The sequence below is a fragment of the Musa acuminata genome, chromosome BXJ3-2 (assembly GCF_036884655.1).
Source record: "Musa acuminata AAA Group cultivar baxijiao chromosome BXJ3-2, Cavendish_Baxijiao_AAA, whole genome shotgun sequence".
NCBI lineage: Eukaryota > Viridiplantae > Streptophyta > Magnoliopsida > Zingiberales > Musaceae > Musa > Musa acuminata.
In genome coordinates this window covers 32,378,842-32,514,367 of record NC_088350.1, presented here as the reverse complement: position 1 = coordinate 32,514,367, position 135,526 = coordinate 32,378,842, and the positions used below count along the sequence as shown (strand labels likewise).

The 135,526-nt window shown below is 39.8% G+C and overlaps 22 protein-coding genes across 35 annotated transcripts; 5 read left to right on the top strand and 17 right to left on the bottom strand.

Annotated features, from left to right (window-relative positions):
• The first annotated feature begins 5,021 nt into the window (after positions 1–5,021).
• LOC135630885 (probable pterin-4-alpha-carbinolamine dehydratase, chloroplastic) lies at positions 5,022–7,683 on the top strand. The gene is made up of 3 exons (XM_065138165.1): positions 5,022–5,513; positions 5,900–6,092; positions 7,358–7,683. Exons 1-3 carry the CDS (start codon positions 5,145–5,147, stop codon positions 7,447–7,449), a joined length of 654 nt encoding a protein of 217 aa, XP_064994237.1. The 5' UTR covers positions 5,022–5,144; the 3' UTR covers positions 7,450–7,683.
• A 2,620-nt stretch (positions 7,684–10,303) lies between these two features.
• LOC103975110 (probable BOI-related E3 ubiquitin-protein ligase 2) lies at positions 10,304–12,956 on the bottom strand. 3 transcript variants are annotated; one of them, XR_010494156.1, is made up of 5 exons: positions 12,642–12,956; positions 12,447–12,517; positions 11,984–12,345; positions 11,279–11,890; positions 10,304–11,149 (listed from the first exon to the last, which is right to left on the bottom strand). XR_010494156.1 is itself a non-coding variant. In XM_009390027.3 (4 exons), the coding sequence occupies exons 2-4, from the start codon at positions 12,493–12,495 to the stop codon at positions 11,378–11,380; spliced, it is 924 nt and encodes a 307-aa protein (XP_009388302.2). In that variant the 5' UTR covers positions 12,496–12,569; positions 12,642–12,956; the 3' UTR covers positions 11,168–11,377. The 3 variants fall into 3 exon arrangements, 2 of the variants coding, with proteins under 2 accessions (XP_009388302.2, XP_009388296.2); XM_009390027.3 differs by lacking the exon at positions 10,304–11,149 and having other exon boundaries at positions 11,168–11,890; positions 12,447–12,569; XM_009390021.3 differs by lacking the exon at positions 10,304–11,149 and having other exon boundaries at positions 11,168–11,890.
• Positions 12,957–19,952: 6,996 nt separating this feature from the next.
• Positions 19,953–24,170, bottom strand: LOC103975125 (uncharacterized). Of its 2 annotated transcripts, XM_009390038.3 has the most exons (6): positions 24,014–24,170; positions 23,192–23,407; positions 21,707–21,768; positions 21,341–21,431; positions 21,172–21,256; positions 19,953–21,071 (listed from the first exon to the last, which is right to left on the bottom strand). In XM_009390038.3, the coding sequence occupies exons 2-6, from the start codon at positions 23,365–23,367 to the stop codon at positions 20,379–20,381; spliced, it is 1,107 nt and encodes a 368-aa protein (XP_009388313.2). In that variant the 5' UTR covers positions 23,368–23,407; positions 24,014–24,170; the 3' UTR covers positions 19,953–20,378. The 2 variants fall into 2 exon arrangements, with proteins under 2 accessions (XP_009388313.2, XP_064993920.1); XM_065137848.1 differs by lacking the exon at positions 21,707–21,768.
• Positions 24,171–24,489: 319 nt separating this feature from the next.
• Positions 24,490–35,344, bottom strand: LOC103975142 (uncharacterized). The gene is made up of 14 exons (XM_009390056.2): positions 35,106–35,344; positions 34,965–35,012; positions 33,142–33,202; positions 32,800–32,832; positions 32,086–32,210; positions 31,360–31,494; positions 30,211–30,287; positions 29,843–30,108; positions 28,775–28,831; positions 28,523–28,691; positions 25,378–25,435; positions 25,217–25,302; positions 25,073–25,129; positions 24,490–24,851 (listed from the first exon to the last, which is right to left on the bottom strand). The coding sequence occupies exons 1-14, from the start codon at positions 35,242–35,244 to the stop codon at positions 24,777–24,779; spliced, it is 1,386 nt and encodes a 461-aa protein (XP_009388331.2). The 5' UTR covers positions 35,245–35,344; the 3' UTR covers positions 24,490–24,776.
• A 196-nt stretch (positions 35,345–35,540) lies between these two features.
• Positions 35,541–38,680, top strand: LOC103975153 (10 kDa chaperonin 1, chloroplastic). 2 transcript variants are annotated; one of them, XM_009390066.3, is made up of 6 exons: positions 35,541–35,764; positions 35,849–35,899; positions 36,635–36,700; positions 36,778–36,825; positions 38,184–38,213; positions 38,458–38,680. In XM_009390066.3, exons 1-6 carry the CDS (start codon positions 35,600–35,602, stop codon positions 38,524–38,526), a joined length of 429 nt encoding a protein of 142 aa, XP_009388341.2. In that variant the 5' UTR covers positions 35,541–35,599; the 3' UTR covers positions 38,527–38,680. The 2 variants fall into 2 exon arrangements, with proteins under 2 accessions (XP_009388341.2, XP_064995753.1); XM_065139681.1 differs by having other exon boundaries at positions 38,447–38,680.
• Positions 38,681–41,502: 2,822 nt separating this feature from the next.
• On the top strand, positions 41,503–49,495 carry LOC103975162 (phragmoplastin DRP1E). Its single transcript, XM_009390075.3, has 15 exons — positions 41,503–41,740; positions 41,827–41,890; positions 42,022–42,129; positions 43,100–43,201; positions 44,645–44,695; positions 44,801–44,862; positions 45,839–45,929; positions 46,126–46,190; positions 46,283–46,477; positions 46,569–46,688; positions 46,782–46,852; positions 48,247–48,472; positions 48,556–48,606; positions 48,685–49,053; positions 49,166–49,495. Exons 1-15 carry the CDS (start codon positions 41,600–41,602, stop codon positions 49,292–49,294), a joined length of 1,845 nt encoding a protein of 614 aa, XP_009388350.2. The 5' UTR covers positions 41,503–41,599; the 3' UTR covers positions 49,295–49,495.
• A 4,436-nt stretch (positions 49,496–53,931) lies between these two features.
• LOC103975171 (two-component response regulator-like APRR2) lies at positions 53,932–58,969 on the top strand. 3 transcript variants are annotated; one of them, XM_065139693.1, is made up of 12 exons: positions 53,932–54,081; positions 54,177–54,860; positions 55,018–55,097; positions 55,174–55,240; positions 55,593–55,639; positions 55,815–55,892; positions 55,970–56,509; positions 56,661–56,801; positions 57,313–57,573; positions 57,806–57,874; positions 57,955–58,038; positions 58,631–58,969. In XM_065139693.1, the coding sequence occupies exons 2-12, from the start codon at positions 54,659–54,661 to the stop codon at positions 58,802–58,804; spliced, it is 1,743 nt and encodes a 580-aa protein (XP_064995765.1). In that variant the 5' UTR covers positions 53,932–54,081; positions 54,177–54,658; the 3' UTR covers positions 58,805–58,969. The 3 variants fall into 3 exon arrangements, with proteins under 3 accessions (XP_064995765.1, XP_018678068.2, XP_018678067.2); XM_018822523.2 differs by having other exon boundaries at positions 56,661–56,831; XM_018822522.2 differs by having other exon boundaries at positions 56,661–56,831; positions 57,946–58,038.
• Positions 58,970–59,124: 155 nt separating this feature from the next.
• LOC135631795 (uncharacterized) lies at positions 59,125–63,860 on the top strand. The gene is made up of 5 exons (XM_065139694.1): positions 59,125–59,453; positions 63,016–63,112; positions 63,212–63,266; positions 63,363–63,494; positions 63,605–63,860. Exons 1-4 carry the CDS (start codon positions 59,277–59,279, stop codon positions 63,475–63,477), a joined length of 444 nt encoding a protein of 147 aa, XP_064995766.1. The 5' UTR covers positions 59,125–59,276; the 3' UTR covers positions 63,478–63,494; positions 63,605–63,860.
• A 73-nt stretch (positions 63,861–63,933) lies between these two features.
• LOC135631794 (uncharacterized) lies at positions 63,934–69,105 on the bottom strand. 3 transcript variants are annotated; one of them, XM_065139689.1, is made up of 7 exons: positions 67,980–69,105; positions 67,722–67,871; positions 67,450–67,544; positions 67,116–67,224; positions 66,984–67,016; positions 65,446–66,026; positions 63,934–64,743 (listed from the first exon to the last, which is right to left on the bottom strand). In XM_065139689.1, exons 1-7 carry the CDS (start codon positions 68,524–68,526, stop codon positions 64,159–64,161), a joined length of 2,100 nt encoding a protein of 699 aa, XP_064995761.1. In that variant the 5' UTR covers positions 68,527–69,105; the 3' UTR covers positions 63,934–64,158. The 3 variants fall into 3 exon arrangements, with proteins under 3 accessions (XP_064995761.1, XP_064995763.1, XP_064995762.1); XM_065139691.1 differs by having other exon boundaries at positions 63,935–64,743; positions 65,446–66,011; positions 67,980–69,104; XM_065139690.1 differs by having other exon boundaries at positions 63,935–64,743; positions 67,450–67,532; positions 67,980–69,103.
• Positions 69,106–74,672: 5,567 nt separating this feature from the next.
• Positions 74,673–77,082, bottom strand: LOC135631295 (uncharacterized). The gene is made up of 5 exons (XM_065138843.1): positions 77,021–77,082; positions 76,789–76,903; positions 76,649–76,690; positions 75,957–76,516; positions 74,673–75,281 (listed from the first exon to the last, which is right to left on the bottom strand). Exons 1-5 carry the CDS (start codon positions 77,057–77,059, stop codon positions 74,721–74,723), a joined length of 1,317 nt encoding a protein of 438 aa, XP_064994915.1. The 5' UTR covers positions 77,060–77,082; the 3' UTR covers positions 74,673–74,720.
• A 63-nt stretch (positions 77,083–77,145) lies between these two features.
• Positions 77,146–78,063, bottom strand: LOC135631609 (uncharacterized). Its single transcript, XM_065139350.1, has 3 exons — positions 77,436–78,063; positions 77,216–77,365; positions 77,146–77,174 (listed from the first exon to the last, which is right to left on the bottom strand). The coding sequence occupies exons 1-3, from the start codon at positions 78,046–78,048 to the stop codon at positions 77,146–77,148; spliced, it is 792 nt and encodes a 263-aa protein (XP_064995422.1). The 5' UTR covers positions 78,049–78,063.
• Positions 78,064–85,626: 7,563 nt separating this feature from the next.
• Positions 85,627–89,018, bottom strand: LOC103976200 (uncharacterized). The gene is made up of 7 exons (XM_009391410.2): positions 88,079–89,018; positions 87,859–88,008; positions 87,664–87,731; positions 87,444–87,558; positions 87,278–87,319; positions 86,469–87,151; positions 85,627–86,373 (listed from the first exon to the last, which is right to left on the bottom strand). The coding sequence occupies exons 1-7, from the start codon at positions 89,016–89,018 to the stop codon at positions 85,786–85,788; spliced, it is 2,586 nt and encodes an 861-aa protein (XP_009389685.2). The 3' UTR covers positions 85,627–85,785.
• A 4,247-nt stretch (positions 89,019–93,265) lies between these two features.
• LOC135631651 (uncharacterized) lies at positions 93,266–97,442 on the bottom strand. 2 transcript variants are annotated; one of them, XM_065139396.1, is made up of 8 exons: positions 96,905–97,442; positions 96,541–96,823; positions 96,260–96,409; positions 95,341–95,420; positions 95,122–95,233; positions 94,992–95,033; positions 94,221–94,753; positions 93,266–94,128 (listed from the first exon to the last, which is right to left on the bottom strand). In XM_065139396.1, the coding sequence occupies exons 1-8, from the start codon at positions 97,073–97,075 to the stop codon at positions 93,541–93,543; spliced, it is 1,959 nt and encodes a 652-aa protein (XP_064995468.1). In that variant the 5' UTR covers positions 97,076–97,442; the 3' UTR covers positions 93,266–93,540. The 2 variants fall into 2 exon arrangements, with proteins under 2 accessions (XP_064995468.1, XP_064995466.1); XM_065139394.1 differs by having other exon boundaries at positions 96,541–97,439.
• A 2,065-nt stretch (positions 97,443–99,507) lies between these two features.
• On the bottom strand, positions 99,508–103,467 carry LOC103976203 (uncharacterized). Its single transcript, XM_065137795.1, has 7 exons — positions 102,787–103,467; positions 102,545–102,694; positions 102,313–102,386; positions 101,485–101,605; positions 101,348–101,389; positions 100,552–101,258; positions 99,508–100,343 (listed from the first exon to the last, which is right to left on the bottom strand). The coding sequence occupies exons 1-7, from the start codon at positions 103,337–103,339 to the stop codon at positions 99,756–99,758; spliced, it is 2,235 nt and encodes a 744-aa protein (XP_064993867.1). The 5' UTR covers positions 103,340–103,467; the 3' UTR covers positions 99,508–99,755.
• A 1,040-nt stretch (positions 103,468–104,507) lies between these two features.
• On the bottom strand, positions 104,508–108,227 carry LOC108952191 (uncharacterized). Of its 2 annotated transcripts, none has more exons than XM_065137796.1 (6): positions 107,263–108,227; positions 106,971–107,120; positions 106,463–106,542; positions 106,172–106,355; positions 105,401–105,951; positions 104,508–105,308 (listed from the first exon to the last, which is right to left on the bottom strand). In XM_065137796.1, exons 1-6 carry the CDS (start codon positions 107,873–107,875, stop codon positions 104,721–104,723), a joined length of 2,166 nt encoding a protein of 721 aa, XP_064993868.1. In that variant the 5' UTR covers positions 107,876–108,227; the 3' UTR covers positions 104,508–104,720. The 2 variants fall into 2 exon arrangements, with proteins under 2 accessions (XP_064993868.1, XP_064993869.1); XM_065137797.1 differs by having other exon boundaries at positions 105,401–105,933; positions 107,263–108,216.
• A 2,175-nt stretch (positions 108,228–110,402) lies between these two features.
• LOC135630922 (uncharacterized) lies at positions 110,403–114,324 on the bottom strand. 4 transcript variants are annotated; one of them, XM_065138233.1, is made up of 8 exons: positions 113,510–114,324; positions 113,218–113,367; positions 112,453–112,532; positions 112,234–112,345; positions 112,104–112,145; positions 111,285–111,820; positions 110,965–111,193; positions 110,403–110,860 (listed from the first exon to the last, which is right to left on the bottom strand). In XM_065138233.1, exons 1-8 carry the CDS (start codon positions 114,039–114,041, stop codon positions 110,592–110,594), a joined length of 1,950 nt encoding a protein of 649 aa, XP_064994305.1. In that variant the 5' UTR covers positions 114,042–114,324; the 3' UTR covers positions 110,403–110,591. The 4 variants fall into 4 exon arrangements, with proteins under 4 accessions (XP_064994305.1, XP_064994306.1, XP_064994304.1 ...); XM_065138234.1 differs by having other exon boundaries at positions 110,403–110,854; XM_065138232.1 differs by having other exon boundaries at positions 110,403–111,193; positions 113,510–114,323.
• Positions 114,325–114,884: 560 nt separating this feature from the next.
• LOC103975219 (uncharacterized) lies at positions 114,885–118,106 on the bottom strand. The gene is made up of 7 exons (XM_065139349.1): positions 117,515–118,106; positions 117,295–117,444; positions 117,099–117,166; positions 116,867–117,026; positions 116,701–116,742; positions 115,892–116,574; positions 114,885–115,795 (listed from the first exon to the last, which is right to left on the bottom strand). The coding sequence occupies exons 1-7, from the start codon at positions 118,104–118,106 to the stop codon at positions 115,208–115,210; spliced, it is 2,283 nt and encodes a 760-aa protein (XP_064995421.1). The 3' UTR covers positions 114,885–115,207.
• Positions 118,107–118,989: 883 nt separating this feature from the next.
• On the bottom strand, positions 118,990–122,003 carry LOC135631725 (uncharacterized). Its single transcript, XM_065139527.1, has 7 exons — positions 121,295–122,003; positions 121,063–121,212; positions 120,902–120,969; positions 120,674–120,803; positions 120,552–120,593; positions 119,772–120,457; positions 118,990–119,690 (listed from the first exon to the last, which is right to left on the bottom strand). Exons 1-6 carry the CDS (start codon positions 121,860–121,862, stop codon positions 119,778–119,780), a joined length of 1,638 nt encoding a protein of 545 aa, XP_064995599.1. The 5' UTR covers positions 121,863–122,003; the 3' UTR covers positions 118,990–119,690; positions 119,772–119,777.
• On the bottom strand, positions 119,106–119,678 carry LOC135631608 (uncharacterized). The gene has a single exon (XM_065139348.1). It carries the CDS (start codon positions 119,676–119,678, stop codon positions 119,106–119,108), a length of 573 nt encoding a protein of 190 aa, XP_064995420.1.
• Positions 122,004–123,217: 1,214 nt separating the features above from the next.
• Positions 123,218–125,072, bottom strand: LOC135631147 (uncharacterized). Its single transcript, XM_065138589.1, has 4 exons — positions 124,964–125,072; positions 124,827–124,868; positions 124,034–124,737; positions 123,218–123,952 (listed from the first exon to the last, which is right to left on the bottom strand). Exons 1-4 carry the CDS (start codon positions 124,974–124,976, stop codon positions 123,368–123,370), a joined length of 1,344 nt encoding a protein of 447 aa, XP_064994661.1. The 5' UTR covers positions 124,977–125,072; the 3' UTR covers positions 123,218–123,367.
• An 825-nt stretch (positions 125,073–125,897) lies between these two features.
• LOC135631607 (palmitoyltransferase AKR1-like) lies at positions 125,898–126,969 on the bottom strand. Its single transcript, XM_065139347.1, has 3 exons — positions 126,402–126,969; positions 126,224–126,319; positions 125,898–125,989 (listed from the first exon to the last, which is right to left on the bottom strand). The coding sequence occupies exons 1-3, from the start codon at positions 126,967–126,969 to the stop codon at positions 125,898–125,900; spliced, it is 756 nt and encodes a 251-aa protein (XP_064995419.1).
• Positions 126,970–130,960: 3,991 nt separating this feature from the next.
• Positions 130,961–131,778, bottom strand: LOC103976207 (uncharacterized). The gene is made up of 2 exons (XM_009391418.2): positions 131,241–131,778; positions 130,961–131,148 (listed from the first exon to the last, which is right to left on the bottom strand). Exons 1-2 carry the CDS (start codon positions 131,776–131,778, stop codon positions 130,961–130,963), a joined length of 726 nt encoding a protein of 241 aa, XP_009389693.2.
• Between the last annotated feature and the right edge of the window lie 3,748 nt (positions 131,779–135,526).

Genomic DNA, 135,526 nt, shown 5'->3' with positions numbered 1-135,526 from the left:
TATACAATAAAAAATATAAAGTGAAAAAATGTCATAATAATAATAAACAAAAAGACTACGTATTATGTCACATATGTCATCACTCATGTGATTAGTTTGCAAGACACCTATGACTAGCAATGGAGATGTCACCAGAAGGCAACATGGTGCAGCAAATCATGGTGGAACAGTCAGAGACAATGTGACACACACGAGAGAAGTCTCGCAAAGGACTTGATCATACGAATGTATGATCAAGAGCAATTACAAGCTCCACTTTGGTGAACAATACGACAACAAGAAGTACTATAGATTCAATAAGTGAATGTCATGATGCTAGAGAGGTATATCTTTCATGCATGTATTGAATGAAAGCCTTAATCAATAGCATATGAGGAGTTATGTACCATCGAGAGGGATTCCATATACAAGTATTAATGAGTCCTATAGAGGAAACTTGATTATATAGAGGTATGATTGGAGTCGTTAGAGAGTTGGACTACTTTAGAAATCATATTCGCTTAAAAGAGTCTAATAAATTAGTTAACAAGGCCGAGTGAGTAAACTTTGCTACCAAAGACAAAAAGGAGAATAAAATCAATGTGAGCTTCGCAACATGATGGTGGAGATCATGCATGAGAGTTATAATTTACCTTTCTATTTACTAAGGGAAACTACTCAAAGACCATAAAAATGTAAAAGCAGGTGATCGAAAGGGTGAGGAAGTGATGATGATTCTAGAGTGACCTAACTACCCAAAATAAAACGTCAGTTAGGATGGAGGTAGACCCAAAGGATTGTCATAGTGTCATAAATGTGAACCTACCGATCACGAAGAAATGGATGCAGATATGAGACGATGGATAGTAAAGCTATGGGCATAGCAATGCCATAGTACCATAAAGGTAAGACTTCCATAGAGTCATCGATCCCTTGCTCTTATAAAGGAAGAGTGCATTATCATGAAAGAGACTAAGGAGATAAAGAATGCAAAAGGAAACTCTGAGTACTAAGATAAGGCCAAAGGGTAGAAGCCAAAGAACTTCATAAGATCGATGTTGATGAGTTTCTCATTAAGATAGTCAAATGTGGGAGATTTCGGGAACTTCATAAGATTGATGTTGATGAGTTTCTCATTAACTCCAACATGCATTCAACTAGTTCAAGTGACATGAGATGCTTAAGAGATTGACGCACAATAAAGATTGTATTTTACTTCATTTGAGGGATCTGCATGAACCAATAAAGATTAAAATAATTTAATTAACTCCACACCAAAGTCAGAATCATTAGTGAGTTGAAGCAGTATTGATAGATCAAAGTTTAACTACTCAACAGTTGGGAGCCAAGAGGTGCATTACAATTGATATAGAAGATTAAAGATTCAGCAAAGACAAGGAGATATAGCATCCATAAAGGCTTCTACGAGAATGTTAAAGGAATAAGTGGGGAGAATGTCATAAACAAAGCTATAAACAAAGTGCTCGATATAATAATCATATATGTCCATGTCTTTCAATTTTGTTCATGCTTTGGACAACATATAGAGAGCTTGTAGTAGGTTTAACAATCTTATTTTGGTTAGGTTTTATGGTCACTATAGCTTTGTAAACATAAGTTATGTGAAGTCCTCATGGCAAAACTACCTACAAATAGGTCATTCGATAATCATTTTAGGGGTTTTTTAACTCTGTAGATCGGTGTAGAATATAAGCCAACACAGCATCCAAAAGCTACTTAAGTGACACATAGCTAGATGAGCCCTTGGGGTAGTGTTTATGATTATTTTATTATCTTGTTCCGCAATAGTATCATGTGGGCATTTATGGAAATTTTATTACGGTGGACTGCCTTAGACCTTTTATCATATGATCATGTAGAGCTTGTAAAGTTTATATTTATAGTTTGTATTGTCTATCAAGTGTTCGTTGAAATATCTATTTATGGTATCCCGAGTTAAACAATTTTTCTAACCCGTCTTCTCTTTTGTAGGTCCTTAAGGGACCATAAGATATTTTGGGGAGACTAGCCATTTACAGATGAACACATAAATGTTAGGACTGAAATCGATACTAGGGGGGTGAATTAGTGCTTTTATAAAATTTATGTCTATTCGAAAACTTTATTCAATAAAGTTGTATCAGAAAAAAGTTTAACTTAAAAACGTACAAAAGCGTAATGAGTATAGTGAGAGTAAGAAATCAGTTTGGAATGTAAATGAAAAGCATAAAGTAAAATTCAGATTTTATAGTGGTTCGATCGTCCTGACCTACGTCTACTCATGATTCTTCTTCACCTGAGGTCACTGACTTTTACTATCGATCTTATTTCCAATGGGTGAAGATCAACTACACTTATAACTCTTTCTTTTTTTCATAGGCTCAAGGGAGAACCTTTATGCCTCTCTCTTTATCAGAATTTACTACTCCCTTAGAAATCTTCTAACTCTAGGAAGAAGAGACTCACTAACTTTAGAGAGATTACAATACTCTAGAAGCATATTTTTCCCCTTTTCTACTCAATTTCGTGATCATCCAAGCATAAATAACTAGGGTATTTATAGACCTCAAATGACTTTAAAAATAGAGCTAAAAAAGATATCATCCCGAGTTTCTTAGGTCCTAGTAGTACCACCACTTGTGTTGAGCAGTACTATCATCTGCAGTACTAACACTGGGTAATACAACTACCCAAACTAGCAATACCATCACCTGACACAGTCTGGGAGACTGTGGGCGGTACTATCACCTGATAGCCTGGAAAAGTGTGCTCTTAACTTTTCTAACTCATAAGTGGTTCCATCTAACCTTAGGTCACTGAATGAATGTTCCACTTAGCCCAACATAGTCCCAACTCAGGTTTAATGGCCCCGAATTGAGTTAGCATGGTTACACAAAAAAACTAACTCAATTATAACCTAACTACGACCAATTAAGACACAACCTATTACAAGACTAGAATTCTATATTGTCTAGTATATCATTGGTTCATCCGACGCCTCGTCCAATCTTTTGGCGCATCGTCCTCTCCTTCAGTGTATTGCCCAATCGACATATTGACTTCCCGTAACTTTCGATCTCCTTGGTGTAATGTATGATCCTTTGACCCGATGCCCGAACTCATGGTACGAATTCCTTCTACTAGCATGTCGATCGATCATTTGACTCGATGTTTAATCTCCTAACATTTTCCACTCCGGCCTAATATCCAATTCTTCCTACTTTAATCAATTTACCTTTTCTGATCGAAGTTAGTCCTATGTTACTCAAAACATAGATTAGATCGTAAACTCATCAATTGATTTCATCATTAAAATCCGAGATTCAATAGTAAAAGTGCCTCGTAACTTAGGTAAAACTAGTTAAATCCATAACAATTCAACATCGGAGTGTTGATGGCGTGGTATAGTGGTGTTAGTCCATTGGAATGTTGATGGCATGATGCCGAATTGTCTACCGAATTATCTACATTCACATATTACGTATATTGTGTTATGACTTAGTTGAATTTGACATAGAGGATTTATTATCTCCTAATTTAGTTAAATTTTACTAAAAAGTATTTGTCTCGTGATGTGATGAAGCATCCATATTGTCTTTTGATGATGTTGAACCATGATGTGTTTATTGTCTTCTAACATAATCGAATATGGCCATAAAACATTGATTATATCCTAACACGATCAAATTTGGCTATAAGCATATATTATTTGTTAACGCAGTCGAAACCCTACAATAAAGCATCTATTATTTGCTATGAAGCATGATTCAATAATGAAACATCCTTTATCTCTAACACAATGAACCTGTGACATGGTTGAATCATCCACTTGGAATGACGTTATATCCTCCCACACCCTTCGTTTGTTAAGGTATAATAGAGATAATCTAACATATAGATAATCAAATGTAATATTATCATCAATTTGACACTAATTCAGACGCTTTATCAACCAACTATCTTGCCAAATTAATATGACACACGACCATGTTAACTATAACACTTGATTGTTCGATCAATTTTCATGTTTGAGTAATACTCGATGGTTTCATTTAATTATCTCATAAATTATAGATTTTTTTACCAAAAGTCATTATAAAAACCTAAGATACATCGCTTGGTTGACGATTTACTTTGATGAGAACTTTTTGAATCGTCTGAATGCACATTACTGAGTACAGCCCCGGAAACAATCTTGCATGAAACTTGATTACTTTCCGACGCCGGCTCCGAATCCTCCGTACATCGTATAATCGAAAACTATCATAATAATAATATTAAATCTGTTGGTGAACTATGTCGTAGCTGAGGTGTCAACACGGTTTGGTCCAGTCCCGAATGTGTCCACGCGAATGCTCGGATCGTGTCGACATCGGGTTGGATTGGGTCCAAGCATCGTCTCCCAAGTGTGATTCTCTCTCGACGAGTTGATGTTGCTTCGTTATCAGTTCCTACACAAAGATCGAGGTCGGGATGGGGATTTCTCGACTCGACTCTTCCGAAGTTCAAGTCAATATTAAGTGAAGTTAGGGGGAGTTGAGTATTCCCACCCATCCCGATCAAGGAATGTTAGCTTTTATTCTTACGAGGATGAGTTGATTGTATAGAGTTAATTAACTACGGTTGGTTTCTTAGACAGTCAGCTTAAGCTTCGGTGCGAACGTCAACTGACCTGCACAAATCGACACCACACGACACTTCATCGAGTTTTCCGGGATGATTGTACCGTGATAATATCATTCGTACGGAGAGAATGACGAGTGGCTACCCGTCACGTGTGTTACGAGTCACATCAAACTTAAAATTCCACGTAGATGATATCAAAATGTGTCGTATTAAAACCCTTTCGTCTTCTCCAGTTTTATCTAAAGAATACGTTATCAGTGCTTAGCAGTTTTGTTCACCAAACAATTTCCATACTTGCATTTTGCTTGCCCACTTGAAATTGTGGCCATGATTCATCTCTTTTTTGGCTTTTGTTCTTTTATGCTTCGTTGAATCCTTCCCCTAACGCGACCGCAAGCGTCATCCTGTGGCTATGATTCGCCACTTGTCAGTATTGTGTTCGTGTAACGATACTTGCATCGAGTCCGTTCCGCTAACGCTACCCCAACGTCAGAAATTTTCCCCAAAGCTATCCGATAAGCGGTAGCCGTCTGTTAGTAATGGCATCCGCTTCCTTCTCTTTCGTCGCGCCGCCGCTCGCATCGGCCAACTCTCTCCTCCACGGCCGCGCTACCCTCGCGTTCCCATCTTCCTCCCATAGCGCTTCATGGAGTTCGAGAACGCGCCGCGGCCACCTTCGCCTTCTCGCCCAGGGTGCCGACCTCCTCGGCGACTTCGGCGCCCGCGACCCTTTCCCGGAGGAGATCGAGAGCAACTTCTGCGAGAAGGTCCTCGGCAACACCGACACGATGCACCGCATCTTAATCCCCAACATATCCGCGCTCTCCCTCGCCCAGATGAGCTGCGAGCCCATCTCTTCCTCTCAGCCTCCAATCTCGACTGAAGACGCCGAGAAGCTCCTCAAGAAGGTAACTCGAGAATTCTCTCTCCGAGAAATTCCAATCTTGAAGTACAAAGGTTTCATCTTCAAGAAAATTTTTTCCCTTGGCTCTCTCCGCGTGGAAGAGCCATGGGGCAAAGCAATCCAAACCTTGAATTTGTCTTTGAATACCAAGGAACTTTCTCTTGTTCTGAGTCAATTTTATCGTGATTCTATGATTTTTTTTCCCTCTCTAAATTGGCAATTTAAGAATCGAGAGCTGATTTCTTTGGACTCAGCTTTTAAGGTCAATTATTCCATCACACCGTGTCATGACACATCACTTGAGAAATCTTGATTGTTTCACTTAACCCTACCTAAAGTTAGTTGTTTTACGTTTCTCCGGATGCTTCAGATTTTATCTGGATTAACCAGGTGGTTGGCTGGAGGCTAGTGGATGGTGATGGAGGGAAAAGAATCCAGTGCCTATGGAAGGTGAGAGATTATGGATGTGGAGTGCAGCTTATCACTAGGATTTATGGCGTTGCAGAAGCTGCAGGGCATTTCCCTAATCTTCATTTGGAACAACCCAATCAAGTTAGAGCGGAACTCTGGACAAATTCAATAGGTGGGTATACAAAATTCTCTTTTGTGCATTTCGGTGTCCTATTTCCTTGTTAGTTGGTTTCTTGCGTGTTCCACTGGAAAAGGTGATTGAATCTGATTCTTGGCTGATAAATTGGCATTACGCATGCAGCACTTTGAAGTATTAGGATATATTTGTAGGCCGCACTAGTGATCATCTAGAATTTTTTATACTGTCCTCTGGTAGTTTAGCAACATTTGTAGTGTTGGCTAGTCTATCTAATTAACACAGCACACTTTATATAGACTGCCACTTTGTCATCGTTCTTTTTTGTTTTGTTAGCAACAACTTGAGATGCACTTGGAAATTGTGGGTATGTTTACGTTGATCATTTTATTTAATATAATTTTCTCCAAGTAATTTATTGGATGGCTACTAGATGTCAATCATCAAATTTGAATTTGATGCCTGTTGCAGTATATGCTGCATACGACATAAAGTTTTCAATTTTTTATATTTTTGGATAGTGTTTGCCGTTGTTAATTTTACATAATTTACTGCTATCATCAAAATTGGCAACTTCAATCTTGATCCTTGGTAAATATTGGCCTTCATAGTCTGAATAATGATGAATTGGTAGGTGTAATCCAAGTTCATTAGTTGGTTACTTGGTTATTTATATGAAATAGGCAAAGTTGTTTCTTTTGCCCTATATGTTCGATTTTCAGGCATCATGAACTGTGTTTTTTGGTTAAGTTTGGTTTTACTACCTATATGTCATATTGGGCAGGAAGTTTGTTTTGAAAATACAATACAATTGCATTTTGGAAGTGTGCACATATGATGATTGGGACAACTCTTACTAAATTGCCAATGAAAATAATTCTATTTGCATATTCCTTTAGTTATCTGGATTCTGCATGCATGCATTTATTTTTATTCTGCACACTTCAATAAAACCAATTGAAGGAAAAGTAAAACCATCGAAATAGATTATGTAGTCGTTCTCCTTTAGATTGATATCCTCTTCTCTGGCCTCCCCTTCTTCCTTCAGCATTGTTGAGACGTTCGTCAGGGCTGCTACTGCACAATGCAGGCATGAATGGTGATAGGGCTTAACTGCTGTTTAAGAGGACCAACAATGCTCTCACGAACTCTATTGCGTTATTTTTAGATTATCCTACACAGCTATTTGATTGTCATGTTCATTGCCGATGTTAGATAAAAAGATAATATAATTCCCGAAGAAAGCAATTATTTTCTTTAACTCCTCAAGTCAAACTTTATTGACTCTATATTGCTTGCAGGTGGTTTGAGTATGAATGACTTTATTGTAGCAGCTAGAATAGATCAGATCAAGACACTAGATCTTCTTCCAAAGAAGAGGATATGGGCATAATCATGGAATATGTCATCATATTCTGAGGGGTATTTGACAATTACATTTTTCCTACAACAGCAACCAATGATGGAAGATGTGTCAATTCTTATTATTGTTCAAGATGCTGCTCTGTTTCTGATGAGATTCTTGAGTTCAAGCTTCAGCATCTTTCATGATACCGCTTCTAATGTAAATGACGGTTAACTGTTGCATGATAATTTTTATTTTGTGAAATTTGATATGGTTGAATCATGAGCAGAATCACAGGTTACTGGTTGTTGATGCTACCTTATTCTCAGAAAACAGAACAAGGAAATATTAATATTGTAAAGTGCATTGTCCACCATCTCTGCCTAGAAAATGAAATTCTTTTTTTTTTCTCAACTTTTTTGGTATCTCCACTGAAGAATTATGCATTAACTTATTCTGATCACTGGCTAGCATGTTGTTTAAAACATATTGATTAGTATTCTTATGGCGAATTAATTCTTGGATGACTAAAGGAACTTTCTCTTTAGTGTCTCTCTTTGGTTTCTGCATGGTACTGCTATGGTCTAACTCTTACATTATTCAACTTTGCAACTCATTGTAAGCAGCAAGTATAATGTTGAATAATTTTGGCACTTGGAATAGCTACATAGACAGATGAATACTTGTTGGAATTCTAGCTTGTTAAGGTCATTTGCAGAATGATCTAGTCATCTTCTAAGGTTTTATTCAATCATTAGCGGTGATAAGATTCTCTGTTGTTAGGCCAATTAGTCCATAGTAATTTTTGTTGTGAACATGATTTGAACAAATTGTTAGCCACAACCTTCTTGAAGTTTGTCCAACATTTTCATAGATCATATAGGAGGTATGTGAGTGCAACTTTCCGTGGCTTTGTAATATTTTCAATGATGTAACTTGAATTGTACTTGATCAAATTGAAGTAATCAACATCAGCAGAACAAAGCTATCTAATTTGTGTATACAAGGATAGATTAAAAATTATGACTTAGGAAAGAAGGAAGAGAGCAAATTTTCATATTGTTTGGTGGGGCACAGGAGGACCTGTCAAAGATGAGTTGTTGTCCAAAGATGTTTAAAATGCATTATTCATAGTATTGGTGATGGAAATTTGTCCAGAAGCTTAATTTGTTTATTACTGAACAAGCTTGCTAATGACATTGCAAACATATTACCAGTTTAGTTATGAAGTCATATTTGAGAATCTAATTGGACAGCAAGAAATGGTTATAAGAATATTCCACCTCAATCTAATATGTTCCTTGGTCACTCAAGTTACTCAAAATAGTAGTTGAACCATCTATAGGAAAGGTATGGAATCTATGTTTGCAAGTCATGGCCAACTCCATAGGAGAACTGACCTGTTGATAGGTCTAAACAATTGACACAAAATATTCAATATTAAATTAATGATCATAGACTCATTTAGCCTCATCAATCAATTCGATTCTCATCTAATCGAAACATAGTATAGAATTAAACCTACTATGGTGTCATAGGTAGACTTTCCTACTTGGCCTTCTATCTAATATTAGATCAATTCAAACACCATTTTTCATGATCCGACCTATATTGAATCACTAATCCAAAATGTTTAACCTACTAGCCTGTAAATCAACCTGATTCTTCTCCCATATTCAAAGTAGTATTAAACTAGGACTTTACAACACAAAAAAATCCACACAAGTTTCTATATTTTCATTGTTAATTTTCAAGTGCTCTTCTAGTCACTTATGCTATGCATGAACAATTTTGGTTAGGTATGTGTTGCATGCTTTTGAAGCTGTCACAGAAGTGCTTTGACCCCTTGTGATGGTTACATGAAGTAGCAGTCTTTTTCTTGCTTCTTGCCTAAGTTATATCCATGATTGTTCCTCTCTTAATACAAGGCTACTCTTTAATTTTCCTAATTGACTCAGTCCTGATGACAGGTGAAGGTTAACTGTTAGCTGCTTAAAACTTGTCTCCATTATTAGGTTTTTTGATGAGGCAGATGTTTCAGTTGAAAACTTCAGCCTTTTGGATAAACTTGTTCTGATGCATCCTTTTACTCAAGATGTTTGATGTCTTCATCAGCCTGCCCCATTACAAGTTGTGCTTATTGGATGTTTGGCATCCTTGAATGGACAGAGAAACTGTGGGCCATTTCTCATACCCTTTTCTAATGTCTCAAATTTTTTGAGTAGTTTTAGCTCATTGTTTTCTGAGTCCTTGAGAAATGTTGAGCTTAATTTGCTGATGATGACTTGTGATGATCTCAACAAAGTAGTTGTGCATCTTCCTAATCTCAGCTGCAGGACTTACCTGCTACCTGGAAAACAAATAGGGATTCCTGGAACTTGATTGACTGGGAAATTGATTGAGCTGATGTATCGCCATCTATCTGAATACCTGTCAGCATTTGACTTGAACTTGGGTGACATCATTCAGATGTAGAAAATTATTGTTATTCTTTGACACACTTTCACAACCACCTGCTGTTATTGTTGTCATCATCTATCATTAACACAAATCCTGCCATTCTAAAACCTTAAGCTTTTGGGGTTATTTGTCATCTAATAGAAAACTTTTATCATAATATATGTTTCTATAATGTAAATATATGATTTTATTTTCTTAAGAGTCTATGCCTTTGGGATTATGAATCACTCCCTTTTTTCTTCCATTATGTATCATTTGAGTTTTAGAGAACATTGGTGATTTCATTGGAATCACTCTCGAAAGTGGAGGATACTATCACCACCATTTTTTTTTTGCCTCAAGTAGCATCAATGGTCCAATGATCCTAATCCTAAGAATTGTAGTGATAGTGCTGAAAAGGAAAAGAAATATTTGTAACAGTACTTGTTAGAGCAATCCATGCTGTAGTAAGCACAAAAGTCGTCTTATCATGTACTATTTGTGCCTTTAACGACCGACATCACATGAGAAGGTCCCCCTTGCGAAGCAAGCCGAGGGAGGACAAGAATTGAATGATATGTGCCGAACGGGCTTCTTTCCCTCTTGCTTGATTCAATGCAAACCACGCCATGTGCGTTCCCCGTCTTTCAAGCTATGGATTGCACCTTCGAGTTCGACCATTAATGCGATGGCCGATGGTCAGACCTCAGCACGATTACTCCCATCAGATTCTTATTAGTGGATCGAAGGGAGGAGAGATGTGCTCCATGGCATGCTTACATCTTAAAATCGAGAGATTTCGAGTCAAACTAGCAGATCAATGAACCTGTTAAATCATGGGATCTTAGTTTAGGATTTGCGAGACTAGTTAGATGACAAGTATTTGCCGTAGCATGACACTTTTGACTGGGTTCTTATATGCTACGTTTGTTCTTTGTGATCTCCATCTGCTACAAATCGAGTTGATGCTCACTTCTTCCCCAAGTTAAGAACAGTGTCAGAGTTCTCATAGTTTTAGCCTCCTCGATCTCCACGATGGACGGGCATCATAATCACATATGGGATCTTATCGGGAGACGATTGAGACGTAAGAATTGGAAGAATGGGAGATTGAGACGTCGGACTTGGAAGATTAGAAGATCGAGACTTGAGGATCGATAGGTGGCAGTCTTGGATAGAGATCGGAAGACGTCTAGTATTAAAAGTCGTGCCATGTTCTCCATGATCCTGATCTGACGGTCGCGGAAGACTCCACGACGGCCTTTAATTATATTACGACGACCAAAAAATGACATTTGCAGCGACACACCTGAAATTTTTACAGAAATGACATCAAAAAAATATTTACTGTCATCAATAAAAAAAAATTGTTCATATCCAAAAATAAATTAACCGAAAAAGAGAAATCCCATCGGATATATTAAAAATATGTAGGAACCTTTTTTTTTGTTATTTATATTATATTTTTAATTTTCGGAGTTTGGACGGTGGGTGATGCAGTAAACGGTGGCGGACGGCGGTGAAGGGACTCGTGGGCTCACGAGAGAACCACGTGGATGCTTCCGGTTCTGATGCTGCGGCATACGGGGCACGACTCGGCGGTGCCGTCGCAGGCGTCGCAGAGGCAGAGGTGGCGGCACGGGACGAGCACCACCGAGGCTGGACGACGCCGGCACGTGCGGCACGCGTGCTCGGGCTCGGCATGGCCCGGGTTTACGTTGGCCGACTCGGCGTCCTCGGCTGGAAGGGGGTCTCCGCACCCGCCCGGATTCCCCTGGGGCGCCGTCGCCGCAGTGGCCGCGGCGTGTTGGAGTTGGGCGTGGAGTGAGGCGGCCGTCACCTGGTCCGCCATGGCCTTGGCTTGCCACGCCATCGACTCGGTTCGGAGGCGGGCGAGGCGGTCCTCGAGCTCGGAGCTCCGCAGCGCCTCCCGCTCCACCTCTGCCTCCTTCTCCCGCAACCTCCGGGCAGCCGACTTCTCCGCCGCGCCCAACAAAGCCCCGTAGTGCTTCTGCCGCTTCTCTGCCAACGTCCGCTGCAGTTGCTCTCCCTTCCTCACAAGAAAACCAAGGCTTGTGAGCCAAAGGAAAACCAGGGACTGTGAGAACAAGGAGGCCGAGAAGGAAGGGAAGGGAGCGTATACCTGGGCGTGGAGGAACTGTTCGATTTCTTCCTTCTGTTGATTGATCTGTGCGGCGAGATCTTCGAAGAGAAGGGAGGAGAAGAGAGACGAGGAAGCAGGAGAAGATGAACATAGAAGCGGATTGGACTGGTTCTGGCTCTGATGCTGGTTTTGGTCTCCGAAAGCGAGACGGAGGCCGGTGGAGACGAGGGGACGGGGGAGTGTTCGGAGCTCGGCGAGGCTCACAAGCGTCGGTGGCGGGAGGGGTGCAGAGACGGGGAGTGGCTGCAGGGAGAAGAGGTTGACGGGCTGGCTCTGCTGCGGCATCGAAGCCATTGGAACGCTCGTGACCTCCCTGCCCCGCTTCCTCGGATTCCCATTCGCTGAACACGGAACACATCCAATCTCAAAAACCTATACAACAATCGCAGAGCAACAACGATCGAGATAATAACAGAAACGGAAGCCACCTCGGGTGGCTCACCTCCATTGGCGAAGAACACCAGGGACTGATCAAGGAAAAGGGGTTCCATTTCCTTCGCCTCCAGCTCGCTTCTGCATCGACCCGCCGGTCATAAATCACCAAAACCATCCATCAAAAACCCAACTTGGCAAAGAAACCAAAAGTCAGACGGCCAAAAGAATCATCAAAATCCGAGCTTGACGCAGAGATACCCACCCATTTAGTAGCAGAACGTTGGAACGGTATTGGGCTTGAACTACCATTGCAGTACCGGACGATAAAGAAGATATATGCGGAAGGAAGCGAGCAAAGAAGGCGGATTCGCAGAGCAGAGGAGGGGAGAATAAAGCAGAAAGAAGGGGTATGATTAGGGCAACGGAAGGAAGGAAGGAAGGCAAGCAGGCAGGCAGGTTCTCGGCCTCTCCTCTTCTTCGCTTCACTGCGCTCCGTTGTTTCGCACCCACCCACGCTTTTAGGCGACAGCAAAAGAAGAAAGCGAGAGAGACGCGCTCGTAGCGAACAAATCAAAGGAAGACGGACTTCGTCCTTTTTATGCTCTCCCTCCCACGCCTTACGCGTACGCACTTCAACTTTCTTTTCTTTCTTTCTGTGTTTTTGGGGGTGTGGGGGATTAATTAACATTAAATCATCCCGTAATCGGAGATTTAATTGATTAAGCTGTGATTCGATTCCAAATCTTAAAGGATAATGAGGCAAGTAATGGAAACGAAGGGTGATTTTTCAGATTCATCCTTTGAAACTTTAGAAATAGCGTATTTGTCCTTCCAACGTTTAATAGATAGAATGGACTTCTTGCGTATACATCCTTCGAATATTTAAATCCTCAGTGTACATCACTTTCTTTAGCATCCATCCATCCATCCATCCATCCATCCCATAAATTCGTATCGATCATTACTAATCATAGTTACAGGTGGATTCGAAATTAAATTATTTTTTAAAATTTATAAGATATTTATTTTATTTGAGTATTTGATTCCTTATAGTATAAATTTAAATTTATAAAGGCTACTTAAAAATATCAATTTATGAATTATGGATATTATTTTTGATGTCATCAAAACGACGAAGATTGGTTATAATGATGTATCTCTAAACTTTTGAATTTTATCAGGATATAGAATTTATATATTGTTTTGTTTGGATGATTAATTATAGATTTTCTTAATTAATTCTAACTTTTTAAAAAATTTCAAAGATAATATATACCATAGTTATCAAAATCAAATCAAATATTAAGTCGATCGACTATTAATGTTTTGAAGGTATTGGCTAGCTTAGCTGATGATAAAAAATTAAATGCGACTCTCAACTTTGTCTCTTTCACCTTATCGAAAAAAAATTCAAAGCTTCGATTTATTAGAACATTAATTAGATAGATAGATCAATTAATCGAAAAAAAAAATATATGAATAATATTAAAAAATAATTCTAGAATATAGTGGATGAGAGCCTATGCTATTAAAAAAATCAATAAATAAAGAGTTGAGAATATTTGTTTTAGGTTCAAAAATTACTTGGTCGATAGAAGATGTGTATTAGTTTGAGAGTGACGCCTAATCGAAAACAATGACGTTCATCTCTATTCGTGCCAAAGAAGACGAGCAATTCAAAGTGCAATTTGCGGCCACATATGCCAATCAACGCGTGCTTTTGAATTGTCATTGTCTGTATTAGTTTTCACACTAAATGATCAACCGAGTGAGTCGTCATGCATACATACAAAACAATATTTTTGATCTGCCTTTTTCGGTTTAATTTTTTTGAATTATTTTTGTGTGTCTTATTTTTCACACCATGAATTGATTGAAGAATTGTCGAATGCTCAAAACAATATTTTAATGCGGTCCTGCTTGATGATCTTGATATGCTTCAATTATCCTATCAAGAAAACCAATCAAATCTTTGTTTCTTTTTTATTCTTAAAAAAAATTAAATCTCATCTTCGTCGTTTATCCTTTGTAAAAATAAAATATAATCAGTTTAGTAATATGTTTTTTTTACCATATTATGAATATTTTCCTTTCTTTTCTCAAATCATGAATATGTTTAGTAATATGTTCATGTTAATGGGTTTTGTCCATATCAAGATTATATACACAATCTTATCTTTAAAATACATGTACATATATTATGGTTTAAATCTTAATTATCAAGATTGTAAAAAGGCAACACACATAATAGCCGAAGGTATATTACTTGGACTGACTAAAGGAATAAAATTCACATTTTAGTTAACCTCTTAACATAAAAGAAGGAAGAACTCACTATCTTCACCTACTGTTGTAAGTGCAGCTCACATATAATGGAATTCTTGCACTAAGTCAAGCATATACAAGAAAAGATATTATATGGGCCCAACTCTTACGAGCTTCACACGTGCTGTAGAGGACTCCTCGCCACCACCACCACCGCCTTCCTCTTTCTCCACAGTCATCTTACGATCTTCTCCATTCTCATGTCTATCTGCACAATTCGGGGACTCATCTGCACCCGACCGACCGTCATCACATAGCAAAGCAAAGGGAGAGAAGTTGGTGGCAAGAAATTAAAAGCTGTGTTGGTGGGAAGCGAGGAGGTAAAGATCAAATCGATGGCTGTCAGGGTTGGGATTTTTGGAGCCCACCACATCGGTAGAAAATAAAATATTATCTGCATCCACAGAGTCTCCATCTTTCATGTTCAGCTGTTGCAAATTACGTGGGGAAGCAGCCCACAACTTTGAGTCACTGTTGGTGTCAGCTTCTCAGAAATGGACCATTCAACTCTGTGTTTGCCCTGTGGTGGTTCTCTACTGTGACACTCTCTCTTCCTTCCTTTGTTTAACCACCAACTCGATCATCCAACCAATGCTTATATTTATGTATTCACATGCCCCACTCTTCCATCCATCACAACAAATCTTATATGAGATGGGAGAACAGAAGATATGAATTATGCAGCATGAACATATAAGAAAAGAGGTGGGTGTCATATACACAGCACTTTTCTTGGCCTTATTATGATGCCACGAGGATTCGGAGCTGCAAAAATACATGTACCATAAAGGTTGGTGATCGATCATGTGTGGCCACAAGCATTAAAATCCTCTACGGCACCACATCCATTTGTTGTGGACAAACCAACTACTAAATTGTAGGATGCACGTATTGATCAAGTAAAAAACTTGTCGTGTTCTTATCGAGTCCATTTGCATCTTCTCATGTATCTAATCTTTAGTAGAGAGGTGTCCATTTCCATATACTTGATTCCAAGAACACTGGGAAGAGGCTCATGTTCACTGGTGGTGAAGCTGAAGAGAAATTTGAGGCTTCCATATCAACTGTTTCACCTTGTGCAACATGAATGAAAAGCACTTCACAGGCAAGACTGCTTGATTCAGCGATTCACAGAGAGAGTAAATTGGAGACAAAGGAACACAGCTTTTATCACATCCATTCAACAACCTTCTGGACTCTGCAACCAGTAAAATTGAATGCCATACGCAACTTGAAAAAAGAGCACCCATATCATGTGATACTGTGATTGTACTTCATTGCAGCATCTGTGTTGTTGTAGGAGGAGGAAAACAATTGCCTTGTCGCTCTTTTCACCAATATTTCTCTTCAGTTGGATGCCCTTACTAAATGCTTTTGACATTCCAACAGTTAAAAGGTAACTCCAAGGATCCTTTTTCTTTTCTCATCTTTTTTTCTCTTTCTCTAGTTATCATCTAAGTTCTGATAAAGGATGCTGCCGAGTGCAGAAGTCTCATGTGACAACTTTAACCACAGACTTGCTTTACTGCCACGAGAGAAGGTGGAGAAACAGGATCAACTTCCACTGCACAACATACAATGAAGACCAAAACACTGGTCAGTGGTTAGACTGAAATAAACACCAAAGAAATAGAAGAAACCTTATCTTGGGTTTTATTTTGAGGAGAAAATTTACTAAGATGTCAGGAAGTCATGTCTTAGCAAAGTAGTACAAACACAAAAGCAGTAGTCATATCCATGCTCCCAAACCAGCAAAGTATTTTGCTGCCAGAAGGGGGGTACCAATCCGCCTTTCCTTTGCCTCCACGCTGCCTCGACTTTGGCTGGCTTCTCCCCCTCTTAATGCTATCATGCTCTCCTCACCCACCTATAGACTGCACACATCCCTGTTCCCTCTGACATCTCCTCCTCTCTCGAGCCACCATTAATGTAACCTTTCTGAGTGAGAAGAAGAGCATCCGCTCTCTTCCTTCCGTTGCTTCTTCTTGGATGGCAACCGGAAACTTTACTTTTCCACCAACTTTCTAACAGTAATTAATGTAGCAAGGTCTTTATCCATGGATTAAGTCGGGGAGAGCACATGAGATCGATCGATCTCTCTCTCTTTCTGTCGACAGTGTAGAGGACACCAAACCAAATATTATTTATCACTGAAACTGTGGAATATCTTGAAAGTGATACCTGCACAGTGAAATGAGGTGGGGCTTCACTTCACCGGCATCTATTGGGAAAAAACTTTCTTCCCAATAGATTTATCTCAGAGAACATTTATAATGGCATGGTCAGTGTGTTGGCCACAGTAACTCTTGGTTAGAGTTGTGGACCAACCTCTGGATGCTGCCATAGACAAACCTAGAGAGCATTCATTATATTGAAGCTGGAGAGCTGGAATCATGGGGAAGGAATGAAGAAAAAGACAAGTTGATGCCTTGATTGCTAGGTGACAATCTTGCTATTATAATATCTTTTGATGTATCCTCAGGGAAATCAGGACTGATTTAATTCTACTCTGGCAAACCAGGCTGAAGGCACAAAAAGAAAAAAGTTAATTAAAGACCATAAGAAAAAAAAATTAAGTGAAATTTAAGGATTAACTTGAGCTAAGAAAAAGCTTGTTTAGTCCAAGATCTTAGATCTGGCTATCTTCTAATAAATTTTGGGATTTCAACCATATGTTGTCTCCTCATCTAATCAAAAGTTGGGCAGCTAACTTATGATCAGCTGTGTCTGAAAACTGAAAAATTCAGATATTGGTCTCATATCCTTTCTTCTAAAGCTATAAATTCACTTAGTAAATAAAAATGTTAATCTATCACTGTCATCCACATTTAATAATATGTAGGAGTTGGTCAATCTGCACATTCATCAACTTTAGTAAAATCACTTCCACATCACAGCAAAATTAGGTTAAGCTAATTCAATACGATTTCGTTGGTCACCTGTCATCAAGCAAAATATCCAAAGTGAAATTGGCTTGCTCTTGTGATGTTTGATCTAATTCTTCCTAATTGCATGTTCTTGTCATGGGATATGTTCATCTCTATCTTCTTATCTATCCCACTAAGTCCCTTTTTTGGCCATTGTTGACCAAAAAAAGGGCCTTATTATTACATCTTTGAAGCCATAATGAAACTCAAAATGCCATGACTATTGGGCTTGGAATGTAGCAAGAGACAAGCATCCCATACCCCATTCTTCTAACCTTCCATTCCGTGACATATAACTAAATCAAAAAGATCATTTGGTGGAACATTGCTAGGCTTAAAAGGCTCTTAGACCAGATTTTGACTGAAAAGGATTCAATCCACACACGACAGATGCCACAGTAACAGCAAATGCAATTAGTGATTAATTGGCTAAGGTTTTTGACAAGAGAAGGTGGACATCTATCATTTCAGTGCAGCCTCTTTTATCTTGTATGAATGCTTATAACTCATGATGATCAGACTGAATAATCATTTAAATATTAGATGCACAAAAATCATATTAACAAGCAAGCTTAACAATTCATAACTGTGTTTTGTCTAGATAGCTATCATTTCAGTGCAGCCTCTTTATGGTCTTGTTTGAATGCCAAAACCTATTTGAATATATGTGAACGATGATACATTGAATGATCATTTACATATTAGATGCATCAAATTCATATTAAGAAGCAGAGCTTAGCGCCTGTCCAAATAATGTTGATAAGGTATAGGGAGGCATGGCAGGCATAGTATGATTCTTCACATGTAAATCTGAAACACTCCAAAAAGAGAAGAGTTAGGTATAAATGGTAGAAGAGAACATATCAAGAATCCCAGAAAAATGAAGAAATGCATCAGCAGTCTAAATGGCTGTATGGTTACTTTGGAAGAGTCAGAAAGTTAGGACGCTATTTTCCATCATAATTTGCTCGTCTAAAAACTACTGTGTTCCTCATTCAGTGCACCACCAACTAGTTAGGGATGACACCACTTTGAATGGAAGGTAGGTAGCTTTGGATTTTGATGTGCAAGCAACCAGGAACTGAAATGAAAGGAAAAGGAGCATCCTCGAGAGATGAAGGCACAAAGAAAACCATCATAAGTTTATTGCTAAAGTTGACAATCTGCAAAGTTGGAACACCTTTATTTCCATGGTTGCTTGAATTTTTATGTACTCTGGAGTTGGAATACAGATGGTCACCTTCTGCAATTCCTATTTCACCTATTCCATTATAATATGTAATCATACACATGGAAAATGACACTGGATACTAATTCTTACTGGATAGCCTTTTATACCCTCAGAATAATTAATCAAAAACCTAACATGGCCTGACAATGTTCCTTAGTTTGGCTCTCCTTGACTTCAAAAAGCTTCTCTAACATGGCTTCTCAACCACCTAAGAATCTGAAATCTAAACTTGGAAGCCTTACATCACACTGCTGTACCTAGGACCATTAAATGACAGAACGTGAACATGATTAGCCTCAGAAGTCAGACCACCAACCATCCTTTGAAACTTGTCCAATCAATCATTCATTTCGTGCTAATTTGTAGTGCATAATCTATGGATAAACTTGCAAAAGAAACTGATGTCATCATGACAGATAGCTTAGATACCATGATATGCTAAGCACAGCAATAAGAGCCAGTGGCCAGAATGCAATGGCCTTAATATACTCTTGATGCCACATTGGCATAGGTGTGGCATGGCAGTCCTCTTGTATGATCAAAATCATCACGTAGTATCATCACATTAACTGCTGGATTAGGAAGAACTGCACAACTCCTGTTGTATGACAATATAACTTAAGGCTATACCAACAAGATGCAGTTTCTGCAGCCACTTGGCTGATCAAAGTGCATAGCTCCACAAACACAGTTACTAATAGTAGGATTAGAAGCCCAAAATCATAGTGTCAAGTTTTTGTTAATCGGGTAGGGTACTTGTTGCCATATTAAGGTGATCAAGTAATTAATTTGCTAACGACATGGCAAAAGATTCAGTAATTTTACAAACATACTGTAAAAATAACAGGAACTAACCCATACCTGCAACAGCTGGAAAAGCATACCCACGGATGTACTTATAATCTAATATTTTTTGAATCAGCATTGTAAGAATTCCAAGAACAGATGCCCGATGGACGTGCAACAATACTGTAGAATTGCATCCAACAATAGTATGCATGCCTCCTTGGCTGCAATATCCATGGCCTTTGCTACTTCATCCCTTTAAAAAAAAGAAAAAAAACTGCACCAATCAAACTCAGCCTACCTATGAAGATCAACGCCTCCAGTAACAGCATTAGATTTCCAATATATTGTACAGTGATTGAGTCCATGATATGCCATTGTGGGACCCAAGGATCCCACAACAATGACAATCAGATATTGCAAAATGTGAAACGGATGCTAATGGTACAAGGAATTCTCAGACCTGGGGAGTTTACAGGTAGGTTTTCTATTCTTCGTCATCAACCTTCTCATGACATTGGAATTACATATGCACGATCATAAAGATCTAGTGATTGATACATGGAACAGCTAAAATAAAGAACAATGGGCATCATCCTTGGTACACTAAATTTCAATCACTTCCTAATGAACTTCTTGTAAGCAGTCAGCGACATTCAAACCAACTAGCTAAGAAATTAAGGCATGTCCACAATAAAACTAGAGTCATAGCCGAGGTGATACACTTGAGTCATAAGTCTGCAATTTGGCTGAGAGATGAGAACTGTGCTTTAATGTTCCCAAGAGTATCTTCATCAACGTAGACAGTTGCAGACATCTTAGATAGAGAATGAAAAGACAAAGTTACCACACTTTCTGATTCTTGCTTGGTCATTAACTGATTTTCACTTCTCAAATTACTAGATGCATCTGCAACAATATCCATCTGGTCTGACAGCTGAGATTTCATGTCTAAGCAAGATCTGAGATCTTCATCACTTTCTGCTCTACTCAACTTATTAATTAAGTGAGTCATTGCTGCACTTCTTTCATGGCGCCATTTCATGGTCTTTTTCGACCTTTGACACTCTTCATGATCATCTAGGTCATCAACATATGTTGAACTATCAACATGAATAAATTTTGCATCACGCAACTTGCTCAATTTCTGATCAATAAGGTCCCATATCCTCTCTCGCAAAACAGCAACTCTTTCAGAATCAGCTTTAAGCTTCATTTTAATCTCAGATACCAAATTTTCAGAAGAACTAGGACCAAATCTGGTCTGGTGACCGGGTTCAGTTCCTTCCATGATTGAGAGTGTTTCTTCCAGCAAATCGACATTTTCCATGTACCTATCAAGTGCCTCATTTTCAGCTTCAATATTTTGTTCAAAATGCTCTCTTAACTTCATAAACCTCCACTGGTTTATATCTGTTGCATCCTGAGACATTGCCAAGATCCTGAAGTCGTCAGCAAAAGTAACTGGAGCTTACCAGCAATTTTGAACAAATGACTACAAACAAGGACTATAGTCACTATACCTTCCTGGTAAGAGGTCTCTTTGTCCGTAAAATATTGGCAAATTTATTAGAAAGCTGCCTGAGTGAATTAAGTCTCCAAGAAGCCCTGAACCATTAAATGGTTAGACAATACTAACAAACAGCCATGTTAATAAATATTTTTTCTACGTCCTGGATTTGCACAACTTACCCAGTTGTAGACACATCATTTGATGGTTGTTCCACTGATATGGAACTAGAAACTGGTGGTTTGTCTGGTAAAATACCATTCTGTTTCAGAACTGTTGTATTTGCCCTCGAAGCAAGATTGACAAAAGTGAATATTAGTAAGAATATCATTAGTTCAACCCAGTAAGGTAACTTTATTGAAACATCATAACAGTGCATAATTGTTCCATTTATTGAAATATCATAACAGCGCATAATTGTTCCATGTGGTCAGTGAGAGAAATTGTTTCATGGTGATCTCAAAGAAACAACAGTGATGCAGCTAAATAGTTAAAGAGGTTCAATTTTGTGCTTCATTACTGATTTCTGCATTAATTTATCAGCGTACCATGAATATGACATGGATTTTCAGCTTTGGCACAACAACTCTTACATGATTGGAAGGGGCACCTACAAAAGCAATGTCAAGCCTCAACAAAAGTCCATGGAACAAAAAACCATATGGACACCATTATACTACAAAAAAAAAAAAAAAAAATTCAAATTCCCAATAGCTTGATGCAATGAAAATTATTAGCTTAACAAATAACAAGAATTTAATGCACCTTCTAAAAGGACAAGTTTAATTTGCTTGATTACTTTATCCATTGGTTGCTTCCTAATGCAAAGATGTTGTGCCCCTTCTTCTAGATTTGAGTTCAGGGATGCGTCAGAGTTTTACTGTAAGGTCACAAGAGATATGATGACAACCAAAAGTTCAGGAGAAACAATAGAACAAGAAGAACAAGAAGAGAAGACGAGAAAAACAGAAAGGAGAAAAGGAAGGAGTTGAAGAAAATATAGATTTAGAGAAGAAGAATAGAGAAAGAGAAGGCCGACCAGGTCTGATCCCAGGCTAGGTGTCCATCTCCAACAAGTGGTATTCAATGAACCCAATAATTCGAGTACTCAATACAAATCCAACTCAATATCAGGGGTACAAATACTGAAAACTGGAACCATGAAGTTATTGCACAGTATATGGATTCTCAATCCATACCTAATAAAGAAATACAAATATCCAACACTCAACCTGATACCCAATGAGAATATGATGGCTTTTGGATTAGGATCCATGCTTATATTTTCCAATTCCTTGATAGACTTGGACTCTTACTCAAACTGTATCTTGTCCTTAATGGTTTGAGTCCATTGAAACATATGACTTAGATTATATGAAAGATGACCCAAAGATTTGTCAGACTCCAGATTAGCATCAACCCGATGCCTAGGCTTAGGTCAAAGAAAAAGAATGAAAAAGGAGGTAATTCAAAGCATGAGGCTCCCACTAATGCTGAAATAAGGTAGACTCGATGTACGCAAACTTTCCCCTACAAGCAAAGACTGGTCATAAAGGAATAATCTTACTGAAATGCCAAAGCATGCACTCTCAATGCCTGAAATTTGGTCAAGCTTTAAAAAAGATCTGCATGATACCCTAGTATTGGACCCTAAAGGAAACGACATATGTTCTGAAGTAAGCATGTCAGTTTATTAGATTATACAGAAAGTGGCTACATATCAGTTATCATGTCCAGCAATTACATCCTGATGAAAGAAAGTGACCAATTGACCAACTCTACCAAAAAGAAATGCAACATTTGGGAATCATAAGGATTACAACCTTTCCCCATACAAAAGCAAATCTCTGATCTAATCATTGTTATTCCTCATTTTGTTTCACATGTCCTTCATCTGAAATATCTTCCTAATTTTTTTATTACTGACTTCAAATTATGCATGAATACATCTCTTCATTATCATACTAAGAATAATATGTTACTACCTTAACACATTTTGTAACTCAAAAAACTAAAGGGGCAAGCACATCAACCTAGAACGAGCAACATTGCCACACTTGATACACTTTGGTTTGTTGAGTCCTCGGAGGCTTGGCTTTGGCATTTCATAGGAACCAGGCTGTTGAGGTGTTGTGTTGCCATTTATGGCTGTGATGGCGATGATAGAGTCACCAATGTTGCTAATAGAGACAGGAGATGAAGAAGCCATGTGACTGATCTCTTCCAAAAGGCAGAGCTCCGAAATGAAACTGCACAGAATACAAAAAGATGAGAACAAGAACCAAATCAACACATGTTATGAAACACTATTCACATAGACCGCATACACATGCTAAGAAAGAATGACAGGACAGAAAAGACAGATATGCATCATGGCAACACTCGAGTTAAGAATTAGCTGAAACCATTTGCTTGGATTGCAGTAAGCCCCAAATTCCACCATAGCGTCACTCATGTGCCAGAAAGATTTACAAAGCTACCCTGCCTTACTACACTTAAACCTTAGTTAGATGAGAAGAAAAAGAAAGGTCTGTTTGAGTGAGGAAGAACAATGCTATAGTTATTTCCGTAGGGCACAAACCAACATCGCGTTTAGATCAATCATTCGACTCATACCAACGGGCTAGCCATGGAGATTCTCACTATCTAGACGAGTGCCCTGAAGGATTAGCCAGTTCTGTTGAAACAGAAGGGACCCGGTCCTAGGTTCAACAAAGAAAAAACTGAGGGACCAACAAATCCATTATGCAGTGCGAATATCCAATTCGATCCACCGGCCGCCTGGTGACATAACTTCCACACCCAAGCACTAAACGGGCGAAAGAACAAGAGAAGCGAGAGCGAGACAGACGCACCTGTAGAGAAATGGAGCTTGGTTGTGCTACTACGATCCTGGGGTCCTCATCATCAGGAAGAAACCCTAACCCTAACAAAGAATAGGAGTGGTTTGGATTTTGGAAGGAGCGGTCCACCGTCACCAGAAGGGATGGCCGGTGGGGGCGAGAGTCGCTTTTAAAAGAATAATGGCGGATGCGGTGATTACGAATCAGGCCTTTCTATGACCTGTCCCAAGTGTGACGCGTGGGGCTCGTATCAAGATTGAGTCCGGACAAACCGACTTGGATCCAAGCGGGACTTGACGAACGCCGTCGATCGATTGGGTTATTGCAATTCCATTACATTGACAAAGTATGAATAATTTCATCGAGGCGTTTGGACTTTTAATAATGAAAACGTTAAGCACCAAATCAAATTTAACTGCCCCGTTTATTCAGATTTAATGCGAAGCATTCCACAGCGGCGGCAGGATAGTGAAGATAACAGTCCAGAATTTCTCATCCGTCAATCTCCTCGGTATTCAAATGCCTAAATCGTAAAAAGAAATAATCATCAACAATTCTACAAAACATTTCTTTCGGAGACCAACAAAAATTTCCTACTACATGGTGGAGACTGCAACTGAGTATAATTTTACATCTTGTAGTAAATGAGGTTGTTCATCAAGTTTGAGGGCCGAACAGCAACAGGATTTGCTTCCCAAATATGAAGGCAATGCAACCACCATAGATGACCAACCAGTGAACCATGACAGACCAGTAAATAACGCTAGATTAAATTTTAAGCTTTGACCAGCTTCCTAAGCATCCTGTCATGCTTCAGCATGGAGCTCACACTCTCGACAACCAAGACAGTCTGCAAAAGTGCAAGCGATCATGTTATGTCAAGAAAATATCGGACATAATCCATGACATATCTAACAGTTTGACATCTTCTGGTGAAAGTTGTCAAAACAATATCAGCACTGTATGCCATCTACTCTACATCTTTTAGTTACAGCTTAAAGGACCAAACACCATTTAGTAAAATCAGATGATTGAGATGAAGAGATTTGCTAAGCAGCAACATCGTCATACCTGCAAGCATGCATAAGCAAGACCAGTGGCAAAGTAGAAATTAGCATTTCCAGTACCCTGTTAAGATTTCAATGACCATCAGCGATATAACGAAATAGAAAGAACTTGTACGGTGAACAATAAGAGAAAGAGAGAGACAGAGACCCTCCAAATCCACAGGTTGTGCATAACAGGGCTGAGAAGAGAGACCCCAATGTATCCACAAAACAGAAAGAAAGAGAAATGCATATCTGCATGCAAACTTAACTGTCATTACATGTCAAGTTTCAAGTCAGGACTAAGGAGATGCTGAATACGAACATTACCTGCTAACTCATTGCAAAAAAGTGCTAAAAGACCCAAGTAAAGAGCTGAGTCACCCACCTCCATAGATGAACAAGGTGAAAAAGTAAAGTCAATATTCAAATGAATGAAATATGATAACAAACAAACATGAAATTACTCCTAAATTTCAGCTTGAACATTTGAGTAATATGAAGAAGAAGAAAAAATGCGAATAAAAAAAATTGAGGAATTAGATACAAAAATACATTGTGTCTTTTCACATAATAAAAACTCACTAACACCAATTGTTAGAAAAATGAACTTTTCCCCCTTCCACCAGTATTTATGCCTCCCTCAATATCCAAGATTTTCTAAACCAGGGCAAGAACAAGACCTCAGGACTCTCTATACTGCATTTGTTTTCTAATATATATACTTGCACGAAATCATGTCCAGGATTTAGCCAATTTGAGCAAGCTGAAGAATGTTAGATAAAGTTGCTCAGAGGTATTGAACCACTATTCCTAGATTTAGAACTATGCCCAAGCTAATCCTTAGTAGCAAGGTTCATCTTACCAGTCCATATCAGTGTATCGATTGACTATCGGTATGATATGTATCGTGACATACTGAAGTACCATATGTCGGTATGGTAGAGCATACCACCATTACGGTAAAATTACCAAAAAGTAGCTTCAAAATTTTCTAAAAATTAGAAGAAAAATAATTAGATTAGGATTTAAGTTGAAAATAAATATAAATTTAGTATATTTTAGCAAAAATAATCTAAATTAGAATAGAATAGTAATAACATATATTTTTTTTGGGCTCTGAGGAGTAACTTTGTGGTACGGTCCAGATCATTCTTTCGTTATTGAATTATCTACAAAGAAATGATTTAAATTATTAGATTATTTTTTAAACAACTTAAACCTTAAGATTCAAATAAATCAAGTAATCAATCGATAGATATACCTGGTTTTACCACAAAAAAGAATGACGGAACTCCACGGGCGATGGATTAGGGTCCTCAACCCTATGTATCTGGATATCAATTTGATATGTTTGTCGAACCTAATCCCGAAATTGATCTCATTACATAGTATACTGATACACTATCTGTCATTGATGCATCAATGTGGTGATAGTCGTAGTCTGATCGTCTTGAACCACGTGTCCAAGGCAACTCTTGAGGTAAGGACAATTGTGACATGTATTGGTACGGAGCATGGAGAATGTCAACTTTTACTTTCGCAACTAATATGCTATTCTATATCATAAGATCGATCAGCGTACTATTTCTCAGAGAAGAATGACCAACTATCACCGTATTGTTAATGGTCGTAAGATTCTCCATAATACGATGAGCTTCGCTCTGTGTCTACATCGTGTGGGCTATGTCGTATCTGCTTAAAATCATCCACTATCTTTCCCTTCCCCTTCTATGTATAAACTTGACTAATACTTCGTCGAGCGTCATAATCTAAAATCTTGGGTGGCATATGTAAAATATTGCTCCTCGATTTATGCACTACCCTCAAATTATGTAGACAAGACCATCAACTCCCCAACGTCGCTGCTATCATCAGTCGAGGCACTACTATCCGTGTCGTTGCCATATCTTTGGATCGAGCAAGTTGTTGAATGCGATTAAGGTGTCATGTTGCCCGACTCAATTATTTCCAACAATGCGGCTAATGCTATAGCCTTCCCCTTTGCCTTTGCCTTTGCATGTTGGGCGGACGACTGTGACGGTTGAGTGTCCTAAGTTTCTTAAGCAGTTTGACTTGATGTTGTTCGGCTCCTTCCATCACATTGATCGACAGGGATCTTCCTCCTACGAGGGATACACTTCTTCTTCTATTGTCGTGGTGATAAAACGTAAAGGACATGGAGGATCTCCCGCCTTATTAAGCAAAGGATATGATGAAGATATGAGAATGAGAGAGATATGTGAGTGAAAAAGAGTTAAAAAGAATTAAAAAGATTAAGAGAGTTAAATGAGTTAAAAGAGGGGAGAGGAGAGGATTTAAAATCTCTTTCCTATGGTTCAAATCAGGGTCTGCCGTACCGAACCGTACCGCCCGGTACGGGTGGTACGTACCGGTCCGACAGATTGTCGGTACGCGAACCGCCTGTTACCGGTTCGAGTGCACTGTAGCAGTGCTACAGTACTCGGCACACCTGGGTGTACCGCTCGGTATACCGTACCGGTACCGAGCCCAAGTCGAAATACCGGTACGGTACGGTATTGCGAACCTTAGTTCAAATGGTTAAATTGACTGTATGAAACAACGCAATCTCAACCCTTGATCAGTAATGGTCGAATTTCAATCGTTACAAACCAAATACAAACCTCATATCACTCGATACGAGGTCATGTAATGTGTATCGCCCGATATAGGACGATCCGTGTACCAATCCAAAATGGGTTGAACCCTTTCCTATGGTTCAAATGGTCAAATTGACTATTTGAAATAGGGAATCTCAGCCCTTGACTTGCAACAGTTGGATTTAGACTGTTACTGACTAATACAAACCACGTATCACTTGATACGGTCATGTAATGTGTACTACCCCATATAGGGTGCTCCATTTACCGATCCCTTGTTAGACCGGTATGTATCGCCCGTACCGGGTGGTACACCATAATATGGTGAACCTTGCTTGGTAGTCTCATAAACATGAGTTAGTAACAACAAACTCATTAAATCTCACATAAGATTGCCTTTTCAACAATTTGATCATGTATATGTATAGCATGTGAAGGCTTCTTCAGACAAGCAAGGCTGTTAATACTGCATCAATCCAAACAATTCAGTGCTGAGAGCCAAAGCCATTAGAGGAAAAACAATCAAAGTGGAACAGAGGTTTACAAATCATTTTGAAGCTATGTTAACTATGCTGATGGTGAGTCTAACACCACCATTAGACTTCTAGTTAATGGAAGCAATTATAATCACCACAATTGAGTCCTCGTAAATCAGCTACATCTGTTAACACGCAGAACAGCCGGCTAAATATTGTACACTCCAAATAAATGCAACATTAATCATAAATGTATTACATAATTTTTTTTATTGCCATACTTATGCTATACTATTGATTACCTTTTCGAAAATTCATATAAATATGGTGCATCAGTAGCCAGTATGCAACCAATTTTCAAAATGAAGAATAACTTACCGAGGGATAAGACTTTAGCATTGAAGAGATCGCAATATACACAAACGCAAGGAAGCACGACCGATGTTTCAAACGTATTGCCAATGGCAAAATCATGAAGAGTATATTGACATGAAAAACTATCAGGAAGAAGTTCCTGAAAAAGTCAAAGACTTCTGCAAAGAAATACCTGCATTCATTTACTACACACATGAGCAAACATGTAATACAAACAAAGTAGGATACACATAATAAAATCTTTAATAAGCTTACCATAAAACACCTATATTTGGTGAAAGATCTTCAACGGTAAGAATAAATCCATACGTTCTGTCAAAAAGAAAAAGAAAAAGAAAAAGAAAATTAAGATCTGAAGAGTGAAGACAACCATATATCAGCTATCTTTTAACAATTTATGCTAAGAGACCATCTACGTGGTAACTAGATTTCAAACCAGATTTATTAATCTCTAAAAATACAGCAGATACGATGGGACTGTCAAAGAAGTGTAAAATTACTTTATTGTTCATTTTCCACCATCTGAATTGGTAGTTTTATTTCAAGAAATTAGGTACATCCCACTAAGGTGATTGACGTAAACATCTGTGATCATTGATCACTTATAAGCTTTAACTTCAAGAGCAGCAAAAAGTCCATCAACGAAGGATAGGCGAAGTGCCCAACAGCATCAGCAAGTTTCTAAGGTGGTTGCAGCACCTCAATGGATGAGATAAGCTTCAAATATATTAGAAAGTAGAATATGGAACATCAAAATTAACTAGACAGCTTTTGTTTTACCTGCATTTATTTTCTCTAAGAAAACATTTATTACTTTATAATGTGATTTGGAGTAAGAAAGGAACACCAAATTAGCCAGTTGGTTTTTTCTTTTTCAAGGACACAGCATTGATTACTTTATACACATGGAATGTCACCAACACTGGTGGTATATCTACTTGTACCTTCACCATCCAATAATTAAAAACAAAAATTGCCTTATACACGAACACAAAACCACCCAAATGCATTTTATTTGGTTTTCAGGCTTATCAAACCTCAATAACAAGAACTTGGTGTGATAGCATTGCCCATTGGGATGAACAGCTCACCTTTGACTTACATATTGTCAGACAGAAGTTTCTGATTAAGGCTCAAATACTAATGAAAAGTCAATGGAGATGCATTTTGGTAATAAAATACTAATTATAAATTCATTATCGAATTTGGAGAGCAGAATTATTGAGAAAAAATATCGCAATGTTACATAGTCCAAGCCAAGGTAATAAGTTGTATGTCAGGAAAAAATGAAATGAGAACTGCCTAATGGATTGTGTATCTTACTTCCTGAACATTTCTGACAGGCCCCCAACATCTTTGAGTGACATACTACTCAAAAATAAGACATAGCACAACCATATGAATACCCACAATACAAAGTGAAGAACTTGAACCCATGAGAAAGTATGAATTGTATTATCTGTCAGCTTTGATGCTCCAGATTTGTCAGGACTCTGATTTAGAGCACCACTACTACTTGCATCAGAAGTTTTATGTAGGAACAACTTTGAAGGAGGAGCATCCAGACCATATCCTAATAAAAGAATGACCTGAAATAAAGTTAACCAAGGAAAGAAAAGGTGAGATGATTATTTTATTGAGGAAGAAATAGACTGCAGCATAAAACTACTATGTGAACAAAAAACGAATACCGGCACAATCAGGATGATTGGATAAAGAGATAAGTGTGTTGCAAAAACCCATCCAAAGGCTGCCAATGGTGCTATTCCTGTGAAGGGCAGAGTTCTCTAATTTCCAGCAATAAGACTATGGAAATGTTTTTAATTAACCAAACAAGAGCATGATATAACAGCCAAAAGATCAGCAGTTTCAGAGCCCTACGACATTTTCCCATCCATGAGAAATATAACAATGTTTTAGGCAAGCATAAAAGCGAATCACAAAATTTGCATGTGCATATTGAAACAAGAAATATATCAATATTGATCAAGCAGTCACTTAAACTACACCAATAAAAAGAATAGGTAGCATAATCCTAATGAAACTACTCAACCAAAATTGGCATTATAATAATCAAGAAAACACAAGGATAATGCCTTTTTGTACCAAAATGATAGCAAGAGGCAGCAGCTGAAAATTTGAGTTGTCAATTTTATTATAACCATGTTGACAAATAAAGGATCCTATATATATTATATATACTTACAAATGCAAATATTCAGGATGCTTGAAGTCCACTTGACTAGATAGGAAATCTAGTGGTGACACTAGATTAGTCAGAATATATTTATAAACAACTACTAGTTGATAGTTCAGGTATGAAGAAAGAGATGATGAGCTTCTAAATACCAAAATAACAAAAGGAGTAATCTAGGTGTGTCAAACAAAAAATAAACAGAGAGACAAACATAAGTTGAGCAAAAAAGTACCCACAACCAGGAAAGATCTACAACCACACGGAGTAGGACTGCTGATATGTATAGAACCATGTATAAGTAGTTCAGGGTACACATAGGGCAAAATGTAGAGTACAGATAAAATATAACCAATAGTCTATCCCTTCGAATAAACCAACAATGATAGAATTCTTGTGGAATATCATAATTCAAATTTAGGCTTAAATGAATTTAGCATCTGTTTCATATATATTATTAAAAGGTATAAAACCTTGTGCAAGCTACTAAATATGCTGTATATAAAAATATGAATATACAACTAATAAGTTGCTCAATGGATGATTGGCATGCTCTGATTATAAAAGAAACAGTCACCAAATTGAAGTTTATCTCAGGATGTCAGATCTCAAGACCACAATTATTAGGGCATAAAACAGGAATTACGTGAACAAGCTCCATAGATTGCCATGACAACCATTAAATTATCAATTGGCGATGTAGACGATCCCATGCAAGTGACTATCGTTAGTGGATTCCAAAGATATACAAGAGAAGCAAAATCTCCAGGGTTCACAGTTCCTGAAAGTATTAGATAAACAAAATTAGCAAAACTTAGCATTAGCTACTTATTGTGAACATTATAAAAGCTAGAATATATAAAAGCTATAAAATAAGAAATTGGGTTTCCAAGAACATTATAATAACTAGAATATATATTTTGTCTACCATCTGGCATCCAATGGGAGGTATGTATGATTTGAATGAAAAAGTCACTGCTAGATGAAGGCCTAAATATGTGTAGAGCAAACATGCAAGGTAGCAGAATCTAATTTGAGCAGAGTATTCTCTTCATCTCATAGTGTTTGCCCAGTAAAATGAACCTTTTGAATGACAACTCCCCTATTTCCTTTATTCTGTCAATTTGTTTTTTGTGATGTAATTACTTAATTTATACATAAGGCTCATAAATCTTTCTTCTCGTTAACAATTTTCATGCTGCAAGTTCTGAATAAAATTTTACTTGTCCAAGGAAAAGGGAGTATTATAACTACCACTAGTCTATACAAGCACACTACTCACAAGAAGGATCATGGAGGATAAATTGACAACAATTATAAATCAGGACAGTGAACAAACTACTCTTGCAGCAACATGACGTTTTAAATGCACCTGAAGCTTCTACCAGCTTCGAGAGGTTCAGAACCTGAAAGCTCTTGTGGCGTGACAACAGAAGCTTCTGACCAGTTGCACGGATAAGTATGGCAGTAATAAAATCTACAACCACAAACATCAAACTGTTTTTGCATTGATAAGCATTAAATATCATACTTAACAATCCAAAAACCACCACAAATAGAGGCTAAATGGAGAAGGCTTCTTAGAGATGTCAAAAAAACAACAGTATAGCAGTTTTCAGTTAGATCAGAAGATAAGGAATTATCTGCATGGATCAAACAGTTGAAGAAAATCTATGCTTCAGATCTTATATAGTAATATTTACATCACAGTTGATGCGACACCTATTTGATTATAAAAAGATAAAGCACATTGCATCTTGATTTTCTAAACCATTCACATGCACAACTTCATGAAGCAATGTTGTTTAATGGCTCCCTGGGTTCATCAAAGTAAAGGTCAGCAAACTCATTATGCTATTGGGTCATACCAGTCTGTGATGAGAAAAAAGAAATAGCCAACGCAATTAGTCATGGCAATATGCCACGATAGAAAAGGAAGCAGACTTACAAAAGCACAACACATGAGATTTCATCAAGTTTTGCAGGTATCTATATGGACATATACATAATAATATGAAGTTAATTTAGTTAATGCCCCAGACAAATTATTACTGGACCAAAATTTATAAAATAAATGAAATGTCACCTGCAATAAAAGTGAGGGGGTCGTCCTTCAACTCTGCAAAAGTGAATTCCAGAAGAAGAATGTTAAAGAAGACTAAATGTCTAGATGTAAATGGTATATCTAAACAAATCATGAGTAAGCCCCATTATTCCTCCAACAAGGAAGAAATGAAACCTACATATCTTCAATCATGTCTGGATGTAAATTGCTTTTTGTATGCTTTCATTTTCTTGTGTAAGTGGGAACATATAAGTTCTAGCTTATTTTGTTTTTAAAAAAGTGAAAAACATTAGTGTTTGGACAATAAAGTTCCATAGGAAAGCTTAACAGCACAGAAGCCACTTATCAAAGCAGAATCTGTACCTTCTAATAGTCAACTGCCCAAGAAATGATAATAGCAGAGGGGAACCATGGTACATTGAACCTGAAAGAAACAAAGTTGCCAGAATAAGAGAAATGACAAATAGAGAATATGGACCACATTCTTCCTCATGCCATTAAACCCATGAAGCCTATTCTGTAAAGGGCACTTAAACAGAACGTATAACATACTCAGGTAATGACTTAAGTTCAAAATAACAAGCTATGGTGTGACAGCAATTGATTCTAGCACTAAGAGTTTATGACCCCTAAGCGGAGAGACAGAAAAACTGGAGAATCTAGCACACAGCAAGCAGCAAGCTCCAGGTTCCAGCAGAAATCAAATAGCTAATTAAGGCGCAAGAAAGATTCAAACAATTAAGCAATTTTTAAGCATTCCTTTTGTGGAGTATTTGAAATATAGGAAATTAACACGTAGATCTTCATCGTAAATACATTCCCATAAAGAATATAATGGCTTATTACAGCATTTCATGTGGAATATAACTAATAATGATTTACCAGCACATAATAAAATAGATAATTAGATTTATTAATCTCCTGTGCTGACTAAAATACAGAAAAACATCTGAATAGGTTAGCACGATGTTTGCAACATAAGATTATTGATTATAAAATGTCCAAATTAGTGACACTATTAAGGGAGCATCATGAAACACCAGCAACCAGTTAATTCCTGATCATCTTTGGATTACATAGACACTATTCAAGTGGTCATCTATTCTAACATCCGTTGCCCTAGGAGTGACAGAAATCCAGTAAAACTAACCTTTTCTTGGAGGAAAATAGAAAACAGTATTAAAAAACTGTCCTAGAAAATTTCTGTCAGATGTAACACATTAATATAGGTGTCAACAGGCCTGTCCCTTTGCTTAACATTTGCCAAATGGGATTTTCTCTTCATGTCCTGTGCATATGATAAGAATGGATAGGGCTCAAGCCTACAAGATTATGATTTGTACTCATAAAACCATACAAACCTAGCTGAATATGATGATATACTTCTGATGTTAATAATCATTATCATTCCCTACATTAACAAAGTCTAGAATGTAAATCATTGTCTTTATCATTAGCAAACAATTTCTGTCAAATAGAAGACTAGCGCAAAAATTTGCTTACTCATGATCCTCATCTTTGTTGTTCCAATAGTCTTATCCATTTTCATAAAAGAAAAAAATCATAACGGTGGCTTTCTGTCTCAGATATGCTCATGACTATGAGTCTTGATGTTGAAGATTGATTAGGCATTAAAAAGTTCAGAGCGGTAAAATCAAGTCCTTCATAAATAAAGAAAAGCATACAAATGCACATTCCAACATTCAGTTTGATTAATCTAAAATATTCCCTAAGGAGCTATCACATGATATTATTTAGCACCTGATGAGATTTTTGTTTTTTTTTTTTGGTGAACACTATCAAGCGTTCACTCATCCATGAATTGTAAATGCTTCTACCAAGGTTTTCCACTTACATTATCTGCAAAATCCACCAAAGGCAACCTAGGATGACTATTACTGAGTAGTTTGGAACTGATAGGTTCGCCTCTAGTGCTGTTATCAATATATGCTCTGATCATTCCGCTTCTTCTGCTATAACTCATCGAGTGTACTATGGACAATTAATATGTAAAATTCAGAAACATCAAATTTGATGCGATCCACGTAAAATTTGTTTGCAAACCGTCGAAAGTGACGATGGCACACAATAGAAAGCTCTTATCACCAAAAAACACCAAAATCAACCAATGCTAACTTAAGATTTTAACTTCTTGGAACCAAAAAACCCTAGGAAGGCACCGGAACCTGAGTAGGGCGACATGGACGCCTGCTTGAGCCAGTAACCTTCCGCCACTGTGAGAAAGAAACGAAAATAAGAGAATGTACGCGATGATAGACGAAAGAAAGAAACAGAAGAAAGAGAGGAAGGGAGATTGGGCTTCATACGGCGGCGGAGGCTGGTGAGAGGGGTGGCGACCTCAGGGCGAGAGCCGAGGTGGAGATCCTTGGGGAAACATAAGAGGAGAAGGAGGCGGAAGACAATCGCCGCCGCCGCTAGGGTCCAATATCCCCGGATCCCCGCCATAGCTGCTCCTCTGCTCGCGATCGTGGCGAGAGAAACAACAGTAGCGGTCGCCGAGCCGACCCGAACACATACCCATACTGTAAAGCTAACACCTCGGTCCTACCTACTTGGGCTGAGCCGTTGAACTCACAACTCCAACCCGGTCCGACCGATTAAATGGGATCGAATCAGACCGACCATGGTGGTGGTGGTCCATTAACCATAGACCGTGTCATGTGCTTCTCACGGGGGCGAAGAACTATCCGGAATAGCCGGGAGAAATCCCAATATATCGGCGATCATAGAACGGTTATATAACAGTGTGTCTCGTGAGTTCTCGCAACATCTGTCTTCGTCGGAGACATTTCCCTGCCCGATGGCGTCCTCCCTCCTATCCGCCGCCAAGACTCTCCTTTCCCCCTCTCAGCCTCGAACTCCTCCTCCTCCTCCTCGCGCTGGCCATTCTTTTCCACTTTGGAGCCTCCATGCCTCGCGGAGGAGCGCGGTCAGAGTCTCCTCCTTGAAATGGGAACCATCCAAGGTCTGGTGCAATGTCTCTTTGCAGTTCCACTAATTCGATACACTTCATCTTCCCGCACCTATTTTCTGGTCGTATTGGATGCAGGTGGCTCCGCAAGCCGATAGGGTCCTCATTCGCCTCGAGGAGCTGCCCGAGGTTGTTATAATCCTACGTTTGTTGTTGTTGCTAATATTTTCTCTGTGATTTAAGGATGCAATTGAGATAACTTATGGGACAAAAAAACGAGGGTTAATGCTGTAGTTTGTGTTTTTCCGATCCCTCTAGTCTATGTAAGTTTTGGTTCATTCTACCGGTCAATTGCACCATCCCCTCTACCCGAATTGCTTTAAATCTGATAGGTAGCTATCGGTCTTCAGATGGGGTTGGTGATAATTTGGCACGTGAGACCTAGACACACAGTATTGTCAGCCCGAGTGGGTTTCTTGGGATCAGCTTTTTTTTTTTTCGTAAATGTGATTGACTGCTTAGATAATTTAAAATCCATTTACTCCGTGCCTTTGTTGATAGAAATTGAGAAACAATTTTGTTTGTGTTCTTAAAACTGTTCAGGGGCCAAACCATCAAATAAATTGTTTTAGTTGCATAGCAGTTCCCTATTTGAATGTTTCAGCACTTCCATCTTATTGTTTGTCATACTTTGTGATGGGTAATGAAACAGTTTGGGAGATGAAATAACTATTCCTGCTTATGGTGAAATTACCAACTACAATGTTCACTAATCTTTGAGGTGGGATTTGTATATCATAATATATTTTTATTTGAAAAGTAGCAGGAACATAAGTTGCAAAAACTAGTGAGCAAATATGTTTCTGAAAAGAAAAACTTTAGCTACCCGGTTCTTTATTCTTACTGAAAATATCTTTGGAGCAGAAATCTGCTGGTGGAGTTCTACTTCCAAAATCAGCTGTTAAATTTGAGCGCTATATAATGGGCGAGGTAATGGTCAAGTGATGCTGCCATGTCATTTCTGCTAACTGTCAGTCCTTTAATTGTTGCTCTACCTCTTGGAACAGGTACTGTCAGTTGGTTCTGATGTTGCCGAGGTGGAAGCAGGAAAGAAGGTACCATCTCTGAGGTTCATTCCATATAAGATTTTGGACAATGCTTTAACTCATTGGATTACAGGTTTATTTTTATTGCAGTACTAGAAAATATATTTCCCTTTATCACGAAGGTCATTTTAGTTTATGGTGTCTGTCATTCTTGTAACACTTCAGTTTAGTCTCACAATGAAAGTGGGTAAAGATTTAGATTAACTTGTAAGGGTGGGTGTATTAACTTGAGCTTAAACATTTTGTGCTAGTGATTTTAACGGATGAGTTATTGATCAGACTGGGTCGCAATGGTCTTATACACACTTCTTATGGCTAAGCCTTCTACATAAAATCATTGTGTTTTCTTTGTCAATTTATTGTGGCTATTATAAACTACTTGTTAACTGGACTTCTTTTTCAAAAAGGAAAATTTTCTTCATTGAACAAGAATAGAAACTGCCCTGAAGATCAGAGCATGCGATCTTTATGGGAAACCAAGATTGGAAATTAGAAAGTTAAGAAGCTTTAAAGAAAACCATGGGGTATGAGGGCAAAAAATTAATCTCGATATCCAGTGGGTCATGAATTCATGGGCAGCTCGCAAAGTTGTTTTCTAAATGTGGTTCATTATTTGTAAATCTGGTTCCCTTGTAGTAGTGTTTGGTAGATGAACTAGTCTACAAAGTGGGGATGATCACTAATTTCCTTTCTTTATATGATCTTGCACTGTGTTTATGGTATGAAAATAACATATAAATTTACCTATCATTGGTGCATCTCATGACGACTCATCTGAATACCTTTACTTTTAAATAGCATACCTTATCCATCTAACAGGCAGATATAGTGCAAATTATTCACCTAATTTTATATTTCTTGGGTCACTAGATAGGAAGCATCCACATTTGTGATTGTAAGTCAACTATCAAAATGTTGATCGGCATCTCAAATTATACCTGAATCAAAATGCACAAGACACTGGTAGCAGTTTACAGATATAATTGATTAATAGGACTGATTTTGTAAGATGATTTCGTGTTCTGGAACTAAAGTATCTAGAGTAACTTATTGCAGTAGTGACAACCGGGTATCAGGTACATGTCTTCTGTGTATCTATCAAGTCACTGAGCTGCACCTAACCTTGTTGGAGTTAATGTAGTACGCTTGCATGTGCAAGATCTCTTTTGCTTTAGAAAAGTTTGTCCTCATTTAAGAAAGTTAAAGTAGTGCTATTGGATACTTTTTATCACATAATATGGCATCATAGGTTTTTCATTTGTTTTCCTTCCTGGAGATTTGTATGGTCGTATGGTGACAATAAAGTTGAGTCTTTATCCTTTTGGTTGGGCTTTCCTGACAATGCTTGGCACTCCTTTATTTTGCAGGTTCTTTTTTCAGATATTAATGCTTATGAGGTATGTGGGATTGCCACAAATAAAGTCATTCAGCAATTGCATATATTGTCGTCTTATTTCCGGATATGCATGGATAGCAAACATGGATTTGTGTTACATGTGAACCATGAACTGATAGGCACATGACTAACATGTCTGTTATTTTTATTGTTGCATAAATGGGCTGAATATTTTTCGCAGCATGGATAGTTTGCACAGCATAGTTTACTTGAATTGTAATTTCTCCTGGTAAGTTGGTGTGCAGGTGGACTTGGGGACAGAAGCTAAGCACTGTTTCTGTAAAGCTGGTGATCTGCTAGCTGTTGTTGAGTAGGAGTAGCAAATGAATCCTAGGTGGTCTTTTCTGATGCAAGTCATTTTTTCTTGGCCACTCCGTCAACAGGAACTGATTATGTAGTATGCTCATTTAAAATGTAATTTTTGATTTATAACTAAGTATTGGTTAAATGAGTTCAGTCATTTGTCGATTGTTCTGGTTTATGATAAACATATGACTGAAAGTGAATGGCTGGAGGTCTATAAGCTGCTGAGGATTATTACGTCTTGGAGATTGATCGTGCACTGAGGGATCAAATGTTTTGTCAGTCCTTGAGCCTTCATTTGGTGCTAAAAATCAAGGTTTAAATAAATGCCTAGCAGTAAGTATGATAGTTGGCATGTTAACTGTTCCAACTCTTTGGTCTTTGATTCTCCCGGCACGATGATGTCTACGGAAGAGCCTTAACGGCATCGTTGCTAATGGTGCAAAATGTAGCACTGGTTGTTCTGCAGTTATATCAGTGTCGTGGTTATGATACTATTGGGTGAATTACCGAGAAAGTCATATTTTTTTAAAGTCTTTCTCGGGTGTTCTCCCTTTTTTTTTTTTTTTTGTTCTTTACCGTTTGCAATATCTGCCTCTGATTAAAAAAAAAAAATCGATTACTGAGTATTTTCGATTGGTGTCTTGGTGGATATGGCAAAGACATTCATGCATAGCCTATTAAAAAATAAGTCTATTAAAAAATAATTTAATTTTTAAATTTTTTTAAAAAATAATTTTAATTGAGTTTTGAGCTTATTTGTCGTATTTTAAATAGAGTGATCGATATACTTTAAATAGAATGTTTGATATAATGTTTATATATATATAATTTTATTCATACTTTATAAAGAATTTGTAATAAACTTGATAGCTCTATTTTGATTAGTTTGTAAACACAGATTATGTATAGTTATGATAAAATTATTCAAAAATATATAGTCATTTGATGGTTTTTGAGTTTAGAGTGGTGTAGAGTTTCAGTTAGTATCAGGAGATACTTAGGTAGCACATGGCTAGAGCTAATTTGTTATCTTGTTTCATAGTAATATTATGTAGACATTTGTGGGGGGCTTTTGATATTGATATATTACCTTGGAACTTTCATTGCATGATTATTTAGAGTTTGTAATGTCTATATTTATAATTTATATTATCTATTTATAATTTAATTTATATTATCTATTAAGTACTTACTTAAATGATTGCTTGTAAGATCGTGAGTTAAATGATTTCTCTAATTCATCTTCTCTTTTGTAGATCTTTAAAGGATCATAATAATTTTCAAAGAGGTTGATCATTTTCAAATGAACATTCAAGGGTATTATACAAATTAGACAAAATCAACATAGATGATATTAGAGTAGGATAAGTACACTTAAAAATACTTTGGCATATAAACGAGAGGGATTTAGTCAGACTATGCTGAGGACAACCAACACATATAATCTCTTAAAAGGAGCATACAAATATAGACAAACAAGAGGACAACCAACACATATAATCGTTTGAGAAAAAGGAGCATACAAATATAGACAAATAAATCTCTTAAAAGAGCAAGCATTTGATATTGATATTTAAAGGAATAACTAATCCTTTATGCGAGAGACATCACAAGGACAAATGAGCATGGAAGAACATGTAGTATATAAGATTGGAATAACTTAGTTATAACTACGGCTTGACGTTGGAAACTAAACTTAATGGCACTCAAGGTAAGCAAAGCGCTTAGTAAAATATGAGATCGTGAAAGAATGGATATGTTGCTGGGCAATCAAAATAGTTATGCAAAGCTAATAAAGATGTGAAGAATTGTTAACTCAAAAAATTTGGTATCTATACAAGGGTTTGTATGCAAACAATGGATTATCCATGATCATCCCAAGACAATCAAAACTCGATACCAGAAAGCATTGAAACTTTCTCTTTAGTATAGAAATGATACATATATATATATATATATATATATATATATATATATGAGGTTGAATTATGTAATAAGTTTAGTATATTGCTAGGATTATATTGACGAAGAGTCAACTATTTAGGATGATGACGAAACAATACATATATATTTAGTAAGGTGGGATAGTTATATGAATATATATATTATTTTAATTATATATATATATATATATAAAAGAATTGAACTAAGTGTATGACTTTGACATTCCAACACACTAAATTGATCTTGTACATAATTTTTAATATATTTAAAATTTTATAAAATAAACTAATAAAAAATAAAAATATTTCATCAAAAAATTAATATATAAAAATTATTAATTTATAGATTTATTTAGATATATTTATTTGATTATGATTATATTTGAATATATTTAGTTGTATTTGAATATTGTCATGACATATAAATTTCACAAATATTATTGTCATTGTTTGTAAAATTTAATATTATTAATCAATTTTGATAATAATTTTTAAAAAAATATAATAAATTAATTAAAAAATATATTAAAAAAACTCATGAATTTTCTGACGGGCTCCTCATCCTGCCACTGCCACGTCCAAATGGGAATGAAAAACGTTGACATAATCATGATAAATATATTATATACGATGTCGTTTGAAAAATATGCAAAAGTATAATACTCCGGTACTATTTTATGTAATCAAGAAATATCGAAGAGACTGTTCCTTGACTAGTAGATATCGCAAATATATGATTAAGAGTCACGCATATAGGGGTGGATCCATCACACATTCAGAATGGCCGCATGTGGGCCGGCGCGTTCGTAACGGTTAATTATGCGGATATTCCCGTCGTGGTTACGGCGAATTTGAAAACTTTTGAAAAGAGAGACCACAGGTGGACTCGGGTGGGGGAGACGAACGCCGTTACCCGGACCCACGGCCACGTACTGTCCCGCGATCTCCCTAAACTGCCCCTTCCACAACGTTCCGGCAATGGACGCGTTAGGGGCGTAGTGGGGAGAACTGTTTAATAACTCAGTGGACAGCGAAAGCGAACCACCGGCCATAGCAGCAGCAACTACGTCAGTCCCTCTCTCTCTCTCTCTTCGGCTTGTCGGGTTCGAATTCTAGGGCGACAGTTGGGGTTCCGGAGATGACGACGATGGAGAGTTTGATCGGCCTAGTGAATCGCATCCAGAGGGCGTGCACGGTGCTCGGCGACCATGGCGGCGCCGACGGGGCCCTGCCGACGCTCTGGGAGGCGCTCCCCTCCGTCGCCGTCGTCGGTGGACAGGTACTCGTCTACGATCTCGCTGCAACCGTGTCGTTTGCAGCTCGATGTTTTTAATCAGTTTCTTTGATGCGTCTTTTGGCGAACAGAGCTCGGGGAAATCATCGGTCTTGGAGAGCATCGTTGGGCGTGATTTCCTGCCTCGTGGATCTGGTTAGGGTTCCGACATATTGATTGATTTCGGTTCCTTTGAATGGTCCGATCGTGTATTTGAACTTTCAGTGGCTGATTCAGTGGTCGTTGAATTAATTGGGGTTTTCCCTTTTCTTGTACACTATTTTAAGGAATCGTCACGAGGAGACCCTTGGTGCTGCAGCTTCACAAGACGGAGGAAGGGCAGCCAGAATATGCGGAGTTCCTTCACTTGCCAAAGAGGAAATTTACTGATTTCGGTATGTTAAATCCTTACGCCCTGGTTATTCGTATAGCTCTGTCGGTTGCCCATGAACTATAAAAATGGTTTGCATAACTTCTTGGAGGGAGTTCACTGTGGTACACTAGTTGTTTACTTTTTCAGTTAGTATAGAGTGTTTGGAGCTTATATAAAGCATGTTGAACTCTCTCTATGGCACTTTCATGTATCTAATGAGCCAGAAGTGGAATCTATACCTGTAGTTTCTGAACCAAGCGTTTCTTTGTCTTAGATTTGCTGAAGCTTAAGTTAAAGACTCTGGTTCCATAATAGAAGCAAATATAAGTTATAAGTTATGAAGTTATGTAAGTTATAAGCAAATATAATTTATCAAGAAGTCAAGCAATTAATAACATATCTTTTAATTGTAAGTGTGTATTGTTCACACTATTTATGCCCCAGTGTAATTTGAGATTAGGTTTGATCTTCATTCATTTCGATCATGTTGAATTGCGACAAACAGTGATTACCCCAATTTTACCATAGGAAGTAGTAACTTAGTTGTAGGACACTTAAAGGTAGGATACTATCCTCTGGGTAACTTAAAGGTAGGACACCATCCCAATTTGGCTATCTGTACGTTTGCCTCATGTATCTTGCTTGCTAAGTTGGGTCCGTGTGGCAATGAATGTATTTAATGAACTTGCTGTGTATTGTGTAAGCCATAGCTTCTTGATTGGATTATCATCTGTGTGATTTTATACTTTCTTTAATCGATTTTAATGTTTTAGAAGAAATATTTGTGAAGTGTTAATTGGTACGACAAGTTCAAAAGCCTAAGATAATATGCCCAAAGATATTTTACTATCCTTGATTTTCATGTGTCTGATAAATTCATCGTAGCTACTGTGTGAACACCAGGAATTTATTTGCAAGGTTCATATTTCTTGTAGGGCTTATGTTATTAATCGATTATGCTTTTAACTGTTGTGTTTTTTTCTCTTCTGTAGCTCTTGTGCGCAAGGAAATCCAAGATGAAACTGACAGACTAACAGGGAAAACAAAACAAATTTCTCCTGTTCCGATTCATCTAAGCATTTACTCTCCATTCGGTGAAGACTTCTTTTGTTGTTTCTATTTTCAGTTTCTAATTTCATTTTTTATCAATGACTTATGCCTACCATTTTAGCAGTTTTAATGAGTTTGTTTTACGAACTAACACATGATCTCCTTCATAAAAATATTGTTGAACTTTCTCAGACACTCTTTTTCCTATATAAATTTATCTCATTCTTATTGGTAATTTTAGGTAACAATTGTTGTATATTAATTGCCATGCATTTTTCTTTGTATTGAAATGTGTCACTTCCAAGAAATAGGGAAATGAATTTGGAAGAAAGGTTGGCCACTTTGTGATAGATTCTGGGCCTCTTCAGGAGTGCACCAGTTAATAAACATGCTGAAGTGTGGATTACAGGTGCAGTTTCTCTAAAGAAAAGGAACATAAGTGGTTGCCAGAGAGTCTCTAGCAAGGGACCTTAAATAGGAATCTTAGAGCTGGTAGTTGAGTATTTGTGGACAATGGAATGGATACGAGGGCCTGAGTTAATATGTATAGAAGGCCACCTGTTGTGCCACATTGATTGGCTGATCTGGGAAGTGGTCACCATGGCTGCATCTTGCAAGGGAGGGTATTTTCAAGTTGCAGTGTTGGTTCTTGTTGAGTATGTAAGGCTTTCCATGATCTCTCAGAGACCCTGATGATAGCAGGAGGTTTTTGGTGAGTGACCTGCTCATGTGCATTACAGGTGCAAGGCGCAGAGGTGACAACTGGGCTATCTGAGGCCGCAAACCAGTCAACTGCTTGCCCTTTGGGTAGTTGGTCTTGAGCTGGGACTGATCACCATGCTGGATGGCTCGTCAGCTTGTCTCCCTAAAATATGCTATGTTGGACTAGTTGCTTTGCACTGGTTGTTTTTGTGAATCTTGTGTTGGTAATATCTGGGAATTATAATTAAAATTTACTGCATTTATGAGCAGTTGAGGCCTGAGGGTATGGGTGTAAACTGAGGGTAACTATCTTAGGTGGTTTTGACATGTCCAAAGAACATTATAAATGCACAAAATAAACTTGTGATTGTGATTGTGATAATATTATCCTTCAAATTTAACTAGTAATATTATCTTTAATTGTGATTGTGGTGGTGGTGGTAATAGAATTTTTTTCATTTCTGTTGCAAATATTGACAGAAATTCTGTAACCTGACCAATAACTCACTTAGATAATTTGAACCTGAATTTCACTTCACTGAGCCTGGTTGATGATCATATTGTGTTATTGCAAGTTTCTGACATATTTTTTAATTTATGCCTTAATTCTCTAAGTTATTCTGTATGATTGAAAATCTATCCACCATGTTTTATGATGGAAAGTCCATCAACCATGTTATTCTTCTGCATCTTTGCATGGTCATTGCTGATATTTTAATATAGAAGTTTCAGGGTCAATATTTTACCTTGTAAATGATACTTACTACTTTGGTTAATTACTGCAGTTGTGAACCTAACACTTATTGATCTACCGGGTCTTACAAAGGTTGCTGTAGGTATATGCCGTTTGGGCTTTTAAGCATCAGTTCCTATTGTATTTTCTGAAGTAACAGGGTTCACTTTCTTTATTATCTTACATAGAACAATTCTGTCTTTTGCAGAGGGGCAGCCTGATAGTATTGTGCAAGACATTGAAAATATGGTTCGGACATATGTTGAGAAGGTATCCTATGCCATGCAGTTATTATTGTTTTTTGATTTGCTTCTCAGGACACCTTTGGTTTTAAGATTGGAATGATGAGTGTTCAGATTAAAGACTAGAAATGCGGCTCGGGGTCAAATCAGATTTGACTGGGTTGGTCAAATTGAATTGTTGGATCAGTTGGTTGGGATTGGCTAATTCTCAGCTTTTTGCTTATTTGCAGCCAATTCCTGATTTCTTTTAAATTTTGGGATGGTGGCCTTATTGTTGGGCTAGGCAGATCCTTAAAATAATACTCTTTTTTTTTTGTCTATTTAGTAATATGATTTTTTTCTTAACATATTTTTTTGACCTAATTATTCACAATGCACTTTTTATTTGACTTAAAAGAATACTCTTTTTTTGGCCAATATGATGTTTCTTAGCAGATATTTTTTCCTTTTCAAGACGTGTCTAAAATTAACTAATAGCTGAATAACACAGCGCCCATCTTTCTGGGCTTACATCTCTGTTCAATTCTCTCTTTTGGCTGGTTCTTTAACAGGACAGGTACATATTGTATATGTGCCTTTGCTTGTGCTTTCTTTTCTCCCTTTGCGTTTGAAGTAATGGCTTGACTGTTACTTTGATCATTTGCTTGTTTAGGACTTGCCATTCTTCTCTTGTTTGATGATATTTTCTTTTTTCTGTTAGATTTTGTGTCGTTGCTCCTCAGGCAATTTCAGCAATTTCCACTTGTCATAAGTTGTATATCAGTCACCTCAATATGTGGCTAACCTTATTTATCTTCATTGTTAGCTGATAATTCATGAACAATCTTAATCAAGTACTGTTGTGAAAAGATAGAGGCTAAAATAATTTATACAAAATTCTAAATCTTTTATCATGTTTTCATTGTGAGTCATAGCTTTCTTGATTGCCTGGTTTGGTTTTGATTTCCCCTCTATATACAAAGTGCTGACATAATTTGTTCTCATCACCACGTGTCATCTTGCAGCCAAACTGCATAATATTGGCCATTTCTCCTGCCAATCAAGATATTGCAACATCTGATGCCATCAAACTTGCTAGAGAAGTTGACCCGACAGGTACATTGCTACATAATTAGCAGTTGTAGAAACAGTACAATATATGATTATGATGCTAATATTGTACAGTTATGTTGTTTAACTTGTTTTTACAATTGGCAATGATGATTGCACAATAAATAATTGTTGTATGCTAGATTATTATTTGATAATTTTGTTGACCTCTTTTCATAATGAAATTATTAAAATTGATCAGGGGAAAGAACATTTGGAGTATTGACAAAGTTGGATCTAATGGATAAGGGAACAAATGCGCTTGATGTTGGTCAACTTTCTTAATGTGCTACTTTTTAAAAATACATCCGGTATATATTCACCTAACTTTGTTTGTTGTGTTATGTTTTGTTTCAAAGGTTCTTGAAGGAAGATCTTATAAGCTTCAGCATCCTTGGGTTGGAATTGTTAACCGTTCACAAGCAGATATTAATAAGAATGTTGACATGATTGTTGCCAGGCGAAAGGAAAGGGAGTACTTTGCAAATAGTCCGGATTACTCACATTTAGCTAGTAAAATGGGTTCAGAATATCTTGCTAAACTTCTCTCACGAGTATATAATATTTTGTCTCCTTTAGAATTTATGAAAATTCCTTTATATGAAAGCTTAATAATCTGTTTTTAATGGTTGAATTTTGTTTCAGCATCTGGAATCTGTAATCAGGGCACGTATTCCAAGTATTTCATCTTTGATAACTAAAACCATTGATGAACTGGAATCTGAGATGGATCATCTTGGTAGACCCATTGCTTTGGATGCAGGGGTTGGTATACATTACTGTGACTAATTTTAGGTTTTGTCTATCGTAGTTAAAGAAGGTTGTTGGTAAATTACCTACATTTTTTACTTTTTCCAGGCACAATTGTACACTATACTGGAGCTTTGTCGTGCATTTGACAAGATATTCAAGGAGCATCTGGAGGGAGGGTAAAAGCCTTATTTTCATTGCTCTTTTTTAATGGTTGCCATCCTATTTATGGATATTTGACCTACCAATTTATTGCTAGCATTTGAGTGGACGGTAGGATTTGGTCAACAATTTGTCAACACGATATAAGTAGTTGTGAAAATTATATTTAAAGCTAATTTTTTTTCTGTTTGTAGGTGTCAAATTATTTACCAATATCCAAATAATAAAAGGTTATTTTGGCTCATTGTTTTGGATGGTGACATTTGACTTTCACAGGAGTAGTCCAGTCTTTTTTCTTTTGTAATGATTGTTTATATACTGAGACACTGGTTTGTTTGATTGCTTTAGTGGTTAACTGCAATCTGGGTTAACTGAATTACAATTTCATGGTCAACTACAATCTCATCTGAATAACTTCATCGGAAACCTCCACTGGCCGAAGTCAATGAAGCTGCCCTATCTGGTACGATTAGAAAGACAGATGATAGGGATGATGAGAAACTTTTGTTAATTTAGGGTTCCATCAGATAGGAATAATATGAGAAGAGCTGGTGAGAAGCCAGAAATCTGATCTGTTTTGGCATAAGACGCAATCAACTATTTTATTGTGTTGTACTGTTATTTAAGTATCTGCTATCAAAATAAACTTGTGAGGAAAGACAAGTGTTGGATAATTTTGATCAGAAAGATCTAAAAGTACATTTATCAAAGTCTCAGGCGCATTACATTTGGCATTAGCGAATCCCCTATATTCTACACACATTCTATATACCAATCGTAGATAAGGTTAATTCGACAAAAGAATTTATTCAGACATATAATTCCAGTTTTCTGCACTAACTTGTTAATTATATTGTAATACTGCCTTCCCTAGATTGAATTTAAGCTTGATATTTGCCCTCTTATAGCAACAATATCTTTTAATATGTAAGTTTTCTTGCAACATTTAATGGTTATAATTGTTATGTCATGCTTTTGACATAACAATTATAACCATTAAATAATTGGGATTTACGATTTTATTGTTATTGTTGTAATTGTTATGTCATGCTTTTGGCTCTTGGATTTGTGAAAATCAAGAAACCAATTACCATATCTTGACTGGCAAAATGCTGCTATTGTATGCTTAGAGATACTTCATGGACTGTGGGCTTCATTTGACTTAATGGTTGCTGTACTATACATGTGATCTGGAATGACATTGTGAGACTCCACTTTGCCAAAAAAATAAGAAGTACAAGACAAAAGAAAAATCTCTCATTCAGTCTGCTTCATGGGAAGCTTGTGCATATTGACCAGATCAGTGTGCATGAGTAGCCTCATAGGGTTGTTATATGTTTATTATTTCTGTTAATACGCTGTTTGGTCTTGTATTTGCATCTTGACACTGAACATAAGTTCATTTTAACAGGCGTCCTGGTGGTGATCGAATTTATGGTGTCTTCGATAATCAACTCCCTGCTGCTTTGAAGAAACTGCCATTTGACCGGCATCTTTCGCTGCAAAACGTGAAGAAAGTGGTCTCAGAAGCTGATGGTTATCAGCCCCATTTGATTGCTCCTGAGCAAGGTTATCGTCGCTTAATCGAGAGTTCTTTGAACTATTTTAGAGGCCCAGCTGAAGCATCAGTGGATGCTGTAAGGCATCATTCATATATTTTTATTTTACACTCAGCTTTGAATTGTTCGCTTTTAGTTGCACTTACCGGGTATGATTGCAGGTGCATTTTGTTCTTAAAGAGTTGGTGAGGAAGTCGATTGGAGAGACCCAGGTTAGTGCTTTATAATTTTTCATGATCTGGACTACTAAATACAAAATATCAAAGCACATATTAATCTTTTTGTTGTAGGAGTTGAAAAGATTCCCCACTCTCCAAGCAGAACTAGCAGCTGCTTCTTATCAATCCCTGGAAAAATTCCGTGAAGATAGCCGCAAGACAGTTATACGTTTGGTTGATATGGAGGCATCATATCTGACAGTAGATTTCTTCCGCAAGCTCCCTCAGGAAGTGGAGAAAGCTGGGAATGCTGCCACCCCCACCATTGATAGATATACTGATGGGCACTTCAGGAGGATAGCTTCAAATGTTTCCTCCTATATATCAATGGTGTCAGAAACACTCAAGAACTCGATCCCCAAGGCAGCAGTCTATTGTCAAGTTAGAGAAGCCAAGCGCTCTTTGCTCAATCACTTTTATACGCAAGTGGGAAAGAAAGAGGTCCTTTACGCTGGCCACATCTATGTTGAACCCTTCATGTCTTATCCATTTTGTGAGCTAAGAATCCCTTGATTGTTTGCACTCATCTTCAAATATATTTCTCTCAATGCAGGGAAAGCAGCTTTCTCAGCTGTTGGATGAAGATCCTGCATTAATGGAGCGCAGGCTGCAATGTGCTAAGAGACTCGAGTTGTATAAAAATGCAAGAGATGAAATTGATGCAGTATCATGGGCCAGATAAGACTCAGTACCATATGTTGGCTTGAAGATCGTACCTAGGAGTTCAGTATTATATGTGGCTTTTCATCATGTACCTCATCTCCCATGATGCAATTTTTTGCATTGTTTTCTTGTCGAGCAATGTTGTTGATGGTATGCATCGTTTGCAGAACTCCTTGCTGTATTGAAACTGTCTTACTGAAATTATGTACTTATGTGTTCATCTCTCTCTTTTTCTCTATATCTGTTTTCTTCCTATTCTTTGGATGATTTCATCTGCTTTGTGTACTTAGGCAGTTATGTACGGATCATGGAATGCTGTGTACTCGATCGCTCACTTGCGATTGCAAATGGCACTGAAAATGGATAAATATGTTAGTATTTTTAGAAGAAAAGTGGTCAAGTATTATTATTTCTATTCGGAGAATTTTATGTTTTGAAGAATACATCTGAGTTTTTATTTTATCGGGTAAAAGTTGGACCTGATCAATGGGGCCGTATTGCTGGGACGTCGTTGTTTTTCGGTGTTAACTTAGACCACTTTGGCTCTCTATTGGAGGACTCAAAAGATTTATGGGCGTCGAGTTATCTTTTTCACCAATTATGCTGTTACTTCCTGACTGATTTTGGATCCTCATGTTTTCATACTGCAAATTTTATTTCTTTTATATATATATATATATATATATAGGGAATGTTGTTTCTTTTCTGCACGGAGGTTGTACTGCATCTAAAATCATGTTATATTATTTTATTCCATTTTTGTAGCGCTTGATAGATCTGTCACATTATTCAAACCGACAATTGCGATAATTTCGGTGCCTTCGAAAATCATATGTACTTAAAATATTGTTGCAAGAATTGAGCCTTTTTTGGTCTTTTTGGAAAATATTTATATTTTAGATATTCCTCAGTTGGTATTCTTATTTTATTATTTTTTTAAATAATAACTTCACTTATTACCGTGTTTTGACCATCACCACAAAAATACTATAAAGCCTATTTAAAAATACTGACATTATCTAAATTATTAAATTAACTATAAGTCTAAAGATATAATATTATAATGATCTACGAGTAATGACAACAAAAGTAAAATAATATGATATCATTTGTAGTATTTTTTAAATTATTAATATACTAGTAAAATATTATAAATATTATTAAAAATACTATAAATGAGCTAAGTGAAAACACTATAATATTTGAAAACGGATAAAAAACAAGCAAAAAAAATTGATGGGATGACTTTTAAAGAATATTTTGGGTTTTTTAATTAAATATATTATTTGAAAAAAAAAAAGAGTGTATCTTTTAGGAAATACCCAAGGGTATTTTCTTGGATTTTTTTTCCTTTCTCATCTCTTCGTTTATAATATGTCGAAAGAGGAATTTTTCCATTGACTTGGGTTGGAAACCAAAACTGAGAAGATCACTATCTAAATATTTGGGAAAATTTTTGAAATAGTCTTTATTTTTTAAAAATTTTCATAAAGTACCGCTACTTTGAATTTTTTTAAACCAATATTTTTTTTCAAAATAAACATTTTGCTCGTATTGATGATCATATAGTTAATCACCTTTAGTCATCTCTATACTTTAAAAAGTTACATTGATATTTCACTTACTAAAGTGAAATATCTAAGTTCATTTATTCGAACGATATTAGTTTTATTAATAAAAATATAAAAATAAAGGATAAAAATATAATTTAATATTCTGATGATGACGAACGACGACACCGACGTAGTCACCTCCTCTCTTCGTTGCAGACTAGCACATTGCCTCCTCTCTCCCTCATGCTCACCTTTCTTGTTGTTGATGCTGTTGATATCAGCTAGAGCCCTTACAACTGCCTCCACCCCGTCCACCTCCCTAAAGGTGAGCACTAGAGGAAGAGGAAGCGGATGGGATGAAGGCGAGCGTGAAGGAGAAAGGAGGTAGACGAGGCAGAGATAATAGCGAGGGAGAAAAGGCGAAGGGCGATGGCTTTGTCGATATCAATGCTAGCGAAACCATCATTCGCCATCATCGAAATAATAAATTTAGCCTTTTATCCTTTATTTTTATATTTTCATTAATAAAACTAATATCATTATGATAAATGAATCTAGATGTTTCACTTTCGTAATTATAGGGATGCCAATATAACTTTTTAAAGTATAAGAACCGAGATGCTAAAAGTAACTAATTATAAGGGGTAATATGTAATTAGCCTACCATCACCCTTCACTCGTCACCAGGTGGTGCCTTCGTCTTGAATAGCCGCTCATGGCCCTCGTGCGAGGGGCCCTTCACTCATAGACCTACCACCTTCACTCATCATCAATCAAAAGGAAAGAAGGAAAGGGATGTGCCATCGATCATGGGTGAGGAAGGAAAGAGGTATACCACAGGGAGCAATAGAGGGAGAGAGAGAGAGAGAGAGAGAGAGAGGGGGGGGGGGTGGTTTTGTGAGCAAAGATTCGGCCTTTGACTTCGTCACCTCATGTGAGGATCACGGGCGAGGCGTGCAATGGTTGGACTGATAGGGTCAAGGGCGATGAGTCCGAGAAATATGGTGTAAAATGATCTTTTCACATGGGGCATTGTTTCATAATTTTTTAAAGTAGAGGTGCTCTATGATAAATTTTAAAAAATATAATATTTTTTAGAATTTACTCTAAATATTTTTAATATTTTTGTATCTTCAAATATAGATGAGCTAATAAAAAAATATTTTCTTCCATTAGAAAGTGTTAGACATAGTAACACCAAATCACTCTCATAAAAAATATGATTTTTTTTAAAGGTATAATCGGTAAAAATTTTGTAGGTCTTAGAACTAAAATTAGTCTTCTCCGTTTATTCTTATTATAAAAAAAATATATCATTTGTGATAAGAAGAATATTCATACAAAAGTATTAAAAAAAAAACTCTAACCACTCTCTCACCGTATTAGTAAAATCTAAATAAAAAATATTTTCTATTACCCAAAACACATTCTCCTAATAACGAGTGGCTAAGGGAAGCACCTTACAAAAGATAGAGCTGGATGTGATAATCGAGGTGGTAACTCTCTATCTCTTTACGTTTGTCTTCGAGGCTTCGTGCGTAGATTGGATCTATTCCAAATCGAGCTGGTCAGCATCAACTCAACTATCAATGTTCACTCCAAATCTTCTTAACAAAAACATTATATATATCCTTTGCAACTTCCGATTCCACCACCAGCTTAGGAACATTGAGATTCTTCTGCTAGTCGATACTCAATAACACGGGAATTAAGCATCGGTATAAGTTTGCAAGCCGCCATGACATTATAGAGAAACCAAAGGAAGGAGAGCAATGCCTACATCCTGAGATTGATTCCAAAGGAAAGGCCACTACATTCATCCTTTTGAGTGACCAAAAATTTCAAGGACTACCAGTGCATCCTCAACATCAGCTGCCAGCATAGCAAATGGAAATCCTCTTGATACACTGCCAGTTTCTCTGCTTGCAGTCAACTACATGAACATCACAGACCTCTCCAATTCCCTGCCATCTATATTCTTGACACCAGCTTTTGGCTGCTAATTTATTGTCTCCAGAGGCCAAGGATGTTGCCAAATCTGACCGCAACATAGACCCCACGACATGGTAGAGCTTCACTTTCAGGAGAGGGAAGCTTATCTCCACCTCTTGTTCTTGACCGAGCACAGTCTCTGCCTACACTGTCATGCCGTCAGATTTGACGATGAGAGCCCAACCACGACCTAAGTGCACACAACATGCCCAAACTTGTGGCCTCTAATGGACATGGGAACTTTGCGTGTATGATTGTAGATAGGCTTCAAGGAAGCTCCTCTCGACCCTGAGGTGGATGATTGGGAGAACTAGGAGTCTGTCCAATCTTCTACAGGAAAAGTCTCTCCATACTCATCGTCTCAGTTCAGCCATCACTCTTTTCTTGTTTCACATCTTTCCACAATGTTGTGCTTGAAGGAACAATTAGTTTATAAGTTAAATTTTATTTTATTTTATTATATTTCAGTTATTATCTTTTTTCTTCTTCTTTCTATCTCTTTATCATAAAAAATACAATGCCTTTTTTCTTTTGCGCTTATATTTCTGATCATTAGTTTCCTTGAGAAAAAGAGATTATAATGAATAGGTGTTGGCAAAAGATGAACCCATTGCTAATGGAGCTCGTGAGTCCATCGACGAGCCGACGACGATCTCTCGTGAAGTGGCCGTCAAGTGGCAATTGGATGGGCCCATTGGACCCACCACCCCCTTGTTGTTCACGTGGCACACCACTCACCATGAACTCATCCTAGTCTCCTCTATCTACACATATATCATCGATTGTCAATCGATCATCTTACCAACCTTTGATACGTTCTCAAAATTATTACACGGTCAGCAATTATCTTAGAATTATATGTGCCATGAAACGCCGAAGCCGACATTGTAGCAACTATTCATGGATGATGTCAACGGGGCTTAACCTTTCAAGAGAACATTTAAGATACGATTGAATCCAACTCATATATCCCAAATATTGTTCCCAATTCTTTAACTCATGTATCACACACACAGATTTTGATTCCACCATTCAAGGATGGTTACTCTGAGTTCGTTCTACGAGTCCTCAGAATCTATGATTCATCCAACACAGTCGAGGGTGAGTGTGTCAGCAACTACTTTTGGCTTCTTGTCTCGAAAGTTTTTTGACTGTGAGTAAGTGCGTCAAACCATATAGAACAGAAATCTAAAGAAGACGGATTTCCTGTCTCGTCTCCTCTTACGACAGCTCCCGTCTTTTTACTGTGCTACTCCGTCAGGTATAAAGAGATCGGTCGAGTCTGTAGGATTGGTTCTCGGAGTGTACTCTATATATCATCATGTACTGAGTCTTCTTTCTCCTGTACAACTGCAGCGGCTTTGATCTGTTACAGGATGAGCCCGACCTGTGATCCCCTGTGATTCTATCTTGCTCTCGGCTCCCATATCTGGCACGAGTAATCTTGCATTTTGTTGGTCACTTCGTTCTTTGACGGACTGGGAATTGGTTTTCTCCCCCAAAAGGGCCTTGTGACGAGACCCTGATTGGAGGAGTATTAGTGGTGTTCCTATGTAGTTGTATATGGAGTCTTCCACAAATTGAGGGGATTTTTGTTGTCAGGCTCAAGACAAGCACTTAATCCTTGCTGCAACAGTAGTCGAATTGCTCTTGCACAGTTGTTTCATCTTTTTCTTTCTTTACAATTCGTCCTTCCGGTGTTTGCGTTTGGTTTGGAGAATCTCGATCCTTGAACTCTGTAGAGAGGTTTAAGCATCTGTTCCTTGTGGCCTTGAGCAATTACTGAGCTGTGCCTATTTTCCTGTTATGGATTCGAGAGCAGTGGTAGCATCTCAGTCATGTGGAGGATGGTCGTGTTGCGTGCTAGCTTTTCGAAGATTTGGGGGTTGAGGAATGATGTGAAGCCAGCCATGGGCGGCTCTGCTGATGGTTTTGTTGTGTGGAAGGATTTCCCCAGGGGTCTCAAGATTCTCCTCCTCGACAAAGATGCGCCATCCGCTGTCGAAACGAAGTCGAAACTCGAAGAAATGGACTACATTGGTACTTCTCAGAGCTTATTTTAGTATCTCAGGCTGCTATTTCTCTTCTCATCTGTCATCTTACATGTAATCCAGAATTGCATTATGCTTGAGTGATTGATTGATTTCTGCATAGGTGGATTATTACAGCATACTAAGCATTTTTCGGTTCTTTGTAGTTTCTTTGTATCATAATGAGGAAGATGCACTGGAAGCAATTTCAAAGGAGGCTGAGAACTTTCATGTTGCTATTGTGGAGGTGATAACTTTGACTATTCTCACCGCAAATTTTACTACAGAAGATAATTAGGTTTCACAAAAGCCAACTTTTGCAGGTGACAACTAGTGATAACTGTGGGAGTTTCAGGTTTCTTGAGATGGCTAAAGACATTCCTACCATTGGTTAGTAAAGCCGCAAACTCTTCTACTTGCTGCTTCTACAATTACTATTTGCCAGTACACCAGAGTTGAGTATGCACTTGGTTTTACACTTTTCTGGAAACAACAAAGACCTGTTCTCTCCTAAACATATAATTGATTTCTGCTTTTTTATATGCACTCCTGTGTTTACTTTTCAATGATTATCTGAAATTAGGTTCTGATCACATTACATCCGAGTGAAATTGGTTAAAGTCCATGTCGGATTAATTAACTTGAAATAAGTTGTTTGTTCCGATAAGTCGAAACTCTAAGATAGGAGCAGTGCATTTCTACATTGACAATGAGGATTTTGATGATGTCTTATCTGTTGCAGTTATTTCAGATGTACACTGCCTAAGCACCATGATGAAATGCATAGCGGTGAGTTCAACAAATTTCATGGATTGTATAACCATGAACTAATTTGTTTCATCCCTCACATACTATAGCATGCATATATGTCACTATTTATTTTCTATGTTTATATTCTTACATTCAACATGGTAAAAAATTTTCTTCTTCATCTTTCTCATGACATCTATGCCATATTGTGCAGCTTGGTGCAGCAGAGTTTCTTCAGAAGCCAGTGTCTGAAGACAAGCTCAGGAACATATGGCAACATGTGGTTCAAAAGGTGCCCTTGGATCTCATGAAGTACCTATAATTAACAGCACTGTTTTAGAGAATAACAAGTTAATTTGTCTAGAACAGGCCTTCAATGCAGGGGGCAATGAATTATCCAAATCACTGAAGCCTATTAAGGACACCGTGGTTTCCATGCTCGAAAAACAGTCAGAAACAGATGAGCACAAAATTAAAGAAGAAGAATCAGAAAAAGATGACAAATATGGTTGTGAGAAAACAATGGCAAATGACAGGTTCTCAGCACCATCAACTCCACAACTGGAACAAGGAGGAAGGTTTCCGACAAATGGAGAGTTTCAGGAAATAACACACTGCTCAATTGCTAAAGAATTGCCACAACCAGGGAAGCACAGTAGCTCTGTGTCAAAATCTGTCGGTAGTACATGTGATAATTCAGTTAGCATTGCTAACAATAAGGATGTCTTGCCTTCTAAAGCTGAAGCTGAAGCTGAAGAAGAGGTGAATTCGGTCGATGGTTCTAAAACTGATGAGCGCAGTGCTGTTAAAGAAGGTTTTCTACCTTCTCATTTTCATAGCGTGGATGATCTACAAAAAAATAGATTGTCCTATTCAGATGGTGCCAGAAACAACAGAAAGAAAATGAAGGTATTACTTTATAAATTCTTGCAGCAATGTCATCAAACATCAAATGGCTGCACATTTTTTGAGTTCAGGTTTGAGTGCCTTGTTTCTGAGTTTCATATTTTTTTCATGGCAGTGGACATGATTGTAGTGTTTAAATTTCTCGGTATTGCAGGTAGACTGGACTCCGGAACTTCATAGGCAGTTTGTGCAGGTAGTAGAACAGCTGGGAATAGATCAGGCAATTCCCTCCAAGATTGTCGAACTGATGAAGGTGGAGGGTCTAACAAGACATAATGTTGCTAGCCACTTGCAGGTTCATACAAAACATTCACTTTTGGGGAGAGTAGGTTATACCTTCAAATGAATTTCCACATTTTCGATGTTGGCTAGTTAAAAATATGACTGGAGTATTCCTGGTGCACAGATGATTGCATGAATTTTAGGATTAGTCATACTCTCATCGATAATTGCGAAGAACTTATGATGTGATTGCACCTTACGGAAACTAGGTTAAGCATGAATCAGTCGTTAATTCGCTGATGCTTAGAGCAAGTGGATCTGCAACCTTGAGGATCTAAATGAATGATATATCATAGCAAATTTTGCAGACCATAATGATTAAGCAGACCAGTCAAGTGTGAAAGAAACATTTTAAAAAATCATCTAGCAAATGTACGCATCTTAGCCTTATTGCAATCACTGTGATTGCATTGCTACCTCAAGCAATTAAAAGACGATCTTAAATTTTATATGGCAGAACTCTTCTCTTCCTGCTCTTCATGCATTAGTAACCAGTTCTGCACTGACAACAATATGTCTTGCAGAAGTATCGGATGCATAGAAGACATGTTTTGCCAAAAGATGAAGATAGGAGATGGCAAGCAGATAAAGATCCTACTCAAAGGGGTTACATACCAAGACCAATTTTGGCCTACCCTCCATATCATCCCAATTGTGGTGCTCCGACAAATCAGATCTATCCCTTTTGGGTTCATCCAAATTACCACACCCATGGTGTCGGTCAAGCTGGTTATACAAGATGGCATCCACCTCCTCAAAGTTGGCCCTGGAAGACCTATCCTGTGGTAACAGTTCTCTTCTAACTAATATACTAATGATGTTACTATGATATGTTCTAGTCCTTTCTGACCAAAAAAAATAGATGAAAATATTGTGAACAGCTGAGTGTGTTGAAATAAATGATTGACATACATGCCTTTAAATTTGTTGACTAGGCTAATATCATATGTCTCTTTTACATGCATTTACTAATATACTGCATAGCAATGAGAAATGCTGCCTATTGCCTTGTTTCAGGTTCATGCTGATGCGTGGGGCTGTCCTGTTCTTGTCACCCAATATGGCCAGTATCCGATGTCTTCACCAGTGAGTCAGTCACTTTGATTAGATTACCTTACATGTAATTGTGAGTTTAAATTGTACCTGAATTGTGTTAGATTGCACAGCCGCAGAGATCCCTGATGTATAGTGATTTTGATACGAGGGGAGACAGCAATGAGATGTTTCAAGAATCCTACGGTCTGCATCAGGTAAAAGCACGACACCATTAACCTCTTAAACTATGTTTTACTTTTGCCCACCTCTGCATTTATCAAGTACTGTATATTGGCTCAAGAAGATGAAAACATCAATGAATAATCAAGTAGAACTATGTCGTAATTAGAAATAAGCAAAGCCATCTTCTTTAATTTAGCTTATATTTTACTTGGAATTTCGATACTGCACGCATAGTTTGAATGAGCAATACCTGATCTGATACTTGGATGAGTGAGTGAATGTTCAAGCATTAGAATTATTATGCATGGATATCTCTCATTAGGATGAACAACTTGCTGAGAACAAAAGAGCACATTTAGCAGGTCCTGTCTATTCTGTCTTGATTAGGTTATCTCTAGTCAAGATCATGGAATTTGTTGATCACTAAGCAAGACAAACACATGCAATATTTTTCTTTTGATGAACAAGTTCATGCAGCCTATTTGCATTGATCTGTCAAACACATTAAAGTACAATGTACATTGCATTCCTCCACACACATGTTAATACTAGTTGTCCTGTGCTACGAAGCACTACAGATGTGTCTTCTCTTCTCTTCTCTGCATCTTGTGATTCGAATGGCAGGTGGAAGAGGCGATCGATCGTGCCATAAAAGATGTGATGAGCAAGCCATGGCTCCCCCTTCCCCTCGGCCTCAAATCACCATCCGCCGAGGTGGTGCTCACGGAGCTCCACCGGAAGGGCATCTGTACCGTCCCTCGCTCCACCCCCTCTACTGATCCCCACTCCTGTGGCTGACTCCGCCGCCGGAGCTGGTGGGCTCGGCCTAATCGGTGGCTACGGGGCTTAATTCATCATCTCATGAGAGCATAATGGGGATTGTGGCTGTGAATACAAGTCTGCTGTTGTTAAACCAAGACATTGGGTCCTCATAGAACTTCTCTTTTGCGTGACTGTGCTTTATCCTTTTGGCCTCTCCCTTCAAGAATCATTGACCTAATTCGATTTTAATTTTGGATCGATTTATTTTTATTTGGACCAAAACATCATCACCCCTATCAATTTATATGATTGGTAAAGCTAATCAGAAACACTACACAGAATCTGAGGATAAAAGAATTTGATCAAATAGATCCACTTTCTGTTTTATTTTTCTTCGTACAAATTGCTAACTCTTTGGGTATAATTGATGGATAAATAAAAAAGGCCTACCACTAAGAAAAATAAAGACTACGCTTATCTTCCATCGGTCGTCTCCGCCGCCTCATTTATGCACTCCATATCGTGCCTCGGCGAATCGGACGGCGCGTCGATGACAGCTTTCGTCGCCGCCCTCCCGGTGCCCCCGGGAGATTCCGTCGCCTCGTCGAGCGTCTTCCTCCCACACTATGAAAACGGCTCCTCGCGGCTGGCCGTCTCCAAGCCTTCCTGGATCGTCCGAACGGAGGTAAATCGCCAGGGCGACACCTTTCCTTTTTCCTAAACCATTCGTGCCTTTATTCTGTGGTGTTCTCGTCGAGATTTGCTTTTAGTGCGTAAAAGGAGAATCTTTACGGATCTAAAACGAGGTGACACCTCTAGGGTTCTGGTTTTTACAGTGATGTGAGTTGTAGACCTTCAAATTTTATGCCCCAGCAGTGGTCTTCGATCAGGAGGATTGTGTAAGGACACTTTCTTGGTTTGATTTCTATTCTCTCGTGTGGTTTACATGGTTATGGCCTCATTAGTCCTCTGTCTAAAGATACTCATTTATGTGTTGGGCGTGTTGTGCCTTGAATGATTATACAAGCCATTACGATGTTTAGGTTTGTGGCATAATAGAACTGCTGAATCCTGATGTTCATAAAATTCGATAGCAATTAGAGAATCTCTGATGTAAATCTGGACCTTTTTGAGTTGAATTAGAACACCTCATATATGTGATGATTACTAGGGCAAAAATTTAACGATAAGATTTTGGATTGCTATCGTTATTATTTCTATCCCTTCACAACTGAACAAATCACAAAACCTGCAAATTAGTTTAACAATGATATGATTCTGGGTAAGTTTCGTTAGTTCTGTTGATTGGAGCTTACCACATTGATTTGAAAAATCAACAAATTTTCACTCTTTTTTGCTGGGATTGTTTGTGATGTCCCTATGTATATGCTGTCCATTTTTATCAGATTTCTATCATTTTTTACCGATGTTTGTAGATGCATAACAATGTTTGTATAGTATGAACTTTTACCCCACTTAGGAGATATGGATTAACAGCACAAACGATAACAAAATAGCTCGCTGTTAACGCCATACTACTTATAACAGATTATCACTTATAAAATAACTGTTTGATGAGTAAATTGTTCATCACAAATTTTCTTGACAAATGACACTTTGACCCACATTAAACCTTTTTCAGAGTATAGATCCCCCTTCTCAACAAGTTAAATACCACTCATTAGAAGTTATGTAACCATGTTACTTTAAAATTTTATAACAATTATTCGGATTAGATAAAGATAGAAAAACATGGATTTGTTTACGGTAAAACCAAGTGAAAAAAAAAAAGATAATCAATAAAAGATGAACAATACACAGAACTTAATATATGAGCTTTTTTGGGATTTTCACAAAATTTGTAGGCTTCAAATTTTTTAACGTCTACATACAGTATAATAGAAAAAAGAGTAAAAAGTAAAAACAATGCCTTTCTTAGATTTTTGGCATTGATTATAAACTTAGAATCCTAAACTCTTTGCTTATTTTACCACATCCAATTGTGCTGGCCTTTCATTTTAGAAGAAAACTGAACAATTTTCTGCAATTTATTCGGACCTGTTACTGGAATCTTACGTATATTTTCAAGGGATCACCAACAGATTGTTAAGTTCTGAACATGATCAGTCTTTAACCATGAGTTCCTTGCATCCTGTTTGTTTCAAATAGTTCTGATCTGAATGATGCTCTATGTCAAAGAAAAGCATGCAAAATCATCCTCCAATGCTTTGACTCTATTCAAATTTTATTGTCTTTCATGAGGAAAATAAATGTATTATTTGCTTATCCTCCATTCCACTAGTCAGGTTAGTTATCCACTAGTCTCAGATCCAATTTTTAATCAACATATAATATCATGTAAGCATGTTGATATGATTGGGAGGAGTATTAAGATCATGTCAAACTGTTTACATGTATGTTTATCTGGTCTAATTCATTCCTGATTTAGATAAAATTGTTGTTCAAGGTGTATAAAGAACAAACAAGACCACAACTAGACGCATAAGGAAGTCTAATGAAGACATTTGTGACCTTTATCTTTATAAGAATTTGACATGAAGGATTTTTGTATTTTTTTTTTGCAAAAGGGGAATTAAAAAGCTTCACTATGAAGTCGAAGGGACATGAAGGAACGATAGACGTTAAACATGTATTTGTTAATGTTACACTTTATGCCAGTTATTGATTACATGAAACTGTGCATTAAATATGTTAGTTGTCTTACTTGAAACTTGTCTTATTATAACTAGTGTTGCTTATATCAATAGAAACACTTTTTTTTCAGTTATATCAATCGGAAAAATTGGCTAATTTGATAGACCATGACTAACGACCCATGGGGATGGCAATGGGTGGGGTACTCTTGAACTTTCATTGTGCTCTCTAATCAACTACCTACTCTCTCACTTGAACCTATTCCATTTGGATTCAGGCACCCACTTTCCTACCTGACCCATCCCAAACCTGATAACGAGTAGTCAAACTCGATTAAAGCTGGTTAGAAAGGTGTGGGCATCCTGGAGAAACCTGACCTGCTTAAACCAAGAAGGTTAAGCTGGTGGGTGCCTAAAAACGAGCAAGGGGTGCCTGTAAAACCTCACCTTTTGTTGGCAATATACCTATCCAGTCAAGTGCTTATCAACTAATATATTGACAAACAAAGACCAATCTGTAGCATAATCCAACAAGTAAAACAAATCATATGCTTTGGGTTAAGCGAGAATAGAGGATAGGGTTAAAGCATTGGAAAGATTGTGTTGAGTAATATGAGGTGAAAAATCTACTAAACCCCCATTTGGATTCAGGTAGTGGGTACTCAATGATTAAAACCCATACTCATCAAAAACCTGGATTAATATTTACTTTGCTATCCGAACCTACCCATACCCATTTAAGGGTATCCAAACGCAGTTTAAGTGAGGTCGCACAGAAGCAGGTACCTGGAAAAATCTGATCTGCTTCCATCTTTAGTGACTTGTGAGTATCTCTTGCAAGAATCACTATATTTTAGCATGGGGGCATAAGTGGGTACTTTTTCTTTTATTGCATGAGTCTGTGCCTTGCTGGTCAACATGCCTCTATGCCAGTTGACACTAGTAAAAAAATTACTGTTATATATCAGCAACTTTGGGATGGTCTAATTTGGAAAATGTGGATCTCTTTGGCATGATCCTTTCCGATGTGCTGACATGTGGTGATTGGCACAACAATCTTGGTTTCTTTTGAAGAGTTTTTTCCTGGGTTTCCTATGACATTATTTTATTTGTTAGTTTTTGTGATGTCAACCTGAAGAAGAATGGGGTTCCAAATTTGGTTACACATAATGTGTTTAAAGCAACTCTTGTAGTTGTTATCTCTGCGTTAGATGTGGCAGATACTCACCATAAAGTATTTGGTTTCTATCAAATAATGCATCTAGTTGTCTACCCTTCAAAAGAAGACTTTTTTCTCTCTCTTCTGTTCATGTTATTGTGTTTGTGGTAGATGGCTCAATATGGAGTGAGTCTGACATCTTAGTTTGGAAAGCATGAGTTATGGTATTTGAAGGATCGCAACGATAGGATAGTAGTATCCATTGACATATTCAAGCCTTGAAATAGATTTGAGATCTATATTGGAGAAATGAACAGGCAGTGAAGTTAGATTTAGACCCAAATTCTGGATAACTTTTGTCTTCTTGCAACAAATTTTTTAAGATACCAAGTCCTATGCTTATATAACAAGTTTTCTGTTTTACCTTCTTGCAGTCAAATGTTAGGAGAGAGAAAATGAAGAGACCAGATCCGCCATGTGTGGTCTGTGATGGTAGTGGGAGAATTGATTGCCAGTATTGTCGAGGAAGAGGTCTCTCAAATATTTCGTCCATGCTATACTTGCACAAGTAGAACAGATTTCGACCTCTCTTTTTCGTTCATTTCTCATGCTATGACTTGATTTATGCAGGCAGGACGAACTGCCTGGATCTGATCATGCTCCCTAAAGGAGAATGGCCTAAATGGTGAGTCACCTAGTTAATACGTTTGTTCGTACACGGTTTGCTTCAGGCATGTTACATCTGATGAGCTGGTGCCGGAAAACCATTGACCTGCCACAGGTGCAAGGTCTGTGGTGGAAGCGGACTTGGGCACTGTAACCGCTGCCTCGGAACCGGAGAATACCGAGATGTAATGGGATTTCATTTTATGAAGAATAATAGGGATTCAACATGATTAAGCAACCGAATCAGGTACAAACATACGTGCTAAGTAGACAATCCTTCAAGTTTGTGGCAATGTTGTCATTCGATATAATTGTTTGGCTATATCCGAAGAGGAAGTGGCCATAATCCTTCAATAGATGGTCAATGATGTGTCGCAGGGAAAGCAGATGCGAGTAGTGCAAATACATCCCGGTGACAATTTCTCGAGGTTGGGCAGAAGAATAGCATCACTGGTTATCCGATATGAATGCTTCGAGTGAACCTCTGCTTTGTACTCGTTGAGCCTAACGAAAAAGTTTGTGGCGCAGGTGAGCTTAAACACATTCGTTGATGGTTATATTTTGGTCAACATATGACATCATAAAAATAAAAATAACAAACACGTTAAAACAATTAATTTGTTTTTTTCAGAATATAGCGTCAACTTATTGTATTCTAAAATAGTTCACCAAAATTATACTGTAATAAAGTCATAATCATAGTGTAATATCTGAACATTCAAGCCAAGACAACTGAAAAGTCGGATATCGACCATAAAATTTCACACGCAAACTCGAAACACATTGACATCCAGTTTTGTGCACTCAGAACTGCTGGTACATAAACGTATCTATGATTATTGAAATGCTAGAACTTGCAAATCTAGTGAAAGCACGCGCAACAATGCAGATCGGAAGAACACTTGAAAGTATTATGTAGGGCTGGTTGTTGGATAGATGTGGAGGGAAAGAGGAAGAAATGCACGAAATATGGCGTCAGGAAAGACGAAGAAAGATAAAAGTGCACTGGCGATGACCTCCAGCATGAATTTGTTCAACTGCTTTTCCTTTTCTCCCTCGCCATATATCTGCAGGAAAGTGTTGATTAAGAAGGCCAGCAACAGATACATCATCGCCGTGCTATATGTGAAGCTGGCTAAGATAAATTTGATTGGAATGGAACGGCGGAACTCCTGCTCATTGTACGATGCATGGACGAGGGACAGCAACAATAACACAGATAATGCCCCGGATGACAACCCGATCACGTACGCTTGTGACAAGTCCTTGAACAAGGGTGAATCTCTAGTTTTTGGATCATCCGTGCGGAAGAAGGAGGAGCTCATGACGAAGACCACAGCTGCCAGAGCGCCTATACATGACTTTGCAAGCCCTACTAGTTGTTGCTTGCAGCTGTTGCGCGTCTGTTTGTGGCTCGAAGTAAAGAGCTCTCGCGCTGTCTTTCCTTTCGTATTTCGACTATGCACTAGTTCTTTAGGAATAATTGATTCCACCATCTGCATGCGTATAAATGCTACATGAATGAATCAACTTGATCAATATGCAACTTTATGATGATTACTATTCGTTTCACGAATTGTGCTGCTACCATCACATGGTTATCATTGCTATCTTGGAATAAATTTTATACATGTATATAAATCTTCGTATCTGCCAATGCAATAAGTAGTGTGTTTGGTTTTTTATCCTCAAGATAGCACCATAAGAATCGCATCGGAATTAATTAAAGAGTTGCATTGTGTGGAGCAGAAAGAAAACAAAGGAAGGAAGAAATATTACTGGAACTATATAAGAGTCTTATTGATTTAGGAGATTTTAAGAAAAGAGTTTAATTATCTAGGTTTAGGATTGAGATGAATCCTAATTTATTCTCATGAGAGAGAGAGAGAGAGAGAGAGGTTTATTTCACAAATAAAATAGTTTTATTATTTTATTTTTCTTCAAGTCATTCCATCAGTATTTGGATTCCTATCTACTCATTTTGGATCCTGGTTCTCGCTAAGATACAAGGACCAAAGAGAGAAGAGCAAAAGTAGTATTTGTTGGTTATTTTGTATAATGCATGAAGAACCCACAACCGACACCCAATGCATGTCAAATAATTGAACGGATGAATACTTTTGAGAAGCATGTCAAAGAATTGGAGGAGGAGGAGGAGGAGGAGGATGAGGGGGGCAAAAAAGGTTTAGCAACTTTACCTCAAACCATAGTAAATCGTAAAACAGTTGCATTGCATCCGGTTCGTCTTGCTCTTCCTTTGCTACATCAGGGCTTCCATCCGAAGCAAGATGCAGGATGGTGTTCCCGGTTTCAGAGTCGATTCTGGAAAATAACCAGGATGGTAAAATGGTTCTCATGTTCCTTATTATCTTGACAATCTCCTTGCGACGATACTTGACTGCGACTTGGAGAACATTTCTGCCCTTGGCGTCCAGGTAGGTTGCTGACTGTGGGCACACCTGCAGGATCTTGCCCACGAACTCGTGAAGACCTATCTCTGCAGCTTTGATCAAGGGTGTCGTCTCAGACTTTCGTGACACTGGTTCAGACTCCGGTGATACTGGTGTTTCATGTGGGGGACATGCAGAGTGTACGATCCCTCCCAAACGATTTTCTTCGTTATAATAATTAGGGCGAACACCAACGGGTTGATGTATTAGCCCAAATAGGTCAAAGTTGATTGGTTGGGCACAGCACTCGATGAGTTCCAAAGCTGCTCGATGTCGTCTCTTTTGCTCCTTCAAACGTTTCATGGGAGGGTAAACTGTGAGAATTAAGTCTGAGAGAGAGGTCAGAACCAACCCATGTTCTCATTAATTACCAGCTATCATCCTAATTATCTCTAGCTAGCTGTAAAGTCTTATCACAAATTTTTTAAGTTGCTTAAACTATTAAAAAAAACGTTTTACAATTATGCGGGTGGCATACAAAATTCATTATTTATTATTATTATTAGCAACACACGTGCATAGGTACACACGCGTACGTGTCTAGCACATATATAAGACCATCTAGGAAAAATTATCTTCGGAGCACCGCAAATAATCTACAATATTAGGCCATTTATGTTAAATAAGTTGGATGATTTTTCTTTTAAAAATTAATTTTTAAATTTTTCGTAGGAGGTATCCTCACTTAGATATTTTTCAAAAGATAGCCTTATTTGCTATAAACCTTAAAATATCTTTTGATAAGATAATTAGAGTGTAGGTTACAACATATGGACCGGACCGGTTTATAGAGTGAATCGATTTTCCTGCTTCAATTCAATCCCTAATGAAAAAGATTTAATATCAATTATCGTGTTTGTCAATGATCTTATTAGCTTTGAATAAGGTGAATAGACTTATGGTGTCAGTTAAAATCAAATATTTATTCTAGGGAAAAATCTATGTCAAATATATTAATATTTTTATCTTAAAAAAATATTAATATATTTACAAAAAAAATTAATCAAGTAATTAGATCGATTTATCCTATGGATCAATCCATTAATATAGATATCGCTCCAATTATCTTGTCAGCAGATGTTTTAGGTATTATGACAAATAGAGGATGTCCTTTAGAAAATATGGGAAAAAGCAAAAGATCCTGTTTTTTTCAAAAATTCACCAATATAAATTTGTTTAGGAAATTAATAATGTGCTATAAAACTTGTTCTGTAAATTTTTTTTGGGAAGGTTCGTATAGATATCATCATCCATGCATGCACTCTTTGAGAACAATAACAACTTACACAGCTTTAGAAGGTGGAAAAGGCCCCATCTGGCTGCATGGACAAAAAAAATATAAATCACACTATAATATGATGACAACACACTTTCACCTTAAGATGGATGTAAAAAATTGTAGGTAGAGAAGTGAGCACCTAAGATGCAAATCAATTCCAATAGGTCCAAGAGAGTGTCATAGTGAGGTGGGAATCTTGAACGAATTCCTCTCGACCTCTCCAAGGATTCGTAGTCACGTCGTGCATCCTGTTTTGTGGCTTCGGCTCGCTTTAGATTACAGTTTAAGAAACATTCATGCAGATGGGACAAACATATATATATATATATATATATATATATATATATATATATATATATATATATATATATATATATATATATATATATGTATATGTATATACATTCATAATTATGGAATTAATCTGTCATGTAAATTAAAAATGATTCATATATAGGGAAGCACACACATACCGAGACAATATCGTTAGAGCTTCTCGCTTCCTCTTCTGCATCTTTTTCGTCTGTCTTGCCACAGCCCTCTTCCGATGGAACCACTGAAGTGAAAACTATTATGAGCATTCAATTTGCTGTCTTTTTTATTTGATGTTGAGAGTTACATAAACATCAATATTGATGGATATTTTGGATGGGAATTCGTTCCATCCAAATGATTGGGAGCAGATCTGAGCACTTTGTTAATAACCTTTTTGGGGAAAATAAAATTAGAGTTTGGGAACACTTACTGACATATAGGATGGATTCGAAGAAGCCAAGGAGAGTTTGGCTTCGGAATAACCCGGGAATGGTCAACATTAGATCCAACGAGGTTACACCATGCTGATCGACGTTTGTGATCTGACCTGGATAATACCTTGCAATCTGCAATGCGAGCTCTGCACGCACCGAGAAAATATATTTAAAATTCATTGGAGACAAAATCAGGGATAATATATATTAGATAAAGCGACAGGATGGAGGGGTGGTGATTAATGACAACTTGCCCGGCGCATTGCCCATGATGGCACAGTGCAGCATGGTGGCGCCGTCCTCCCTCCGGGCATCCGGTGAGCTGCCATTCTCGACCAGCAGCTTGAACGTGTCCTGCAGCCCGTACAGGGCCGCCTTATGTAGCGGTATCTCCATTTTCGCGTTCCGCACATGAACGAGATCTGGCACCCTGCGGATCAGCTCCGAGGCCACTTCTTGGTCGTCCATGGCGGCAGCTACGTGAAGCGCCGTGTCGCCGTCGTAGTTGGAAGCCGTGAGCATGGTATCTGATACTTTGTTGATGAGGCGGACGGCGAGCTTGGGCTTCTTGCAGGCGATGACGAAGCTGAGCAGGGAATCATTCATGAGGTTCACGCGGTTATCCCGCCCTACCAATTGCAGGAGTTCGTCCACGTCCACGTTCGCACGGTGGATGAGCGAGTTCAGCCCACGGAAGCGTGCCACGTCCAGGGCATGCGGTGGCTCCTCTGATCCACCGCCACCTGCGCGATGTGCATCAGCAGCAAGCGTCTGCGGTTGGATGCCGGAAGGAGCCGCCATATCCTTAACACGCCAAAGGGAGCCGCTCCTTTCGCTACGTTCTCACCGACCACTAAATATATATGGTGCAGTTGCTATATGGTGCGCACAACTCGTTCGTACGCCTTCGCCTCCAGATTTCTACTGCGAAACTAAAGCAACCTGAATGCCTGCCTTAACAAGCAGACTAGCTGATCCTTTTGGCTCTCATCCATCGTCGAACACCTCCTTCCCCCTTGGTTTTTGTAGGTCATGCTCATCGCAAGTCTTCGGAGTTGAGAACCCATTGGTTGGTCTCCGTCTACATCTCAGTCACAAAAGATTCGACAACAAATTAATCGTATGTTACAGAGGCCAACCTACTAATGAATAATTCACATACGTTAAAGCTACACAGCAGCCTTAACTTGTGGGTCAACGATTCTTGCTCTACAGGAAACAATAATCCGGAAGCTTGCACCCAAACCTCTACTTGTGGGTCTCCACCGATCATTCAACCTGCACCTTACAGAAAAGGTTTTGTAGATCATACTCATCGCAAGTCTTTGGAGTTGACGACCCTTTGGTTGGTCTCGTACGCACCCGGGATTGTGGCAACATCTCTTTATTGAATCTTTTACTCCCAACGTTATCAGCAGGCTGCAAAAGGCCATCATTTGTAGCTCCAAATCACGTTATCTTTGAGTGGGTGTCGTTTGCTTTAGTGACGAGCTAAAAGATATTTATTATTCGAATCTGCGTTGGCATGATTTAATTACATCAACAATTACCGGAAACTGACATGACATCCCAAGTAAACTAATCATCTCCATCGGTCAACCAATAAATATAAATATAATTAATAGTTTCTTCCAACATATCACTTTCAGTCTCACGTCATATGGCGAAAAGATATAGCTTGGTGAAACGGAGACGGGGACGGGGTACCAAACACTTGTTTAACTATCATATAGCTTGACATTGACATGAAAACGAACCAAAAGAAAACGAGTAAATAACAAAGAATCGGTTGCAGTCTCAATTATAGTATTAACGAAGAACTTCTTTTCTCAAGCTAATAGGGATTTTACTAGAGTTGACATGACAGGAGGTCGTCGGAGAGGAGCTTTTTTTTTTTTGTAATACCTCATGTTTAATAGGATTCTTTATATATAAATAAAAAAAAAGCTGAAGTGATTTTTTATAAAAATTTTAATAATACCTTTGAACCAGACTATTTTGAACCTGACTGATTAGCGGGTTGAGTCGATCTGGATTAGATCGATTTGGGTCGAATCCCTTCGGATCGGGTCGGGGGTCAAGCCAGATCCCTTACATTGGAGTTATACTCGAATTTACTAAGATATATTAATTTTTATATAAACTTATTATAAAATAAAAAAAAACTAGTAAATTTATTTTGTTAGAATCAAATTATTGTAGAATTCTCAAAGTTTTGATGATTAATTATCCTAAATATATCTAAAAGTAAAAAATATTAATATTAAAATAAATTTAGGTAATCGAACTTAATTTATTTCAATTTCAAGTATAACTAAGTCAATATAGGAAATAAAAAATAAGAGATGTAGAATTTTATGATTAGTTTTATGATGAATTTAGGATAAATTTATAAAAAAAATTTAATATTCAACACATTCTTTGAATGATAGTGTAATAATATATTTTGAATAATTTAGAATATTTTTTTTTTATAAAAATTAATATATTGTTGTATAAAATATATTAATTTTATATAAAAAGTAATTGGGAAAGGGCGAACATCAATTAGACAGTTATAGAGAAAGGAATCAAAGGAGCCGAGCACAAGTTGGCTTCGGAGGAGGATGGTAACCATTAGCTGCAACAGCGTGAATCGGATGTCCATAACCTTTCGCACCTCATAAATAAGCTTCTTCCTTTTCTTTTCATTTTTCTCGCTGTATTATTCTCGTGGCAGGTCTTTGGAATAGACGAGCATTGTTTGTCTTCTTCAGTCGGACCATATCTATCTTTTCTAAAATCTTTCTTATTTGACTCCATAGATAATGCGAAGGAGGGTTTTCTTTCCTTTCTACAAAGGTGATTTTTTTTTGTTGATATTTTTTTAATTCAAAATTGATGTCATTAACTTCCTGAATGATTGGCTTCTATAAGCCAATCATTTCGTTTGCCTGTGCAAACTTTGGTGGGCCAAAACTTTACGATATAGACTATGTGATTTGTCACAGAAGATTCAATAAAACTCGAGCCTATGTTCTAGCCGACCTCTGGGAAAACGAAAGGACGTCCATACATCTCACTGCAATTTGCATGCGATAGGGGAAATCTGTCACTCGACATGTGACAGTATACATGACAATAGAGGGTGAGATACGATCAACAGTTATGTCATATTGACTTCGTCAAAAACAATAGAGAGGGCCATCACCATTATCGGTGATCAGATCTGTTGTCTACCGTGGCGCCTATATCATCATCTAATTTAAGATATAAGGAAAGACCACATTAAAGCTGCAATCAAATAGCGTCCATATATGACAGAGCCTTTGTTGCTGCTTGTACACACAAGATATTTAACTGTCCAATGATTTCTACCAGCACATACCGATAGAACAGGTGGCATACCGCAATAGGTAGGACCCACGCACATCATGAAGCTGCAGATTCCAAAGATGTGGCGATCATGCTTGTTGACTCAACGCCAAAGACGAACAAGGAAAGATATACCGAAATCGGCGCCACGAAAGAACAACACCAGGAAACAGATGACGGGGAAGACGGTGAGCTCCAATACGAATGGAATCAAGTCCTTCGACTTCGTCTTCTGCCAGCCATATAATTGTAGGTAGATGTTGCAGGTGAACGCCACCAGAAAAGACAGCATCGCCAACCCAAACGACGAGCAGGCACATCTCTGGTGTTGTTCTTATCCCTCGCCATGTCACCGTACAAGGAGCAGCAGTTCCGTCGTATCATCCCAACCAAATACTTCTTTGCCGGGGAAGGAGAAGCTCGACGCGAACACTATTGCAGCGACCAGCCCTGAACACGTCCTGCACGTTTCCATTAGTTGACGTTTGCAACTCCTGAGCATCACTTGGTGACTCTCAGTAAACATCTCTTCTGCGGTCTTCGTTTGCGCGTTCCGACTGTGCACTAATTCCTTAGGAACCATATCTCTCACCGTCTGCATTCAAATGTCAGAAAACGATCAAATTTAGCACGCAACTCTGAGAATATATAGATTTTATTTGTATATTTGTTGGTTATTTTGTATTATGCGCGAAGAACCCACATCCGACACCGAATGCATGTCAAAGAATTGAATGGATAATACTTTTGAGAAGCATTTCAAAGAATTGGAGGAGGGGGACAAAAAAGTTTAGAGACTTTACCTCAAACCACACTAAATCGTAATGCAGTTGCATTGCATCCGGTTCGTCTTGCGCTTCCTTTGCTACATCAGGGCTTCCACGTGAAGCAAGATGCAGGATGGTTTTTCCGGTTTTGGGGTCGATTTTGGAAAATAACCACGATGGTAAAATGGTTCTCATGTCCCTTATGATCTTGACAATCTCCTCGCGACGATACTTGACTGCGACTTGGAGAACATTATCTTGTCAACAGATGTTTTAGGTATTATGACAAATAGAGGATGCCCTTTGGGAAATATGGGAAAAGCAAAAGATCCTTTTTTTTTCTCAAAAATTCTCCAATATAAATTTGTTTAGGAAATTAATAATGTGCTATAAAACTTGTTATGTAAAAAAACTTTGGGAAGGTTGGTATAGATATCATCATCCATGCATGCACTCTTTTAGAACAATAACAACTTACACAACTTTAGAAGGTGGAGAAGGCTCCATCTGGCTGCATGGACAAAAAAACATAAATCACACTATAATATGATGACAACACACTTTCACTTTAAGATGGATGTAAAAAATTGTAGGTAGAGAAGCGAGCACTTCAGATGCATATCAATTCCAATAGGTCCAAGAGAGTGTCATAGTGAGGTGGGAATCTTGAACGAATTCCTCTCGGCTTCTCCAGGGATTCGGAGTCACGTCGTGCATCCTGTTTTGTGGCTTCGGCTCGCTTTAGATTACAGTTTAAGAAACATTCATGTTAGATGGGACAAATATATATATATATATATACATTCATGATTATGGAATTAATGTGTCACGTAAAACCAAAATGGTTCATATATAGGGAAGCACACACATACTGAGACAAATGTCGTTAGAGCTTCTGCATCTTTATCGTTTGTCTTGCCACAGCCCTCTTCCAATGGAACCACTGAAGTGAAAACTATTATGAGCATTCAATTTGCTATCTTTTTTATTTGATGTTGAGAGTTACATAAACATCAATATTGATGGATATTTTGGATGGGAATTCGTTCCATCCAAATGATTTATGTTCAGTAGGGTGAACAGGTTTAGTGGCATGCAGTTTGGGAGCAGATCTGAGCATTTTGTTAATAGCCTTTTTGGGGAAAATAAATTTAGAGTTTGAGAACACTTACTGTCATATACGAAGGATTCGAAGAAGCCAAGGAGAGTTTGGCTTCGGAATAACCCGTGAATGGTCAACATTAGATCCAACGAGGTTACAGCATGCTGATCGATGGTTGTGATCTGACCTGGATAATACCTTGCAATCTGCAATGCGAGCCCTGCATGCACCGATATAATATATTTAAAATTCATTGGAGACAAAATCAGAGATAATATATATTAGATAAAGCGACAGGATGGAGGGGTGGTGATTAATGACAACTTGCCCGGCGCATTGCCCATGATGGCACAGTGCAGCATGGTGGCGCCGTCCTCCCTCCGGGCTTCCGGTGAGCTTTCGTTGGCCACCAGCAGCCAGAACATGTCCTGCTGCCCGTACAGGGCCGCCTTATGTAGCGGTATCTCCTGCTTCCGGTTCCGCACATGAACGAGATCTGGAACCCTGCGGATCAGCTCCGAGGCCACTTCTTTGTCGTCCATGGCGGCAGATACGTGAAGCGCCGTGTCGCCGTCGTAGTTGGAGGCCGTGAGCATGGCATCTGATACTTCGTTAATGAGGCGGAAGGCGAGCTTGGGCTTCTTGTAGGCGATGACGAAGCTGAGGAGGGGGTCGAGCATGAGGTTCACGTGGTTATCCTGCTCCACTAGTCGCAGGAGTTCGTTCACGTCCACGTTCTCACGGTGGATGAGCGAGTTCAGGCTGCGGAAGCGTGCCACGTCCAGGACATGCGGTGGCTCCTCTGGTCCACCATCACCTGGGCCATCTGCAGGCTGCGTCGTCGTAGGGTTCAGCGGGTGGAAGCCTGCCAAGTCCGGGACATGCGGTGGCTCCTCTGGTCCACCGTCACCTGCGCCATCTGTAGGCTGCAACGTCCAGGGATTTTTCTCTATTTGTCTCCATGATCCGGCGCCTACATCATCAACAGGCATCAGCGTTTGGATGCTGGAAGGAGCCGCCATATCCAAAACACGCCGAAGGGAGCCGCTCCTTTCGCTGCGTTCTCACCGACCACTAAATATATAATGGCTACGGGGAGGAGGAGACGAGGTGATGAAGTTGGTCCTCATCGACCGACAGACGCCACCTTCCTCATTCCCAGTTGGTCGAGTAGCTTTGTTTCTCGTCGGGGGATAACTTCAGATTCTCTACTCGAGCTGGCTAAAGATTACTTAGATCGGAATGGTTGGTAATTAAAGTGCAAAAAGGCGATTCTCCCCCTCCTCAGTGCTTCGAGTGAACCTCTGCTTTGTACACATTGAGCCTAACGAAAAAGTTGGTGGCGCAGGTGAGCTTAAACATAGGACATCATAAAAAAAAAAAAAAAAACAAACAAGTTAAAACATATTAAATAAATTAAATTGCTTTTTTTTTTTTTCAAAATATAACTTCTACGTGTTGTATTCTAAATAGTTCACCAAAAGTATACTGTAATAAAGTCATAAGCATAGTGTAGTATCTGAATATTCAAGCCAAGACAACTGAAAAGTCGGATATAATTTCACACGCAAACTCGAAACACATTGACATCCAGTTTTGTGCACTCAGAACTGCTGGTACTTAAACGTATCTATGATTATTGAATTGCTAGAACTTGCAAATCTAGCGAACGCGCGCACCAATACAGATCGGAAGAACACTTGAAATTATCATATCAGGCTGGCTGTTTGATAGATGTGGAGGGATGGTGCATGCTTACAGACACTTTAACTCTAAATATAAGGACGAAATATTCCAAAAACGGCGTCAGGAAAGAAGATGAGGCAAGCGAGAAGTGGACAGGCGATGATCTCCAGCATGAATGTGATCGCCTGCTTTTCCTTAACTCCCTCCACGCCATATATCTGCACGAAAGTGTTGAATGTGAAGGCCAGCAACAGAGTCCCCAACGCCATGTTATATGTGAGGCCGGCTAAGTAGAATTTGGTTGGGATGGCACTGCGGAACTCCTGCTCCTTGTACGATGATTTGACGAGGGACAAGAAAAAGAACAGAGATGTAGCCGCTAATGACAACCCGATCACATATGTGTATGACAAGGCCTTGAACATGGGTGAATCGCTAGTTTTTGGATCGTCCGTGTGGGAGAAGGAGGAACTCAAGGCGAAGACCACAGCTGCCACAGCGCTTGTACTTGTGTTTGCAATCCGTACTAGTTGTTTCTTGCAGCTCTTGCGCGTCTGTTTGTGGCTCGAAGTAAAGAGCTCTTGCGCTGTCTTTCCTTGCGTATTTCGACTAAACACTAGTTCTTTAGGAATACTTGATTCCAGCATCTGCATGCGTATAAATGCTACATGAATGAATCAACTTGATCAATATGCAACTCTATAATGATTACTATTCGTTTCACGAATTGTGATGCTACCATCACATGGTTATCATTGCTATCTTGGAATAAATTTTTATGCATATATATACATCTTCGTATCTGCCAATGCAATAAGTAGTGTGTTTGGTTTTTTATCCTCAAGAGAGCACCATAAGAATGACATCTTAATTAATTAAAGAGTTGCATTGTGTGGACCAGAAAGGAAACAAAGGAAGAAATATTATTGGAACTATATAAGAGTCTTATTGATTTAGGCGATGTTAAGAAAAGAGTTTAATTATCTAGGTTTAGGATTGAGATAAGTCCTAATTTATTCTCATAAGCGAGTGAGAGAGAGAGAGAGGTTTATTTCACTAATAAAATAGTTTTATTATTTATTTGTCAAGTCATTCCATTAGTATTTGGATTCCTATCTACTCATTTTGGATCCAGTTTCTCGCTAAGATAGGACCAAAGAGAGAAGGGCAAAACTAGTATTTGTTGGTTATTTTGTATAATGCATGAAGAACCTACAACCGACACCCAATGCATGTCAAATAATTGAACGGATAATACTTTTTTTGAGAAACATGTCAAAGAATTGGAGGAGGAGGGGGGCAAAAAAGTTTAGCAACTTTACCTCAAACCATACTAAATCGTAATGCAGTTGCATTGCATCCGGTTCATCTTGCTCTTCCTTTGCTACATCACAGGTTCCATCTGTAGCAAGATGCAGGATGGTGTTTCTGGTTTTAGAGTCGATGCTGGACAACAACCAGGATGGTAAAATGGGGTTGTCTCCCTGAGCCATCCTACGAATAGTTTCTACAGTCTCTCGGTTCCCAGATTCTATCGCCACTTGGAGAACATTTCTGCCCTTCGTGTCCAGGTAGGTTGCTGACTGTGGGCACACTTGCAGGATCTTGCCGACGAAATCATTAAGGCCCATTTGTGCACCTAAGAACAAGGGTGGTTCGTTCCATCTGTCTTCCGAGCTCGGTGACAGTGCCTTTTTTTGGGCATCACCTTCTTCTCCAGTCTCCGGTGGAGAGTCTTGTGGACCTAGTATACTCTGTTGGGAGGGATCTTTTCCACGCACAAAGAAATCAAAGTATCCTTCTTTGGCCAAGTATTCGATAAGGTGCATTGTTTCTGTATGGTTCTTCTTCTTCCCCTCCAGACGTTGGACTCTCGGGGACACTGCACCCGTGCATGCATTTCAATTATCATTAATCATGTAACGTAAAAACCTAACATAAATTATTTTTAATTTTTATAAGCGATTCATCATTTGCTAAGAAAAGTATAGGTGTGTAAGAACTGTTAACTCACATTGCCTTATAATGTTATAAACAAATCGCAGAATCCAGCCAGCTGCAGGACAAAATGCATGCATAAACCAATGCTATCCTACATTTAATAACCATAAAATGATAGATTAAGAACCTTTCACTTTACGATTGAACGAGTACCTGGGATGCTGATCAACTCCAACAGGTCAAAGAGAGTGCTGTACTTTGATGGGAATTTTGAGCGAAAAGCCCTCAGCGAGTGGTCACCGTCATCGTCTTGTGCTACTCCAATGCTCTTGAGATTACATGTGCATGCCACAGAGAGAACCGAATCAGAGAGCTAAACGTAAACGATGTACTCATGATTCGAAGCAATGTCATGTAAAAAGTCATTCATGCATAAGCCACATACAGATCTGTCGAGTGCCACCTCTTCATCCCTTTTGTTCATTTTACTCGAGTCCTCTTCCAAAGGAATCCCTGAAATGTAAAACCAAAGAGCTCTACGAATATACTTATGCACATTTTAATTGATTTTTAAGCCTCATCGTAGATGAGAATTATTGCTGTATGTAGAGAAAAAGGAGAAGAGGAGGGTAGCACTCACATTCGTAGACGAAGGAGTCGAGGGCCCCAAGAACTACTTGGCTTCGGAATGCCTCAGGAATAGTCACCAACAGCTGCAGCGGAGTGAGGGCGTGCTCATTCCGGGATTCGATCTGAATTGGATAAGTCTTTGCAATCTCCAAGGCGAGTACTGCAGGCGTACCGAGATGCTAATTGAAGTTGAACCGTGTACAAGGGAAAGAGGATGTAGCGATAGTTACCTGGCGCATTGCCCATGATGGCACAGTGAAGCATGGTGGCGCCGTCCTCCCTCCGGGCTTCCGGTGAGCTGTTCTTTTCCACCAGCAGCCAGAACATGTCCTTCTGCCCGTACAGGGCCGCCTTATGTAGCGGTATCTCCTGCTTCCCGTTCCGCACACGAACGAGAACTGGCACCCTGCGGATCAGCTCCGAGGCCACTTCTTTGTCGTCCATGGCTGCAGCCACGTGAAGCGCCGTGTCGCCGTTGTAGTTGTAGGCCTCGAGAATGTCATTTGATGATATTTTGCCGATTAGGCGGACGGCGAGCTTGGGCTTCTTGCAGGCGATGACGACGCTGAGCAGCGGGTCATTCATGAGGTTCACGCGGTTATCCCGCCCCACAAGATTCAGAAGTTCGTCCTCGTCCACATTCTCACGGTGGATGAGCGAGTTCAGTCGGTGGAAGAGTGCCACGTCCAGGAAATGCGGTGGCTCCTCTGGTCCACCATTACCTGCGCCATCTGCAGGCTGCGTCGTCGTAGGGTTCAGCAGGTGGAAGCCTGCCAAGTCCGGGACATGCGGTGGCTCCTCTGATCCACCATCACCTGCGCCATCTGCAGGCAGCCACATCATAGGGAGAGACGGCAGTTTCTCTACAAAACACGCCGAAGGGAGCCGCTCCTTTCGCTGCGTTCTCACCGACCACTAAATATATAATGGCTACGGGGAGGAGGAGACGAGGTGATGAAGTTGGTCCCCATAGACCGACAGACGCCACCTTCCTCATTCCCAGTTGGTCGAGTAGCTTTGCTTCTCGTTGGGGGATAACTTCAGATTCTCTACTCGAGCTGGCTAAAGATTACTTAGATCGGAATGGTTGGTAATTAAAGTGCAAAAAGGCGATTCTCCCCCTCCTCACGTCTGGTTCTTTCGTTCTCTATACAAAAGCAAAAGTAGGCAACACGACGACTTTTTGCTTAATTAAGCTGAAGGCTTTAAATAAAAAAAAAAGGAAGACTCCACGCACTCAATGCCTTCGTGAAGACTTTCTAAAGCTTTGTTAGAAGGAGTCAACCGTATCCACATCGAATCATATTCGAAGATTATTTTTGATATCCCGTACGATGTTTCTCAATTCTTTTTTAGGATCGTTAGACAATCAAACTACAGTAAATCAAGTTAGAATCTTGTGTGTTTCTTGGGAAGGGGAGTGGCCCTCCAATCTCTCCTTCTTATCACCTCCGATCCAATGGGTGACTTTTATACCCATGCATTACTCAATAAATAAATTTATTTATTTTTTAAAAATAATTCTTCTATTTAGGATGATATCTTCCTACTTTTTTGTTTATTTCTTAAATTTTAACTTCAAGTAGCGAACATCTCTACCCAGCAAAAGTTACATTTATTATATGCATCTGTGGGGGTGGGTGAAAAAAAATCCAATTAACAATTTATCAAAATAATTCGTAACATTGATTAAAGTTACCAAATATATGGAGTTTATATAATCTTCATATATATATTACACTAATTATATTTAAAATAAATTATTCTTTTTAAGAAACTTCTTCAAGAATCATTAGTCAATTTAGTTTATCTTTTTATAAATATTTTATTTATGAATCTCTTTTTGATACAATACAATGAAATAAGATTTTATCTCATAGTCATCTTTATAGATATTTAATCTATTTTTTCCCTTAATAAAATAGTATTGTGTCTCAGAGTAATCTCGCGTATGGTTTCTACGATCGATGACCACTTGGAGAACGCTTCTACCATCGACGTCTAAGCAGGTTGCATCCTGTGGAGATACCTTTAAGATCGTCCTGACGTACTCGGGAAAGCCTATTTGGGCGCCCAAGATCCAGGGCGGTTCGTCCCATCGTCTGGCAGACTGTTCGTCCCATCGTCTGGCAGACTCAGCTGAGAGTGCCCCCATAGCGTCCTGCGTACGCTTACGCAGCTCCTCCGCTGTGATTTTGTCATCGTTGCACGATGCAAATTCGAAAAGCTTTTCCGCAAACGTAATGACCAGCTGATCTCGTCGCTCTCCTCTTTCTCGGTGTCGTTCACCACCGGCTTCTGGTGGGCGTTCAATACCTGCTAAAACTTGCCGATGTCATCAGTCGTATGTGTGTGGCCGCCGCCTGTATTGGTTCCCCGGGCGAAGAAATCCACGTATTCTTCTTTGTGGACTAAATAAGTTGCAGAGCGTCTCTGTGGGTTCTCTTTATCTCCTCCAGACGTCGGATTCTTGGGGAAACTGCATAATGCATTTCAGCCACAATAACATCAGAAGACCCCAACAAATCAATGCTTTACAGTAATCAAGCAATTCTCAAATACACTAATGTATAAGTCACTCACGTTGCATTAAAATGTTGAAAAGAAACAGTTGAATCCATCTGGCTGCATAGGTAAAACCATAAATCAGTGTATTCCAATTAACGTAAACGAAATTTAAGAGAGAAATTTAATGCAGCCAGCCCATGAGATGAAGACAAGTAACGTCATCTAAAGATCCATCTCCTCTGTTGATGGTATGTATATCTTCACCACCAACTACTACTGCGATTGGTAGCAGCATGAAGAAACTGCAAGCGCTCCTACTGCAACTGCTGCTACTGCTCCTCGGGAGCATGGCGGTTTGGTCCTCACCGTCGGAAGCCCCGGAGATCCCTGGAACCCTAAGCTTGTACCCGTGCGTCGGAGAAGCACGGTGGCTGTGTCTTGGGCATGGGTGGATGGTGCCGTCGCCGGTGTCTCACGACCCGGAGGTCGAAACATGCTTGTCCTCCCTACGCTACGTTGGCGGATGCGCTCGTTCCGTCTTCCGTTCCAAGTCCACGGGCACAATTAACCTGAGTCCACGGTGCTGCGGAGCTGTGCAAAGGATGGGCGAGCCCTGCTTTGCCAAAGTCTTCGGCGGCGATTACTTTGGTGATTCTTTTGCCCCGAAGATCAAGGAGTTCTGCGCCTTGCAAGCGTCTGCTGCAACTAGGCATTGAAGACACGCCTCCTTTGAGCAGGAAAAAAGTGCAAGGTAGTGGAATGTTAAGGAGAATTAAAGATTGAATCTTTTTAATTAGTGTTTCTTGTCATGACTCGTTGAACTTTTTGTCAGTCTGTCCAAAGAACATTTGGCCTCAAGGATCTCTGAGAATGTTCGGAGAAACTTCCCTCTTCTCCAGGTTGATTTGAAAGGTCTAATTATTGGTAAATGGCCAGTTTTCTGTCGTCATCGATTCTGAACTTAAAGAAGTCGTATGTTGTTCGACTAAATTGATCATTAGCTTCCTTGGTCATTCTGACATAATAATCACTCACGACGGTAGCGACACGAAGAGGCGTGTCGTCATTGTAATTAGGGATGTCGAGCTTGTTCTCCAGTAACACCGGAATGATATGGATCGCTAGCCCAGGTCGATCTTCCTACAGGCGTTGTCAATATGGAGCAATTTCATTCATGAGGTTGACTGGGCGGCCGCCATGCTCGCTCGTGGCCACATCCAGGAGCTACTTTTTCCTCTGGTCATGAATAATAGAGGACAACCAGCGCAAGCATTTGACGTTCACGACATGCCGTGATTCATCCACCTCGCAACGATCCCATGGTATTGTAATGTGTCGGTGGGATGATATAGTTCCAAGACGTACGTCTTCACCTTAATTCAGATCGTCTTTGTTAGCATAAAATCTTTAATATATTATATTAAATATAAAAATAATCTTGTATGTCAAAATCAAATATAATTAGATCTAATTTTATGATAATCGTTATGAATATGTAAAAGAAATGAGATCCTTCTCCTCTCTTCCGAGAACTCCCATCAAGATTACCTAAGAAATTCTCCTTTAAATGTATTTCTTTTCTATTAGCTAATATATGTCATCAAATCAAATTAGTTATCTTATATATATCTTATCCAATTAGAAAAAACCATAAAATCTAACATTCTGGCTCATTAATTGATAAGATATAAAAGATATTCAAAATCAAAATAAATAAAATAAAATTTATTTAAAAATAATTTTACCTAATTAGATTCTAAAGAATTTTGAAAAACATTTTATATATTACCATGAATTTTAAAATAAGTCAATAAGTTCAATAAACACAATAATACTATATTAAGTCCAACTATCAATACGAGTCATAGCGGTTGTATATCATTAGTATCATACTCCCTTCCATGTACCACATTATTATTAGTTTTTCTTAAGATAGTCCATAATAACTTTTATAATTTGTCTTATCAAGACAATCCCATTATTACATTCAATTATAATATGCATAAATATAAATATAAATAGGATAGCAGAAGCAAATAACTTTAATTAAGTAAGAAAAATATCCATAATAGCATCCACCTAAATATGCATCGCCATATCTTTTATGACTTGCTCACAAGCTTTTACCAATAGATAAACAATCATCATAATGGTGTTTAGGTTGTCAATTGATACTTGTTATTTTTGGACTCTTTCTCTAACCATCAAGTATTTTATCTCGATATGCTTGGAACCACTAGTACTTGTCATTCTTAGAGAAGAAAACCGTTGCGGTATTATCACAAAATATCTTCAGCGGCCAGACAATTGAATCGACCACACTAAATCTTGAGATGAAATTTCACAATCATAAAGCTTAATTTGTATCCTCGCCACAAATTCAGCTTCCATTATTGATGATGCAATAAGTGATTAATTTATACTTTTTCAAGAAATTATCCCACTAGCTAATATGAATACAAATCCTAAAGTGAATTTCCTACTATCAAAATAATTTGCAAAATCAGCATATGAATATCCTATCATTTCAAGCTGATCTGATCTCCTGTATGTGAGCATATAATCTTTCGTCCCCTGTAGATATCTCATTATTTTTTTTGTAACTTTTCGATGTTCCATTCTTGTGTTGCTTTGGTATCTTCCCAGTATTATAATTATAAAACTAATATTTGATCTTGTACAGGTTTGAGCATATAATAGACTTCCAACTGCGCACTCATAAGGAATATTCTTCATTTGATTAATTTCTAAGTCATTTTTTGGGTACTGGTTTTGATTGAATTTTTCACCTCTAATAATATGTATATCATTGGCTAAGCAAAGCTACATATTAAATCTCTCTAAGATACGATTAATATATCCTTTTTAAGACAATCCTAATATATCTCAATGTTAATAACATATGCTGGCCCATTCATATCAACCATCTTAAAGTTCTTGTTGAGAAATATCTTAGTTTCGTATAATAAGCTAAGATTGGCAAATAAAATATCATCAACATATAAGACTAAACTTTTTCCCACTTACCTTCAGATATAAATTTTGATCAATAGTGTTTTCCTTAAATTTAAAAAAAATAATGGTATTATAAATCTTTATATATTATAAAGCTTATTTAAGATCATAAATGAATTTCTTAAGTTTACAAGCACAACTTTCTTTTCTCTTTTCTATGAATCCTTAATGTTGTTCCATATAGATTTTCTTATCTGGATCCCTATTCAAAAATGTTATTTTCATATCCATTGAATGTAACTCAAGATCATAATAAGCTATTAATGTCATGACAATTCTTAATAAATCCTTTCTAGAAACTAAAGAAAAAGTCTTATTATAGTCGATGCATTCTTTTTGAAAAAAAAACCTTTGACCATGAATTTGACTTTGTATCATTCCATATTACCCATTAAGTTATGTTTTATTTTAAAGACTAATTTACAAAAGAACTCTTTTATAATTATTGGGTAATTCAATGAGTTCGCATACACCATTCTGAACCATTGATTTTAACTCTTCTTTTATTATATCATATTATTTTTCAGAATTATTATCTTTTATGGCTTGTGAAAATGATAAGATATCTCTTTTTATTTCTATATCATAATCTAATTCTTTTATATATACTACATAATCATCAGAAATGACATGTTTCCTTTTTCTTTGAGTTCTTCTCAAAGTTGTCAATTATAATTATTCTACAAGATACCACAACAATATTATGTGAGAGTTCTTCAATATTATTTTATTATTCACCCTCGTCAATGCTCTCATTAATTTAAGGAACAATAATTTCTTGAATAGGAGATGATACGAGAGAGTTAACATGAATCTCCTCAATATCAAAATTGATCATTCGAGATTTTTTACTTCCATTGATTTCGTCATTTTTCTAAAAATTTTATATTACCAAATTCTATTATTCTGATCAGGGCAATAAAATCTATATCCCTTGGATTTTTCTAGATAATAAATAAAATATCATGAAATAATTCTTGAATCTAATTTCTTTTCATGTGGATTGAATTTTTTTATTTCTTTAGGACATCCTTAAATGTCTCAAACTGAGTTTCGTACTAGTCCATAACTTAAATGAAGTTGATGAAATTAACTTATTAGGAACCATATTCAAAATATATGTAGTTGTCCTAAGAGCTTCACCCCACATTAACTCAAGTACAAAGGAAAAACTCATCATGCTCATAACCATATCCGTAAGAGTACGATTTGTCTTTCAACAATATCGTTCTGTTGTGGCACACTTGGTAATATATATTGAGTACAAATACCCCATTATTCTAGGAATCTAATAAAATGACTAATATTTTAACTAAATCAATTATATTTATCATAAAATTCATTACCTCTATCAGATCTCATAATTTTAACTTTTCTATCTAATTGTTTCTTGACTTCATTTATATATTGAAGTATCAACGACTTGAGATTTAGATAAACATAGTTATATGTGGACAGGATATCTATAAACGTGATAAAATACCTTTCTCCATTAAAACAAGAATACGAAGTGGTCCGTAGATATCAGTATGAATAATCTCAAGGAGTTCTTTACTTCTTGTGGCATTTTTCTTTATATGTTTAGTTTGTTTTCCCTTAATACAATCTATACAAACATCAAAATCAGTGAAGTGTAAATGTTTCAAAATATTATCAATCACTAATCTTTCAATTCTAGAGATATGTCGAAATCGTCTATGCCACAATATAGAAGATCTTTCATTATTAAAACTATATTTCAATCCAACACTTGATTGTATAGTCAATAATGTCTTTACAAACTCAAGATCCAAATTAATTTTATACAAACCATCACACAGAATTCCAGAATAAACTTTTATTAAATCATAAAATATATTTAATTTATCATTAAAAAAAATAATATTATAACTCATCAATTGAAACTAAATTTTTAGAAATAATAGGAATATGTGTCAACAATACATGTGAACATAGATAATAAGTCTCCACTAATATTATTTAAGATGATTTTTCATAATGATAAATCTATGATGATCTTTTAATTTTTAAATTAAAAAATTTTCTGTATATTATTGATATGATATAAGTTAAAGTATGAGAATCAATCCAATAATATTTAATTTAAAATATACAAAAGGACGAGATAATGTCTCCCATGACTAAGAAGGAGATCAGATGGCGCATTTGGCCCCCTGCCGTCCATCGACTGACAAACGTACGTGCACAGCTTTGCTTCAAGTTGGGGGATAGTCTCAAGCCGGCTGAAGCTTTAAATTCAGAACAAATCCGACCAACCATTATTAAAGCGAGAAATAGGTTTAATTTGGTCATGCGGGAACGGACTCAAAATTGAGTCGGACTTGGGTTAAATCAAACGGACCAGTTCCTCACTGAACCGGTCCAAGTCGCGTGAGTGCTTCTGCCCGCCGCTGGATTCCTCACCGTGTGGGCCCATCGCGCGCCAGCGCTTCCAGCGCACACCGCCGCGCTGCCGCGTGCCCTTGCCAACCGCCTGCTCGCGACAAAGCCAGCGTCGCCCCTCCGCAACCCTCCTCGCCTTCGATGCCGCTGGCCTTACCACGCCCGCCGGACCCCGCGATCACACCGCTCACCGCGGTCCTCGTCGATCTGAGATTAGTATAGTCCCATTTAGAAAAACCGTAGGACTGCAGTTGCCAGTTGCATGCGACGCAAAATGAAAACAGAATTCTTCTCGTTGCTCTGCTTCCTGTTTGTTTTGGCATTTGAGTTTCTTTCCTTTTATTTCTTAACAAGTGGTATTAGAACAAAAATTATCTGAATCAGAGTCATGAATTTTTTTTTTCTTGCTTGTTAATGATATGAACAGAAGCGCATATGCTACGAATTTTTATGATTGCAAACAAGAGCACAAGATATTGAGCATACTCAAATTCACATCGAAAAAGTCAAAATACGTCCAATTCATAGGAGCCTCGTAATAAATACGAGTACAATTATGGAATTACAGAATTTAATGCCACACCCACACGCATAAGTTCAACTGGCACAGTCCACGAAGCCGATGAAGTATGCCCGACATTAATGCTTACTTAATCAACTCCGAACACGACCGAAAAAAGATGGACCAAAATTGGCACCGCGGTAGAGGAGCACAATAAAGCAGACAGTGGGGAAGACGGCCAGCTCCAGTACAAGTTGAAGGATGTCCTTCGCCTGTGTTGTCTGCCCGCCATATATCTGTAGGAAGATGTTGCAAGTGAAGGCCACCAACAAAGCCATCAGCGCCAGCCCAAACGAGAAGCAAGCGAAGAAGTACTTGGTGGGGATGGCACGGCGGAACTGCTGCTCCTTGTAAGGCGAGATGATGAGGGACAAGAACAACACCAGAGACGTGGCGGCGCACGACAACCCGATCACGTACGCATGCGTGAACACCTTAAAGGGTAGCCTGTTGAAGTACACAGGGTTGCCGGTTCCGGAATCCTTCTCGCCCGGTATGGAGAAGCTGGACGCGAAGACCACCGCCGCTACGAGGCCTGAACATGTCTTGCCCATCTCCATTAGCTGACTCTTGCAGTTCTTGAACATCTCTTTGTGACTCTCGGTAAATATCTCCCGTGCTGTCTTCTCGTCCGTGTTTCGACTGTACACGAGCTCCCTAGGCACCATCTCTTTCACCATCTGCATGCATACGATTAATTAATGATCACTTGGAATTCTACAATGACAAATATTTCTCTTATGAGACATATGATCGAACACTGGGAGTATGTGACCTCAAACCATCGTATCTCGTCTTGCATTTCGACTGCATCGTCTCCGGTATCACCGACCTTCTCAGAAGCAAAATGCAGGATGGTGTTTCTGGTTTTAGAGTCGATGCTGGACAACAACCAGGATGGTAAAATGGGGTTGTCTCCCTGGGTCATCCTACGGATAGTTTCTACAGTCTCTCGGTTCCCAGATTCTATCGCCACTCGAAGAACATTTCTGCCCTTCGTGTCCAGGTAGGTTGCTGACTGTGGGCACACTTGCAGGATCTTGCCGACGAAATCATGAAGGCCCATTTGTGCGCCTAAGATCAAGGGTGGTTCGTTCCATCTCTCTTCTGAGCTAGGTGACAGTGCCTTTAACACTTTCTCCACACTCTGAGCTGCCTCTTTGATTGCAGTTGAGACAGGTGTTTCCGGTTCCTCCGACACTAAATTGCAGAGCTTATCTGTCATCCTCTTAATGAGCTCTTTCACTGCAGTTGTGGGTGCCGTGTCCCTCTTTTGGGCATCACCTTCTTGTCCTGTCTCCGGTGGAGAGTCTATTGGACCAAGTATACTACCTTGGGTGGGATCTTTACCACGCACAAAGAAATCGAAGTATCCTGCTTGGGCTAAGTATTCGATGAGGTGCATAGTTTCTGTATGGTTCTTCTTCTTCCTCTCCAAACGTTGGACTCTCGGGGACACTGCACCCATGCATTTCAGTTAGCATTAATCATGTACCGTAAAAACCTACCATAAATTATTTTAAATTTTTGTAAGACATACATCATTTACTAAGAAAACTATAGGTGTAAGAACTGTTAACTCACATTGCCATATAATGTTATAAGCAAATCGCTGAATCCAGCCAGCTGCAGGACAAAATGCATGCATAAATCAATGTTATCCTACCTTTAATAACCATAACATGATAGGTTAAGGGCCTTTCACTTTACGATGGATATTATTGGCAAGTAGAGAAGCTAGAACGAGTACCTGGGATGCTGGTCAACTCCAACAGGTCAAAGAGAGTGCTGTAGTTTGATGGGAATTTTGAGCGAAAAGTCTTAGGCGAGTGGTCACCGTCATCGTCTTGTGCTACTCCAATGCGCTTGAGATTACATGTGCATGCCACAGAGAGAACCGAATCAGAGAGCTAAACGTAAAAGATGTAATCATAATTTGAAGCTTTGTCATTCATGCATGAGTCACATACAGATCTGTTGGGTGCCACCTCTTCATCGCTTTCCTTCATTTTGCTCGAGTCCTCTTCCAAAGGGATCCCTAAGATGTAAAACCAAAGAGCTCTACGAATATTCTTATATACATTTTAATTGATTTTTTAGCCTCATCGTAGATGAGAATTATTGCTGTATGTACAGAAAAAGGATTAGAGGAGGGTAGCACTCACATTCGTAGATGAAGGAGTCGAGGGCCCCAAGAACTACTTGGCTTCGGAATGCCTCTGGAATGGTCACCAACAGCTGCAGCGGAGTGAGGGCGTGCTCATTCCGGGATTCGATCTGAGATGGATAATACTGTGCAATCTGCAAGGCAAGTACTGCAGGCGTACCAATATGTTAATTGAAGTTGAACCGTGTACAAGGGAAAGAGGATGTAGCGATAGTTACCCGGCGCATTGCCCATGATGGCACAGTGCAGCATGGTGGCGCCGTCCTCCCTCCGGGCTTCCGGTGAGCTGCTCTTTTCCACCAGCAGCCAGAACATGTCCTGCAGCCCGTACATTGCCGCCTTATGTAGCGGTATCTCCTGCTTCACGTTCCGCACATGAACGAGATTTGGCACCCTGCGGATCAGCTCCAAGGCCACTTTTTTGTCGTCCATGGCTGCAGCTACGTGAAGCGCCGTGTCGCCGTTGAAGTTTCCGGCCTTGAGAATGTCATTTGATGATATTTTGTCGATTAGGCGGCAGGCGAGCTTGGGCTTCTTGCAGGCAATGACGACGCTGAGCAAGGGGTCGTTCATGAGGTTCACGTGGTTATCCTGCTCCACTAGACGCAGAAGTTCGTTCACGTCCACGTTCTCACTGTGGATGAGCGAGTTCAGTCGGTGGAAGCGTGCCACGTCCAGGACATGCGGTGGCTCCTCTGATCCACCACCACCGGCGCCATCTGCAGGCTGCGACGTCCCAGGCTTTGGTCCACCATCACCTGCGCCATCTGCAGGCTGCGACGTCGGAGGGTTCTGCGGGTGGAAGCCTGCCAAGTCCGGGGCATGCGGTGGCTCCTCTGATCCACCACCACCGGCGCCATCTGCAGGCTGCGTCGTCGTTGGGTTCTGCGGGTGGAAGCCTGCCAAGTCCGGGGCATGCGGTGGCTCCTCTGAGCCACCACCACCGGCGCCATCTGCAGGCTGCGTCGTCGTAGGGTTCTGCGGGTGGAAGCCTGCCAAGTCCGGGGCATGCGGTGGCTCCTCTGGTCCACCATCACCTGCGCCATCTGCAGGGTGCGACGTCCCAGCGACAGACGGCTGTTTCTCTATTTGTCCCCCTGATCCGGCGCCTGCATCAGCAGCAGCCGTCGGCAGGTCGATGCTGGAAGAAGCCGCCATATCCGTCCTTTTGCTTCGTTCTCACCGACCACTAAATATATATAATGGCTACGTGGAGGAGGAGATGAGGTGGAGTTGGACCCCATCGACCGACAGACGCCACCTTCCTCGTTTCCAGTTGATTGAGTAGCTTTGCTTCTCATCGGGGGATAGCTTGAGATTCTCTAACTCGAGCTGGGCATTGATTACTTAGATCAGAATGATTGGTAACAATTCCAAGGGAGTTAAAGTGCAAAAAGGCGAATCTCCCCCTCGCGTCTCGTCTGGCTCTTTCGATCTCTATGCAAAAGCAAAAGTAGGCAACAATGACGGCTTTTGCTAAAGTAAGCAACACAGGCTTTAAATAAATTTAAACAAAAGGGGAAAACTCCACACACTTCACTTTGTCTTGCACTCAAGTCTTACTCGAGCTTACATGGAAAAAAAAACAGGTGTCCCAATTGAATCTACGAAGCCTGCCGTGATCTCTGTCACCGAGACAGTTGCACTTATTATTATTATTATTATTATTATTATTTTTATTTAATAAACATATATATATATATATGCTGATTACATATATCAGCAAGAAGAGACATTGTATTCTGATTCATCACAAGTGATCTGTGTTCTTTTCTTTTTCTTTCACATTGAAAGAGGAAAAGTGGGTAAAATTACATGACGGCTACAGTAATGTACTCTTCTGATTCATGCTTGTCTAGGCGTAAAAATACTCTTCCAATGCTCAAGCTGCTTTAGTCCTTTCTCCCACGCCTTCTCGTTATTATAGCGAACAGCATCATCCATCGGAATCAACGTGATGTGCCATAAAAGAAAGCATCTCTTGCACTTGAGCCTATACTTCCTTCTTCTTTTGCCTTTAGCAAACAGAACTTGTGATGAAGTGTATGTAACTCCCAGTCTATTTGTTTATACTTAAGACTCCATCTTTAAGGCGAAATCGAAACTTGTTCTTGTTTAGAGCTAACGCTCGATGAGGATTTATGTGACCTACGGAAGCAAGACGAGTAACAACATCCTATGCCATTATATATACATATATTCCACCAACCTTGGATCCTAAAGCACGTGTCTTCTCCGTCAACTACAAGTATCATCATGAGGAAGCTGCAAGGGCTGCTGCTTGTGCTCCTCGTCAACGTGGCTGCTTGGGGGGCCGAAGCCGTGATCTCTCGCATCGTAGATCGGAAACTATGCGTGGGAGAAGCGCAGTGGCCGTGTTATCGGCTTCCGCGGTTGGCGCCGCGCCCGGTGCTGCACGCCCCGATGATCGAGACATGCTTGATCTCCCTCCGTCCCGTCGACGGATGCATTCGTTCCATCTTCCGGTCGCAGTCCACAGGCGAAATGAACCTGAGTCCGCAGTGCTGCCGAGCGGTGAAATCGATGGGGGATCCCTGCTTTAATGGCGTCTTTAAAAGCCCTTACTTCGGTGACTCTTTTGCTCCGATGGTGAAAGGGCTCTGTGCTTTGAGAAACGAATGAAACCGTGTATGTGTGTGAGGAGAAACACAAATAAAAGCAACTGCATTTGGTTGGCAAGTGCATATTAATCAATTCCCACTCACGAATCCGTAAGATGTAAAAGAAAAGTAATGAATTCTATGATGAGCATGGATATAGATTTCTTTTGATTTCATCTTCATACCTTATAATACTCACATCTTGTTAAGGGCTAACTTATAGTTTTAATATGGGTAATGGGGTGCAACTATCATAATCTAATGTTTTAAATCAAAATAATTACTCAGAATACTCTCTTGGAAAAGGGAGAACTTTGGCCTAATTTTATGTATGATGTAATCTTTCTTCTAATGCAATGAGCCATTCCCTTCTTCTATGATATCTTTCTTTCTTTCCCAACAAATTTGGGATGACAGCCTTCCTTTCTTTCTTGTTGAATGACATTCATCCCCACCATATTTGCCTACACTCCTAATGAGGTTCCCATCTTTGAGGGAGAGCACTATGACTATTGATATGATTGAAGATTCATATAAAGAATCACCTCAAAATCAAGAGAATGAAGAAGAAGGGAAAATCTATCCATGAAGAGGGATACAAGTGCTCTTCCATATATTCAACAAGGGATGAGTAGTGTAAAAAAGGCAAAACAAGCATGGAAAATCTTGAAAGAAGGGTTCCAAGGGAATGACAAAGTGATCTACGAAAAGCTATAATCACTTTGGAGAGAGTTTGAGAACATGACAACGAAAGAAGGGCAAGGTATGTAAGAGTTTCTTACAAAAGTTATTGAAATTGTCAATCAGATTAGAAGTTTTGGGGATACTATTAAGGAAAAAAAAAAGGTTGTTTGCAAAGTTCTTACAAGTCTTCCCACCAAGTATGATCATGTCGTCATACTATCTGCTTATTCTTGAATTGATGAGTTTCCTTCAAGTGCATGAGGAAAGAATGAACAGATCATCTTCCAATCAACCTTTTGAAAAAAACAATCACATTAGAGAAATTTAAGAAGTTCAAAACAACCTGTTGAACAAAACAATCAGATTACAGATTTAGATATAAGAGGTGCAGAATTCCCAATCATTCTCAAACCCAAAGAGATTGGTAGTTTCAAGAGAAGAACGAAAAGGAAGAGACAAACTTCATCAAGAATGAAATCGAACACTCTTCTCTTATATGAATGTTCAACAAGGAGCATAAAATGTGTGGTATTTGAACAGTGATTGCAGCAAGACTGGGAATGAAAAGATATTTGTTAACTTTGATCACAACTTCTCTTCTCAAATAAAACTTGGAGATGGAAAACTACAAAAAAAATTCTCTCTTTCATGCAAGGTCAAACACATTGAAATTCATCATCATTTCATTAGAAACTTGATGAACAAAGATGAGATAGTTTTCAAGTTCACCAACACAAGTTATGGGTAGTTCAAAAAGCATCTCAAGTGATCAGTAGTGCAGATTTCCTCACCAAAACAATTACACTAGAAAATTTTAAGAAGTTCAAAAAACATCTCAAAATTATAAATTAAGAAGGTGTTTTAAGGGCTAATGTATAATTACAGCATAGGTAATGGATGCAACTATCCTAATCCATGATTTTTATTCAAAATAATTATGCACAATACTCTCTTAGAAACTGGAGAACTTAGCCCTAATCTTATGTAACCAGCAATCTTCTTTCAGTGCAATGAACTAATACCCTTCTTCTATGAAATCTTTTTTTTTTTTTTTTCTTTCCCAACACATCTATCATCAGCTATCAAAGCAAAATTATTTATTTGGTGGTTCAAATTGATCACTTTTAATCACAGGGCCATAGTGATTTTGGTTTACTTTCTAAATATGATTCAAAATTTAATATATGACAAAAAAATTAATATAAAAGAATGATAAAAGAAACCAATAATAAAATATAAATTTAAAAGGAATCAAAGCAAAGTATTTATAATTTTCACATTTCTTCATGAAAATCTTGAGGATAGTCATGCATATAGAAGTGTATTTATCCTTAAATGAGGATTGTGTGATTCTATGTATAGGAGCATTAGGTCAAAAAATGGACAAGGAAAGCTATATTAATCTTGTAGAGGCATTGATGCTCCTTTGAAAGACAATGTGTATAGCAACTATCTCTTTAGATTTATGGTCACCTAAGTTTGAAAGAGTCAGTTAAATACTGATTATAAATCGATGTGATTATGTCCTCTATGTACTATAATTTCACATCCCAGAAATCATTATGGTAATAATAACTTGTGTCCTGCATATCGCATGTATTTGAAGGAATGCCACTTATCTTCGTTAACTTTTCAGTGATTAGAATTTTGACCGGTAATATAATGATATGTTTATATAAGGATGTCCTATATGTAATTTAATATAATAAAAATAATTTAAAAAGCTTATTATAACAGTAAAAGTAGAAAAAAATAAAAATGGAGAGATGGATAGAGGATTAGAAAGTACTTAAAGAAAGGGTGAGCAGCACTTGGTAGATATGGAGAAAGGAATCAAAGGAGCCGACCGACGAATTGGCTTCGAAAGAGGTACTCGACGATGGTGACCATTCGGTACGAGAATTAGATAGATAGATGTCCATAACCTTAGGCAGAAGATTCAATAAGACTCAGCCTATCATCTTCTAGCCGATCTCTGGTAAAACGAAAGGACGTCCATGCATATCTTACATGACATTACAGTCAACGGTGAGAGGATAAGATCCCATCAAGAGCTATGTCATTAAGACATTAGTCCAAAAACAATAGGCCATTATTCAGTATTGATGGGCATGATCAGCTCTGTTGTCTACCGTTGCGCCTATATCAACATCTAATTTAAGATAGAAGAAAAGACCACATTAAAGTTACAATCAAATAGCGTCCAGATATAACATGCCTTTGTTGCTGCTTGTACACACAAAGATGTTAACTGTCCAATGACAACTACCACCACATACCGCTAGTACAGGTGGCATACCGTAATAGGTATAACCCACGTACATCATGAAGCTGCAGATTCCAAAGATGTGGACGATCATCATGAACTTGTTGACTCAACGCCAAGAACGAAAAAGGAAAGGTATATCGAAGGTGAAGCCACGAAAGAACAACATCAGGAAACAGTTGACAGGGAAGACGGTGAGCTCCAATACGAATGGAATCAAGTCCTTCGACTTCGTCTTCTGCCAGCCATACAACTGTAGGTAGATGTTGCAGGTGAACGCCACCAGAAAAGACAGCATCGCAAACCCAAACGACGAGCGGGCAAAGAAGTATTTGGTTGGGATTATACGACGGAACTGCTGCTCCTTGTTAGGTGACATGGCGAGGGATAAGAACAACACCAGAGATGTGGCGGCGCATGACAACCCAATCACGTACGCATGTGAGAAGACCTTAAAAGCTGCCCTACCGAAGTAAACCGGGTTGCCGGTCGCTGGATCCTTATCGCCGGGGATGGAGAAGCTCGACGCGAACACTACAGCTGCGATCAGCCCCGAACACAACCTGCCCGTTTCCATTAGTTGAACCTTGCAACTCTTGAGCAAAGCTTGGTGACTCTCAGTAAACATCTCTTCTGCGGTCATCTCTTGCGCGTTTCGACTGTACACTAATTCCTTAGGAACCATATCTCTCACCGTCTGCATTCAAATGTCAGAAAACGATCATATTCAGTAGGCAACTCCGAGAATATAAAGATTTTATTTCTAGCTGATGTAGTTAGGGACTTGACCTCAAACCATCTTAATTCATCTTGCATTTGTAGAGCATCTTGGTTATGCTCAGGTGCATTTGCCGAAGCAAAGTGCAGGATGGTTCTTCCGGTCCTTTTGTCGACGCGGGACAGTAGCCAGGATGGTAGTATGGGATTCTTCCCCCGAGTCATCTCACGTATAGTTCTCACAATCTCTCGGTTACCATGCTCTATTGCTACTTGGAGAACGCTTCGGCCACGGGTGTCCAGGTAGGTAGCTGCCTCCGGACACACTCGTAAGATGGTACTGACGAACTCGGGAATGCCCATTTGTGCACCCAAGATCAAGGGTGGCTCGTTCCATCTTCTGGTAGACGCAGCTGGTGCATTAAGTTGATCTTGTCGTCCACCTCTTTCTCGAAAGCCTGCCGCAGGAGCTCCGCCGTCACCTTGCATTCTTCCCAGGACGTAGAACTCCATGTTTCTCGGGTCGCGGGCTAAAAATTCGATGAGTTCCAAGGCTTTTCTATGGGTTCTCTTAATCTTCTCCAGATGTCGGGTTCGAGGGTACACTGCATAACGCATTGCATCTCCAAATTAACATCAGAAGAAGTCAGCGACATGATCATCCCATTTATGTGTTTCCGCAAATAAGCTATAATTATCCATCATGTAAACTACTTTGTTTTGGAGAACTAAATTACAAGAAGCCTTTTCTATAGTACTTTCCTAATTTGCTAGAACTAGTAATGAAACAGTAGGACATGGCTCTTAATATCATCAATGTACTGTTTGGGAACAGTTACTCACAAGTCCTTATAATGAAGAAAAGAAACAGACGAACCCATTTGACTGCAAGCACAAAAAGGAATACATCAGCGTAATGTAACAGAAGTTGGATGACTACAAAAATTGTAGACAGAGAAGCTAGTAGGAGTGCCTGGGAAGACTAATATGTCAACGAGAGTACAGCAGCAAGATGGAAATCTTGAACGAATTGTTCTATGCCTCCCGAAATATTCGGGGTCATCTTGCTCTGCGGCTTCAGCTTGCTTGAGATTATATATATGTAAACGCCAAAGTGACAAACAAATCAGAGAGACAATAGTGGACTATTGATATTGTGATGGAAAAGATGTTGACGATTTGAACCACATACACCGGCATCGTTGCAGCTTCCAGGTGCCTCCTCTTCATCTCTTTGACGTGTCCTGTGTGAGTCCTTCTCCAAAGGAATTACTGAAATGTAAAATCAAACTTTTAGGAGCATGTACGTTGGTATCAAAATACTTTATGTTTAAGTTTCATAATAACTATATTTTTCTGAGAACAATTATAATTTTACTTCACATTGAAAATTAAAAGTAGACAAATACTATGATTAATTTATAGAGATTTGATGAGTGTATTATTATTAATTTAAACTTAATTATTCAGATCAATGATCCTGAAGTTAATAAGTCAATTATTCCGTTATATATATATATATATATATATATATATATATATATATATATATATATATATATAAAGTAATTCACCTAAAAGATTATTAGTAATTGTTTTCTATCACTCCCCTCTATTCAGAAATTATTTAGGAATTTTTTTTGGTAAATTCTAACTTTATCCTCCTATTCCAATTAATTTCGTTTCAAACTTTTTGAAATGATTTACTAAAACAGTTTGAATGAGCGAACCGGTTCATGAAGCGGTCAACCTTCCGTCGCTTCCTCTTCTCCTCCTTCGCCTACTCCTCCTCTCCTCCTTGAAGAAGAAAGAATTAAGGGTGAAAGGTTGACAACAAAAGGGCGAATTGAGGGAAGGAGGAGAAAGACATGTGAAAGAATAAAATTTGATTCGGTTTAACACAAAATCATACAATAAATCCAAAAAATCAAGGGTAAATGTGTTCCGATAATGAGAAAAAAACATCCCTAGGTAAATTCTCAATAAATTTGGACGTCGAACGATCGCTAAATTAAGGTAGTCGTTGGTAGGAAATGTAGTGAAAGAAATAGAGAAGCAGGGGGGAGGGCGGGGCGCCGGGGGCGATGAAGGAAGAGGCTGGCAGCACTTACAGTCATGGAGGATGGACTCGAAGCCGCCAAGTTCCATTTGGCTTCGGAATAACCCCGGAACGGTCACCATCAGCTGCAACGGGGTCACCGCCATAGTATTCCGCGACGTGATCAGCAATGGAAAATGCTCTGCAATATCCAGTGCCAGCCCTGCATCGACTCACTCACCTTGATCACGCCAAAGATGCGGAAGCAGTATGATCCACATATAACAATTCAAATAAATAGGATAAAAACAAGATAAAGGCAGCTGGCCAACGAAACTGGTGATGATCGCTTACCCGGCTCGTTGCCCATGATGGCACAATGCAGCATGGTGGCGCCGTCCTCCCTCCGCTCGTACGGGGAGCCATTCCCCTCGTCCACCAGGCACCAGAACATGTCATGATGCCCGTAGAACGCCGCTTTGTGCAGTGGTGTCTCCTGCTTCACGTTCTGTTCTCCGATGAGATCTTCTCTCTTGCTGAACAGCTCCCTGGCCACCTCGCTGTTACCCACGGCGGCAGCGACATGAAGAGCCGTGTCGCCGTACAAATTCTTGGCCGCGAGGGTCTCCACTGGCATCTGCAAGATAATACTTTTGGCGAGGTCGGTCTTGTTGCAAGCTATGACGACGTGGAGCAAAGTGTCGTTCATGAGGTTCACCGGGCGACCAGGATCTTCCACGGCTAGAGCCAAGAGTGCCTCGTGCTTCCTCTGACGGAAATGAGACTTCACCGTGAGAAAATGTCTCCTGTTGAGCACATGCAGTGGATCAGTATCCTCTGTGCCGTCGTGAATGGAATCCGTATTGGCAAGAGCGGCGGGATCCCCCATAGCATGCAGTTGCTATATGGTGCGTACGCCTTCGCCCCCAGATACCTACACCAAAATTAAAGCAACCTGAAAGGACTGCCTTAACAACAAGATTAGCTGATCCTTTTGGCTCTCATCCATCGTCGTACGCCTCCCTCCTTTTCAGTCGATTGGAGTAGCTTAGTGACGGAAAATGGCGTCGGATTCTTTGCTCAAACCAGCTAAACCGTTCCAAGTTTAGTACAGATCCCCTTTGGACCCCTTCCAACCTATCTCCCCTCTTAAAGTGGCACTGCCATGAAGAACTCTCCAGATGAGCTTTCATCTTGCGTTTTCTTCTCTGCCCTTTTTCTCATTATTGACTTTTCTTTCACTAACAAATTAAGCACCCTCCATCTCATTCACAAAAGATTCGACAACAAATTAATCGTATGTTACAGAGGCCAACCTACTAATGAATAATTCACATACGTTAAAGCTAGACAGCAGCTTTAACTTGTGGGTCAACGATTCTTGCTCTACAGGAAACAATAATCCGGAAGCTTGCACCCAAACCTCCACTTGCACCTTATAGAAAAGGTTTTGTAGATCATGTTCATCACACGTCTTTGGAGTTGACAACCCATTGGTTGGTCTCCGATTCTTGTTATGCACCCGGGATTATGGCAACATCTCTTTATTGAATCTTTTGCTCTCAATGTTATCATTTGTAGCTCCAAATCACGTTATCATCGAGTGGGTGTCTTTTGCTTTAATGACAAGCTAAACGAATTTTATTATTCGAATCTGCGTTGGCATGATTTAATTACCTCAACATGACATCCCAAGTAAAGTAATCATCTCCATCGGTCAACCAATAATAAATAGAAATATAATTAATAGTTTCTTCCAACATATCACTGACAGTCTCACGTCTTATGACAATAAGATACATAGATCACAGAAAGGGAATCTGATAACGTCAGGGCATGGTGGAACGGAGACAGGGTACCAAACACTTGGTTTAACTATCATATAGCTTGACACTGACATGAAAACGAACCAAAAGAAAATGAGTAAATAACAAAGTATCAGTTGCAGTCTCAATTATAGTATTGACGAAGAACTTCTTTTCTCAAGCTAAAAGGGATTTTACTAGAGTTGACAGGACAGGAGGTTGTTGGAGAGCGATTTTTTTCGTAATACCTCATGCTTAATAGGATTATATATATATATATATATATATATATATATATATATATATATATATATATATATATATATATATAAGTTCATACAAGAGGTAATTTTTATTTAAAAATTTTCAGAATACATTTGAACGATACTATTTCAAACCTAACTAATTAGTAGGTTGATTGGATCTGAATTAAATCGACTTGGGTCGGTTCCTTTCGGATCGGGTCGGATTGGGTAGAGCCAAATCTGAGTTACACTCGAATTTACTAAGATATATTAATTTTATATAAATTTATTATAAAATAAAAAAACTAGTATTTTTTTTGTTAGAATCAAATTATAGTGGAATTCTCAAAGTTCTGATAATTAATTATCCTAAATATATCTAAAAGTAAAAAATATATTAACATTAAAATAAGTTAGGTAATCGAATTTAATTTATTTTAATTTTGAGTATAACTAAGTCAATATGGGAAATAGAAAATAAGAGATGTAGAATTTTATGATTAGTTTTATGATGAATTTAGGATAAATTTATAAAAAAAATTTAATATTCAACACATTCTTTGAATGATAGTGTAATAATATATTTTGAATAATTTAGAATAATTTTTTTTATAAAATTTAATATATTGTTGTATAAAATATATTAATTTTATATAAAAAGTAATTGGGAAAGGGCGAACAGCAATTAGACAGTTATAGAGAAAGGAATCAAAGGAGCCGAGCACAAGTTAGCTTCGGAGGAGGATGGTAACCATTAGCTGCAACAGCGTGAATAGGATGTCCATAACCTTTCGCACCTCATAAATAAGCTTCTTCCTTTTCTTTTCATTTTTCTCGCTGTATTATTCTCGTGGCAGGTCTTTGGAATAGACGAGCATTGTTTGTCTTCTTCGGTCGGACCATATCTATTTTTTCTAAAATCTTTCTTATTTGACTCCATAGATGATGCGAAGGAGGGTTTTCTTTCCTTTCTACAAGGGTGATTTTTTTTTGTTGATATTTTTTTAATTCAAAATTGATGTCCGTAACTTCTTGAATGATTGGCTTCTATAAGCCAATCATTTCGTTTGCCTGTGCAAACTTTGGTGGGCCAAAACTTTACGATATAGACTATGTGATTTGTCACAGAAGATTCAATAAAACTCGAGCCTATGTTCTAGCCGACCTCTGGGAAAACGAAAGGAAGTCCATACATCTCCTTGCAAGTTGCATGTGACAGGGGAAATCTGTCACTCGACATGTGACAGTATACATGACAATACCGGGTAAGATCCCATCAACAGTTATGTCATATTGACTTCGTCAAAAACAATAGAGAGGGCCATCACCATTATTGGTGACCAGCTTTGTTGTCTATACACCACATGCCTTTGTCGCTGCCCGTACACACAAGTTATTAACTGTCCAATGACTACCACCACCACACACCACTAGAACAGGTGGCATACCGTAATAGGTACAACCCACGTGCATCATGAAGCTGCAGATTCCAAAGATGTGGACGATCATGCTTGTTGACTCAACCCCAAAGACGAACAAGGAAAGATAGACCGAAATCGGAGCCACGAAAGAACAACACCAGGAAACAGATGACGGGGAAGACGGTGAGCTCCATTACGAATGGAATCAAGTCCATCGACTTCGTCTTCTGCCAGCCATATATCTGTAGGTAGATGTTGCAGGTGAACGCCACCAGAAAAGACAGCATCGCCATCGCAAACGACGAGCGGGCAAAGAAGTATTTGGTTGGGATGATACGACGGAACTGCTGCTCCTTGTAAGGTGACATGGCGAGGGATAAGAACAACACCAGAGATGTGGCGGCGCATGACAACCCAATCACGTACGCATGTGAGAAGACCTTAAAAGCTGGCCTACCGAAGTAAACCGGGTTGCCGGTCGCTGGGTCCTTATCGCCGGGGATGGAGAAGCTCGACGCGAACACTACAGCAGCGACAAGCCCTGAACACGTCCTGCCCGTTTCCATTAGTTGACCCTTGCAACTCTTGAGCATCGCTCGGTGACTCTCAGTAAACATCTCTTCTGCGGTCTTCGTTTGCGCGTTCCGACTGTACACTAATTCCTTAGGAACCATATCTCTCACCGTCTGCATTCAAATGTCAGAAAACGATCAAATTTAGTACGCAACTCTGAGAATACGTAGATTTTATTTGTGTATTTGTGGTTATTTTGTATTATGCGCGAATAACCCACAACCGACACCGAAGAATGCATGTCAAAGAATTGAACGGATAATACTTTTGAGAAGCATGTCAAAATTTGAGGAGGGGGGCAAAAAAGTTTAGCAACTTTACCTCAAACCATACTAAATCGTAATGCAGTTGCATTGCATCCGGTTCGTCTTGCGCTTCCTTTGCTACATCAGGGCTTCCACGTGAAGCAAGATGCACGATGGTGTTCCCGGTTTTGGGTTCGATTTCGGAAAATAACCAGGATGGTAAAATGTTTCTCATGTCCATTATGATCTTGACAATCTCCTCGCGACGATACATGACTGCGACTTGGAGAACGCTTCTCCCCTTGGTGTCCAGGTATGCTGCTGCCTGCGGACATACTAGCAAGATCGTCCTGACGAACTCAGGAAGACCCATTTGTGCACCCAAGATCAGGGGCGGCTCGTCCCATCTTCTAATTGTGGATTCACCGGACACTTCCTCCATCGACTCCTTCATGCTCTTCTTGAGCTCTTTTGCTACTGCTTCGTGATTGGCATCCTTGTGCGACATATACATAAATAGCTTTTCCGCAAACCTATCAAAGTCTTGATCTCGGTTCCCTCCTCCATTTACTCCTTGGCCTTCACCAGCGTCTGTGGACGGAGGAGACTGTCTTGTTGTAGAACTGGTGATGTCTCCAACAAGAAGACTTTCCTCCTTGCCTTTTCGTCTTCCCTTGGAATAGAACTCCATGTGCCTTGGATAATAGGCTAAGAACTCGATCAGTTCCAAGGTTTCCTTGTGGGTTTTCTTTTGCTTCTCCAGACGTTCGATCATAGGGAACACTGCATGATGCATTGCAATTCCAATAACATTAATTGGAAAAGGACAACAGGTCTAAACATCATGCATCCATCCACGAACAATGACTTACATTGCTTTAGAATGCGGAAAAGCAACAAATGAACCCATCTGGCTGCATCAACAGAAGCACGAATCAGTGTAGTACTGTGATCCAACAATAAGATCCAGGTAAGAAATATAAATAGAGAAGCTCGTAGGAGTGAGTACCTGGGATGAACATCAATTCCGACAGGTCAAAGAGACTGCTGTAGTGAGATGGGAATTTCGAACGAAACGTTTTGGGGGGCAGAAGAGACACAACCTTTCGCTTGATATATTTTGCACCTCCCTTATTAAGTACATGTAGACGCCAACGTCAGAGACAATACAAGGAAATAATACTCGTGCAGGGACAAATCATATATGAGATGAAAAGAAATATTCTAAGAGGATAGTCTCATGTTACTAATAATTGAAAGAGTCTAGTTACATATACTAAATTTGATTGATAATATAAAAATCAAAGTTTCTAGATTCAATTGATGTATGACGTATGACCTAATATACATTAACCCTAACTAGAATATGGCTCAAACTCATCGTTTCTAAAAAAAAATTACATAATATTCCATCCACTGAATGTAGATGAGTCGTACCATTGGGTAGATGTAGATATGTGAACCGTATCGTAAAGTTAAAAAATATATGAACTCAAAGTTTGAACCCTTCAAAGAAGAGAAAGACTTAAAAATTGAGTTACATGTATTAAGTTTAAACCTTTGTGAATATGTGAAAGACTTTCAAAACCTATATTGAGATGAATAGAAATATCCTAAACGGGTAATTCGTTAACCCTAACCAGAATGACTTCGACTGGTATTACAAAAATTTCTAACACATGGTAGATCAAACTTTATATTGTCTAGTTTGAGGAAAAAACTGCTCTTAAATTTTGTGATAAATATTATTGACAAGTAGTAGAAAAGATGCTATCGACCTCATGAACTATATCAATGCCATCATGCAAAACAAAATGATTCATCCGGAAGCACATACTTCAACAGCGCTCGAGACCCTGGGTGTCTCTTCATCTACTGCACGTGGCTCGCTGGAGTCTTCGTATGGAATCACTGCAACATTGCAATCAAAGTATACAGCCATGAAGTTTCAAGAGCTAGCATGCATATTGGTGTGCTTTTATTTGATGTAACAAAGCCTTAGTTACCATAACTACATGCTGTGAATGTTTTATGGTGATGTAAATCCTAGAAATTACATTACGACTCACGCTTATAAATTACGGCCTCTAAGGGCCCAAGATTCGTTAGGCTTCGGAATAACCCTGGAATTGTCACCGTCAGCTGCATCGGAGTCACCGCATCATCATTCCTCGACGTGATCAGCGGTGGATATGTCTTGGCAATCTTCAGTGCTAAAGCTACATTACAATTCAACTATGTAAACATATTTTTGGAAAACAAGAAAGGAGCTATATATGACTATGGCTTCATGGAATTGATTACAACTCACCCGGCGCGCTGCCCATGATGGCACAGTGCAGCACGGTGGCGCCGTCCTCCCTCCGCTCGTCCGGGGCGTGCGACCCCATTTCCACCAGGTCCCAGAACATCGTCTCGTGCCCGTACAGCGCCGCTTTGTGCAGCGGTGTCTCGTTCTTCCAGTTGCGTGCACTGACGAGTTCTGAGTTCTTCCTGACCAACGCCTTGGCCACGTCGAGGTCACCCACGGTGGCCGCGACATGGAGAGCCGTGTCGCCGTGGTAATTAGCGTACCACAGCGGTCCGGGCTTCTCCGCGGGCTTCTTCTCCGCGGGCATGTTTTGAATCTGCCGTTTGGCGAGGTCGGTCTTCTTGTATTCGATGACGACGTTGAGCACAGGGTCCTCCATGAGGTTGAGTGGAGGATCCTTCTTCATGGCTAGGGGTAATAGATCCTCGTACTTCTCCTGCTGAATCAGAGACGTCACGGTGCAAAAGTGATCCACGTCGAAGACGCTAGGTCGTCTATTCTCGTCATCACTGTTATCTGTTGCGAGGGCCGAATGGCTTCCCGAAGGATCCATGGCTACGTCTTCAACCTTCACGTACCCTTGGTGGTCTTAGATGAGCACCTGAAGGCCTCCCTTTATATGATGGCCAGGAAGGAGATCAAGTGACCATCGACCGACGTACCTACGCCTCCTTCTGCGTACGGTAAGTAATATGCGTGAACTGACAATTACTTATGTTGTCTCCTCATTGAACACTTTAGAAAAAGGTATGCATGATTGGTTTTATTAATTGAAAGCACGACGATTGGTTTTCATTTCAGGAGCAGTGGTCTCTTTACAAAACACTTATCCGATCCTCCAAGCTCGTTTGAGGAAAATACTTTACCAAATCCGATTCTTATTGCGGTGTCTCTTTATTTTATTGGTATCCTTTTGTCTATTTCTAGTTTGTATATAGAATAAGTGTCTATATAGTCGTGGCAATATAATGATATGTTTATATAAGGATGTCTTATATGTAATTTAATGTAATAAAAATAATTTAAAAAGCTTATTATAACAGTAAAAGTAGAAAAATAAAAATGGAGAGATGGATAGAGGATTAGAAAGTACTTGAGAAAGGGCGAGCAGCACTTGGACAGATACAGAGAAAGGAATCAAAGGTGCCGACCAAACAATTGGCTTCGAAAGAGGTACTCGGCGATGGTGACCATTCCGTGCGTGAATCAGATAGATGTCCATAACCTTTGGCACCTCATAAAGAAGCTTCTTCCTTTTTTTTAATGTTTTGTGGCTGTATTAGACTTGTGACAGGCCATTGAAATAGACGAGCATTGCTTGTGGTTAGTTTGTCTTCTTCACTCTTTGGACCACGATACATCTGTTTCTATCTTTTCTTAAATGTTTTTTATTGACTCCAGTCAATGGATGCTGCCAAGGAGCCTGTGCAAACTTTGGTGGGCCAAAACTGTACGATTTGGACTATGTGATTGTCACAGAAGATTCAATAAGACTCGAGCCTATCTTCTAGCCGATCTCTGGGAAAACGAAAGGACGTCCATGCATATCTTACATGACAATACAGTCAACGGTGAGAGGATAAGATCCCATCAACAGCTATGTCGTATGGACATTAGTCCAAAAACAATAGGCAGGGCCATCACCATTATTCAGTATTGATGGGCCATCACCATTATTGGTGATCAGATCTGTTCTCTACTTTTGCGCCGATATCATCTAATTGAAGATAGAAGAAAAATCACATTAAAGTTACAATCAAATAGCGTCCACATATTACATGCCTTTGTTGCTGCTTGTACACACAAGATATTTAACTGTCCAATGACTTCTACCACCACATACCACTGGAACAGGCGACATACCGTAATAGGTATAACCCACGTACATCATGAAGCTGCAGATTCGAAGGATGTGGACGATCATGCTTGTTGACTCAACGCCGAGAACGAAAAAGAAAAGATAGACCGAAATCGGAGCCACGAAAGAACAACACCAGGGAACAGATGACGGGGAAGACGGTGAGCTCCAATACGAATGGAATCAAGTCCTTCGACTTCGCCTTCTGCCAGCCATATATCTGTAGGTAGATGTTGCAGGTGAACGCCACCAGAAAAGACAGCATCGCCATCGCAAACGATGAGCGGGCAAAGAAGTATTTGGTTGGGATTATACGACGGAACTGCTGCTCCTTGTAAGGTGACATGGCGAGGGATAAGAACAACACCAGAGATGTGGCGGCGCATGACAACCCAATCACGTACGCATGTGAGAAGACCGTAAAAGCTGCCCTACCGAAGTAAACCGGGTTGCCGGTGGTTGGGTCCTTATCGCCGGGGACGGAGAAGCTCGACGCGAACACTACAGCTGCGACCAGCCCGGAACACAGCCTGCCCGTTTCCATTAGTTGAACCTTGCAACTCTTGAGCAAAGCTTGGTGACTCTTGGTAAACATCTCTTCTGCGGTCATCTCTTGCGCGTTCCGACTGTACACTAATTCCTTAGGAACCATATCTCTCACCGTCTGCATTCAAATGTCAGAAAACGATCAAATTCAGTAGGCAACTCCGAGAATATAAATATTTTATTTCTAGTTAATGTAGTTAGGGACTTGACCTCAAACCATCTTAATTCATCTTGCATTTGTAGAGCATCTTGGTTATGCTCAGGGGCATTTGCCGAAGCAAAGTGCAGGATGGTTCTTCCGGTCCCTTTGTCGACGCGGGACAGTAGCCAGGATGGTAGTATGGGATTCTTCCCCCGAGTCATCTCACGTATAGTTCTCACAATCTCTCGGTTACCATGCTCTATTGCTACTTGGAGAACGCTTCGGCCACGGGTGTCCAGGTAGGTAGCCGCCTCCGGACACACTCGTAAGATGGTACTGACGAACTCGGGAATGCCCATTTGTGCACCCAAGATCAAGGGTGGCTCGTTCCATCTTCTGGTAGACGCAGCAGGTGCATTAAGTTGATCTTGTCGCCCACCTCTTTCTCGAAAGCCTGCCGCAGGAGCTCCGCCATCACCTTGTTTTCTTCCCAGCACGTAGAACTCCATGTTTCTCGGGTCGCGGGCTAAAAATTCGATGAGTTCCAAGGCTTTTCCATGGGTTCTCTTAATCTTCTCCAGATGTCGGGTTCGAGGGCACACTGCATAACGCATTGCATCTCCAAATTAACATTAGAAGAAGTCAGAGACATGATCATCCCATTTATGTTTTTCCGCAAATAAGCTATTATTACCCATCATATAAACTACTTTGTTTTGGAGAACTAAATTACAATAAGCCTTTTCTATAGTACTTTCCTAATTTGCTAAAACTCGTAATGAAACAGTAGGACATGGCTCTAAATATCATCAATGTACTGTTTGGGAACAATTACTCACGAGTCTTTAAAATGATGAAAAGACGCAGAAGAACCCAATTGACTGCAAGGACAGAGAAGCTAGTAGGAGTGCCTGGGAAGACTAATATATCAACGAGAGTACAGCGGCAAGATGGAAATCTTGAACGAATTGTTCTCTGCCACGCGAAACAATCGTGGTCATCTTGTTCTGTCCCCTCAGCTTGCTTGAGATTATATATATGTAGACGCCAAAAAGAGAAACAAATGAGAGAGACAATAGTGGACTATTGATATTGTGATGGAAAAGATGTTGATGATTTGAATCACATACACCGGCATCGTTGGAGCTTCCACTTGCCTCCTCTTCATCTCTTTGACGTGTCCTGTGTGAGTCCTTCTCCAAAGGAATAACTGAAATGTAAGATCAAAATTTTAGGAGCATGTACACTGCTGGTATCAAAACGCTTGATGTTTAAGTTTCATCGTAAGTATATTTTTCTTAGGACAATTATAATTTTACTTCACATCGAAAATTAAAAGTAGACAAATACTAAGATTAATTTATAGAGATTTGATGAGTATATTATTATTAATTTAAACTTAATTATTCAGATCAATGATCCAAGTTCAGTTAATAAGTCAATTATTCCGTTAGCTCAGATTATATATATATATATATATATATATATATATATATATATATATATATATATATATATATATATATATATATATATATATATATATATATATATATACAGAGAGAGAGAGAGAGAGAGAGAAGCAGGGGGGAGGGCGGGGCGCTGGGGGCGTTGAAGGAAGAGGCGGGCAGCACTTACAGTTATGGAGCATGGACTCTAAGCCGCCAAGTACCATTTGGCTTCGGAATAACCCCGGAACGGTCACCATCAGCTGCAACGGGGTTACCGCCATAGTATTCCGCGATGTGATCAGGAATGGAAAACGCTCTGCAATCTCCAGTGCAAGCCCTGCATCGACTCACTCACCTTGATCACACCAAAGATGCGGAAGCAGTATGATCCACATATAACACTTCAAATAAATAGGATAAAAACAAGATAAAGGCAGCTGGCCAGCGCCAGACCAACGAAACTGGTGATGATCGCTTACCCGGCGCGTTGCCCATGATGGCACAGTGCAGCATGGTGGCGCCGTCCTCCCTCCGGGCTTCCGGTGAGCTGTTCTCGTCGACCAGCAGCTTGAACATGCCCTGCAGCCCGTACAGGGCCGCCTTATGTAGCGGTATCTCCTGCTTCCGGTTCCGCATATGAACGAGATCTGGCACCCTGCGGATCAGCTCCAAGGCCACTTCTTTGTCGTCCATGGCGGCAGCTACGTGAAGCGCCGTGTCGCCGTTGTAGTTGTAGGCCTTGAGAATGTCATTTGATGATATTTTGGCGATGAGGCGGACGGCGAGCTTGGGCTTCTTGCAGGCGATGACGACGCTGAGCAGCGGGTCATTCATGAGGTTCACGGGGTAATCTTCCCCCACAAGATTCAGAAGTTCGTCCGCGTCCACGTTCTCACGGTGGAGGAGCGAGTTCAGCAGGCGGAAGCGTGCCTCGTCCAGGGCATGCGGTGGCTCCTCTGATCCACCACCACCTGCGCCATGTGCAGGCTGCGATTTCCCAGGTACAGACGGCTGTTTCTCTACTTTTCTCCCTGATCCGGTGCCTACATCAGCAGCAGGCGTCAGCTTTTGGGTGGTGGAAGGAGCCGCCATATCCAAAACACGCCGAAGGGAGCCGCTCCTCTCGCTACGTTCTCACCGACCACAAAATATATACGGTGCAGTTGCGATATGGTGCGCACAACTCGTTCGTACGCCTTCGCCTCCAGATTTCTACTGCGAAACTAAAGCAACCTGAAAGGACTGCCTTAACAAGCAGACTAGCTGATCCTTTTGGCTCTCATCCATCGTCGTACGCCTCCCTCCTTTTCAGTCGATTGGCGTCGCTTAGTGTCGGAAAATGGCGTCGGATTCTTTGCTCAAACCAGCTAAACCGTTCCAAGTTTAGTACAGATCCCCTTTGGACCCCTTCCAACCTATCCCCCTCTTATTGACTTTTCTTTCACAACAAATTAAGCACCCTCTATCTCACTCGCAAAAGATCCGACAACAAATTAATCGTATGTTACAGAGGCCAACCTACTAATCAATAATTCACATACGTTAAAGCTAGACAGCAGCTACATGCCATAAACGTGGATGGCCATGCGAGGGTCAACGATTCTTGCTCTGCAGGAAACAATAATCCGGAAGCTTGCACCCAAACCTCCACTTGCACCTTATAGAAAAGGTTTTGTAGATCATGTTCATCGCACGTCTTTGGAGTTGACGACCCTTTGGTTGGTCTCCGATTCTTTTTATGCACCCGGGATTGTGGCAACATCTCTTTATTGAATCTTTTGTTCTCAGTGTTATCATTTGTAGCTCCAAATCACGTTATCTTCGAGTGGGTGTCTTTTGCTTTAATGACAAGCTAAAAGAATTTTATTATTCGAATCTGCGTTGGCATGATTTAATTACCTCAACATGACATCCCAAGTAAAGTAATCATCTCCATCGGTCAACCAATGATAAATAGAAATATAATCAATACTTTCCTCCAACATATCACTTTCAGTCTCACATCTTCTGACAATAAGATATATAGATCAGCGAAAGGGAATCTGATAACGTCAGCGCATGGTGGGACGGAGACAGGGTACCAAACACTTGTTTACCTATCATATAGCTTGACACTGACATGAAAACGAACCAAAAGAAAATGAGTAAATAACAATGAATCGGTTGCAGTCTCAACTATAGTATTAACGAAGAACTTCTTTCTCAAGCTAATAGGGATTTTACTAGAGTTGACATGACAGGAGGTCTTTGGAGAGGGATTTTTTTTTTTGTAATACCTCATGTTTAATAGGATACTTTGTATATATAAAGATAAACGCTCATACAAAAGGTGATTTTCTTTAAAAATTTTGATTATACTTTTGAAATAGATTATTTTAAACCTGACTGATTAGCAGGTTGATTCGATCTAGATTAAATCGATTTGGGTCGGATCCCTTCGAATCGAGTAGGGTCAAGTTAAGCCAAATCTCTTACATTGAAGTTACACTCGCATTTACTAAGATATATTAATTTTTATATAAATTTATTATAATTTTGTTAGAATCAAATTATAGTAGAATTCTCAAAGTTTTGATAATTAATTATTCTAGATATATCTAAAAGAAAAAAATATTAATATTAAAATAGGTTAGGTAATCGAATTTAATTTATTTTAATTTTGAACATAACTAAGTCAATATAGGAAATAGAAAATAAGAGATGTAGAATTTTATGATTAGTTTTATGATGAATTTAGGATAATTTTATTAAATTTTTTTTTTTTAACACGTTCTTTGAATGAGAGTGTAATAATATATTTTGAATAATTTAGAATATATTTTATAAAAGTTAATATATTTTTACATAAAATATATTAATTTTATGTAAAAAGTAATTGGGAAAGGGCGAGCAGCAGTTGGACAGTTATAGAGAAAGGAATCAAAGGAGCCGAGCACAAGTTGGCTTCGGAAGAGGATGGTAACCATCAGCTGCAACGGCGTGAATCGGATGTCCATCACCTTTCGCACCTCATAAATAAGTTTCTTGCTTTTCTTTCTTTTTTTCTCGCTGTATTATTCTCGTGGCAGGTCTTTGGAATAGACGAGCATTGCTGCTCGTTAGTTTGTCTTCTTCACTCGGACCATTCCTATCTTCTCTTAAATCTTTCTTATTTGACTCCATAGATGATGGATGCGAAGGAGTGCAATAAAGCTCTCCACGGAGAGTTTTCTTTCCTTTCTATAAAGGTGATTTGTTTTTTGTTGATATTTTTTTAATCCAAAATTGATGTCCTTCACTTATTGAATGATTGGCTTCTATAAGCCAATCATTTCGTTTGCCTGTGCAAACTTTGGCGGGCCAAAACTTTACTATATGGACTATGTGATTTGTCACAGAATATTCAAAAAGACTCGAGCCTATGTTCTAGCCGACCTCTGGGAAAACCAAAGGACGTCCATACGATAGGGGAAATCTGTCAATCGACATGTGACATATACATGACAATGCAGGGTAAGATCTGGTCAACAGTTATGTCATATTGACTTCGTCAAAAACAATAGAGAGGGCCATCACCATTATTGGTGATCAGATCTGTTGTCTACAGTTTCGTAGACATCATCTAATTGAAGATAGAAGATAAAAAACCACATTAAAGTTGCAATCAAATAGCGTCCATACATAACATGCCTTTGTCGCTGCTTGTACACACAAGGTATTATTAACTGTCAGATGACTACCACCACCACACACCACTAGAACAGGTGGCATACCGTAATAAGTACAACCCACGTGCATCATGAAGCTGCAGATTCCAAAGATTGGACGATCATGCTTGTTGACTCAACCCCAAAGACGAACAAGGAAAGATAGACCGAAATCGGAGCCACGAAAGAACAACACCAGGTAACAGATGACGGGGAAGACGGTGAGCTCCAATACGAATGGAATCAAGTCCTTCGACTTCGCCTTCTGCCAGCCATATATCTGTAGGTAGATGTTGCAGGTGAACGCCACCAGAAAAGACAGCATCGCCATCGCAAACGACGAGCGGGCAAAGAAGTATTTGGTTGGGATTATACGACGGAACTGCTGCTCCTTGTAAGGTGACATGGCGAGGGATAAGAACAACACCAGAGATGTGGCGGCGCATGACAACCCAATCACGTAAAAATGTGAGAAGACCTTAAAAGCTGCCCTACCGAAGTAAACCGGGTTGCCGGTCGCTGGGTCCTTATCGCCGGGGATGGAGAAGCTCGACGCGAACACTACAGCAGCGACAAGCCCTGAACACGTCCTGCCCGTTTCCATTAGTTGACCCTTGCAACTCTTGAGCATCGCTCGGTGACTCTCAGTAAACATCTCTTCTGCTGTCATCTCTTGCGCGTTCCGACTGTACACTAATTCCTTAGGAACCATATCTCTCACCGTCTGCATTCAAATGTCAGAAAACGATCAAATTTAGCAGGAAACTCTGAGAATATAAAGATTTATTTGTAATTAATGAAGTCAGGGACTTGACCTCAAACCATCTTAGTTCATCTTGCATTTGTAGAGCATCTTGATTATGCTCGGGGGCATTTGCCGATGCCAAGTGCAGGATGGTTCTTCCGGTCCCTTTGTCGACGCGGGACAGTAGCCAGGATGGTAGTATGGGATTCTTCCCCAAAGTCATCTCACGTATAGTTCTCACAATCTCTCGGTTACCATGCTCTATTGCTACTTGGAGAACGCTTCGGCCACGGGTGTCCAGGTACGTAGCTGCCTCCGGACACACTCTTAAGATCGTACTGACGTACTCGGGAATGCCCATTTGTGCACCCAAGATCAAGGGTGGCTCATTCCATCTTCTGGTAGACGCAGCTGGTGCATTAAGTTGAACTTGAGAGAGAATGCCCATTTCTTGAGGGCCTGCCGCAGGAGCACCGCCGTCACCTTGTTTTCTTCCCAGCACGTAGAACTCCATGTTTCTCGGGTCGCGGGCTAAAAATTCGATGAGTTCCAAGGCTTTTCTATGGGTTCTCTTAATCTTCTCCAGATGTCGGGTTCGAGGGTACACTGCATTTATGTTTTTCCGACATGATCATCAGAAGAACTAAATTAATCTTAAACGCATTGCATCTCCAAATTAACATCAGAAGAAGTCAGCGACATGATCATCCCATTTATGTTTTTCCGCAAATAAGCTATAATTATCCATCATGTAAACTACTTTGTTTTGGAGAACTAAATTACAAGAAGCCTTTTCTATAGTGCTTTCCTAATTTGCTAAAACTCGTAATGAAACAGTAGGACATGACTCTAAATATCATCAATGCACTGTTTGGGAACAATTACTCACAAGTCGTTAAAATGATGAAAAGAAACAGATGAACCCATTTGACTGCAAGGACAAAAAGGAAAACATCAGCGTAGTGAAACAGAACATGGATGACTACAAAAATTGTAGACAGAGAAGCTAGTAGGAGTGCCTGGGATGACTAATCTGTCAACGATAGTACAGCAGCAAGATGGAAATCTCGAACGAATTGTTCTCTGCCTCCCGAAATATTCGTGGTCATCTTGTTCTGTGCCCTCAGCTTGCTTGAGATTATATATATGTAGACGCCAAAAAGAGAAACAAATGAGAGAGACAATAGTGGACTATTGATATTGTGATGGAAAAGATGTTGATGATTTGAATCACATACACCGGCATCGTTGGAGCTTCCACTTGCCTCCTCTTCATCTCTTTGACGTGTCCTGTGTGAGTCCTTCTCCAAAGGAATAACTGAAATGTAAGATCAAAATTTTAGGAGCATGTACACTGCTGGTATCAAAACGCTTGATGTTTAAGTTTCATCGTAAGTATATTTTTCTTAGGACAATTATAATTTTACTTCACATAGAAAATAAAAAAATAGATAAATACTAAAATTAATTTATAGGGATTTGATGAGTGTATTATTATTAATTTGAGCTTAACTATTCAGATCAATGGTCCAAGTTTAATGAAGTTAATAAGTCAATTATCTTTTTAGATCGGATTGTAATATATATATATATATATATATATATATATATATATATATATACACACACAAAAAGTAATTCACCTAAAAAATAATTAGTAATTGATTTCTATCACGCCCCTCTATTTTATCCTCCTATTCTAATTAATTTCGTTTCAAATTTGTTGAAATGATTCACTAAGCCAGTTTGGATGAGTGAACTGGTCAACCTTGTGTCGCTTGCTCTCCTCCTCCTTCTCGTCTCCTCCTCGAAGAAGAAAGAACAGGGACGAAAGGGTGACGACAAAAGGGCGAATTGAGGGAAGAAGCAGGAGACAAGTGAAAGAATAAAGAACAGAGATCAAATCAGACAAAACCATATAATAAATCCGAAAAATCAAGGGGGGTGGGGTGTGGGAGGGAGAGGCGCTGGGGAAGTTGAAGGAAGAGGCTGGCAGCACTTACAGCCATAGAGGATGGACTCGAAGCAGCCCAGTACCATTTGGCTTCGGAATAACCCCGGAACGGTCACCATCAGCTGCAACGGGGTTACCGCCATAGTATTCCTCGACGTGATCAGCAATGGAAAACGCTCTGCAATCTCCAGTGCTAGCCCTGCGTCAACTTACTCACCTTCATCACAACAAAGATGCGGAAGCAGTATGATCCACATATAACACTTTAAATAAATAAGATAGAAACAAGATAAAACCAGCTGGCCTGAGCCAGACCAACCAAATCGGTGATGATGGCTAACCCGGCTCGTTGCCCATGATGGCGCAGTGCAGCATGGTGGCGCCGTCCTCCCTCCGATCGTACGGGGAGCCCTTCCCCTCGTCCACCAGGCACCAGAACATGTCATGATGCCCGTAGAACGCCGCTTTGTGAAGTGGTGTCTCCTGCTTCAGGTTCTGTTCTCCGATGAGATCTTCTCTTGTGTCGAACAGCTCCTTGGCCACCTCGCTGTTACCCACGGCGGCAGTGACATGAAGAGCCGTGTCGCCGTACAAATTCTTGGCCGCGAGGGTCTCCACTGGCATCTGCAAGATAATACTTTTGGCGAGGTCCGCCTTGTTGCAAGCTATGACGACGTGGAGCAAAGTGTCGTTCATGAGGTTCACAGGGCGACCAGGATCTTCTTCGGCTAGAGCCAAGAGTTCCTTGTGCTTCTTCTGACGGATGTGAGACTTCACCGTGAGAAAATGTTTCCTGTTGAGCTCGTGCGGTGGATCAGCATCCTCCGTGCCGTCCTGAATGGAATCCGTATGGGCAAGAGAGGGATCCCCCATATATGGTGGGCACAACTCGTTCGTACGCCTTCGCCTCCTGATTTCCACTGCGAAACTAAAGCAACCTGAAGGCCTGCCTTAACAAGCAGACTAGCTGATCCTTTTGGCTCTCATCCATCGTCGCACACTTCCTTCCCCCTTGGTTTTTGTAGATCATATTCATAGCAAGTCTACGTAGTTGAGAACCCATTGGTGGGTCTCCGATTCTTGTTGTCCACCCGGATTACGGCAACATCTTTTTTTCCGTCTCTTTGTTGAATCTTCTGCCCTCGACGTTGTCAACAGCAACATGCAATTGTTGTAGCACCAAATCACGTTATCCTCGAGTGGGTGTCTTTAGGTGTCTATTTCTTTAATGGCGAGCCAAAAGAATTTATTATTCAGATATGATTTAGTCTCACGTCTAGTGACAATAAGATAACTCGCCGAAAGGGAAATGATGACATGATGATGAATATTGGAAGATAAATGTCACGGTTGGAAAGAGAAAGGCTATCAAACATTTCTCACTACCATTAATATTGACAATGACATGAAAACGATCCAAAAGAAAACAAGAAAATAGTAAATGTCGATGACGAAACAACCGTTGAATCGTTTGCCGTCTCAATTATAGTAATAACAAAGAACTTCGTTTCTTAAGGTAGAGTTGTCACGACAGATAGGTTTCTGGCGAGGGATTTACTCATTTAGTTTGACCTTTTGCTCTTCTATGATGCTCAAGATGAGATTTGTTCGTAATAGGGTGATCTGAGATTAGTACAGTCCCATTTAGAAGAACCCAAGGACTGCAGTTGTCAATTGCATGCAACACATTAGAAAGAAAACAGAACTCTTCCCATTGCTCTGTTTGTTCTTCTTCTTCTTTTCTATTATTGGCATTTGAATTTCTTTTGTTTTTTTTGTTTTTTGTTAATGATGGATGATGAACAGCAGCACATATGTTACGATTTTTTTTTATTGCAAACGAGAGCACAAGATATTTAGCATAGTCAAATTTCAAATAAAAAAAGTCAAAATACGTCCAATTCATAGTAGTCTCGAAATAAATGCGAGTAAAATTCAGGAATGATCAGAATTTAATACCACACACAAACACACGCAAGAGTTCTACTGGCACAGACCACGAAGCCGAGGAAGTATGCCCGACATTAACGCTTATTGACTCAACACCAAATACGACGGAAAAAAGACGGACCAAAATTGGCACCACGGTAGAGGAGCACAACCAAGCAGACAGTGGGGAAGACGGTAAGCTCCAGTACAAGTTGAAGGATGTCCCTCGTAAGTGTTTTCTGCCCGCCATATATCTGTAGGAAGATGTTGCATGTGAAGGCCAGCAGCAAAGCCGTCAGCGCCAACCCGAACGAGAAGCAAGCGAAGAAGTACTTGGTGGGGATGGCACGGCGGAACTGCTGCTCCTTGTAAGGCGAGATGACGAGGGACAAGAACAACACCAGAGACGTGGCGGCGCACGACAACCCGATCACGTACGCATGCGTGAACACCTTAAAGGGTAGCCTGTTGAAGTACTCAGGGTTGCCGGTTTTGGAATTCTTCTCGCCCGGGATGGAGAAGCTGGACGCGAAAACCACCGCCGCTACGAGGCCTGAACATGTCTTGCCCATCTCCATTAGCCGACTCTTGCAGTCCTTAAACATCTCTTTGTGACTCTCGGTAAAGATCTCCCGCGCTGTCTTCTCGTCCGCGTTTCGACTGTACACGAGCTCCCTAGGCACCATCTCTTTCACCATCTGCATGCATACGATTAATTAATGATCACATGGAATTCTACAATGACAAAATATTTCTCTTATGAGACATATGATCGAACACTGGGAGTACGTGACCTCAAACCATCGTATCTCATCTTGCATTTGGACTGCATCGTCTCCGGTATCACCGACCTTCTCAGAAGCAAAATGCAGGATGGTGTTTCTGGTTTTAGAGTCGATTCTGGACAACAACCAGGATGGTAAAATGGGGTTGTCTCCCTGGGTCATCTTACGGATAGTTTCTACAGTCTCTCGGTTCCCAGATTCTATCGCCACTTGGAGAACATTTCTGCCCTTCGTGTCCAGGTAGGTTGCGGACTGTGGGCACACTTGCAGGATCTTGCCGACGAAATCATGAAGGCCCATTTGTGCGCCTAAGATCAAGGGTGGTTCGTTCCATCTCTCTTCCGAGCTAGGTGACAGTGCCTTTAACACTTTCTCCACACTCTGAGCTGCCTCTTTGATTGCAGTCGAGACAGGCGTTTCCGGTTCCTCCGACACTAACTTGCATAGCTTATCTGTCATCCTCTTAATGAGCTCTTTCACTGCAGTTGTGGGTGCCGTGTCCGTTTTTTGGGCATCACCTTCTTGTCCTGTCTCCGGTGGAGAGTCTAGTGGACCAAATATACTACCTTGGGTGGGATCTTTACCACGCACAAAGAAATCAAAGTATCCTTTATTGGCTAAGTATTCGATGAGGCGCATAGTTTCTGTATGGTTCTTCTTCTTCCTCTCCAAACGTTGGACTCTCGGGGAGACTGCACCCATGCATTTCAGTCAGCATTAATTATGTACCGTAAAAACCTACCATAAATTATTTTAAATTTTTGTAAGACATACATCATTTACTAAGAAAAGTATAGGTGTAAGAACTGTTAACTCACATTGCCATATAATGTTATAAGCAAATCGCTGAATCCAGCCAGCTGCAGGACAAAATGCATGCATAAATCAATGTTATCCCACATTTAATAACCATAACATGATAGATTAAGAACCTTTCACTTTACGATGGATGTTATTAGCAAGTTGAGAAGCTAGAACGAGTACCTGGGATTTTGGTCAACTCCAACAGGTCAAAGAGAGTGCTGTAGTTTGATGGGAATTTTGAGCGAAAAGCCCTCGGCGAGTGGTCATTGTCAACGTCTTGTGCTACTCCAATGCTCTTGAGATTGCATGTGCATGCCACAGAGAGAACCGAATCAGAGAGCTAAACGTAAACGATGTACTCATGAAACGAAGCAATGTCATGTAAAAAGTCATTCATGCATAAGCCACATACAGATCCGTTGAGTGCCACCTCTTCATCCCTTTTGTTCATTTTACTCGAGTCCTCTTCCAAGGGAATCCCTGAAAATGTAAAACCAAAGAGCTCTACGAATATTCTTATGCACATTTTAATTGATTTTTTAGCCTCATCGTAGATGAGAATTATTGCTGTATGTACAGAAAAAGGATTAGAGGAGGGTAGCACTCACATTCGTAGATGAAGGAGTCGAGGGCCCCAAGAACTACTTGGCTTCGGAATGCCTCTGGAATGGTCACCAACAGCTGCAGCGGAGTGAGGGCGTGCTCATTCCGGGATTCGATCTGAGATGGATAATACTGTGCAATCTGCAAGGCAAGTACTGCAGGCGTACCAATATGTTAATTGAAGTTGAACCGTGTACAAGGGAAAGAGGATGTAGTGATAGTTACCCGGCGCATTGCCCATGATGGCACAGTGCAGCATGGTGGCGCCGTCCTCCCTCCGGGCTTCCGGTGAGCTGCTCTTTTCCACCAGCAGCCAGAACATGTCCTGCAGCCCGTACATTGCCGCCTTATGTAGCGGTATCTCCTGCTTCACGTTCCGCACATGAACGAGATCTGGCACCCTGCGGATCAGCTCCAAGGCCACTTCTTTGTCGTCCATGGCTGCAGCTACGTGAAGCGCCGTGTCGCCGTTGTAGTTGTAGGCCTTGAGCGTGGAATCTGATATTTTGGCGATGAGGACGACGGCGAGTTTGGGCTTCTTGCAGGCGATGACGACGCTGAGCAAGGGGTCGTTCATGAGGTTCACATGGTTATCCTGCTCCACTAGACGCAGAAGTTCGTTCACGTCCACGTTCTCACGGTGGATGAGCGAGTTCAGTCGTTGGAAGCGTGCCACGTCCAGGACATGCGGTGGCTCCTTTTGTTCAGCAGGCTGCGATTTCTCGGAGCCAGACGGCTGTTTCTCTCCTTTTGTCCCTGATCCGGCGCCTGCATCAGTAGCAAGCGTCGGCTTTTGGGTGCTGGAAGGAGCCGCCATATCCGTAACACGTCGAAGGGAGCCGCTCCTTTCGCTACGTTCTCACCAACCACTAAATATATAATGGCCACGGGGAGGAGGAGACGAGGTGATGAAGTTGGTCCCCATCGACCGACAGACGCCACCTTCCTCATTCCCAGTTGATCGAGTAGCTTTGCTTCTCATTGGGTAATAGCTTCAGATTCTCTACTCGAGCTTTCATAGATCGCTATGTTAGGTAACTCTTCCGACGGTATTAAAGTACAAAAAGCCGATTCTCCCCAACGTGTCTTTGTTCTTTCGTTCCCTATACAAAAGCAAAAATAGGCAAATGCGATGGCTTTTGTTAAATTAAGCTGCAGTCTTTGAATAAATCGTAAAAGAAAAAGGACAACTGCACACACTTCACTTTGTCTTTCACTCGTGTTTGTCAAGCTTACATAAAGAACAGGCGTCTCAATTTAAGTTACTTTAAATTTCTTCCCAAACCTGCCATTTTCTTTTTTTTTTTATTTATCATCTTATTTTAAAATTTTTTAAAAAAATCTATCTATGAATAGACGTAAATATCTTTCCTTCGTCCCTTCTTCTCCTCATCACAAACGATAACGAGTGATGGTAGCATATCGAACAAACATAAATGCTCTTTTTATCATCTTCTTCTTTTATAGCTTCTTCTTTTTCTAATCTTTCAACGATTATAAATTATAAAATTATATTATACTGGGTTACTTCTTTTATTAATATCTATCCATTCAAATTTAAAAAAAATAACTTATTTAGCATGACATCTTGCGACCTTCGCTATTTATTTCATAAATCTTCATCTCAAGTAGTCAACATTTATATATTATGCATCTGAAAAGAAGCCTTTTTGGGTGGTATAAAGAAATCCAATTAACAATTTATCAAAATCATTCTTATCGTTGATAAAAGTTACGGAATTTAACACATCACGTACTGTCCCGACATCATGCTGCAGATTGGAAGGTGTGGACAATGATCGCAATAACTACTGACTCAACGCCAAAGGCGAGCAAAAGATGGACCAAAACTCGAGCCACGATAGAGCAACACGATAACACAGACGAATGGAAAGACCATGAGCTCGAGCAAGAGCGGAATCAAGTCCTTCCTCTCAGATCTCTGCCCGCCATAGATTTGCAGAAAGATGTTGCAGGTGAACGACACCAGGAAAGCCATCAGCGCCACCCCAAATGATAAGCAGGCAAAGAAGTATTTGGCCGGGATGGCACGGCGGAACTGCTGCTGTTTGTAAGGCGATATGACGAGGGATAAGAACAACACCAGAGACGTAGCGGCGCTTGACAGCCCAATCACGTACGCGTGTGAGAAGATCTTAAAAGGCAGTCTGTTGAAGTAGACTGGGTTTCCGGTTGCTGGATCCTTCTCGCCGGGGATGGAGAAGCTCGACGCAAAGACCACGGCCGCCACAAGGCTCGAACATGTCTTGCCCATCTCCATTAGTTGATCCTTGCAGTTCTGGAGCATATCTTGGTGACTCTCCGTAAATATCTCCTGTGCTGTCTTCTGTCTCTCGTTTCGATAGTTCACTAGTTCTTTAGGAACCATGTGTCTCACCGTCTGCAACCAAGTGCCAGTCAAAAACAGAGGAGGTTTTCGATAGATGAATCAAAGCAAGGTTAATGAAGTTAGCAACTGGACCTCAAACTATCTTAGTTCATCTTGCATTTGCATCGCGTCTTGGTAATTATCAGGGCCTTTCGCCGAGGCAAAATGCAGGATGGTTCCTCCGGTGGTTCCATCGACGCAGGACAGTAGCCAGGACGGCAGAATGGGATTGTGCCCCTCGGTCATCTCGCGTATGGTTTCTACGATCTCCAGGTTACCATGCTCGATCGCCACCTGGAGAACGCTTCTCCCTTTGGTGTCCAAGTAGGTTGCAGCCTGTGGAGACACCTTTAAGATCGTCCTGACGTACTCGGGAAGGCCCATTTGGGCTCCCAAGATCAATGGTGGTTCGTTCCATCTAGCAGACTCAGGCGACAGTGCCCCTATGGCGTCCTGCATGCACTTACGCAGCTCCTCTTCTGTGACTCTGTCATCGCCGTGCGACGCGAATCTGAAAAACTTTTCCGCAAACGCAATGACCAGCTGATCTCGTCGCCCTCCTCTTTCTCGGTGTCGTTCGCCAGTGGCTTCTGCTGGGTGTTCAAAACCTTCTATAGCCACCCTATTGTCATTAGAAGTTTTTGCGTGGTCTTTGCCTTTACCGGTTCCCTGGCTGAAGAAATCCACGTATTCGTCTTTGTGGACTAAATACTCGATAAGTTGCAAAGCTGCTCTGTGGGTTCTCTTTATCCCCTCCAGACGTCGGATTCTTGGGGATACTGCATAATGCATTGCATTGCAATCACAATAACATCAGAAGAGGCCAACAAATCAATGCTGCAGTCAAGTCGATCTTTGGGAACGGTCACTCACGTTGCATTAAAATGTTGAAAAGAAGCAGTTGAATCCATCTGGCTGCATATATAGATAAAAAGCATAAATCAGTGTAATCCAATTACAATAATGGATGCAGAACCGTGAGAAATGAGTGGTACCTGGAATGTACATCAATTCCAATAGGTCGAAGAGAGGTCTGTATTGAGATGGGAATTTTGAACGAATTCTTCTCGGCCTCTCCAAATCTTCATAGTCATCTTCTTCTATTTCTTCTGTGACGTCCGCTCGCTTGAGATTACATACATGTGTGCACCAAAGTCAGAATAGCATTACTCATAACTTCAATCTATCATGTGAAGTCAAATCATTCATTCGGAAACACATACATCCGTGCTTTTAGGTGCTTCTTCGTCTCCATCACGAGCCTTGGGAGAGTCCTCTTCCAAAGGAATCACTGGAATATGCCGTCAAAACCAAAAAACGAAAAAGAAAACAGAGTGGCGAAAGGAAAAGAGCATGAAAATTGAAGAGGAGGGATAGCTCTTACATCTGAAGAGAAAGGATTCAAGGGAGCCAAGCGCCATCTGACTTCGGAATAACCCGGGAATGGTCACCATTAGCTGCAACGGCGCCACCGCATCAGCATTCCGTGACGTGATCAGCTCTGGATATTGCCTTGCAATTTCCAATGCAAGCGCTACATGAAGCTAAATTTTGATGAGAAGCTAAGTCGATAGAGTCACGCCAAGTATTCTGTGGGTTATTGGTGTTGAACTTACACGGCGCATTACCCATGATGGCACAATGCAGCACGGTGGCTCCATCCTCCCTCCGGTCCTTGAAGCAGTCGTTGTCCTCCTCAATGAGGCACCAGAACATGTCCTGCTGCCCGTACAGCGCCGCTTTGTGCAGCGGCGTCTCCAGCTTCAAGTTCCGCTCCCTGATGATTTCTTTGTTGTTGCGGACCAGCTCAGTGGCCACCTCGCAGTCACCCACGGCGGCAGCGACGTGAAGAGGTGTGTCGCCGTTCCAACTTTTGGCCATGAGGTGAACCGCCCCCATCTGCCCGATGAGACTTTTGGCGAGGTCGGTCTTCCCACAAGCGATGACGATGTGGAGCAAAGTGTCTTCCATGAGGTTCACTCTGCGATCGGGATTACTTTTGACCAGATCCAAGAGTTTGTCGTTCCTTCCATGACGAATGTGAGACTTCACCATGCGGAAGTACCGCTGGTCGAGCTTGTGCGGGGGTTCCTTCGTCTCTTTTCTGCTCTCAGTATAATCCAAAGAGGGCTCGTTCCCACTTTCCGGAAGCACAGAAGAGGTCAAGCCGTTGGGAGTTCCCATAGCGCCACTGGATGACCTTATGCACGCCTCCACCTCGACCTCCACCTCCACCTCCTTCTGCTGTTGCTGCTGGAGGCCTCCCTTTATATTGATGATGGGCAGGAGATCAAGCCATCGTTCCTCAAATCTCGGTTGATTAGCTTTGCCTCTTCTTGTGGGCTAGCGTGGGATTGCACTGCAATCGAGTACCTTCCTACCTCAAAAGTGGCTACAGATAGCCACTGACCCACCTCTTCTGGTTTAAGGAAATAAAACAATAACAATCATAACCATTAATGCCCATTGCCTGCAGCCAAAAACACTGAATTATTCGATCACCCACCAGATCTTCGAGTTTAATTTTGTCAACCCAGTAATACATCTCATTCATTCATTTATTCGCATCAAGTTCTCTAGATTGTGGATGAACTGTGTTGCACAACTTTAAACTTGGGACAAATCTTGTCGTCTTCCATCCCCACAAAGGAATGGTGTGGCTGCTGCTTAAAGATGGAGGACATGGCCGTACAATCTCGATTTGAAGACAGAGACGGTGTGTGAGAGAATGAAGAACAGACATGCATGCTTGCGTTAATCATTTTCATTGCTATCTTTTCCTTTTTCTTTTGTTCTTTCCCTTCCTTTTAGGATGATTCATGTTTGCGTGAAGAATACGCACCTCAATAATTTTCCCTCCCCCTTTGAAAAAGAAAAGAATTGTAGTTCACTTTGAAAAAGAACAAAAAAAAAGAAAAAGAATTACAGTTAATTAAAGCTTCGCTTTGTCGTGCGCACTTTAGCTGATTTAAGGTTGCTAATAATAGACGTCCTCCTAATTTTCATCCAACTTCAACTTTGATTAACAGGATCGAGTAATAATACAAGTTTCAAACGCTTGTGTTCGATTGATTAACACATTATTACATAAGTAATAACTCTCAAGTTTAAGTTCACATATATATTATTTAATATAATAATTATTTTAATTTTTTCAAGAAATATTAGATGTTTGACTGTCGTGATGTTAAAAATTATAATAAATCGAGGAAATGACTCGAGCATATACCTAACTTTCGACGATATCTTTCTCTATATTCTATAAATTTTTTATAATTTTGATTTAAAAATTATGTATGTTGAGATATCACAATGGTTAGTATAGTTATTTATTTAATTTTTCTAATAAATTCTTATCAGATGAGATAACATTTTTTTGTAAAAAAATATTTTATCATGAGTATGATAAAGAATTATGTGACCTGTGAGAACCAATGTGGTTGATACGATGATCCAATAATATTTATGGAAAAGAAAAGACATCTTAAATAAATAAGTACTCAATCACCTCAAAATGGGGGAACGATTATAAGCTTAGTCAAACATGATCCACAATCCTCGGAAAAGAGAAAAGAATCCTAAAGCAAAATCACTACAAAAATCAACCATTTAAATAGTGCATATGCATATAAAAACAACACCATCGACTGTCAAAGCTCCCACATCACCGCATAGAGACAAAAACCGAGTCAACGCCAGAAAGAACCGAAAGACGGAAGAAAATAGGAGCCACGAGACAAGAGAAAGAGGCAGCACACGATGGGGAAGACGAGGAGCTCCAGTAGGAGTATAATCAAGTCATTCGTCTCCGATCTCTGTCCACCATAGGTTTGCAAGTAGATGTTGCAGGTGAATGCCACCAGAAAAGCAGTTAGCGCGATCCCAAATGACAAGCAGGCGAAGAAGTACTTGATTGGGATGGCACGGCGGAACTGCTGCTCCTTGTAAGGCGCGACGAGGAGGGATAGGAACAACACCAGAGACGTAGCGGCGCTTGACAACCCAATCACGAACGCATGCGAGAAGATCCGAAAAGGTAGCCTGTTGAAATAGATCGGGTTTCCGGTTTTCGGATCCTTCTCGCCGGGGATGGAGAAGCTCGATGCGAACACCACGGCGGCCAGAAGCCCTGAGCATGTCTGGCCCATCCGCACCAGTTGTTCCTTGCACGCCTTAGCCATCTCTTTGTGACTCTCACTAAACATCTCTTGTGCTGTCTTCTCTGCATCATTTCGGTAGTGCACTAATTCTCGAGGAACCATGTCTCTCACTATCTGCATACACATCATGCGAGTGCTAATTAATTTGCTGTACCAAAAAGGAATATTAACGTAGCTATTAGTTAGTAACTCGACCTCAAACCATATCAGTTCATCTTGCATCTGTACTGCAGCTTGGTCATCACCAGGGCCTTTGGTGGAAGCAAAATGCAGAATGGTACTCTTGGTGTCCTTTTCGACTGTGGACAGTAGCCAGGATGGTAGGATGGGGCAGTTCCCCTGCGTCATCTCACGTATAGTTTCCACGATCTCTAAGTTACCGTTCTCTATAGCCACCTGGAGAACGCTTCTCCCCTTGGTGTCCAGGTATGCTGCTGCCTGCGGACATACTAGCAAGATCGTCCTGACGAACTCAGGAAGACCCATTTGTGCACCCAGGATCAGGGGCGGCTCGTCCCATCTTCTGATTGTGGATTCACCGGACACTTCCTCCATCGCCTCCTTCATGCTCTTCTGGAGCTCTTTTACTGCTGCTGCTTCGTGATTGGCATCCTCGTGCGACATATACATAAATAGCTTTTCCGCAAACCTAACAATGGCTTTATCTCGGTTCCCTCCTCCATTTACTCCTTGGCCTTCACCGGCGTCTGTGGACGGAGGAGACTGTTCTGTTCCAGAAGTGGTGTTGTCTCCTGCAAGAGGACTTTTCTCCTTGCCCTTTCGTCTTCCTTTGGAATAGAACTCCATGTGCCCTCGATAATAGGCTAAGAACTCGATCAGTTCCAAGGTTTCCTTGTGGGTTTTCTTTTGCTTCTCCAGACGTTCGATCATAGGGAACACTGCATGATGCATTGCAATTACAATAACATTAATTGGAAAAGGACAACAGGTCTAAACATCATGCATCCATCCACGAACAATGACTTACGTTGCTTTAGAATGCGGAAAAGCAACAGATGAACCCATCTGGCTGCATCAACAGAAGCATGAATCAGTGTAGTACTGTGATCCAACAATAAGATCCAGGTAAGAAATGTAAATAGAGAAGCTCGTAGGAGTGAGTACCTGGGATGAACATCAATTCCAACAGGTCAAAGAGACCGCTGTAGTGAGATGGGAATTTCGAACGAAACGTTTTGGGGGGCAGAAGAGACACAACCTTTCGCTTGACATATTTTGCACCTCCCTTGTTACGTACATGTAGACGCCAACGTCAGAAACAATAGAGGGAAATAATACTCGAGCAGGGACAAATCATATATGAGATGAAAAGAAATATTCTCATATTACTAATAATTGAAAGAGTCTAATTACATATACTAAATTTGATCGATAATATAAAAATTTAAGTTTCTAGATTGAATTGATGTATGACATATGACCTAATATACATGAACCCTAACTAGAATATGACTCAAACTGAATGCAGATGAGTCAAACCACTGGGTAGATGTAGATGTGTGAACCGTCTCGTAAAGTTAAAAAATACATGAACTCGAAGTTTGAACCCTTCAAAGAAGAGAAAGACTCTAAAAAGGATAGTTCATTCATGATTGAAAGAATTGAGTTACATATATTAAGTTTAAACCTTTATGAATATGTGAAAGACTTTAAAAACCCACATTCATATGTGTGAGATGAATAGAAATATCCTGAAAGGGTAATTCGTTAATGATTGAAAGAGTGAGTTATATATATTAGGTTTGTGAACCCTTAAAAATAAGGGAAATACTCTAAAAACTTACATTCATGTGTATAAATATTCTAAAAATAATTATGGATTGAATTTACTTCTCACCAATAATATGTTAACCCTAACCAGAATGACTCCTACTCGTCGTTACAAAAATTTCTAACACATGGTAGATCAAACTTTGAATTGTGTAGTTTGAGGAAAAAACTGCTCTTAAATTTTGTGATAAATATTATTGACAAGTACTAGAAAAGATGCAATCGACCTCATGAACTATATCCATGCCATCATGCAAAATAAAATGATTCATCCGGAAGCACATACTTCACCATCGCTCGAGTCCGTAGGTTGCTCTTCATCTACTACAGGTCGCATGCCAGAGTCTTCGTATGGAATCACTGCAACATTGCGATCAAAGTATACAACCGTGAAGTTTCAAGAGCTAGCATGCATATTGGTGTGCTTTTATTTGATGTAGCAAAGCCTTAGTTACCATAACTACATGCTGTGATTGTTTTATGGTGAAGTAAATCCTAGAAATTACATTACGACGGATGTATCGATCCGCAAGGACTCACACTTATAAATTACGGCCTCTAAGGGCCCAAGATTCGTTCGGCTTCGGAATAAACCTGGAATGGTCACCATCAACTGCAGCGGAGTCACCGCAGCATCATTCCTAGACGTGATCAGGTTTGTATATGCCTTTGCAATCTTCAGTGCTAAAGCTACATTACAATTCAACTATGTAAACATATTTCTGTAAAACAAGAAAGGCACTATGGCTTCCTGGAATTGATTACAACTCACCCGGCGCGCTGCCCATGATGGCACAGTGCAGCACGGTGGCGCCGTCCTCCCTCCGCTCGGACGGGTCGTGCGACCCCATTTTCACCAGGTCCCAGAACATCGTCTCGTGCCCGTACAGCGCCGCTTTGTGCAGCGGTGTCTCGTTCTTCTTGTTCCGTTCACTGACGAGTTTTGAGTTCTTGCGGAGCAACGCCTTGGCCACGTCGAGGTCACCCACGGTGGCCGCGACATGGAGAGCCGTGTCGCCGTGGTAATTAGCGTACCACAGCGGTCCGGGCTTCTCCGCGGGCATGTTTTGAATCAGCCGTTTGGCTAGGTCGGTCTTCTTGTATTCGATGACGACGTTGAGCACAGGGTCCTCCATGAGGTTGAGTGGATCCTTCTTCATGGCTTGGGGATCCTTCTTCATGGCTAGGGATGATAGATCCTCGTACTTCTCCTGCTGAATCAGAGACGTCACGTTGCAAAAGTGATCCACGTTGAAGACACTCGGTGGTCTATTCTCGTCGTCATTGTTATCTGTTGCGTGGGCCGATTGACTTCCCGAATGACCGAACGTAGGATCCATGGCTACGTCTTCAACCTTCAAGTACCCTTGGTGGTGTTAGATGAGCACCTGAAGGCCTCCCTTTATATGATGGCTAGGAAGGAGATCAAGTGATCATCGACCGACGTGCCTACGCTTCCTTCCGCGTTTTTCATTTGATCGGCTTTGCTTCTCGTTGGGAGTTAAGTGTCGGATTCTGCGTACGGTAATTAATATGCGTGAATTGACAGTTCCTTCTATTGTTTCCTCACTGAACACTTTAGAAAAAGGTATGCATGATTGGTTTTATTAATTGAAAGCACAAAATATGACGATTGGTTTTCATTTCAGGAGCAGTGTTCTCTTTACAAAACTCTTATCCGATCCTCCAAGCTCGTCTGAGGAAAATACTTTACCAAATCCGATTCTTATTGCGGTGTCTCTTTATTTTATTTTTATCCTTTTGTCTATTTCTAGTTTGTATATAGAATAAGCGTCCATGTAGTCGTGGCACTTGGTGTTTTTCTTATGCCCTTTAGTATACATCTCTTCCTCCTATAGAATAGGTGGAGACCATGAAGGCTTTTGCTAATATATTTAATTGGCTGGATTTGTTACCTCTCTAAACAGCACAATCATCCACTTGTCCTGCGGTTAAGGTTGATTCAAGCTTGTCAAAGTAGAAACACACTCCCGACACTCAAAACTCGTCATCTCCTTTACACTTGATGGGGCAGAAATCCACCACCCCCAACTCGCCACGTGATGGGACCCAGGATGAGACTGTGGTCCTATCGAAGAAATATTTGATTATACCGTAAAATATTCTATAAATATTCATCTCTTTATCATTTATTATTTATGCATGATTTTTTTTTTCTCACTTTGGCTTTAACTCAAGAATCGATCATCAAGCAAGCAGACAAGAACTCGAGCTAGCCTCTCGGACATTTTCAAGCTCCTACACACGTTGAGTCGGGTTGACAAAGACATCATCGATAATTATTCCTATCATTTTGATACCAGAAGAAGAGTCTCACATCGTACAAACGAGGAGCATGCAACAACGAGAGAGGTCAACAACTAGTTTTTACTACTTCACCCAGACACACATATAGTATTGATGTTTATTTAATGACTGTGACCTTTTCCCCTATCGAGCAGTCGACCCACATCCTCACCTCCGACGGTGCCGCAAATGCAGGTTGAGCCGCCCGACGGGAATTATCTGAAGGTAATAATCGTATGGCTGATGCTTGAAAATGGAGGGCACAGTCGTACAATCTAAATTTGAAGACAGAGACGGCGTGTGAGAGAACGAAGAATAGACATCCCTCGGGAAGAACACAGTCTTTGTCTTTTTTCCTTTTTCTTTCCCTTCGTTTTAGGATGATTCATGTTTACGTGAAGAATACGCATCTCAATTGCAATTCTCGTCGTTGTGCCTCCCTTCTTCTTTTTTTGTCCCCTTTGAAAAAGAAAAGAATCGCAGTTCACTTTGAAAAAGAAAAAAAAAAAAAAGAATTGCAGTTAATTGTCTTTAGAAAGCTTCGCTTTGTTGTCCGCACTTTAGCTGATTTAATGTTGCCAATAATAAAAGTCCTCCTAATTTTTATCCAACTTCAACTTTGTTTAAGAGGGTCGAGTAATAATCAAAACCTAAAACATTAGAATTTTATCTCTCTTGAGATATTCAATTGGTTATAAGTCTCAAGTTTAAGTCTACTATGTATATCATTTAATATAATAACTTTTTTTTTTACTTTTTCAAACGGTATTAGATGTTTGACTCTTTGATGCTAAAAATTCTAATAAATCAAGAACATGACTCACGCATATACCTAACTTTGGGCGATCTCTTCCTCTATATTCTATATTCTTCTTATAATTTGTATTTAAAAAATATATATGTTGAGATATCACAATGGTTAGTATAATTATTGCATAGTTTTATTATTGTATGATTAGTTTATAAAAAAAGAGTCCACCAAGAAAAAGATTTTACTTATTTACTTGTGTAATTTTTCTAATGAATTCTTATCAGACCAGATAACATATTTTGTTTAAAAAAATATGTATTTTATCACGAGTATTTTATTAGGGAGAGAACACACAAATCGAAAAAAAATGATAATAATTTTGTGACATGTGAGTACCATTACTATGTTGTTGATACGAGGATTCAATAACAACATTCATGAAAAAGAAATGACATCGTAAGTAAATATGTATCCAATGACCTCAAAATCAATTGCAAGGGAATGGGGGATTAATTAAAAAGCTTAGTTAAACATGATCCACAATCCTCCGAAATGAGAAATAAATCCTAAAGCAAAATCACAACAAAAACTAACCATTTAAATAGTGCATATGTTGGGAAATCTTGGGGGGCAACATCACATACGCAACGCAGCAGAAAGCAGAAGAACAGAAAACAAAATCTCCAATTCCCAAAGATATGTTTGTATATCTTGTCGTCGTGCAAAGATTGATGCACAAAAATTAAAACCATGTGTAAGATAAATTATGTTATCTAGGGAGATCGTATATTCCTGAATTCTTGCAGATCTCTATGAGAGGGTGAAGGAGATCAAGCGCCCTCCTCTCTAGCGGTGATCCATACAGTAGGACTGCGACGATGCTCCTCAAAACTAAGGTTGCTCTGAGGTGGAGAGGAGGAAGAGAATATGAGAGGCAAGCAAAAGACTCTAGCTTATGAACCATTGATTCCTTCCTATTTATAAAGGTGTCAGGTCAACTTAACCCCGATGGATCATCCCCTATTGGGTATTGGATTTCCATCCAACTACCCAAGTCTTTTAGATTAGTAGATCTCTATCTAATAATCACACATAGGCTCTTATTGGATCACATCCATATGATCCAATAATTCATGGGCTTATTGGATATCCAATAAGATAGGGGCTCCGGTGGATATCTAATATCCGAACCTTTACTAATTGTAATGCCTACCATATATGTATGACCCTCTAGGCTCAATATCAAATTGGCCGTGAGTCATACCTGTCAGAATTCCTTCTGGCTCAGTGAATTATTATCTCCATAATAATTCATTCGACTCATCGATATTTAAATTTTATGATAAATATTATTGACAAGTACTATAAAAGATGCTATCGACCTCATGAACTATATTCATGCCTTCATGCAAAATAAAATGATTGAACCGGAAGCACGTACTTCACCATCGCTCGAGTCCATAGGTTGCTCTTCATCTACTACATGTCGTGTTAGTGTAAAAAACTTTATGCCGTGGCCTCGGGGCCGACGCGGCTTGGTTGGGGGTCCGAATGACGGGGATCTCACGCAGCGTCCCTCGAGATCTCTCAGTGGCCGATTACGGCGGTCCGGTCGGGATGTCGCATCGGGAGGGAAGCTTTCGCCACGGCACCGGGAAGAGGCGACCTCGTTCTCGCACCTGCACACATGTCGGGTCGGAAGCTTGGCCCGACCCCTCCGACGATCAAGTCAGTGGATGCAGAGGGAATTTTTTGTATGAAGAGGTCTCCATATTCATTTAGAACTTTGGGGTATTTATATGTAAGTTTAGTGTTACCTGATGTGCCTGCCTGCAAGAGCAGGACCGTACCTCTGATGGCGTCTGACATTGCTATTGGAGTTGCATGGAGAACCGAACTGCCGCAGGGTATGGGCGAGCATCGGTCGTCGTCCTCCTCTGCCTCGGCCAAGCGCGCGGGGTCAGGCAACGATGAAGTCGTTGTCTGAGAGCGGGTGACGTCAGCGCGCATCGAGTCAGCATTATTGCCCTCCTCCTCAGGCAGAGTGTCGCCCAGACATGGCTGACGTCGAGGCACGTCATGTCACCATTATTACCCTCATCACGTCGCATGCTAGTCTTCGTATGGAATCACTGCAACATTGCAATCAAAGTATACAGCCGTGAAGTTTCAAGAGCTTGCATGCATATCGGTGTGCTTTTATTTGATGTAGCAAGCCTTAGTTACCATAACTACATGCTGTGATTGTTTTATGGTGAAGTAAATTCTAGAAATTACATTACGACGGATGTATCGATCCGCTTGCACTCACGCTTATAAATTACGACCTCGAACGTCCCAAGTTTCGTTTGGCTTCCGAATAACCCTGGAATGGTCACCATCAGCTGCAGCGGAGTCACCGCAGCATCATTCCTCGACGTGATCAGCTGTGGATATTCCTTGGCAATCTTCAGTGCTAAAGCTACATTACAATTCAACTATGTAAACATATTTCCGGAAAACCGAAAAGGAGCTATATATGACTATGGCTTCCTGGAATTGATGACAACTCACCCGGCGCGCTGCCCATGATGGCAAAGTGCAGCACGGTGGCGCCGTCCTCCCTCCGATCGTCTGGGACGTGCGACCCCATTTTCACCAGGTCCCGGAACATCGTCTCGTGCCCGTACAGCGCCGCTTTGTGCAGCGGTGTCTCGTTCTTCCTATTCCGTGCACTGACGAGACCTGAGTTCTTGCGGAGCAACGCCTTGGCCACGTCGAGGTCACCCACGGTGGCCGCGACATGGAGAGCCGTGTTGTCGTGGTAATTAGCGTACCACAGCGGTCCGGGCTTCTCCGCGGGCATGCTTTGAATAAGCCTTTTGGCGAGGTCGGTCTTCTTGCATGCGATGACGACGTTGAGCACAGGGTCCTCCATGAGGTTGAGTGGAGGATCCTTCTTCATGACTAGGCGTAATAGATCCTCGTCCTTCTCCTGCTGAATCAGAGACGTCACGGTGCAAAAGTAATCCACGTCGAAGACACTTGGTGGTCTATTCTCGTCGTCACAGTTATCTGTTGCGATGGCCGATTGACGGGACGTAGAATCCATGGCTACGTCTGTAACCTTCACGGACCCTTGGTGGTGTTAGATGAGCACCTGAAGCCCTCCCTTTATATGATGGCTAGGAAGGAGATCAAGTGATCATCGACCGACGTGCCTACGCCTCCTTGCCCTTTTTCATTTGATCGGCTTTTCTTCTCGTTGGGAGTCAAGTGTCGGATTCTGCGTCCGGTCATTAATATGCGTGAATTGACAATTGCTTATATTGTCTCCTATTTGAACACTTCAGAAAAAGGTATGCATGGTTGGTTTTATTAATTGAAGTCGCTGCCTCCACAAAATATATGATGATTGGTTTTCAGGAGTAGTGTTATCTTTATATGATGATTGAAGTAGCTGCCTCCGAACCTCCAAGCTCGTCTGAAGAACAAACTTTACCAAATCAGATTCTCCATGCGGTGTCTCTTTATCTTATTTTTATCCTTTTGTATATTTCAAGTTTGTATGTAGAATAAACGTACATATTGTCGTGACACTTATGTTTTTCTTATGACCTTTAGTATGTATCTCTTAGTCCTTTGTCACTTTGAGATCGAATAGGTGCAGAACATGATGGCTTTTGCTAATATATTTAATTGGCTGGCTTTGTTCTCTCTCTAAATAGCACACGCATCCGCTTGTCCTGTGCTTAAGTCTGATTCAAGCTTGTCAAAGTAGAAACATTCTCCCGACCCTGAAAGCCTGAAAGCTCGTCCATCCCCATTACACTGGATGTGGGAGAAATCTACCGCCGCCAATCGCAGCTCGCCACGCGATGGGACCCACGATGAGGTTGCAGTCATCCAAGTCTAACCGTGGTGATAAATTGGAAATATTCGACCTACTGTAAAATATTTCTTCGGCTTGGCTTTCTATAAAGATTCATCAATTTTAAGATTTGTTACTATTCATCCATAAATTATTTTTCTAATTTTGACCCTAATTGGTGAAGATCGGCTGAGTAGACAAGAGCTAGAGCTACCCTCGCCTAGGACCAAGACCGCCGACATATGCATCACAAATAATTATTTTCATTATTTTGATATTAGAAGGAGGACCTCATATATTACGAATGTGTAATCAATATCTCCACTTTGACCCAAACACATATTGGTGTTTGTTTAATAACCCTGACCTTTCCCCCTTAGAGACGTCGACCCACATGCTAGTCTCGATCAAGATTTTCATGAACCTCGCCCAGTAAATGTAAATACTCATGGGAATGGTGTAAGTAGTCATGCCTCTACTCTTATATCTGACATAGCCTACAATGTTGCATACACCAGTTGAGTTGCCCAAGCCAGTCTCAACCAAATGACGATCAAGCCACCCTAACCAATGGACATCAAGACCAAGGAGGCCCCAAGGTCCCCAACGATCGAGTTTGATGGGCTACGTCGACCCCATTCGATAAACCACGACTCTGAGGCTATGTTAGGAGACTCGGAGTACACACTTTGGGCACAACTTAAGCCGATGAACTAACACCTAGAAGACATGCACCACTAATTCCATATGGCAAAGGTGGGGACTCCTTCGGTTGAGTCCCCACATACAAGAGGAGTTGATTCCCTAAGCTTTGGACTTCCTAACTTACAAGTTTTTTATAGAGGCGCCGACCTGACGAAGTACATGGCAGTTTTCTAGGCTCATATGGTACTTTATGGTATATATAATGCTTTGATACGTGGAACATTCTCCACGACTCTAAGGGGCCCGACTCAAGATTGGTATGCCAAGTGAAAGCCTCTCTCCATCTACTTCATCGAATTGGCCAAAGAATTAATGGAGCATTTCAGGAGAAACATTAGTCCCCGATCCTTAAACCTCTACTCTCCTCAGCATTCGTCAGGTGAAGGGTAAACCATTTGTGAAATTTGTATTCTGATTCACCAATAAGGCTAGAGAAGTTGTAAGTGTCCACCCCTCACTCTTAACTTTGGCATTCAAGGTGAGGTTTCGACACTTTAGGATCTTCTAGTCGCTGATAGAGAAGCAGCCAATGATAGTATCTAAGATATTACAAAGGGCTAATAAGTATATTGCTGCAGAGGTGATAGTGGTTGGGAGATAGGTTGAAAACCCAAAGGTGCATGAAGCCCCATTCTAAGACAATGTTGACTAAGTTTATGGTGATCGATAACCCCTTGGCATATAATGTAATCATCAACCGTGGTATCAATCTACCACATGTCTATTAAGTTCCCTACTATGTTAGGAGTTACAGAGTTGAGAAATAATATAAAGAAATCCCAACAATTCTACATCATGATAGTGTCCCTACATAAGAAGCTCTACATCAAACAACCATTAATAGGCTCTCGGGAAGGAGCAAAGCTGACCCCTTCTCCCGAGCCAATCGAACCACCCCCGGAGGTAACATTGGATCGAGCTAGGCTAGACCACATAGTAAAGATTAGGTCGACACTCCCAAAGCTCAGTCAAGTGGAGCTAATCAACTTCCTTTGAGTGACCTCTGTGATAGAAGATAAGATTTCCCCAACTATATGAGGAAATCTCTCTACTATGTTGAGGGAAATCCTCTATTCTATTGAGGAAAATCCTCTCTCCTAATCTATATAAATAGGAGAGGGACATGTTAATGTATCAAGCTAAAGTTACTTCGATAAAGCTTCTTCACTTCTTCAATAAAGCTTCTTCAATAATTGTTCTTATCTTCTATTATTTTCATCACTCTGAACTTTTTTGCTTAGTCGACAAAGGACATGTTAGGGTTTAAGCTTGACCTGGTGCAACATTGCATTAACATCCTTGCTGGAGCCTAACTAATCAAGTAGAAGTTGTGTAGATTCATGCTTGACTGCCAATAGACGATCAATGTCGAGGAAGACAATATGCAAGGTATAAGATCTATATATGAAGTTGAGTATCCTCGATGGTTAGCCAATGTTATATATGTTAGGAAAGCTAATGAAAATTGACGGATGTGTGTTGAACATACTATCTTATACAAAGAAGGACAACTATCCTCTCCCCCAAATTGATGAGTTGGTAGATGCTACTTCCGATCATAAGTTATTGACTTTTATAGATGCTTTCTCAGGAATAATCATATATGTATGACTCTCGAATATTGAAAGCACACATCCTTCATCACTGACTAAAAGACATACTGCTACAAAATAATGCCCTTCAAACTTAAGAATGTAAGAGCCACGTACCATAGGATGCTAAACCAACTCGACCAAGACCTTCCAAACCTTGAAGAAATTCAACATGCATCTCAACCCAACCAAATGTGCCTTCGATGTAAATTCAAAAAAATTCCTCAGATTCATCATGCACCATAGGGGAACAGATGTCAACCCTGAGAAAGTTCAGATGATCATTGAAATATAATCTCTCAGGTCGGCCAAGGAAGTCCAATAATTGATTGAAAGGGTGGTAACCCTCAATCATTTCTTATCTCGATCAGGGGATAGTGCCTTCCATTCTTCTATGTTCTAAAAAATCCCGGAGGCTTTGTATGGATATAGGAATGTTAGGTGGCTTTCAGTAACCTCAAAGATCACTTGGCCAAGCTCATGTAACTTAAGACCCTATGGTCGGGCGAAGTGTTGAGTTTATACTTGGCTACCACAGAGCTCGCTGTCTGTTCGATTTTGATTTGAGATTTTTCTCGGGAGGGTTAGGGTGGTGTGTTTAATAGGTCAATCTATTATGTGAGCCACATACTAATTGAGCTTTAGCTACATTAACCCCTGATAAAAAATCTAGCATTTGCACTGGTGCTGGC

Excerpts from the sequence above, each read along its gene's own strand:
- LOC135630885 (XM_065138165.1), top strand. The coding sequence starts at position 5,145 with ATGGCATCCGCTTCCTTCTCTTTCGTCGCGCCGCCGCTCGCATCGGCC. Across the intron at positions 5,514-5,899 it reads CCGAGAAGCTCCTCAAGAAG|GTGGTTGGCTGGAGGCTAGT; the intron begins GTAACTCGAGAA and ends TGGATTAACCAG. Across the intron at positions 6,093-7,357 it reads ACTCTGGACAAATTCAATAG|GTGGTTTGAGTATGAATGAC; the intron begins GTGGGTATACAA and ends TATTGCTTGCAG.
- LOC103975110 (XM_009390021.3), bottom strand. The coding sequence starts at position 12,688 with ATGGTAGTTCAAGCCCAATACCGTTCCAACGTTCTGCTACTAAATGG. Across the intron at positions 12,518-12,641 it reads AACGTTCTGCTACTAAATGG|AAGCGAGCTGGAGGCGAAGG; the intron begins GTGGGTATCTCT and ends GGGTCGATGCAG. Across the intron at positions 12,346-12,446 it reads GGTGTTCTTCGCCAATGGAG|CGAATGGGAATCCGAGGAAG; the intron begins GTGAGCCACCCG and ends TTCCGTGTTCAG.
- LOC103975125 (XM_009390038.3), bottom strand. The coding sequence starts at position 23,367 with ATGGCTTCTTCATCTCCTGTCTCTATTAGCAACATTGGTGACTCTATC. Across the intron at positions 21,432-21,706 it reads AAATCCATGTCATATTCATG|TTCTGAAACAGAATGGTATT; the intron begins GTACGCTGATAA and ends CAAATACAACAG. Across the intron at positions 21,072-21,171 it reads AGAGACCTCTTACCAGGAAG|GATGCAACAGATATAAACCA; the intron begins GTATAGTGACTA and ends GCAATGTCTCAG.
- LOC103975142 (XM_009390056.2), bottom strand. The coding sequence starts at position 35,244 with ATGGCGGGGATCCGGGGATATTGGACCCTAGCGGCGGCGGCGATTGTC. Across the intron at positions 32,833-33,141 it reads GGGCAGTTGACTATTAGAAG|AGTTGAAGGACGACCCCCTC; the intron begins GTACAGATTCTG and ends TCACTTTTGCAG. Across the intron at positions 30,109-30,210 it reads CAATCATCCTGATTGTGCCG|GTCATTCTTTTATTAGGATA; the intron begins GTATTCGTTTTT and ends ACTTTATTTCAG.
- LOC103975153 (XM_009390066.3), top strand. The coding sequence starts at position 35,600 with ATGGCGTCCTCCCTCCTATCCGCCGCCAAGACTCTCCTTTCCCCCTCT. Across the intron at positions 35,765-35,848 it reads TGAAATGGGAACCATCCAAG|GTGGCTCCGCAAGCCGATAG; the intron begins GTCTGGTGCAAT and ends TATTGGATGCAG. Across the intron at positions 36,826-38,183 it reads AGGTGGAAGCAGGAAAGAAG|GTTCTTTTTTCAGATATTAA; the intron begins GTACCATCTCTG and ends TTTATTTTGCAG.
- LOC103975162 (XM_009390075.3), top strand. The coding sequence starts at position 41,600 with ATGACGACGATGGAGAGTTTGATCGGCCTAGTGAATCGCATCCAGAGG. Across the intron at positions 45,930-46,125 it reads TAGAGAAGTTGACCCGACAG|GGGAAAGAACATTTGGAGTA; the intron begins GTACATTGCTAC and ends AAAATTGATCAG. Across the intron at positions 48,473-48,555 it reads CTGAAGCATCAGTGGATGCT|GTGCATTTTGTTCTTAAAGA; the intron begins GTAAGGCATCAT and ends GTATGATTGCAG.
- LOC103975171 (XM_018822522.2), top strand. The coding sequence starts at position 54,659 with ATGTGGAGGATGGTCGTGTTGCGTGCTAGCTTTTCGAAGATTTGGGGG. Across the intron at positions 55,241-55,592 it reads TAAAGACATTCCTACCATTG|TTATTTCAGATGTACACTGC; the intron begins GTTAGTAAAGCC and ends TATCTGTTGCAG. Across the intron at positions 55,893-55,969 it reads GGCAACATGTGGTTCAAAAG|GCCTTCAATGCAGGGGGCAA; the intron begins GTGCCCTTGGAT and ends TGTCTAGAACAG.
- LOC135631795 (XM_065139694.1), top strand. The coding sequence starts at position 59,277 with ATGCACTCCATATCGTGCCTCGGCGAATCGGACGGCGCGTCGATGACA. Across the intron at positions 59,454-63,015 it reads CCTGGATCGTCCGAACGGAG|TCAAATGTTAGGAGAGAGAA; the intron begins GTAAATCGCCAG and ends ACCTTCTTGCAG. Across the intron at positions 63,113-63,211 it reads CCAGTATTGTCGAGGAAGAG|GCAGGACGAACTGCCTGGAT; the intron begins GTCTCTCAAATA and ends TGATTTATGCAG.
- LOC135631794 (XM_065139689.1), bottom strand. The coding sequence starts at position 68,526 with ATGGCGGCTCCTTCCGGCATCCAACCGCAGACGCTTGCTGCTGATGCA. Across the intron at positions 66,027-66,983 it reads TTTCCACCTTCTAAAGCTGT|ACTTAATTCTCACAGTTTAC; the intron begins GTAAGTTGTTAT and ends CCTCTCTCTCAG. Across the intron at positions 64,744-65,445 it reads ACGATTTACTATGGTTTGAG|ATGGTGGAATCAATTATTCC; the intron begins GTAAAGTTGCTA and ends ATACGCATGCAG.
- LOC135631295 (XM_065138843.1), bottom strand. The coding sequence starts at position 77,059 with ATGAACAAAAGGGATGAAGAGGTGGCACTCGACAGATCT. Across the intron at positions 76,691-76,788 it reads GGAGTTGATCAGCATCCCAG|CTGGCTGGATTCTGCGATTT; the intron begins GTACTCGTTCAA and ends TTTGTCCTGCAG. Across the intron at positions 75,282-75,956 it reads ACGATTTAGTATGGTTTGAG|ATGCTGGAATCAAGTATTCC; the intron begins GTAAAGTTGCTA and ends ATACGCATGCAG.
- LOC135631609 (XM_065139350.1), bottom strand. The coding sequence starts at position 78,048 with ATGATGTGGCTGCCTGCAGATGGCGCAGGTGATGGTGGATCAGAGGAG. Across the intron at positions 77,366-77,435 it reads CATCATGGGCAATGCGCCAG|TACTCGCCTTGGAGATTGCA; the intron begins GTAACTATCGCT and ends GTACGCCTGCAG. Across the intron at positions 77,175-77,215 it reads CGACTCCTTCGTCTACGAAT|CAATAATTCTCATCTACGAT; the intron begins GTGAGTGCTACC and ends CTCTACATACAG.
- LOC103976200 (XM_009391410.2), bottom strand. The coding sequence starts at position 89,018 with ATGGCGGCTTCTTCCAGCATCGACCTGCCGACGGCTGCTGCTGATGCA. Across the intron at positions 87,732-87,858 it reads CGACTCCTTCATCTACGAAT|GGATCCCTTTGGAAGAGGAC; the intron begins GTGAGTGCTACC and ends TTTACATCTTAG. Across the intron at positions 87,320-87,443 it reads GGAGTTGACCAGCATCCCAG|CTGGCTGGATTCAGCGATTT; the intron begins GTACTCGTTCTA and ends TTTGTCCTGCAG.
- LOC135631651 (XM_065139394.1), bottom strand. The coding sequence starts at position 97,075 with ATGGGGGATCCCGCCGCTCTTGCCAATACGGATTCCATTCACGACGGC. Across the intron at positions 96,410-96,540 it reads CATCATGGGCAACGAGCCGG|GGCTGGCACTGGATATTGCA; the intron begins GTAAGCGATCAT and ends GAGTCGATGCAG. Across the intron at positions 95,421-96,259 it reads CGAGTCCATCCTCCATGACT|TAATTCCTTTGGAGAAGGAC; the intron begins GTAAGTGCTGCC and ends TTTACATTTCAG.
- LOC103976203 (XM_065137795.1), bottom strand. The coding sequence starts at position 103,339 with ATGGATCCTTCGGGAAGCCATTCGGCCCTCGCAACAGATAACAGTGAT. Across the intron at positions 102,695-102,786 it reads CATCATGGGCAGCGCGCCGG|CTTTAGCACTGAAGATTGCC; the intron begins GTGAGTTGTAAT and ends ATTGTAATGTAG. Across the intron at positions 102,387-102,544 it reads AGAGGCCGTAATTTATAAGC|TGATTCCATACGAAGACTCC; the intron begins GTGAGTCGTAAT and ends GCAATGTTGCAG.
- LOC108952191 (XM_065137796.1), bottom strand. The coding sequence starts at position 107,875 with ATGGCGGCTCCTTCCACCACCCAAAAGCTGACGCCTGCTGCTGATGTA. Across the intron at positions 106,543-106,970 it reads AGAGTCCATGCTCCATAACT|TTATTCCTTTGGAGAAGGAC; the intron begins GTAAGTGCTGCC and ends CTTACATTTCAG. Across the intron at positions 106,356-106,462 it reads GAAGCTCCAACGATGCCGGT|CAAGCTGAGGGGACAGAACA; the intron begins GTATGTGATTCA and ends TATAATCTCAAG.
- LOC135630922 (XM_065138232.1), bottom strand. The coding sequence starts at position 114,041 with ATGGGGGATCCCTCTCTTGCCCATACGGATTCCATTCAGGACGGCACG. Across the intron at positions 113,368-113,509 it reads CATCATGGGCAACGAGCCGG|GGCTAGCACTGGAGATTGCA; the intron begins GTTAGCCATCAT and ends AAGTTGACGCAG. Across the intron at positions 112,346-112,452 it reads GAAGCTCCAACGATGCCGGT|CAAGCTGAGGGCACAGAACA; the intron begins GTATGTGATTCA and ends TATAATCTCAAG.
- LOC103975219 (XM_065139349.1), bottom strand. The coding sequence starts at position 118,106 with ATGGCGGCTCCTTCCAGCACCCAAAAGCCGACGCTTGCTACTGATGCA. Across the intron at positions 117,445-117,514 it reads CATCATGGGCAATGCGCCGG|TACTTGCCTTGCAGATTGCA; the intron begins GTAACTATCACT and ends GTACGCCTGCAG. Across the intron at positions 115,796-115,891 it reads ATGAGATACGATGGTTTGAG|ATGGTGAAAGAGATGGTGCC; the intron begins GTCACGTACTCC and ends GTATGCATGCAG.
- LOC135631608 (XM_065139348.1), bottom strand. The coding sequence starts at position 119,678 with ATGGTTCCTAAAGAACTAGTGAACTATCGAAACGAGAGACAGAAGACA.
- LOC135631725 (XM_065139527.1), bottom strand. The coding sequence starts at position 121,862 with ATGGGAACTCCCAACGGCTTGACCTCTTCTGTGCTTCCGGAAAGTGGG. Across the intron at positions 121,213-121,294 it reads CATCATGGGTAATGCGCCGT|CGCTTGCATTGGAAATTGCA; the intron begins GTAAGTTCAACA and ends AGCTTCATGTAG. Across the intron at positions 120,594-120,673 it reads GGAATTGATGTACATTCCAG|CCAGATGGATTCAACTGCTT; the intron begins GTACCACTCATT and ends CTATATATGCAG.
- LOC135631147 (XM_065138589.1), bottom strand. Across the intron at positions 124,738-124,826 it reads TTTCCGCATTCTAAAGCAAC|TGTTCCCTATGATCGAACGT; the intron begins GTAAGTCATTGT and ends TGCATCATGCAG. Across the intron at positions 123,953-124,033 it reads ATGAACTGATATGGTTTGAG|ATAGTGAGAGACATGGTTCC; the intron begins GTCGAGTTACTA and ends ATGTGTATGCAG.
- LOC135631607 (XM_065139347.1), bottom strand. The coding sequence starts at position 126,969 with ATGGATCCTACGTTCGGTCATTCGGGAAGTCAATCGGCCCACGCAACA. Across the intron at positions 126,320-126,401 it reads CATCATGGGCAGCGCGCCGG|CTTTAGCACTGAAGATTGCA; the intron begins GTGAGTTGTAAT and ends ATTGTAATGTAG. Across the intron at positions 125,990-126,223 it reads GTTGATGGTGACCATTCCAG|TGATTCCATACGAAGACTCT; the intron begins GTTTATTCCGAA and ends GCAATGTTGCAG.
- LOC103976207 (XM_009391418.2), bottom strand. The coding sequence starts at position 131,778 with ATGGATTCTACGTCCCGTCAATCGGCCATCGCAACAGATAACTGTGAC. Across the intron at positions 131,149-131,240 it reads CATCATGGGCAGCGCGCCGG|CTTTAGCACTGAAGATTGCC; the intron begins GTGAGTTGTCAT and ends ATTGTAATGTAG.